A 143550-nucleotide genomic window follows, 5' to 3' on the forward strand; every position below is an offset into this window, starting at 1 on the left:
ACAGCTGGACAGAGACAGGTATGTGTATGGCAGGCCTCTTATTAGTTCTGGAACATTCAGCCAACTCCTTTGACTAACCTATGTCCTGTCCTGACTCCTGCCTAATGGCAGCTGGGGACAGACATGTCTGTAGGGTCAATGGAGCAGTCCTCTCCAAAGAAAGTGGATTCATACCTCAGTTAGCAGCCCAATACCTCATCTCCACGAGTAAGGGTGCTTTCCAAGGAGGCACATTCTGGTTATATCCTTACCTAATTACAGGAAGTTCACCTTTATTGGATATTGCCTCAGTCTCACCACACAGGCAGTGTCATCACATTTGATGCACGGGATGTAGCTCACTGGCATACCACACATCCTGCATTCTCTCTGCCCCATGGAAATATGTGTATAATTACAGGAAATGAGCTTTAAAAAAGCTAAATTCTCTCAACCTCATTGCAAAATGTGTAAAATAGCATGAGATTAGATATAGAACTACATTTTTCTCTTTACCCCATGGCAAAATGTGTAGAATTGTAGGAAGACAGCCCCCCCCCCCCCCAAAAAACCCATATACCTTGCAGGGGCCCCTGTACGCTACTGATGTAGCTACATATGTTATTGCTTGCAATAACATAGTAGGTTAGTCATTTTAAACATGAGCAGAGCAAGAACCTCTGTGTCTGCGGTGTGCATGTGCACCACCACCTGAGAATGTGGCCTCCCGTCCCATGTGTCCAGCCAGCCACTAAACATGCTGATTGATAAAGCAGTGTCCAGAGTGGACTAAGTGACAAAACAAAGATGTGGCTGGAATGTATGTAGAATGAATGGCCACAGCTGTACACTTGGTATGTATGACTACTGGGTAGGATTAGGACCTGTGTTTCTGTCACTAATAGGGCCAATATTTATTAAGCCTCTCAGAGTAGAAGTGCTGATAGAGGTTCAGTTTTGCCTTTTATATCACAATGAATTAGATTATTATGGACAGAGACCACCTGATGCTAGATCAGCACTCCTACTCTGAGACACTTGGTAAATACGGGCCATGTAACTTTACCTTGAAACGGCTTCAGTAGAGTTGAGAGAGATTTGGTTATCTCTGGGCGCCCTCTACTGGCATTGACTCTCAGTCAGAAGTGACCTGTAGTAGCCATGAACGATGGCTCGGCATCATTGTCATGGCTGTCGTGTCATAGGTAGACCGTGATTCATTGGAGAGGTCGGTTACCAGTGTACAATGAAGACTCTATGGTTGTGATGGTGATGATAGCGATGATCAAATGAATCATCAGAAAATGTTTGTTTTTCTTCCTGTGGCTCCTAAGTGAGCTTTCACACTTGCAAGTCAGCCAAAGCCTTATGCAAGGACCAATGCGAACCAAAACGCATTACAGGATTTTGTATTGAGCTTCAATAAAGTGAAAGGGGAAGGGGAAAGAGGATTTTTCTTGGAAAAATATAATATCTCTCCAGTGGTTTAGCCAGCCAGACTCCTCTAATCATTACTGGCTGTGGAATCTCAGTCCAAAGAAAACACCTTCTCCAGGGCAGTGTCTACTATTATGACAGACCTCCTATAATAGTGCTATAACCCAGCAGCTAGAACAAACAACCTCTATTTAAGTTTGTTTGGCATTTAAGTTTGTTTGTCATAGACCACATGATAGTGATGAAAGAATGTCAATGCGCAGGTATGTGTACAGCAGGGGTATAAGTTGAAGCAACACAGTCAAACTGTGTAACACAGTATCTGTCATATACTGTATCTACTTCCTTTGTGATTCTATTTGCTCAAACATCACTTCCTTAGAATGCATATAAACCTCTCTTCTTCCTCTGCACTTCTTTGAGTGCTGTCGTCAAGACTTTTACCCTGAACCTTGACTTCCCAGGTTGATAGGTAAGTTCTACTTTGACTTTGAGACACGTGGTTATTACTACACCCAAATATGTATTGCTACAATAATCATAATTGCATAAACTTGATTCAATTTGAGTATTTACAACCAGTATTCAGTGGTGACTGGTAAGTGAGAAGATGGGTTATTTCCAAAATTATAGCAGCATTTCCTCTTACTGTGCTTTAGGGCCCTTTACTGTAAGGTCACATGAAAGATGCATAGGTGATGAGATTGAATTAGGTTTTTATTAAAATGGATTGTTTCTGAATTAAAGGCAAATAAATATTTTGTGACTGACCATTTTCACTGGATTCAAGTATAGGTCCCGTACACATTAGCTACAGTATTGGTGCAATTACAGAGACAATGTGAAGTTGAGTTAGAATATTTGGGCATTGCAACACCTGGAAGATTGAATCAACCAATACGTGACATCAGATAAATAGTCAGAATAATGGTGTAGGTTGATTATTATGTTACGGATATTCTGTTGCCTAGTTTTATCACTTTGATTTCCTGATTTTGCATCAAATGTACATTTTATTTTAAACAAATGTCATGAACTCAGATTTTTCATGAATCGTATTGTTTGTACAGTTCTGTCTTATGTTCCGTCTGTAGTCGATGTGGATGGTGCAAGATGCTGGATGGAAGTTGTCAATGAGCAGTTTAAGACGGAGAACCTCAGCACTATTTTCAAGTATGCATCAAATGATTTTGCACGATAATATAGATTATATAGCTCATACATTTTATACGCTCATACATTTTATACACTTTTATACACTCATACATTTTATACACTCCAAATGTGGTATTGACATCTGTATGTTTGCTGAACCTCAAGGAATATGTATTATGTTTGTCTGTGCTTTGCTTACAGATCTGTGGAGAAACGAGAAAGGGTTCTTGGAAACACAGCATTGAATGAGACGACTTCAATCATTGTTGAGAGGCTTGTGGCCCACACATTCAGGGCCGAGGGCAAGTTTACTGGGCTTAATTTATCTGCCACTCGAGAAGGGGCAAGATGACAGTGACCCACAATGAAATGCTTGAGGAAGTTTAGTCAGTTTTTTGAAAACCACGTGCAGTTTGGCATTTATTGGGAATGGGATGAATGTTGTCCTGGAGGCAGTTCTGCAGAGTGGTCACAAGCTGCCTTTACCACACAAAGTTATAAAATCTGACTTTAAGCCTCCCTAATACTAACCCGAACCTTAACCACACTGCTAACCGTATGCCTAACCTTAACCTTAAATTTGTTTTTATAAAACATTTTACGATATAGCCAATTTGACTTTGCGGCTGGCCCATCTAGCGGAAAGCGCTCAGCTCGGCCTCAGTGACAAGATTAATCTCAATAAACTTCAAACCTGCGAACTGTGTCACATGCAAATACAGTTGAAGTCGTAAGTTTACATACACTTAGGTTGGAGTCATTAAAACTAGTTTTTCAACCACTCCACAAATGTCTTGTTATCAAACTATAGTTTTGGCAAGTTGGTTAGGATATCTACTTTGTGCATGACACAAGTCATTTTTCCAACAATTCTTTACAGATTATTTCACTTATAATTCACTGTATCACAATTCCAGTGGGTCAGAAGTTTATATACACTAAGTTGACTGTGCCTTTAAACAGCTTGGAAAATTCCAGAAAATGATGTCATGGCTTTAGAAGCTTCTGTTGGGCTAATTGACATCATTTAAGTCAAATGGAGGTGTACCTGTGGATGTATTTCAAGGCGTACCTTTCAAACTCAGTGTCTCTTTGCTTGACATCATGGGAAAATTAAAAGAAATCAGCCAAGACCTCAGAAAAACAATTGTAGACCTTCACAAGTCTGGTTCATCCTTGGGAGCAATTTCCAAGCGCCTGAAGGCACAACGTTCATCTGTACAAGCAATAGTACGCAAGTATAAACACCATGGGACCACACAGCCGTCATACCACTCAGGAAGGAGATGACGTTCTGTCTCCTAGAGATGAACGTACTGTGGTGCAAAAAGTGCAAATCAATCCCAGAACAACAGCAAAGGACCTTGTGAAGATGCTGGAGGAAACAGGTACAAAAGTATATCCACACTAAAAGTCCTATATCGATATAACCTGAAAGGCCGCTCAGCAAGGAAGAAGCCACTGATCCAAAAAAGCCAGACTACGGGTTGTAACTGCGCATGGGGACAAAGATCGTACTTTTTGGAGAAATGTCCTCTGGTCTGATGAAACCAAAATATAACTGTTTGGGCATAACGACCATCGTTATGTTTGGAGGAAAAACGGGGAGGTTTGCAAGCCGAAGAACACCATCCCAACCGTGAAGCACGGAGGTGGCAGCATCATGTTGTGGGGGTGCTTTGTTGCAGGAGGGACTGGTGCACTTCACAAAATAGATGCCATCATGAGGAGGGAAAATGATGTGGCTATATTGAGGCACCATCTCAAAACATCAGTCAGGAAGTTAAAGCTTATGTCACGTTCTGGCCTTAGTTCTTTGTGATGTCTTTGTTTTAGTATGGTCAGGGCGTGAGTTGGGTGGGCAGTCTATGTTCTTTTTTCTATGATTTGGTATTTCTGTGTTTGGCCTGGTATGGTTCTCAATCAGAGGCAGCTGTCAATCATTGTCCCTGATTGAGAACCATACTTAGGCAGCCTGTTTTCACCCTTGAGTGGTGGATGATTATACTTTCTGTTTAGTGTGTGTTGCACCTGACAGAGCTGTTTCGGTTGTGCTTTTTGTTTCTTTGTTAGATGTTGTTCAGTTTTAAATAAATAACATGAACAAGTACCACGCTGCGCGTTGGTCCTCACCTTCTTCCACCGACGACCGTTACAGCTTGGCCCAAAATTCACCCAACCTATTGTGGGAAGCCGGTGGAAGGCTACCCAAAACGTTTGACCCAAGTTAAACAATTTAAAGGCAATGCTACCAAATACTAATTGAGTGTATGTAAACTTCTGACCCACTGGCAATGTGAAATAATATCTGAAATAAATCATTCTCTCTACTCTTATTCAGACATTTCACATTCTTAAAATAAAGTGGTGATCCTGTCTCTGTTCTTCCTGGTGGTCACAATCTTTCTGTGCGCCACTCAAAGGTATGTCACACTCTGGGCGTCATGGTCAGCTCACAGGAACCCCTGGTTTGTCATAAGTTTGACGTCATCAGAAAGTGACACCAAGATGTACATGAACTGGAGGGAGCAGATTAAATAAAAAATTTAAAGCAACAGACCTTGTTTTCACCATACTCTCTCTCTATTCCTTTGTTCAGAGGTATATGCACAGACATCTCCCTGAAGGTGCATATCAACCTGTCTGTGGCCCTGATCCTCCTCAACCTACACTTCCTGCCCAGCCAGCAGGTAGCAGCATTATCCTCCTCTGGGCCATGTATCTATGTTGCTGTCCTTCTTGCATTACTCTCTACTGGCCACCTTCACATGGACAGCAAGCGAAGGCTTCCACCTTTACCTGTTGCTGGTCCGTGTCTTCAACATCAATGTCAGCCTGAAACTGGCTGTATGACTGTAAACAATAAGCAATAATAACGGTGGCGAACGAGATGGCTGTCGTTTTACGATCCCGTAACCAATTGTGCTATTGTGAAAGTTTTTTCACATTATTTGTAAGTTATTTTGTACATAATGTTTCTGCCACCATGTCTTATGACCGAAAATAACTTCTAGATATCAGGAAAGCGATTACTCACCCCGTACTGGAGGAATAGTTTTTCTTCAACGAGTCAAAAAAGTATTTAGTCAGCCACCAATTGTGCAAGTTCTCCCACTTAAAAAGATGAGAGGCCTGTAATTTTCATCATAGGTACACTTCAACTATGACAGACAAAATGAGGAAAAAAATCCAGAAAATCACATTGTAGGATTTTTAAAGAATTTATTTGCAAATTATGTTGGAAAATAAGTATTTGGTCAAAAGTTTATCTCAATACTTTGTTATATACCCTTTGTTGGCAATGACAGAGGTCAAACGTTTTCTGTAAGTCTTCACAAGGTTTTCGCACACTGTTGCTGGTATTTTGGCCCATTCCTCCATGCAGATCTCCTCTAGAGCCATGATGTTTTGGGGCTGTTGCTGGGCAACACGACTTTCAACTCCCTCCAAAGATTTTCTATGGGGTTGAGATCTGGAGACTGGCTAGGCCACTCCAGGACCTTGAAATGCTTCTTACGAAGCCACTCCTTTGTTGTGTTTGGGATCATTGTCATGCTGAAAGACCCAGCCACGTTTCATCTTCAATGCCCTTGCTGATGGAAGGCGGTTTTCATTCAAAATCTCACGATACATGGCCCCATTCATTCTTTCCTTTACACGGGTCAGTCGTCCTGGTCCCTTTGCAGAAAAACAGCCCCAAAGTATGATGTTTCCACCCCCATGCTTCACAGTAGGTATGGTGTTCTTTGGATGCAACTCAGCATTCTTTGTCCTCCAAACACGACGAGTTGAGTTTTTACCAAAAAGTTCTATTTTGGTTTCATCTGACCATATGACATTCTCCCAATCTTCTTCTGGATCATCCAAATGCTCTTGAGCAAACTTCAGACGGGCCTGGACATGTACTGGCTTAAGCAGGGGTACACGTCTGGCACTGCAGGATTTGAGTCCCTGGCGGCGTAGTGTGTTACTGATGGTAGGCTTTGTTACTTTGGTCCCAGCTCTCTGCAGGTCATTCACTAGGTCCCCCCGTGTGGTTCTGGGATTTTTGCTCACCGATCATTTTGACCCCACGGGGTGAGATCTTGCGTGGAGCCCCAGATCGAGGGAGATTATCAGTGGTCTTGTATGTCTTCAATTTCCTAATAATTGCACCCATAGTTGATTTCTTCAAACCAAGCTGCTTACCTATTGTAGATTCAGTCTTCACAGCCTGGTGCAGGTCTACAATTTTGTTTCTGGTGTCCTTTGACAGCTTTTTGGTCTTGGCCATAGTGGAGTTTGGAGTGTGACTGTTTGAGGTTGTGGACAGGTGTCTTTTATACTGATAACAAGTTCAAACAGGTGCCATTAATACAGGTAACAAGTGGAGGACAGAGGAGCCTCTTAAAGAAGAAGTTACTGGTCTGTGAGAGCCAGAAATCTTGCTTGTTTGTAGGTGACCAAATACTTATTTTCCACCATAATTTGCAAATAAATTCATTAAAAATCCTATAATGTGATTTTCTGGATTTTTTTCTCATTTTGTCTGTCATAGTTGAAGTGTACCTATGATGAAAATTACAGGCCTCTCTCATATTTTTAAGTGGGAGAACTTGGTGGCTGACTAAATACTTTTTTTGCCCCACTGTATACCCTACCAATGGGACATTAAAAACTGTAATATCTTATGTTTCACTGAGTCGTGGCTGAACGACGACATGAATAACATACAGCTGGTGGGTTTTAAGCTTCTCCAGCAGGATAGAACGAGATCGTAGACGAACTACGATCACGTATACCCTACCAATGGGACATTAAAAACTGTAATATCTTATGTTTCACAGAGTCGTGGCTGAACGTCGACATGAATAACATACAGCTGGCAGGTTTTAGCTTCTTCAGCAGGATAGAACAGCAGCCTCTGGTAAGACAATGGGTAGCGGTCTATGTATTTTTGAGCTGTATACGGCCATAAGCAAACAGGAAAACGCTCATCCAGAGGCGGCGCTCCTAGTGGCCGGGGACTTTAATGCAGGGAAACTCAAATACCTAATTTGGAAATGGTCAGATGAAGCAGGTGATGTGGTGTACAGGACTGTTTTGGTAGCACAGATTGGAATATGTTCCGGGATTCTTCTGATGGCATTGAGGAGTACACCACATCAGTGAGCTAAAGGGTAGAGCTGCTGCTTTCAAGGAGCGGGACACTAACCCGGAAGCTTATAAGAAATCACGCTATGCCCCTGGAGTGCCAAGTCCAGGTCCAAAAGACTTCTTAACAGCTTTTATCCCCAAGCCTTAAAACTCCTGAACAGCTAATCAAAGGGCTACCCAGACCCCTCTTTTACGCTGCTGCTACTCTCTGTTTATAATCTATGCATGGTCACTTTAATTCTACCTACATGTACAGAAACAGACAGAAGCAATGGGGAAAACGCTGGTAGGCTTGACAAACAAAACAAACTGGCAACAGACAGAGAACTAAGGTAGTAGGGATAATGGGGAAGATGGGCGACACCTGGAGGGGGGTGGAGACAAACACAAAGACAGGTGAAACAGATCAGATCATATTACCTCATTACCAACATTGTTGGTTAAGGGCTTGTAAGTAAGCATTTCACTGTAAGGACTACAACTGTTGTATTCGACACATGTGACAAATACAATTTGATTTGATACAAACAACCAAATAGTACAAACCATCAAAAAAGGTTCATACCCTGCTGTTCCATGAACCACTTTTTCACGTTTTGTGTGAACTCACCAACACTTGCAACACATTTTAAACCTTCTGGAAGTTGTTTGTAATGCTTTTACAGCTTTTACAGAAAATTACAACTTTGAAAAAGTATTGACATTTGGAATATCTTGTGTGGATTGTGAGAGGTCGACTGAATACTGTAATGAAGTTCTGTTTCGAAGAGTAAAATGTGTCAACTTCTTTTGTACATTTTATTCATCTTCCTCTGGTTTTGTGTGTTCAAATGGAAGACTGAGGACAGCCAACCTGGCAGTGACACTCACTGTACCAATACCTGATCTGCCTGAGAACAAAAGTATGTTGTCAACCAATCCAGCATTGTTGTTATCAATGTTAATTTCAAACTTTATTGAGATTTTGTTATTTTGAGAATACTTGCCCTAAACTGTGGACCTTCGAAAGTGTCTACAAACCACCCACTTGTTTTGTACCAATACAATAGCATGTCATTGTTTAGTTACGGAATGAAGGAAGATGTTATCACAACTGTTTTTGTGTGTGGTTTGTTCAATTATAAATCATGTGATCCAACAGGATCTGATATAATGCTGTGAGATCCTATCCCTCACTAGTTGATAAACCAGCAACAGAAAATAAATATGTTGATGTAAGCTGAACTATAGCCCATTCATTGATGCTCGGCTCGAGCAAGCTGAAGTTCGGACTAGATTTGCATAAAACAAATGCAATGCCACCAGGTTCCTCTAAAGGTAACACAAACGTACATATTGCAGTCACAAAATGATATATGACTATGAACAATCATGACATAAGCTAACATTAGAAGAGAAGGGATTTTACTGTGTTCTCTCTTCAAAGCACACAGTGGTTTGACAGACCATTTTCTCACCCCAAAAGAACATCAAATGTGAGTGAAATCAACTCCTAGCATGTAAGTATATGTATGTGTTCGTGTGTGAGGAATATGATTCAATCCTATTTTGTCATTGTAAAGTTCAACTGTTGAGTTGATTTTTTTGTTCCAGAAAAGTACTTTCATTTAACTTGATAATGTTGTGATAATCTTACCTGAGTGATGGCAAAATTATATGCCTGGTAATAAGCAGACATCACTGTGTTGATAATCAGAAAGCATGGCCAGGTTTTGTTAGTGCTGACGCATTTTTGAAAACAAACAGAATGTGTTAGGGATATGTTGTGGTATTAAGTAGTGTTAGCCTAGGTGTCAAGCTGAAATGTAATTCTCGGACTGTATTGTGTACTTTACTGAGTGTGATGTTGAATGAGTGGCAAGGGCTATGACAGTATGTTGAAAACAAGGATTACTTTGTAATGTATGTTTTTGTCATTCATATTTTGTACTGTTCTACCCTTAAAACAGCCACAATGTTTCCTCTGCATCTACTCCTGCTGATATCTGGAACACTGGCTATGAATTGCTCAAATTCAGGTACTAACACACTAATGATCTCAAACTGTGTTTCATTTTAATGCACTGTGGGACCAAATCAGTGGAGGCTGCTGAGGGGAGGACGGCTCATAATAATGGGTGGAACAGAGCTAATGGAATGGAACCCATGTGTTTCTTGTATTTGCTACCATTCCACCTATTCCGCTCCAGCCATTACCACGATCCCGTCATCCCCAATTAAGGTGCCACCAACCTCATGTGGGCCAAATATTGTATAAAGTATTGATAGGGAGGACTTAAGTACACTTGATTTGTGTTAATATTGATCACTGACAACGATGAGACAGCCTATAGGAAGGAGGTCAGAGAACTGGCAGTGTAGTGCCAGGACAACAACATCTCCCTCAATGTGAGGAAGATAAAGGAGCTGATCGTGGACTACAGGAAAAGGTGGGCCGAACAGGCTCCCATTTAACATCAAAGGGTTGTATAGTGGAGCGGGTCTAGAGTTTCAAGTTCCTTGGTGTCCACATCACAAACGAACAACCATGGTCCAAACACACCAAGACAGTCGTGAAGAGGGCACGACAAAACCTATTCCCCCTCAGGAGACTGAAAAGATTTGGCATGGGTCCCCAGATCCTCTAAATGTTATACAGCTGCACCATTGAGAGCATCATGACCCGTTGCATCACCGCCTGATAAGGCAACTGCTCGGCATCTGAGCGTAAGTCACTACAGAGAGCACTGCGTACGGCCCAGTACATCACTGGGGCCAAGCTTCCAGTCATCCAGGACCTATATAATATGTGTCAGAGGAAAGCCCATAAAATTGTCAGAGACTCCAGTCACCCAGGTCATAGAGTGTTTTCTCTGCTACCACACGGCAAGCAGTACCGGAGCGCCAAGTCTTGGACCAAAAGGCTCCTTAACAGCTTCTACCCCCAAGCCCTAAGACTGCTGAACAATTAATCAAATGGACCCCCCCCCCCCCCGTCTCCATATGTTTTGTACATTGCTGCTACTCCCTGTTAATTATCTATGCATAGTCACTTCACCCCTACCTACATGTACAAATGACCTCTAACCTGTAACCCCGTACACTGACTCGGTACCGGTACCCCCTGTATAGAGCCTCGTTATTGTTATTTTATTATTTTTTACTTTAGTTTATTTGGTAAATATTTTCTTAACTCTTTTTGAACTGCACTGTTGGTTAAGAAAGCATTTCAAGGTAAGGTTCACACTTGTTGTATTCGGCGCATGTGTCAAATAAAGTTTGATTTGATTTGATATTGGAACAATTGGCAACTGTTGTAATAATTAGGCAACAAGTTGTAAATAACCCCATTCATGGTTGTTGTAACTCCTCATTTGAATTATGGGATATCAACCAAATAATTATAACTTAATGCATGCTATTTCATTTCCATAGACAATACCTTTTATTTCAACACCACAACTGGGGTGATTTCAATGGCAATGAAGATTCTACAAGAGAATATCACCATCGACGATAAAGCTGAGGATACTCTGAAATGCTATTGGGCGTCCAGGGAAAGCTTTGTTGAATGCACCTCAATGAATGTGACCTCAATGAACCTAACTGACTGTCGGACGGTGCAAATTTCTTTTGTCAGTCACTCAATCAGCACGTTCATCTTCAACATATGTGAGCAAATCAACTTATTTTCTTTGTATATATTCACAATATAGAAATTCTGGATGAAATGTGAAACTGTGGCGGTGATTCCTCTGTAATGTCATAGGTTTGATATAACCCCTCCTAAACTGTAATGTCAGTACAAAAGGCTCTTTTTTTCTGTCCCTCAGCTTCGTCCACGTGTGAAGTCACCAATTGTACAGAGACAGCAATCAATGCCCTTTTGAGAGAGATACAAGACCATCCCGGTGGAGGTCCAAAGAAACTTAGGAAGATCTTGAACATACGAAGCATGTGTGCAGACCTGTTTAATAACAATCTGACCATGGGCATGATGTTTATTGAGTAAGTAACCAGCCCACTTATTTCCATTTACTTCTGACAGAGACGTAACTTTGATAACCTGCCCTGTATCTGTGCTGTACTTGCAGCATTGAACGGGGCCTCATACACAGCATCATGAACATCTCATTCACCGGAGAGTCTGTGCACTACAACCTCAGGGATCTGGCTCTGACTGTGTTCAACCTGGCCAACCTAACCAGTGCCGATGACAAGCTGGTGCACATAAAAGCTCCAGAGGTAGGGCTGCTTTTATCTGGGGTTTTGTGTTTGAGCATTGTTTCAGATTGAGGTCAGAGAGGTACCCAACCTGTAGAGCATGTGTAAACGCCAAATGTATACACTACCGTTCAAAAGTTTGGGGTCACTTAGAAATGTCCTTATTTTTGAAAGAAAAGCAAAATATGTTGTCCCTTAAAATAGCGTTAAATTGATCAGAAATACAATGTAGACATTGTTAATGTTGTAAATGACTATTGTACCTGGAAACGGATGATTTTTAATGGAATATCTACATAGGCGTACAGAGGCCCATTATCAGCAACCATCACTCCTGTGTTCCAATGGCACATTGTGTTAGCTAAGTTTATCATTTTAAAAGGCAAATTGACCATTAGAAAACCCTTTTGCAATTATGTTAGAACAGCTAAAATGAAGCTGCCAGTTGAGGACTTGTGAGGCGTCTGTTTCTCAAACTAGACACTCTAATGTACTTGTCCTCTTGCTCAGTTGTGCACCGGGCCCTTCCACTCCTCTTTCTATTCTGGCTAGAGCCAGTTTGCTCTGTTCTGTGCAGGGAGTAGTACACAGCATTGTACGAGATCTTCAGTTTCTTGGCAGTTTCTCGCATGGAATAGCCTTCATTTCTCAGAACAAGAATAGACTGACGTGTTTCAGAAGAAGGTTATTTGTTTCTGGCCATTTTGAGCCTGTAATCGAACCCACAAATGCTGATGCTTCAGATACTCAACTAGTCTAAAGAAGGCCAGTTTTATTGATTCTTTAATCAGAACAACAGTTTTCAGCTGTGCTAACATAATTGCGAAAAGGGTTTTCTAATGATCAATTATTGGATTAAAACTTGGATTAGCTAGCACAACGTGCCATTGGAACACAGGAGTGATGGTTGCTGATAATGGGCCCCGGTACGCCGATGTAGATATTCCATTAAAAATAATCAATTTCCAGCTACAATAGTCATATACAACATTAGCAATGTCTGTACTCTATTTATGATCAATTTGATGTTAATTCAATGGACAAAACTGTGTTTTCTTTCTTTAAAAACAAGGACATTTCTAAGTGATCCCAAACTTTTGAACGGTAGTGTATGTCCTGAGTAAATATGTTGTCTGTGTATATTTTATGTACATATTGTAATACTCTGACTGCAGAAGGGTCCCTCTAATGAGAATGAGTATAGTATTCAGCTTGGTACTGATTTTCTCGCTGAAATCATTTAGCTCTTCCCTGAGAACAACTCTTACATTTCGGAAATATGGATCCCTATTGATGCACTCCAGAACATCCCAGAGGGAAAGAGGAAAGTGGGCGTGGTCACCTATAAATCACCCAATGAGTTCTTGGTAGGACTCCTCATATTGTGCATCTATTCTATAATTCAATTCAATCATTCTTCCAATTCAATCAATTTAAATAAATTAAACATTTTGTAATTTGATGGACGAGGCTTTCATGAAATCAGAACCCTCATAATCCTCCATGTCATTATCACCCTCTTCTATCCAGTTTAAAGAGGAACTCGTGAGAACCAGGGTCATGCGGATAGAGATGGAGGGCGGCAGACGACTTAAGAACTTGACCACTCCACTGAAGATGAAGTTCAAATTGCTTGACCCTATAATACCAGTAAATTGTCATCATACAATTTAGGATGTTCCTGTACAAATCAACATTTTTGGTTGTTTTGGCTCTGTACTCCAGGACTATGAGTACAGAGCCAATTACTATGAGGTTAAAGTGCAGACTGACAGCTTTAATTTTAGGGTATCCATATTGGGTGAACTGTTTAGAAATTACAGCCCTTTTTGTACATAGTCTCTCCATTTTAGGGGACCAAAGGTATTGGGACTAAGTCATTTATATGTGTATTAAAGTAGTCCAAATTTTAGTATTTGGTCCCATATTCCTAGCACGCAATGATTACATCAAGCTTGTGAATCTACAAACTTGTTGGATGCATTTCTTGTTTGTTTTGATATTTGTACGTCTGTAACTTTCTCACTCGTCATTATTATTATTTATCAACCGATATGGATGAAAATACCCTCAAATGAAAGCGGACAGTCTGCACTTTAACCTCATTGTCATCAAATATGGAGTACAGAGCCAAAGCATCAACAAAAATGTGTCACTGATCCCAATACTTTTGTTTCTCACTGTAGTTCACAGCTGATTCTATTATTGCATTACCGTATCAGTGTTTTTTCTCTACAGGTGAATTACAGCCTGTCATGTCAATATTTCAATGAATATGGTGGGTATATTTCTGTTCCAGTACGTAACAGTGTTTGCATACAACTACAGTCCTTTGCATAACATTTTGTTATTGTCTCATATGGCAATAGAAGCTGTACACCTACTGACCGCATTTGTGAATGACTAAAAACAGGTACTCTCTTCCACACTGGGAACATAAGCCTCCCAGACACTGTCTTTTGGAAGACGGATGGATGCGTTACTAAGATCAACGGCAGCGTGGTGGAGTGCATCTGTAACCACACTACGCCGTTTGCCGTGCTGCTGGTGATCCATATATATTCAATCCATTGACCTATCTACATCATTCTGTCATAAATGTCATCTGGTGTTCGTTGTCATGCCTTATTCGTTCTTATCCCCTCCAGATCTCTGACCTATCTGTTGGCCGTGTGCACTGGCAGGTCATGTCTTACATCAGCTATATTGGCTGTGGCTTGTCTGCCTTCTTCACCGCCGTATCCTTCCTCACCTACGTCATCACCAAGTATGTGACCCCCACCTCACTTTTCCCTTCGTTCTCCATTTTGGAATTGGATCACTTCCGCTGTATATTGTATCCCGTGCCTATTTCAGCACGGCCCGTGCAGTTATCCCCGACGTCTGTATAGATGACTGCACCCGTACTAGTCATCTATCCACCCTGTTTTATCAGTTGTCTGATACTGTTGTGCCCTTACTTTAGAAACTCCAGGGGGGACAATGCCAACAGCATCCACGTGTCACTGAGCGGGGCTTTGTTCCTGCTCAACACCTCTTTCCTGCTCAACGAGTGGGGGGCCAGCCTGGACATCAGGGGCGTGTGTATCTTCATTGCGGCGGCCATTCACTACAGCCTCCTCAGCTGTTTCACCTGGATGGCCATTGAAGCTGTCCACCTGTATCTCCTCCTGGTCAAGGTGTTCAACACTTACTACCGACACTATATGGCCAAGCTGTCTGTCATTGGCTGGGGTAAGTGAATCAGTTATAAACATGCTCATTCAGGTGAGAGATACAGTGGAACAAGACATTGCATACATGGAACCGGGGTCAGATATGTGAATACACTCATCCTGTGTGTGCACTGTTCAGGGGTCCCTGGTATCATTGTGGGAGTTTCATTGGCAGTCAAGGATATCAAACCATTATATGGACCTACAAAAATGACTATGGCAGACACTAACCAGACAAATACAATGTGAGTAAATGTTATCTTTCTCTTTGAATGTTCACTTTATATCAATACAATTTCAGTGGTGGCCCAATGTACCATGTAGTTATGCTCCTAATGTGGAGGTCAATAGGTGAACGTTAAGGACAAGGTGATTATGTGTTTGGTAAAGACCAGGTGCAGTTTGTCCAATAGAATCTCTGTTTAATCACTGTGTCACTGCAGCTGCTGGATCATGGACATCCCCTTCTTCTACTGTATGAATGTGGCCTACTTCACCCTCATCTTTGTCTTTAACTCTGGAATTCTGTTAACGGTGACCACCCGGATCTGCCAGCTGCAGTGCTATAGCAGTAAGGGCAAGCCTGGGAAGGCAAGCCTGGCCTGGAAGGACATCTGCACCGTCCTGGGTCTGACCTGCCTGCTGGGCATCACCTGGGGCCTGGCCTTCCTCAGCTACGGCTATGTCAACCTTCCCATCCTCTACCTGTTCAGCATTTTCAACTCCCTTCAAGGTGACCCAGGGAACATCACGAAAGACAGGGACAGAAAGAGATGGGACAGAAAGAGATAGGAAAGCTGATGTTTATGGTGTGGAAGGGAAGAGAGTGGAGATCAAATAAGGTTATGTACAAAGGGAGAGGAGTGACAGGTAGAGAAACTTGGCCCCATGATCTTGAATAGTTTGAAAGCACCTATTATTTAGCACCTATGTGGGTGGAGTCTGGGTGATGATCTGTCTGTGTTTCTCTCTCTAAGGATTCTTTATATTCCTATGGATCTGTGGCACTGCCAGGAAAGACAGGGAGCAGGCGCCGAAAAACAAGATCACATCAGCAGCTCTACACACCTCTACAGCCAAACCCAAGGAGGAGATGTATCCTGGCAACAACTCCGACCAGTAAACAATGTCTGTCCACAATGGAGATCACTCATATCTACTTAGATGGCAAGGGGAGTTTTTGCTTTGTGTCTAATGGCATGTGCATTTTCTCTTTCTTTCTCTTTCACAAATATCATTCCCCTTGCCATCTAAGAGGTAGTCACCTCATACAAGGACTTGGGAGTATGGCTAGACGTGTACCGTCCTTCTCTCAGCACATATCAAAGCTGCAGGCTAAAGTTAAATCTAGACTTGGTTTCCTCTATCGTAATCGCTCCTCTTTCAACCCAGCTGCCAAACTAACCCTGATTCAGATGACCATCCTACCCATGCTAGATTACAGAGACATAATTTATAGATCAGCAGGTGAGGGTGCTCTCTCAAGCGGCTAGATGTTCTTTACCATTCGGCCATCAGATTTGCCACCAATGCTCCTTATAGGACACATCACTGCACTCTATACTCCTCTGTAAACTGGTCATCTCTGTATACCCCTTGCAAGACCCACTGGTTGATGCTTATTTATAAAACCCTCTTAGGCCTCACTCCCCCCTATTTGAGATATCTACTGCAGCCCTCATCCTCCACATACAACACATGTTCTGCCAGTCACATTCTGTTAAAGGTCCCCAAAGGACAAACATCCCTGGGTCTTTTCAGTTCACTGCAGCTGGCGACTGGATTGAGCTGCAACAAACACTCAAACTGGACAGTTTTATCTCAATCTCTTCATTCAAAGACTCAATCATGGACACTCTTACTGACAGTTGTGGCTGCTTTGCGTGATGTATTGTTGTCTCTACCTTCTTCCCCTTTGTACTGTTGTCTGTGCCCAACAATGTTTGTACCATGTTTTGTGCTGCTACCATGTTGTGTTGCTACCATGCTGTGTTGTCATGTGTTGCCGCCTTGCTATGTTGTTGTCTTAGGTCTCTCTTTATGTAGTGTTGTGTTGTCTCTCTTGTCGTGATGTGTGTTTTGTCCTATATTTATATTTATTCACTTTTTAAAATCCCAGGCCCTCGTCTGCGCAGGAGGCCTTTTGCCTTTTGATAGGCCGTCAATGTAAATAAGAATATATTCTTAACTGACTTGACTAGTTAAATCAATTTAAAAAAATAAATAAAGTTGTGTTGATGTATTTTCTTCTCTATCATTCCAATGTATTTATTGGGAAAGTGCTTTGAGAGAATGATTTCATTGATGTGTATATTGTTTATGATTATCAACCTTCATTAATATGTGATCTCAAGTAGCTGAACTGACTGTTGTATAATTAGCCAGTGACAAACCAAAGGATTTAGTTTCCTGCATACCATGAGGTTTCTCTATGATTGCTGTGGTAAAGCAGAATGAAATCTCAACTGTACTGATAATAATGCACACACATTTAAAAGAAATGATACTGTCAATATTCTGTTTCAAATTAGTTACTGTAATGTTTTACAAGAAGAAAGCCCATGTACCATCAAAGTGAGTTTTTGCGATCTTGTTGACATAGTGCAAGAAAACTTAAACTGTGACTTAGGTTTTTCTGAATGTTAGGATAAATCCCACATAATACATGTTGAGACAAAGCATTCTTATGTGATAGACCTTTTCACACAGCCTCGTCCTTATTAGTTTGACAATCTATCCCTTGCTTTTCCACAGTCTAACCAACTATGAATAGTGTGTTGCAATCTGGTCATGTTTTTTACATTTGAAATAATATCACTTCTGCAGAAAGTGTCTCACTGTGAGCAGTAGGTTCTCAAATACACTCACATTTGACCATTTCCTTATGATTGGGAAACAGAGACATCCTCTTTTCTAGTAACTTTCTGGGGAATGGCAGAATGAGTCTTAGAGATGTTGTAACGATGAAATCCGTATCAGAGAAATGCCACCATCTAGGATTTGTTTCTTATTCTAACTGAAATTATTTGAATATATTCATTTACCTAACATTAACCCCTCAAACACCCACCCCCCCAAAAAATGCTTTTAAGCTTTATTGTGTTATTCTTGATGATTTTTCTTAAATTGTATGTTGTATGTTAACAAATTGAATCAACCACTAATAAAAGTGCTATATTCATTACATGCTGTGTTTACAATAGCCTACTTGTAGTCATCCTGTTTTGAAATGACACAGCCTACAGTATACTCTATGTCGAATTTGAATAAGAAATCAACTTCCTGCATGTATAAATATGTCCAACCCCCTCCCTATTTGTGGGGATGATATGAAATCAGGAAACATCAACACACAAGCAAAGATCAACAAAGAAGACAGACCATTAACCCATCGGCGGTCACAGACTGAAAAAGGGAGAGCGTGATGAAGATCCGTGATTTAATTCTCATATTTATATGCATCCCTGCAACCCTGAGTACCAATGGTAAGCTCCTGTTTTGTTTCTATGTGTTGATCAAGTGTTAAAATGGATGGCATGTGTGGATGAGTATAGGTCAAGGTTATGTAAACATGTTTGGACATTCATGGACATCAGTGAAAATGAGTTGACCAGTTAAATATTAAAGTGCATTACTTATATCTGGGGTGGACAACCCTGGCCTGGAGAGCTGTCATATTCAAATAAGATACCTAATCAAGGTCTGTTAAATATACATGATTAGTTCAACCAGGTGTGTCTCAACTGAGCTGAAAAAAAGTTTGCACTCATTGTGGCTCTCGAGGACCAGGGTTTGCCACCCCTGATTAATGCGGTCCCCACTGAGTTTTTGTCACCCGCATTGGCTTTAGTGCAAGAGTGCCTACAGTAGTTTTTCATCTGGTTGTTTTGATGTGGATGTCTTGAAATTAAGCATTGGTACCTTGTATGGATTTTAGTCGTTTTCAGAGTGATACATGCACCATAATGGCTAACCTTATCGATAACGTTTCCAGACCATCTTCCAGACTGTAAAGATGCTCTTGAAGATTGCCTTCACCAAGAAGTGCCATGGACCAGGTACTCCAATAAAAGCCCTGCACCTATCATCCCCCATTGTAAGGGGATTTTAACTTATCATGGATATTACAAAGAAAGTCAGTACCTGTTTATCATTTTAGCTACACAGTTAAACATCTAGCTAGTCCATATGGGAATGTCCATTAGGGTAACATTTTTGTTATTTAGAGCTCTCATCCAGAGCAACTTACACTCGTGAGTGCATAGAGATTTGTACTTTTACATACTGGTGGTCCCCTGTGGGAAACAAACCCACAACCCTGGCGTTCCAAGCACCTTGCTCTACCAACTGAGCCACACGGGATTTGATAACCATGTATGAGATTGATTAAGTTGAATATAAGAAAGGGGTCAAATCGTGTAAGATGATTTGTGTTTTTGGTAGATGTTATGAGGATAGAATTACAAGATGCATTCAAAAGGGCAGACTGCACATCCCAAACTTCTACAGATGGTCTGTCAACGCATCCAATCAGGTGAGATCATGAATTCATTGCTGTTGATCTCACAACCTTCTGGTTCAGTCATATGTACAGGGGTGCAGCAACAAAGACTTCAGATACAGCCTTATCTCTTTACTGTTGCATATTGCAATTTTTGCTATTTCCGATGGATGTGTTGCACTCAAAATGTAAATGTCCGTTAATATTTCCACCATAGGCAGAAGCGGGCACGGATTCTGGACACAGAGTGCACTTCCCTGCACATGCCCTCCAGAGAAGCAAGAGGAGCGACTCTCATACCACTGACTATGTGCACATTACTATGGCTGTACTCAACAGCTCTCTATTCAAGGTTGGTAACTGACTCATAGGCCATTCTTAGTTTTAGCTGAAACCAACCAATGGTAACGGACAAAATCGTATCACTGCTACCATATCAGGTATGCAATTATCACTACAGTAAAACATTGAATATATGATTTAGTATCGTGAATTCGTTAAATACAGATGTTTCCCTTGAGGAAGGATTTTATGAAAGTAAAAGGCACATTTGAGCTCTCTGAATGACATTTGCTCCTCTGTTACTGCACTTTCTTCCAATGTCGCCAACAGCTCGGTCTAGTTCGAGGCTATAGATCAGGGGAGGTCCTAAGGCAGTCTGTGCTGGCTGTGAGGGTGGGGGACCACGGTGTGAGTGACCTTGACCAGCCTGTCAGAATCGCCTTCAGAAACACAAATGTGGTGGGTGAATGGATAAACTGTGGAATGGAGGCTACTTGAACTTTAGACACCTATTGGACGAATAAGACTGTGACTGTGCATCTCTAAAACAAATATTAATCTTGTCTATACTTCAACGAAGTAGTGATACATTTTACACACTGTGTGTTTTACGTTGCCTTTGTTTCAGACAGAGAGAGGGACTTGTGTTTTCTGGAAGGACTCAGAAAATAATAATGGCGAAGGTAGGGTTATGACTTGACTCATCTTTTAGTGGTTGAAACACTGCTGTGGACTACCACATTATTTTCCTGTGTGTGTGTGTGTGTGTGTGTGTGTGTGTGTGTGTGTGTGTGTGTGTGTGTGTGTGTGTGTGTGTGTGTGTGTGTGTGTGTGTGGTTGTGACATTTGTGGCTTTTCTGTCTGCAGGGGATTGGAGCTCAGAGGGTTGTAACACCACCCTCATTCACGGAGAGTTTGTGTGCAGCTGCAACCATCTCAGCTTCTTTGCTGTGCTTGTGGTAAATACGTGCTACAGTTGTTTAAATAGATGATTACTTTAATTATTTGAATGACTCTATACAAAGCATAGCTGTGTAAAACATGCAAAGACTGATATAGAAGTCTTCAAAACACTCACTTTAAAGGGATACTTCACCCAAATTACAAAATGTCATAATGATTTCCTTACTCTATAAGCAGTTCTTCGACAAGGTATTACTGCAGTCCATGCTTTGATTGGTTAACCTGGCCATGTTTCCCAAATGCTAATGTTTTAGCATTTTTGGCATAAATCCAATGCAAGGCAATGATACAGATATTATCATATTTTGCACTTCATGTCCAAATCATATATAAGTAAGTTAATTGTGCTGTGCAATCAATAGTAGATACTTTAGAATAATTTGGACATGAAGTGCAAAAAATGATAAAAGGTACCATTGACTTGCATTGGATTTGTACCACCAATGCCAAAACGTTAATTTAATTTAATTTTTGTATGGTCAGTCCTAGCTGGTAACATACTCTTAATTCCTTGTGCTATTTTCCCACTGACAGAACTCAAAGTTGTCGGTAGACCCTGTGAATGCCGCCAACCTAGGCTACATCTCCTACATTGGTTCATCATTCTCTGTGGTTTTCACAACAGTAAGCCTTGTCATGTACACATGTCTTAGGTAAGCATTCTCTCTTCCTTAAAAATAAACCGAGTAGTTAAACCATCCACCATGCAGCTACACAATAGTAGACATTCATAAACGTATGTGTCAGAAATATCAAGCAATAAAATTCAAAGTAGAGGTAAGCAAGAGAACTCACATTAGCCCTTTTAATATGTCCACAGACTGATCACAGAAATAGAGCATAAATGGTATACATTATATAAACATCTCTGTGGGCCTGAGCCTCTTGTTTTCTGTCCCCATAGGAAGAGGAGTTCTGAACAGTCAATAGGTATTCATGTGCATCTGACAGGAGCGCTCCTGTTTCTGCACCTCTCCTACCTCTTGAGCGAGTGGTGGGTGTGGCATGAGGCTGATGGGGCTGAGGGACGTGTCTGTCTGGCCTTTGGGTTGATGCTGCACTGGGCTCTCCTGTCTACCTTCACCTGGTTGGCCATTGAAGGATTCCATCTCTACATGCTGTTAGTCCGCGTCTTCAACGTCTATGTCAGGAAATACCTGCTCAAACTGAGCTTGTTTGGATGGGGTGAGATCACAAGTTCCACTCATAAGTCTTTTTATTTTCTTTGACAGTTGAGTGATATTCTGCACCATACAATGTATAGTCTAAAAGCAGTCTTTGATTCCAGGCATACCCACTGTGACTGTGGTGGCCTGTGGTTTCTCAGGAGTCTACGGAAGACATAGCTTCTACATGAAGGGGGCCAATAATGGCTCATCAACAGACATGTGAGGTTCAATTCACGGTATTTTGTGACAGAAAGTTAATATTTAAATAAATATATAGCCATGAAAACAAACAAAGGTTCAAATGGACTCTTGTCTAACTGCAGATGTTGGATAAGCAGTGCTACAGACAGCCCTGGAGTGGTAGTCAGCTACGTAACAGTGAGTGGATACTTGGGCCTGGTCTTCCTCTTCAACACAGCCATGCTAGGTGTGGTGGTGGTGAAACTTTGGGGGCAGAGAGGGAAGGGTAGAATGTGGAAGGACTGGGCCACGCTCCTGGGGCTCAGCTGTGTGCTAGGAGTACCATGGGGGCTGGCGTTCTGCACCTACGGCCCCCTTTCTCTCCCTGGACTGTACCTCTTCAGTATATTCAACTGCTTCCAGGGTCAGTATCCTATCACACACAACCTCTCTAAGGAAAGATATACGTATGATTGACTGCTTTAAATCTGAGTGATCGCTGAGTGATTTGTGACTTTTCAATCCCTCCTACAGGTGTCTTCTTGTTCCTGTGGTTTCTTGCCCTTTTCCATAAGGGCCGCCCAGAGCGCTCCTCTGTGAAAGACTCTTCCAGTCAAAAGATGATGGAGACAAACCTCAACTGATACCTGCAACACATTCTAGCATACCTTTAGTAGTGTTTGCAGACCAAGTCCCATTTTACCCATGCATACAATGAGTTTAAACCAGATGTGAAAGTCTAATTAATTTCTTCCCGGTACAGACCTCTTATACCGAGAAATAAAATGTATGACCTTTTATTATGGCATAAACACACCCAGTCATGATGTTTTCATCTGATTGTCAAACAAGGGCTCCTTTACTAGGCTACTCGCGCATGTTCACTCACTCGCAATATATTTCCAGCCTCCAAACAGTGGTGAATGGAAAGAGACAGCTGTTACACAAATCACCAAAACGTGTCATGACATTTGGCATTTGGCATTAGGCCAGAATGTCCACTGCTTTCTGCGTGTATCTCGGTGTCGGCCACTCATCTCTGCCTTGGCATAATTTCAGTGTTTCTTTTCGTCGAAACACATTACATTTTGGAGTATATGCCTGCCACCTGTTTTCATGTCCATTTGCAAAATGCTCCTGACTCTGACATGCGGTAATGATAAAACATAGTATAATAGTTTTGAATTAATTTTTAAAACATTTTGTTTTAAATGATTGTGATAGGCTCATATTTTACCGGTACAGCGTACCCCCACCATTTATTTTGTGGACGCCAGACCGTACCACTTTACTTTCACCCCTGGTGTAAACATGACATTTATGATATGACACATAAAGTGTGACACATGGAGCAAATAGCCATTAGCACACAGCCTATCTATTGGATAAAATGGTGTTGTGGTGTTAATCAGATAATTGAATAATTGAATGTTTTCTTATTGTTTCATTAAAATAATTTACCAACACTATCTAACCTATGATTCAGCCTTTTCCCCAACGGTTTAATGATACATAGAATGTCACTTTGAACTTTAATGTAATGTAATTTATTGTAGCAAGAGCATGGTGAACGGAGAGATGTGGTTATGGACAGCAAGGAAGAAGGAGAAGAGGTGAGTATAGTGGAAAGATGTGTGTTGAGGAAGAATGGCGCCAAGTATAAACCATATTCTGCTGTCTCTGATGGCTCAGAAATGGAACCTGACGTGAGTGAGAATGAATTACCTGTGGTGGCAGGTGTGTTGAAGACCTCCGAGCCCGGGCCTCACCCCGATGGTCATGCAAAGGATGATTCTGGCCAAGTGGGAGTGACATTTTGGCCCAGTGGGAGTGACATGTCTGTATTTCATCTGTCCAGAGAGAGTGGGTGCTTATTTTATTATTATTATTTATTTCACCTTTAATTAACTAGGTAGGCTAGTTGAGAACAAGTTCTCATTTACAACTGTGACCTGCCAAGATAAAGCAAAGCAGTGCGACACAAACAACAACACAGATTTACACATGGAATAAACAAACATACAGTGAATAATACAAGAAAAAGTCTATATACAGTGTGTGCAAATGAGGTAGGATGAGGGAGGTAAGGCAATAAATAGGCCATAGTGGTGAAATAATTACAATATAGCAATTAAACACTGGAGTGATATATGTGCAGAAGATGAGTGTGCAAGTAGAGATACTGGGGTGCAAAGGAGCAAAATAAATCAAATAAATAACAGTATGGGGATGAGGTAGTTGGATGGGCTATTTACAGATGGGCTATGTACAGGTGCAGTGATCTGTGCGCTGCTCTGACAGCTGGTGCTTAATGCTAGTGAGGGAAATATGAGTCTCCAGCTTCAGTGATTTTTGAAGTTCATTCCAGTTATTGGCAGCAGAGAACTGGAAGGAAAGGCAGCCGAAGGAGGAATTGGCGTTGGGGGTGACCAGTGAAATATACCTGCTGGAGTGCTTGCTACAGGTGGGTGCTGCTATGGTGACCAGTGAGCTGAGATAGGGTGAAGCTTTACCTAGCAAAGACGTACAGCCTACTGTAGCATACCATGTTATATAATAAATATGTTGCTGGAGTCATTGCAAATCAATTTGTGCCACTTGTGTAGCCTACCTGGAGCTGACAAACAGATTGAATCAGTGGTGAAAAAAAGTAAGTCACCCAAAAGTCATACTTGAGTAAAAGTAAAGATAGAAAAATTATACTCCAGTCTAGTAGGTGGCGGTAATGCAACATTTATTGGATGCCAACCGCCGTTCAACCTTATAGAAGAAGATACAATAGTGGAAAAATAAGAAGAACCCTGCCTCCTCTTTCACAAGTGCGACTATAGCTAGCTAGTTACGGTAGCGACAGCTGGAGCAGTAGCAATGGATCCAAGCACCACTATTCTCCGGGTGAAAAGAAAGAGAGGAACTGACCCTGCCGATGCTTTGCTACTTGCCTGTAAACGTATTCGACCAGAGACCACATCACAGACCGCTGGGGAATCTGTGCCTGAGCCGGATGGTACAGAGGTTGAGAATTCGGTCTTCAAACTCGTGGCGACCGTAGCGTCACAGGTATGGGCCGCTGTCAAACCACGGTGTCTCGTGGGCGCTGGACACAGTCTGCTGGTGCTGCGCAAGACAATAGAGTCTGCTGTTTAGCTAACTAACTATGGTTAGCTTATCAGCTGGTTAACGAACGTTATGTTTATTACTAGTTAGCTATCTAAATTAGATTTTCTCTCCAGCTCAAGTCATCCTTACTTAGCAAACTGGCTAGCTCGCTTTGTGTTGCTTAGCAGGCTAGCCAACGTTAGCTGGCTAACAACACAGATAGCTATCGTTAGCTAGCTAGCCAGCCAGCCTACGTTCTAGATAACGTTAACTTCACAGCACCATTATCTGGTGTACCTGCCTTTTTGTATTCATGCCATTTCAAGACCATGGGACAATATTAATTTGTATAGCTATCTAGCTATGAGGACATAATCCTTCGCAACACCTGTTGTTTGGGTAGAAAATAACTTTTGTTCGCAGATTACTTGTGTGGTCATGGTCCTGAAAGTCAGACAGTCATGTCTAGGTAGCAAATTTCTATGACCTACTACTTCTACATTGTTTTATTTTCAATGTTAATGTGTTCTTAGCACTCAAACAGTTCTGTTAATTTAGTGAATCTTTTAATGTAATGCACTGCCAGTCTTATTAGTCTCTCAACCCTCTTTGTTAGGATAACTGTTTCCCAACTTTGTCACTATTCTCAGGATGCCCCGGTCCAGACACATGTTCGTGAAGCACTGACCCGCCCCCGCATGGCCCACGCCCTGCGCCCCTCCGCAGGCAGCTCCCAGAGGATTGTGGGAGATCTACGGAGCACTAAGTGGAGCACCAGGCAGGAGGAGCGATACAGGATCCTCTCCAGCCATCGAGCAGGGCTGCCTGCAGAACAGCCCCCCTCAACGCAGCCAGAGCCCACAGAGGAGGAGCCAGGCAAAAATGCCTGGAGCCTGGGTGAAGTTCAGGTGTTTGACATTATCCAGGAAGATGGGGACCAGGACAAAGCTTCTAGCAAGGTAAGTGTGAGCCGGGCTCCCTAATGTTTAGCTAGAGCTGGGGAAACGTTCTTAAAACCAGGATATCCTATGTGAACGTATCAGTGTCAACAGTTTCCATATGATGAATTCAGTTGATCCAGATTGTAGCTTACCTGCCACTGACATACAGGCCTAATATTTGGATGGCTTGAATATGATGCTTATTGTGCGACTGCACTCTGTGTTTCCCAGTTGCTGACCCCTGACCCAGAGACTATCCTGTGTAACTCGATGAAGATGATCCGCGAGAAGCTGAGTGTGTCTGGAGAGGGTGTGGGTGTTGAGCATCGTGAACGGGAGGACGACTACGTGTATGACCTTTACTACCAGGAAACAGTCACAGCAGGCTGGATCCAGGACATCCTGTCCGTCAGGCCCTACTCAGACGAGGGAGAGTTGGTAGGGATCAGAACACAATACTCAAATGCAATGCAATGCACATTCATGATACAAGTATGACCATTCACAGCCATGCAGATAACTTAGCCTAACACATAGACCAATCTCAATTGTACCCTCCTAATTGGTTTGGTGAACCGCTGTGGTATCTGACTAATCTTGTCTTCCAGCCGACTCTTTCTCTTCCAAACTCTGGTTTCACAGTGCCTCAGAAAGGGACTTGAATGGAGCCTATGGCAGGATTGGGAAGAAGTTCAGCTGGATTTCATTAGCTGATCTGTCAAAATTCAAAAGGCACTCGCACATCTGAGCAATGTCTTTGCAGGTGCATGGCAACAGTTGAACAAGATGAAGGAAACCGCACACCGCTCTTTAGCTGATCTGTCACCATCTAGCAGAACCCCAATGTAGAGGGGAGGTTCTGAGGGATTTCAAAGCGCAAGAAGTAAAAGTGATTTTAGCCTAAACAAGGAAGGGAAAGTTTTCAAACTGTGCCCAAACTCCGACTCATTTGGGCTTCCCAAAACTATGATTGCAGTTATAACTTTAAAAAAATTCTAATAGAGATGTAGCATGCTCTCGCCTCGATTTTAACCCATGCCACTTTCAAATGCAAGGCCCACTTTGTTGCACTGTGTTTCCAGGCTCTATATGCGGTAGCAATTGAGCCTGGGATGAGGTTAGTATCTGAATAACATAAAATGGTGCAGGAGGGATAACCTCGATGTCTTGGTTTTCCAGGTGCCTGACTTGGTGGTGAATGAGGAAGAAGTGTATGAGGACGAGGATGATGAGAATGAAGAGGGGAACTGGAGGAATGACTACCCAGATGAAGATGGTGAGGATGGCAGCGATAGAGAGGAGCGCTATGGAGGTAGGCTAGTACTTTTTATTTTTTTCATTGTACAAACTTCACAAAAGCTTCACGCAATGATTATCAAAGCTCCCGTATTCAGGATAGTTGTTACTAGTTTCTCTCCGGAACCTAATTTTGCCGTTCTCATGCTGAAGGCTACTGGGAAGAGGAGCACTCGTACAGTCGGCGATCCTGGGACCGGTACCAAAGCGAGGTGATGCAAGAATTGGATGATGACGATGGAGACAAGGATGACTCCGACTGATCTCAAACTTCGAGTATTGGTGGATGTGTTTGAGTGTCCTTTTTTACTGTGCAAGTGTTGGTGTGAATTTGTGAGATGTGTCGCACAACCGTGGTATACTTTGTGTGCTTCTTGTTAAATTTGTATGTTGGTGAGATGGTTTGGACTGCGTGTTTGCCTTTTGTGCATGTTAGTATGTACATGTAAGCGTATGGTAGTGAATCATTGTGTGTTAATGTTTGGGTCTACATTCCCTGTCACATGGAGATTGTACTCTTGAAGTGTGAGTGACGTTTGAAAGATTAACTCTGAATCCCTTTTGTAAATATGTAGATGTGTATAAAATAAAGCTTTCAAAATAAATGTGCATTTATTGCTGTAATGAATTAAAATTAGATAACCATCAAATCTCCCATGGGGCATTTTGTGAAGTTAGTTGGCTCAGTCATGTTTGCCAGCTGTCATTCCCCAGAAGAAAATATACTGAAGTTCAGTGGCTTCATTGAGTATTGGCCAAGGAGATCCTTTGCATGTGTTTAATTCACTGCTGCTGCCCCAATAAACCCATCAAGTGATCCCAAACTGTTGGTAAAGCTGACATGACCTCATGAGTAACCCTCCAAAGATCATGTTGACATTTGCCATTGCTGAGATTGCATGGCATTTAGTTGGGGCTGTTGCACATTTTCCAAAGCAATACAGAGAAGAATGTCTGGGTGGGATTTGTTTTTCAGGTTAATGAATATTTTATAATTTGACAGAGGTCCAGCCCCATTACAGAAAATGTGTGTGCCTGGACAAATACTGTGGATAGTTTGCATAATTGAATACTACATTAACCTTGAGGTCAATCAGCAGTTCACAGAAAAATTGGCACCTGATAACTGAAGTTTTCCAGAGGAGGGCTGAAAAAAAACACTGAACTAAAGGACAGTAGAGCTGTGGTGAACCACATTTGTTCCCCTTTTCCAAAAATCATCCATAACTCAAAAGCTCCACGAAAACACAGACCGTAGCAATACATTTTAATATTTATAAAAATCAGTCTGTTTGCATGTCCCTTTGGCATATGCAGTGTACAAAACATTAGGAACAACTTCCTGATGTTGAGTTGCATCCCCTTTGGCCCTCAGAACAGCCTCAAGATGTTGAAAGCATTCCACAGGGATGCTGGCCCATGTTGACTCCAATGCTTCTCACGTTTGGGTGGTGGACCATTCTTGATATACACGGGAAACTGTTGAGCGTGAAAACCCCAGTAGAGTTGCAGTTCTTGACACACTCAAACCGGTGCGCAGGACAGCTACTACCATACACCATTCAAGGGTATTTAAATATTTTGTCTTGCCCATTCACCCTCTAAATGGCACACATCCACAATCCATGTCTCAATTGTCTCAAGGCTTAAAAATCCTTTATCTACACTGATTGAATTGGATTCACCCAGTCAGTCTGTCATGGAAAGAGCAGTTGTTCCTAATGTTTTGTACACTCTGTGTATATGTTTTTGACAGGCACAGCACATTCAAATTCTAAAAATGAAAGTGTACTCTGAGATCATAAAACAAAATTGTCTAGCCTCTCTAGGTAATTCCATCACAAGATACGAGATGTATTGCCATCTTACATGGATCTCCAGCCCCTGAGAAGGGAGAGCCCTCCACAGGCTCTGATGTGGATCTCACCCCCTCAGCTCATACACCAAGCAGGGGACAATGCTATGTCAGGAGATGGGGAGAAGTGAAACTATTGAGTAGTATAATGACATAAGGAGGAGGGGATGTCCTAGAGTACTGATCAGATGACCATGGCTTTCCTTGGGATCTGTCCTGGCCCAATGCTTAACTTCACATGAACCATCAGGCACCAGGTTGGTGACAGTGAAAAGCAACTGGAGTCCCACACTGTCACCTCTCTATACCTGTCTCTGTGTGTAAACGTGTGTATAGTGTCCCAACTTGTAAACTACAGACTAATGTAGTAGTGAGACATTCAGGTAAAATGTATAAATATTCCCTTGTTTTTGCAAAAGAGATGAATTTCCATGAGTTGGTCCCATGTGTCTGGTTGTGAATTGCAGAGGGTGGTGGGTAACATGGTGAGAACCTTGTGTCATGGTTGGGAGTGAGGTTTACCCACTGATGTCCATCTCGGTGAGCACACAGAAACAGGTGAGCTGGGTGAAGCGTGTGAAAGAACCTGGCACAAGAGAAAGAAAGAGTTAAGAGCAAATCGTAAATGACTAAAAGAAAATACTGATTCCACATCTCTCAATGGAATTATTTTAAACTATTATACAAGACAGGAATATAAATCAGTTCTTATTTGAAAACAGGCTGAGGAAAGGGTCTTATTTAGAGAGGGTAACTCACATAGTAACTTCGCAATGTAGGGTGGGCGTTTGGACTCGGGCAAGTGGATGCCCAGGATGTAGACCGGCACTCCTGAGATGGCAATGGCGATGCCAATGAGAGAGTTGATGGTGTCACTGTAGAGTGGCACTGCCACGAGGAACACAGTGCAACAACAGAAGATGATGGGGTACAACAAGGTCAACTGCACACAGGAACACAAGGACAGACATGGAAGGAAGAAGAAGAAAATAACATTTATTGTTGCCTTACATGTAACTACTTATCTTTAGTCTATTAATTGGTAAAGTATGAACATACTGGTTCACGGGTGAGACAGTCGAGTTATCTCATCTCACCTTGAGTGGTCTGGGTCTGTCTGGTTCCTTCCAGCGCAGGTAGATCTGCCCAGCGATAGACAGACCCATAAAGAACCAGTAGCTGAAGCTGTAGTAGTTGATCAGCTGGAAGACATCCTCCACAGTCAGGTATACCAAGGCCATGGCACACTGTGGGCACACAAAAAAAAGACACTGGTCAACAAAGGCAGAATGTATGACTCGCCAACAGGGGGAGACATGGCTCATCAGCATCATCCACACCAGAGTCAGGAAGCTGCACTGGGCATGTCCATCCACCAGGTGTCAGCACTGACAGCAGGATTGCATTGATGTGGACAGTGGAGATTAATCTACTTCGTTTGTTTGGCATAGAAGTTGATGACATTGTTCTAAAATTTGTGATGTAAGTGATGTAAGAAAAGGGGGTGCTTACGTTGAAGAGCAGAGCAGGGACAGGTGTATACCTCTCCGCATGAATAATTGATAAGGCGTCCGGGAGGTGACCTTCACAGGCACCCACGAAGAACAGCCTGCCAACGGCAGAGGTATCACTTAGAGATCGTGCTGAGCGATTAGTGCTTTGTTTGGTCAGTTCAGTTTCAGTTAGATTATTCAATGCACTATGCATTATGTGGGTTGAACAACACAGAATTTAAAAAATCATAAAAGTCCCATGATGATAGTGCCTGCCCATTACTGTTTATCACTTATTAATCATCAGTTATTCACATGATTTTACTTCAATTAAGTATTTCAGTTGTTGTATAAATTACATTTGATGACTTTATTATTTAATTCCAATTCATCACCTCATCTCTATAGAGCTCCTGCCTATGTTGTCTGACAAAATCATATTTTCTTATATTTAACCTTTATTTTAACTAGGTAAGTCTTATTTACAATGACGACCTACCCCAGCCAAACCTAGACGACGCTGGGCCAATTGTGCGCTGCCCTATGGGACTCCCAATCACAGCCAGATGTGATACAGCCTGGATTCGAACCAGGGACTGTAGTGATGCCTCTTGCACTGAGACGCAGTGCCTTAGGCCGCTGCGCCACTCGGGAGCCCAAACTATTTCAATAGTTCTTCAAAGTAAATAAGGCCTACTTTTATGACTGCTGAATACCAACTGTCCATCACTTAGATCATGTATTTTCAGATAGAGATACCTCACGAAGCAACTGCCCTCTATCCCTCTCAATCGCGCTTCTTCTGTCTCTTCTCTCCCTCTCCATGGCTGCCCCACACAAACCAGACAAATAGCCGTGCAATGGATTATGGTCAATGTAGTTAATAATCACGTTTTCTACGTAGAAAATTGGCCTATTGGTAACTACAACTCCCTGCTACATCGCACAGTTCAGGCATGATCTGATTTATGACGAGTGAAACTGCAGCCAACGTGTGCATTGAGAGCTCAAAAAAAGAGAACAAAACTGAATTAAAATAATTTAACAGATGTCGGTCAATTACAAAAATAACATACATTTCGGTTAATCGCTCAGCACTAGCGGCCCCTAGAGTATCTAGACAACATAATGGTAAATCTGTGGCATACAGCATATACAAAAGTATGTGGACACCCCTTCAAATTAGTGGAATTGTCAATTTCAGCCACATCCTTTGCTCACAGGTGTTTAAAATTGCGCACACAGTCATGCAATCTCCATAGAGAAACATTGGCAGTAGAATGGCCTTACTGAAGAGCTCAGTAACTTTCAAATTGGCACAGTCATAGGATGCCATCTTTCCAACAAGTAAATTAGTCAAATTTCTGCCGTGCGAGAGCTGCCCCGGTCAACTGTAAGTGGTGTTATTGTGAAGTGGAAAAGTCTATGAGCAGCAACGGCGAGTGCTGAAGAGTTCCAAACTGCCTCGAAGCAACGTCAGCCAAATAACTGTTCGTCGGGAGCTTCATGAAATGGATTTCCATGGCCAAGCAGCCGCACACACACAAGCGTAAGATCACCATGCACAATGCCGAGTGTTGGCTGTAGTGGTCTAAAGCCCGCCGCCAATGGACTCTAGAGCAGCGGAAACGCGTTCTCTGACAGTCCATCTGACGAATCTGGGTTTGGCAGATGCTAGGAGAACACTACCTACCCGAATGCATAGTGCCAACTTTAAAGTTTGGTGGAGGAGGAATTAATGGTCTGGGTCTTTCATGGTTTGGGCTAGGCCCCTTAGTTCAGTGAAGGAAAATCTTAACGCTAAAGCATACAATGACATTCTAGACGATTCTGTGCTTCCAATTTTGTGGCAACAGTTTGGGGAAGGCCCGATCCTGTTTCAGCATGACAATGCCCCTGTGCACAAAGCGAGGTCCATACAGAAATGGTTTGTCGAGATCGGTGTTGAAGAACTTGACTGGCCTGCACAGAGCCCTGACCTCAACCTCACCCTCACCCAACACATTTGGGATGAATTAAAACACTGACTGCGAGCCAGGGATAATCGACCAACATCAGTGCCCAACCTCACTAATGCTCGTGGCTGAATGGGTACGAGTCCCCGCAGCAATGTTCTAACATCTAGTGGAAAGCCTTCCCAGAAGAGAGGAGGCTGTTATAGCAGCAAAGGGGGGGACCAACTTCATATTAATGCCCATGATTTTGGAATGAGACGTTTGACGAGCAGGTGTCCACATACTTTTGGCAATTTAGTGCACCTCCGTAGCCATTACCAGAAAGTAACTCCAGATGGGTTTTATTATAGAACGTCACTATAAAAACCAGTGGAGCTCAACATAACCAGAGATATAACCAGATGGAACATGGAAATCAAGACCTTAGACTGTACAGCAAGACTATAAAGTTTAGGGCATTGTATGGGAGTGTATGTGTGTGTCACAGGGTTTACCTGGATGCGGCGATAATAGATGCGTTTAGCCCTCCGTAACAGGACAGAGCCACAGCGATGGGGATGGTCCAGCTCATCACTCCCAGAGTGTGGTCTGCAAACGTCTACAGAGAAGATTATTTTTAATTTTAAACACAGAATCTCAAAAACACACTTTTCCAGGGGGCACTTTTACACATTTATAAAGAAAGATCCATATCTAAATGGGAGTCGTTGGACTGCAATTAAACATCCAGACTCTCACTGGGCTGGGCCAGCCGACAGCGTTGCCTGAGGGCGAGCAGACGCTTATAGAATCAAAAGCCAAACAGGCCTAGGAACAGAACATCAACTCAATGTATACATAAATAAAAAGCAAGGGCATTAATCGCCTGGTAATAACTTCAACATGTGGCATGTGGGTTGGCGCTGCATGCAATTTACCTCTCAAACTACATTCCCAGAAATCAGAGCAATAATCTGCTCTTCAACAGCTCTATTCCATGATATAAAAGTGAGAGCTCTTAATTCTGAACTCACCACAGCCACGGCATCACTGGCAAGGATGGCACTCATGTCCAGCACGGCGTAGTAAGCCACGTTAGTCATGATATATATGATCGTGACAATGGGCATGGAGATGGCAATGGACAGGGGCAGGTTCCTATGGAAACAGGGTAAGAGGTCAAACATTATCATTCATACAGTTATACGTCTCTCTCTCTGCTTGGCGTATACTCTTACCGGAGTTGACTAGCTTTAACCTACAGTGCAACATGGTGGTAAGGTTACATGTCAATGGCGTTAATGTGTGAATGTACATACAGTAGGTTCTACTTTGGAATAACAGCCAGCTGCCAGCGATCACTATGGCACTCCATTATCTACCACTGCATTCACACATCCTTGTTACCAAAGCTTCCTCCAATTAGTAACAGAACCCAGTTACCGTTCTAGCACGGTAGGGGAGCAGTTTGTGCTTCAGCCGACCGCTCTGTTGGATTCGTTGTCATGCCAAACTGTCATGTACGACAAAGGAGTTGGCTAAAGCACAAGCAGATCTGTGGCCAGGCTAGTTAATGACTGACTATAGAGGCGGAAATCAAACAGGTCAATAACGGTATGTTTGGTATGTGTTTGTCAGGGTGTCATGAGTACCTCTCTGGGTCCTTGATCTCCTCGGTAACAAAGTTGAGTGTGTCCCAGCCCGAGTAGGAGAACAGGGCAGAGTACAGGGCCAAGGCAATGTCTCCTGGGTCTGTAGAAGAGCCCTGGAACGACGCCTCAAAGTTCACGGTGTATCCTGAGAGGATAATTACTAATTACAATAATTACTATACAACCTCTCATGCAAATGGGATAAACATCTGATATGAAAATGAACCAACAGTAGTGTGTTGGCAGCAGTGTTAGTGTCACTGACCTTGGCATAGTTTCACTATGCCTGTGATGATGACGACGACGAGGGCGAGAACTCTGGCATAAGTGAAGACATCCTGCACCCTGGTGCCCCACTTCACGTAGGCCGAGTTGATGAACGTCAGCAAACCTAGGCCAACCGAAGACAGTGTTCACACAACATCAGCAGACGAGTACTTAGCAGAAGACTGGTAAAGATCAAAGATCAGAGCCAAATTGTTTTACTGTGCTGTGAGACTTTCAATCACACAGTACTCTTTCAATTAGTTACATGTTATGTGTTACAATTTACAGGTCACATGATGAGAGGACTCGAAGCGTCTTAACTTTGAGAATAGTTCTGCCTGCTCAATTGGGCTTCTGTCTGTAAAGATGCATAGTCCAGTGAGTGCACACACATTCATGAAAACAGATTTGGAATCAGTTAAAATGTACACCCTGTAATGCAGGAACAGTATGTACTATTTCTTGGCCCAAATGTTAGCATACCGGTCTGCTGAAGTAGCGAAGGGTTACTGAAAATGGGTATGAGGTAGGAAGGTACTGGAAAACCTAGAGAGCAAGTCCTACTAAGAGCAATTTAAGAGCATTTTTAGTGACTCAACTTAAATTAAACAGTCTGCTAATATTCTATTTTTACAGTGTCTGCATTTCAGAGAGTGTCCTTTGACACTTTGTTTGCCACTTGTGAGAGAAGGATAAAGGAAAAAGTGAGGCAGAGAGGGCGTAAGCGCGTCATAAGTGTTTACTCACATATGCAGGCGGCTGCGATGAGGCGCGAGGCTGAGTAGGGTGGCTCACACGTGGGGAACAGTGGCTGCACCAGGTAGTTAGCGAACGTTATGGCGATGACCGCCTGACTGGTGGGCTCAATGATGAGCAGTGATGTCCACAAGCGAATAAAGGCAATGAATGGACCAAAGGACTCCAGGATATAGGCATAGCTGGCCCCGGACTTGGTGATGGTGGTGCCCAGCTCTGCATAACACAGAGCGCCGACCACTGAGAATATTCCACCGATGGCCCAGATGACCAGCGACAGGCCGTAGGAGGCGCTATAGATGAGCACGCCCTTGGGAGACACAAAGATGCCCGAGCCAATCATGTCGCCCACGATGAGGCTGACTCCATTGAGCAGGGAGATCTCCTTCTTCATCTGCATGCTCTCTTTAGCCTGCTCGGGGGCTATGGCTGAGGTGCCGTCGGGGTGCGAGGGGCTGCCGTTTAGCTTCCTGGTCTCGTCCTGGTTCCCCATGCTGGGGTCCTAGCTGGCTGGCTACTTCTGGGAAAAGGGTCCCCTCTGACTCTGTGCTATCTGCCCTAAGAGACTGGAGACAAGAAAGGAGAAGACAGAATTAGAGATTTGAAAGAGAGAAAGAACTAGCATGGCTAATGCCTCTGAAGCAAATCCCTCTACTCTCCTTCAAGCCCACTCACCGGTGCAGCGGAAACCTCTGCAGCTCTGGGAGGCCCCATCATTGCCCATCATCTCACACCCATGTCTAAACTGTATGAACGTTTTAAATAATTAATTGACAATAACCCTCCTTTTTAATTTCCACATGTAGCAAGCAATTTTACAGTTGCATGGTCTATGACAATGTTTGACAGCCATCGTCGACGGTGACGACATTGTGATGTCACAAACAATGGTGTAGTATATTTGAATTTGACTGCAGGGCGACATGCCAAATGGCCTATTCCCTATTTGCCATAGGCCTAATACAGTTCAATGCATATGTGGTAGTTAGACTATAACATAAGGCAAGAGAACAACATAGATTGTAGAAAGAGCAGAGAACACCAACACAGCCCGAAATGTTAGATAGGCCTATATCATTGGCTGTTTGGGAAAAAGGGCCCTAAACATAGACTACTGTCAATACAAATGTCAGATAGGCCTATATCATTGGCTGTTTGGGAAAAAGGGCCCTACACATAGGCTACTGTCAATACAAATGTCAGATAGGCCTATATCATTGGCTGTTTGGGAAAAAGGGCCCTACACATAGACTACTGTCAATACAAATGTCAGATAGGCCTATATCATTGGCTGTTTGGGAAAAAGGGCCCTACACATAGGCTACTGTGAATACAAATGGCAGTAAACATTACTTTCACAAGTTAAACTTTTAAACAAATATGTATAATATTGTTGAAGCGTTTAGCCTTTTAATGTCCTTATATTGCACAACCGGAAGAAGCTCTCGCAGCAACACTTTCAATAAGCAGAAACAACAACAAAAAAATAGGCTAAATGAATGATGAATCAGTGCATGAATGAATGATGAGTCTGTTTTATATGGCTTACAAATTGTGCATTTGTATAAAAGCCAACAACAATCAGATTAAATAAATTATTATTTAGCCTATAACAATCTTTATAACACTTGAATGAACATTGATTTAGGCTAAACTAAATAGGCCTATTATTCCTTTTGCCTATCGAACTGTAAAAATCATAAATATACAATGAGATAAAACAAATTATTTATAACATTCTTTATAACCTTTAAAAACAAATGGCTTATAACCTTTAAAAACATTGGCTTATGCTAAAAACGAATAAGCCTATTAGGATATGGCTTATGCCTATTGAACTGTACAATCCTATAGGGCTACAAGTTTCAAAATAAATAAAGTAGCCTAAACAAAGTACCAAAAAAACCTACATTTGTGCAAAAAAACTGTGCAAATAAGTCTTTCCAGGTCTATGTCTCTCGATTAAGATGAACCTGGATTTGAATAAAGGCTACATTTAAAATGTAATAAACATGTGCAATGAGGAACCATTAGGTTGAGTTGTTTTTTACCATGTCTTAGGCCCCATAAAAAGTTTCTGGCAAGGAACAACAGCATGTTCACCCAGTGGCGAACTCAGCAGGATGATGAACTTGTAAATACTGTGCTCTGAGTATTTTTCATACAGGAGTAATAAAGGCCTAGTTCAAAACTATATCTGGTGCTTCAGCACCCTCACCACCCCTACTTCCCGCAGCTATGCTGATATGAGTATTTTTATAGACAAGAGAAACTAAGCCCTACCAATTTGAAAATCATGCGGCCTAGACTAGATCAAAAATAACTAGGTGTAAAACTGTTTAGACCTAGCAATGTGTCCTTGATATATCTACAATCTATAGCAAAACATTGCCTTAAATGATAACAAATAAAGTACATTCTTTGGGGCGAACCCTGCAATATAGTTTTCATGCATCTAATTAGCCTATTTCTGAGCCGCGCCAGCGGCTGGCCTCGGCCTCCTCACCTATTTGGTTATGAAGATGGACAAACAAAAGGCAAGACCAAGTGGTGCACAAAAACACCCCCAAGAAAACTTTCTGGGAAAACTAGAAAACAGGAACAAGAAAAAGACAGGAGCAAAGGGAGAACGGGTGGTAGGCTTGACGAACAAAACAAACTGGCAACTGACAAACAGAGAACACAGGTATAAATACACTGGGGATAATGGGGAAGATGGGTGACACCTGGAGGGGGGTGGAGACAAGCACAAAGACAGGTGAAACAGATCAGGGTGTGACAGTCTGTGTGTTGGAGTGTGCCCCTAGCTATCAGTCAATTTAAAAACAACAAGAAAATTGTGGCGGCTGGTTTGCTTAATATAACGAATTTGAAATTGTTTATACTTTTGAAACGTAAGTATATATTAGCAATAACATTTACTTTTGATACTTAAATACTTTAAGGCTTTTACTATAGTGACAGTTCCTCTAGTGAGAGTGCCGACCCTCCTTCTCCTCCTCCTCCTCTCCCAGGAAACCAAGCTGACGACTGCCAAAGACCCAGTGGCGCTCATGAGAGCAGGAGTGTTCTGTGAACACTGATAAGCCTACGAGTGATGAGATGGATTGCCCCAACAGTGTGAAGTCCGAGTTCCAATATGTAATGTAAATAGGCTACCAGCTAAATACTGTATGTCCAGTGGCTTGCGAAAGTATTCACCCCCCTTGGCATTGTTCCCATTTGGTAGCCTTACAAATTGGAAATAAAAAATATTTTTGGGGGGTTCTATAATTTGATTTACACAACATACCTACCACTTTGAAGATTCACATTTTATTTTATTGTGAAACAAACAAGAAATCCGATAACTATTCACCCCCCAAAATCAATACTTTGTAGAGTCACCTTTTGCAGCAATTACAGCTGCAAGTCTCTTGGGTATGTCTCTATAAGCTTGGCATATGTAGCCACTGGGATTTTTACACATTCTTCAAAGCAAAACTGCTCCAGCTCCTTCAAGTTGGATGGGTTCCGCTGGTGTACATCAATCTTTAAGTCATACCACAGATTCCCAATTGGATTTAGGTCTGGTCTTTGACTAGGCCATTCCAAGACATTTAAATGTTTCCCCTTAAACCACTCGAGTGTTGCTTTAGCAGTATGCTTAGGGTCATTGTCCGGCTGGAAGGTGAACCTCCATTCCAATCTCAAATCTCTTGAAGACTAAAACAGGTTTCCCTCAAGAATTTCCCTGTATTTGGCACCATTCCTTCAAGTCTGACCAGTTTCCCAGTCCCTGCCAATGAAAAACATACCCGCAGCATGATGCTACAAACACCATGCTTCACTGTGGGGATGGTATTCTCAGGGTGATGAGAGGTGTTGAGTTTGCACCAGACATAGCATTTGCCTTCATGGCCAAAAGCTCAATTTTATTCTCATCTGACCAGAGTACCTTCTTCCATATGTTTGGGGAGTCTCCCACATGCCTTTTGGCGAACACCAAACGTGTTTGCTTATATTTTTACTTTAACCTCTTGAAACTCTAGGGGCGCTATATCATTTTTGGATAAAAAGACGTGCCCATTTTAAGCGCAATATTTTGTCACAAAAAGATGCTTGACTATGCATATAATTGGTAGCTTTGGAAAGAAAACACTCTGTCGTTTCCAGAACTGCAAAGATATTTTCTGTGCGTGCCCTATAACGTGAGCTTCAGGCAAAACCAAGATGAGACGGCATCCAGGAAATGAGCAGGATTTTTGAGGCTCTGTTTTCCATTGTCTCCTTATATGGCTGTGAATGCGAGAGGAGTAAGTCTGCCCTTTCTGTCGTTTCCCCAAGGTGTCTGCAGCATTGTGACGTATTTGTAGGCATATCATTGGAAGATTGACCATAAGAGACCACATTTACCAGGTGTCCGCCCGGTGTCCTGCGCCGAAATTGGTGCGCAAAAGTCAGCTGCAAGTATTTTTCCACAGAATTCAGAGAAGAATGCAGGCTTCCACGAACGATATATCAATGAAGAGATATGTGAAAAAACACCTTCAGGATTGATTCCAAACAACGTTTGCCATGTTTCGGTCGATATTATGGAGTTAATTCGGAAAAAGTTTGACGTTGTAGGTGACTGAATTTTCGGTTCGTTTCGGTAGCCAAATGTGATGTACAAAACGGAGCGATTTCTCCTACACACAGACGCTTTCAGGAAAAACTGCGCATTTGCTATGTAACTGAGAGTCTCCTCATTGAAAACATCCGAAGCTCTTCAAAGGTAAATGATTTTATTTATTTGGTTATCTGGTTTTTGTGAAAATGTTGCGTGCTAAATGCTACTCAAAATGCTAAGCTAGCTTAGCATACTCTTACACAAATTAGTCAATTGCTATGGTTCAAAAGCATATTTTGAAAATCTGAGATGACAGTGTTGTTAAGAAAAGGCTAAGCTTGAGAGTAGGCGCATTATTTTCATTTTATTTGCGATTTTCAGAAATCGTTAACGTTGCGTTATGCTAATGAGCCTGAGGCTTTAGTCACGATCCCGGATCCGGGATGGGGAGTTTCATTAAGCAATAGCTTTTTTTCTGGACAGTCTTCCGTAAAGCCCAGCTCTGGAGTATACGGCTTAAAGTGGTCCTATGGACAGATACTCCAATCTCCGCTGTGGAGCTTTTCAGCTCCTTCAGGGTTATCTTTGGTCTCTTTTTTGCTTCTCTGATTAATGCCCTCCTTGCCTGGTCTGTGTGTTTTGGTGGGTGGCCCTCTCTTGGCAGGTTTGTTGTGGTGCCATATTATTTTCATTTTTTAATAATGGATTGAATGGTGCTCTGTGGGATGTTCAAAGTTTCGGATATTCTTTTATAACCCAACCCTGATCTGTACTTCTCCACAACTTTGTCCCTGACCTGTTTGGAGAGCTTCTTGGTCTTCATGGTGCCGCTTGCTTGGTGGTGCCCCTGGCTTAGTGGTGGTGCCCCTTGCTTAGTGGTGTTGCAGACTCTGGGGCCTTTCTGAACAGTTGTATATATACTGAGATCATGTGACACTTAAATAAAGTCTACCTGTGTGCAATCTAACAAATTCTGTGAACCTGAAGGTAATAGGTTGCACCAGATCTTATTTAGGGTCTTCATAGCAAAGGGGGTGAATACATATGCACGCACCACATTTTCCATTTTGATTTTTAGATTTTTATTGTTTGAAACAAGTTATTTTTTTCATTTCACTTCACCAATTTGTGTATGGCCATTAAATGAAATCCAAATAAAAATCAATTTAAAATTACAGGTTGTAATGCAACAAAATAGGAAAAATGCCAAGGGGGTGAATAATTTTGCAAGGGCTGGACTGCATAGTCTGTATAATGAAACAATCCCTAGTAAGCTATTGTTTTGATGGAGGACTGATAGTATTTTTATTTATTTTTTATTTTTAGGGTGTAAATCAGCTTTCAATAGTGCAGATAGTTTGTTGATCCCCCTGACTTGCTTGGGCCAAGAAACACGAGCAATGGGCATTAAACCGGTGGAGATCTGTTCATTGGTCTGATGAGTCCAAATTGAGATTTTTGGTTCCAACCGCCATGTCTTTGTGAGACGCAAAGTAGTTGAACGGATGATCTCTGCATGTGTGATTCCCACCGTGAAGCTTGGTGGAGGAGGTGTGATGGCGTGGGGTGCTTTGCTGGTGACACTGTCTATGATTTATTTAGAATTCAAGACACACTTAACCAGCATGGCTATCACAGCATTCTGCAGCGATACGCCATCCCATCTGGTTTGCCTCTGGCTTGTGTGTGGCTGATCGGCCATGGAAACCCATTTCATGAAGCTCCTGACAAACAGTTCTTGTGCTGATGTTGCTTCCTGGGGCAGTTTGGAATTAGGTAGTGAATGTTGCAACTGAGGAAAGACGATTTTGGTTGACTTATAGTTGATCGGGGCAGCTCTATCAGGGCAGAAATGTGACGAACTGACTAGGATAAGAGAAGTAAGGTAAGATAGGATGTGCAGAAGATGCATGTGCAAGTAGAGATACTGGGATGCAAAGGAGCAAGATAAGTAAATAAATACAGTATGGGGATGAGGTAGATTGGATGGGCTGTTTACAGATGAGCTATGCACAGGTGCAGTGATGTGTGAGCTGCTCGGACAGCTGGTGCTTAAAGCTAGTGAGGGAGGTAAGAGTCTCCAGCTTCAGAGATTTATGCAGTTTGTTACAGTCATTGGCAGCAGAGAACTGGAAGGAGAGGCGACCAAAAGAAGAATTGGCTTTGGGGGTAACCAGTGAGATATACCTGCTGGAGCGTGTGCTATGGTGGGTGCTGCTATGGTGACCAGTGAGCAGAGACTTGTAGATGACCTGGAGCCTGGGGGTTGGCGACGAGTATGAAGCGAGAGCGTACAGGTCACAGTGGTGGGTAGAATATGGGGCTTTGGTGAGAAAACGGATGGCACTGTGATAGACTACATCCAATTTGTTGAGTAGAGTGTTGGAGGCTATTTTGTAAATGACGTCGCCGAAGTCAAGGATCGGTAGGATGGCCAGTTTTACGAGGGTATGTTTGGCAGCATGAGGGAAGGATGCTTTGTTGCGAAATAGGAAGCCGATTCTAGATTTAATTTTGGATTGGAGATGTTTAATGTGAGTCTGGAAGGAGAGTTTACAGTCTAACCAGACACCTAGGTATTTGTAGTTGTCCACATATTCTAAGTCAGAACCATCCAAAGTAGTGATGCTGGACGGGCGGGCAGATGCGGGCAGCGATCATTTGAAGAGCGTGCATTTAGTTTAACTTGCATTTAAGAGTAGTTGGAGGCCACGGAAGGAGAGTTGTATGGCATTGAAGCTCATCTGGAGGTTAGTTAACACAGTGACCAAAGAAGGGCCAGAGGTATACAGAATGGTATCGTCTGAGTAAAGGTGGATCAAAGAATCACCAGCAGCAAGAGCGACATCACTGATGTATACAGAGAAGAGAGTCGGCAAGAGAATTGAACCCTGTGGCACCCCTATAGAGACTGCCAGAGGTCCGGACAACAGTCCCTCCGATTTGACATACTGAACTCTATCGGAGAAGTAGTTGGTGAACCAAGCGAGGCAATCATTTTAGAAACCAAGGCTGTTGAGTCTGCCAATAAGAATGTTGTAATTGACAGAGTAGAAAGCCTTATCCAGGTCGATGAATACGGCTGCACAGCGCAAAACTTTACACATAGGTATGCACGGTACCTTTGACATCGGTTTTTAACATCGGCGTTAAACTAGACATCGACAACGATGTTGGCATTTTTAGCTAATATCGGCTGATTCCGATATGTTCACCGATATATCTTGCATCCCTAGATGACAACCAATGAATTCTAAGTGGTTTAAATGGGCTTTCTCCATTCTGATTGTTTTATACTCAACCCCAAACTAGAACAAAACTGACAGTAAACTAGTCCAATTTGTCCAACTTTTCATTTATTTAGCACTGTATCATAGACTGTATTTTTTTTAAACAACGGTACGTGGATCCAGTATACATTAAAAGACTATATATTGCCCAGCCTTACCACCATACTCACAAGGTCTCTACACAAAGGAAAGTAATGACTTATGACTACGAGTCTTTTAAATTACCAGCCTTTCGTTTTCAGTAAAAGGATCATTCTGGGGTATGGCTTATCAAAATCTCTCAAACCACGTAGACATAAATCATGCATCTGACCAATGTTCCCTCAAAAGAAATTAGGCCCTGAGCAAATTTCTGGTCTGCTGACCACAAACTTGAACATTGTGAAAATTTAGTGCAACTTCTGCCGCGCATTTACTGTTAACACTGAGGATGGATCCACTTTAAGTTAGTTTTAACAGTAGACTGCTGTGGCTATTTGTTCATAACGTAGGCCTACCAACCATCCAACCACCAAAAACAATAGAGAAAAATGCATCCCATAACATTTTAACATGGAAATAGCTGTTCTATCATTCAGCCTACAGTAGCAGCAAATTGTTACACAACCCCCAATGGATTTTGAGTAAGCACTGTCACAACCAACCCCGTTCTCCCCTACAGGGAAATCGAGGATTTGAATTTTTAGCCTAAATTAGATTGATTTTGGTCTGTTTCTAAAACAATATTGACATTATGTTTACTGTAATGTTCAGTAAAACATACAGTAAAAACCTTTGCAAACGCAAGGGACCAGTCATTTTTCCCATCTTCTTTCCAGGAAATAACAACATGGCAGGTAGGCTGTGAATCGGGCATTTACACCAACTAGTGAAATTAGTAGTAACCGCTACATTTTTGTATCGGCTATTTGTCTTACCTTGTTCTTGTTTTCTGTTTATCGCTCTTGACGACCTGCCAAGATGTGTGGCTGCGGCATCCCCACTGAGCACACAGCAGAGATCAATTATCATTGTCACGTAACAGCGGCAATAAACGATCACACGAATGGATACGGTCTCTCAAATACAGTATATTGGAAAACTTGTATGATTCACTATTTATTTTATTCACTATTTACTTTATATATATATATATATATATGTATATATATATATATATATACTTTGTGTTCACCGTTTATTTGTTTGATTTACAACTGCACTGGACCAAGAAACAAAATGAAACCGATTTTTCACTTCAACGTAAAATAATTACCTGGAATCAATTATTCAGAATTCAAATCAAATGGATTTGGTTGGAGGTAAGTGAAGTGATTGTCGTTTACGGTGTAATTTCGCATCTGTGGAAATTTGCAGGTGCTTTCGGGGTGAAAAAAAAGCCATTCAACCACTTTTGAAGCGAGAAAAAACCCACTGGGCACAGATGACAATTAGTCTATTCCACATTGGTTCAACGTAATTTCATTGAAATGACGAGGAAACATTGATACAACAAGTGTGTGCCCAGTGGGCTATATATTTGAGCGCAACAGTAATAGGCAACAATTCAAGTAGACCTACTTTAAGCCACTGGATGAAAATTACAGCCTTTATTAAACATCTGCCTTTGTTTCTGAGTGCATGAACTCAAAAACCAACAAGAAAAGAGCTGCTTGAGTGTCAAGGAGGAGTCTTAATCTAATCATGTCGTTATATATTAATTTACCTTATTATACAACTCCAAATATTCCAATGATTAGGCTATTCACACAGACAGTGCTTGGGGGAAATTAGTTTTAGTACATAAACGTCTTTAAACTCTACTTGTGTGACAATTGGTACTGTGTGAAGCCGGTGGTGCAGTGTGAACACCAGACATGCAATTATACATGTACCGTTAAAAGGTGTGTTGCGCGGGATGGGCAACACAATCAAAGGGTACCCTGAGGGGAATGTGACAATGACCAATAGGTTCAAGGATTTAACAGGTTTACAAACACAAATAACCAACAAAAGTGGCATAAAATGAGACTCAAATTCAGTTATTTTATCTGATAAACCAACAAATAATAATCTTGTTTCAAGATACCAAGTCAGAAAGTGCTGAACAGGATAATCCAAATAGTTTTGTACAATATGTACTTTACAAACAGGCTGTCAAAAGACGAGCAACATTGTGGCACCACACAATTACCCACAAAGCAGAGAGAGGGTCAAAAGTCACAACACAACACAGAAAATGTAGCATATAATATAGAACAAACTGTGTTTTGTGTGCTAGCTCAGTAGTCCCTCAACACATAGTTAACACTCATTATCGCTAGTGATGGGTCATGAACATGATCAAAGCAGATGAATCATCCACACAGCTATTCACTTTCATTGGTGTCTCTCCAACACTATTGTTTCTATCATTTGACTGTCACAGAAGCTTCCTCTAATCAAACGTTTGATTGACATCAACTTCAGAGGTAGCACCACTCTGATTGAATACTCAGACTTATCAAAGGCATGGACAGGTGTGTCCCCAACATGGATCTCTATGGATATAGATGAGTCATTGCAGTTGTTCTGATGAAATTAGGAATCTCAGGTTCTCCAATTGATATTCACTCTGACTGACCGTGGTCTGTATTAGACCTGAGTGAGTATAGAATAGATTTGGTTAGGGTTCCTCAGCTCTTCATTCCAAGGCTCCAGTCTCAATTGACACTCTCTGAGATACAGTATGACATGATAAACCGTGAACAGATACATTTGGTTAGGGGCCCTTCACTACACAACCCCCCATTCTAATAACCATCCATCCACCTTCAGTGAGGCATCTGTGGAGGGCCACGATTGGTGGCAATGGACATCAGACCGAGGGTGGTAGCTACCAGGGAAGCTGCATGTTCCCCCTGACAGGCGCAGGTGTCCAGTAGGGAGCGTGTGCGAGCAGTCAGTGTCAGAGAGGCAGAGATGACCTCAAAGGCCTCCGGGGGAAGGGCTCGCCGTGAGATGAGCACATCCAGCAGGTTGTTGAGTCGTCCCTCCGTCATGCCTCGAATGATGCCTTCACGTCTCTCGCGCAGCATACGACAATAGCTCACCGCCACTGGAGTCACAGACATACACCGTGCAGCTGCGGACAATGAAGGGAGGGTGACGTTTCAGGGATGACACAAGAACTATAATATCACATCTCTCTCAAACACTCATAAGACACAAATCGTGTAGAGAGGACTTTGAGAAAAATACCTGGACAACTCAGAGAAAGAGGTCAAGAGACAAGCAGTAGCTATCTGATATGAAAGACAGTAATACGTACCGTAGATTATTTCACTGAAGACTGAAATTCATAGCCCTACTAGACAAGTTACCCTCTTATTCAACACACTGGTCACAATCATAAATGTCTAGTAGCCATGTATTGCTTTTTAAAAAGACAAAACGTTTTTGACTCAGAGCATTTACTGGGACAACAGACAACTTGTAGAGAGAAACAAAGATCCTCAAGGGAGGAAACGCATTGGACACTGATAAGACTGTGAAAGGATGGCCATGCAGGAAACCAGCAATCCCCCAAACTGCTTACTGTGCACATACAAACACACAAATAGAGGCACTGTTTGTAACGTCTACTCATTTTCATATTGCTTTACTTTGTCTTCACCTTTTTCAGCAACATTTTAGACACGCTAGAGAAAGATAAGTCAATTCTAGATAGCTACAGTCTGGCACTATACATACGTTTGCAGACAAAACTGGGTAATAGGTGGGAGTTCTAAGCTTAAACACATTTTCTACCATGGGAGCTGGCAGTGGGCTGGTTGAGAGGGCTCTGTCTGAGGGCTTTGGAGGGACTGGAGGAGAGTGGGGGTGGTGGGCTGAGTCTCTGTTCCTGGGAGACGCCTCCTGTCCCTCTGGAATGCTCAGGACCCGGTCCACTGCTGGGACATCTGGGACTGGTGGAAGACACCACAGAACCAGACACACAGTCTGGGGAGAGACACGTTGCTGTTAGACTGTTCAAGATACGATATCAATTAATTATTATTTAATAAAGAAGATAAACAACAGGGTGGTTTCACTGACAACAAACTGAGCATATTCACAAACTGCTCTCATTATCAATCAGTTTGAAGTTCTTACCCTGACAGTGCTTCCTCTGGGGTGCTTCCCCTGTATATATGGCTGTAGTGGGATTAGGGAGCGTTTCACTAGGACAGGAAGTCTGTGGAAAGGGCAGTGTCTTGTTGCCCACACATTTAGTGTCTCCGGAACCAGCGCAGGCCTAGTAATGAGATAAGTAAATATTGTTTTCAATGTAAGACATCGCAAGCATTAACTACAATCAGAATATCACAAACAAATGTGATCCAAGCTCACTTCTAGGTTGTTTATCTCAATGGGAATGTCCTTCACAGGATGTATTTTAGAGTCATGTAGCGCCCTCTCCTGGTAAAGGGACATAAAACACATACGCATGTTTGCTCATGATTAGTGACTGGTCTATTTACTGTTTTCAGTAATAACTGTTGAGAGATTTAAAAGCACATGAAACATATCCTGATTTCCGCAGTCAAAACAAATTGATAGCAGATCAGACTTGTGGAAACAGAGAATATCGGACTTCGGAGTGTAATAGAACTTATTAAATGAGGATGTACCGTACCTTGCTTTCCCTCACCCTGAGGGTAGCCCTTGTCATGGCATCGGGATCAAAGGTTGCTATGACGCTCCTCAGTTCCAGTGCACAGTCTGTGGACAGAGAGCCAGAGAAAGAAGAGGACATGAGAAAGATGTCCTGCCAAGTAAACATCACATTGAACATAACGCACCAAGAGTTTCCGTTTTTTAAATACCCACATGGCAGTCATAGGCAAGGAAATACATGGATATGAACTAACATCAGAAAATAAACAATTGAACACAATTTAGACGAGAAGACTCAAAGAGTCTTATTGATTAAGTGGCAGAAGTAGGGTATGGGATTGTATCTCTCAGTCTCGGCGTGTGGAACAGAGAGGAAGTGGGTGCTGCAAGTGGTTCTGCTTGTCACTCGTCCTCAACAGGCAGGTAGGCAAGCAGTCAAGGAAGGGGGACTTGTAGGGAGAGATCACAAAGATCAGGCACAGCTGCTCTCTTCACCATTGTCTATCTACACTCTGATTCACCCTCACAGACAGACTTACCCTCTGCTGTTGGACGGCTGTGTGGGTTAGTGCTCCAGCAGTTGGTCATCAGCTGAGAGAGGGTATGGCAGTGGGGTACATGCTTGGGTAGTAGCTCATCCTTCAGGCCTGAACCAATCCCATCATCACCTGAAAGCAGCTGGAGCAAATCTGCTTGGGCATAGACAATGACAATGATGTGTTACAAACGACAAATGTAATAAAATATTGAGACTGTATGATATACGGCCAGGTATGACCTAGTCTCTGCTGATAGAAACAGAGTTGTGCTTTGAATAGACGGAAAGAAATGGAAACACCTTCACATGGTTGTCTTCTGTTCAACGTCTCCCACAGCAGCACACCAAAGCTAAAGAGAGAATATGCTCATTGGGTAACTGCATGGTCATTAGTAAAGGCATCTGTAGAAAAGTGGTAAACATATCCTTCCCCCACCTGGTAAATTTAATTGGTGAATATGACTGTTTGAAGTGGCAGGATCATGAAAGGTGACCTCACCTGTACATGTCTGCCTCCACAGTGGGTGTGGTGCCAGTCAGGGCCTCAGGAGACAGGTACACCAAGTCCCTGAAGCAGGGCCCTCCTCCAGCAGAGAGAGAGTAGCCAACCCTCCACTCCCTGGGCAGGCCCCAGTCACTCACCTGGGGGTAGGAACATGAACACCCCCACAGATGAACATAAACACCCACACACAAACCGACAAAAAACACCTGCTCTAACACAAACTCAAACCCACGTACGTACACTGTAAAGCTTACACCAGCAACTGTTCACAATACACCATATCCCATGGAAAATATACCATCAATCAAAGGGAGTTCTTTCTCACATTAGTTTCACCACTCAGAGAGAAGACTTGAGTCTCTGTAGTACAGGACTGGGTCAGTTATCAGTCACTGTTCTCTACCTTGGCCCGGTACTGCTGGTCCAGGAGAACATTGGTGGGTTTCAGGGCCTGGTGGGGGAGTGGTATGCAGTGGAGGTGGCACAACCCCTCTGCCACATCTAATAGGATGCCTAGCCTGAAACTCATGGGTAGACCTGGATACAGCTGGGTCTGACAGGGATAACAAAGGTTACAATCATTCAAAAGATCCAGTATCAAATCTATTCACTTCATTATAATGGATAATAAATAAAAGGGAACTGAAAAAAAAGCACATGACAACACAAAGTTGAACTTGTGAACTGAAAATACTATAGAATTCAACATGACCACAACACAACTTACTGTGTGTAAATACAGTTTAACCACAGATAGACTAAATCATGTGCAGTGTCACGTCTACTGTCTGAACTTTCTCCTGAAACAGGAAGAGCTCTTTGTGTAAATAAGGCAGTGACAGTGCCGATGAAAGATAGATCTCTTTTTGCATCTGCCAGGGGCTTTCCAGACACAGCATGTGGGCGACAAGCACAGCACTGGTCTCCATGAAGACACAGGAATTGTAAATAAAGCAATCAAAAGAAGGACATTACTTGACTAACTTTATGTGCATCTATATCGACCACCAGTTTGTCCACCAGTTTGTTGATACACTGAGTGTATAAAACTTTAAGACCACCTGCTCTTTCCATGACAGACAGACCAGGTGAATCCAGGTGAAAGGTATGATCCCTTATTGATGTCACTTGTTAAATCCACTTCTACCAGTGTAGATGAAAGGGAGGAAACAGGTTAAAGAAGGATTTTTAGGATTCTCTTTTTTTGAGGCAATTGATACATGGATTGTGTGTGTGCCATTCAGAGGGTGAATTGGCAAGAGAAAATATTTCAGTGCCTTTGAATGGGGTATGGTAGTAGGTGCCAGGCGCACCGATTTGGGTCAAGAACTGTAACGCTGCTAGGTTTTTTATGCTCAACAGTTTCCCGTGACCATCAAGAATGGTCCACCACCCAAAGTACATCCAGCCAACTTGACACAACTGTGAGAAGCATTGAAGTCAACATGAGCCAGCATCCCTGTGGAACGTTTTCGACACCTTGTAGAGTCCATGCCCTGACAAATTGAGGCTGTTCTGAGGGCAAAGAGCAACTCAATATTAGGACGTTTTTTTAAAATGTTTGGTGTACTCTGTGTCTACTGTATGCTGCAACACAGGGAAGCTGTAGAACCAACTTAGATGAATCAATTAGACTACTGCCACACACTATACATGCATATTCATATTTGAGTTAGACTGAGCGCGCATATATAACACTGACCTGGTATAGTAGAGAGTGTAGAGAGCCCTCAGGCATCCAGTCATAGAGCAGGCCCATCAGACACCAGGCCTCGTACACACCCAGAGGAATCAAAACCCGCTCTGAATGGACTTGTCTGACCACAGCCACGTCTCTCATCCACTCAGTCCACTTACTGGGGAAGAACAGAACACACAGTAAACACACCACATACAAACCTATGCACACATATACAGTAAACGCATAAAAACACACAAACCCTCAAACAGACACACACCTGCTGCAGTGGTCTTGGATCACAAGGCTTTTGTTTACACTAATCAAGTAACCATAATAATGTGTCAGATTTAAAAAAAATATTTTTGAAAGTTGTGTGTGTGAGAGAGAGAGAGAGAGAGAGAGAGAGAGAGAGAGAGAGAGAGAGAGAGAGAGAGAGACCCGACCTCACCCTCCTAGAATCTGAAGTAAAATGTTAACTGTTTACTGATGATCTGATGCTTCTGTTCCCAACAAGGGCCTACAGCCGCAACTATAATACAAATAATGGGGATCCAAAAAAGGTTCAATTGCCAGGACCACAAATACAAATTCCATCTAGACACCGTTGACCTAGAGCACACAGAAAAACACACCTACCTCGGCCTAAACATCAGCACCACAGGAAACTTCCACAAAACGGTGAATGATCTGAGAGACAAAGTAAGGGCATTCTAAGCCATCAAAATGAACATAAAATTCAACATCCCAATTAGGATCTGGCTAAAAGAGCCTTTATATTCTACAACCACCTAAAAGGAAGTGATTCCCAAACGTTCCATAACAAAGCCATCAACTACAGAGAGATTAACCTAGAGAAGTGTCCCCTCAGCAAGCTGGTCCTGGGGCTATGATTCAAAAATACACGACAGAGCCCCAGGACAGCAGCACAATTAGACCCAACCAAATCATGAGAAAAGAAAAATAGATAATTACTTGACACATTGGAAATAACTAACAAAAAAACGAAGCAAACTGGAATGATATTTGGCCTGAATGATATTTGGCCTTCCAGGCAGGCAGTCACTGAGTCCGAGGTGCTAAAGGAGCTCCTTAAACTTGACCCTTTCTTCTTTAAGGTTGCTGACCCTATCATCGCCAAGCCTATATCGAACCTTTGTAACCTGTCTCTCCTTTATGGTGAGGTTTCCATTGCTTGGAAGCGAGCCACGGTTCGTCCTTTACTTAAAGGGGGAGATCAAATTGATCCTAACTGTTATAGACCTATTTCTATTTTGCCCTGTTTATCAAAAGTGTTGGAAAAACTTGTCAATAATCAACTGACTGGCTTTCTTGATGTCTATAGTATTCTCTTGTGTATGCAATCAGGTTTCCGCTCAGGTTATGGATGTCTCACTGCAACCTTAAAGGTCCTCAATGATGTCACCATTGCCCTTGATTCTAAGCAATATTGTGCTGCTATGTTTATTGACTTGGCCAAAGATTTTGATACAGTAGACCATTCCATTGTTGTGTGCCGGCTAAGAAGTATTGGTGTCTCTGAGGGGTCTTTGGGCTGGTTTGCTAACTACCTCTCTCAAAGAGTACAGTGTATAAAGTCAGAAAATCACAAACACCATTGTAAATACATACTATATTTATCTGTCTACTTATTTTCCCTTTCGTAGCCTAATTCAACTAGTTGCATATTGTTGCAACACTGTACATGGCTAGTAACACAACTTTTAAAATGGCTCTATTATTTAGAAACTTTTGAGAGTGTAAAGTTACTGTTAATTTCTGATTGTTTATTTCACTTTTGTTTATTATCTATTCCACTTGCTTTGGAAATGAAAACATGTTTTCCATGCCTATAAAGCCACTTGACTTGACTTGAGAGAGAGATTTTGTCATTGCATTTGAGATTTGCCAAATTTACCTTCCACCTGCAGTGCGAGACGAGAGGACCTTGATTGACACCTGTAGCTCTGTTCTCTTGTAAGTACCCTGAAGACACCCGCCTGCGCTGGTTCGGCACAATATCACATTTAGCACATCCTCTTGATGAACAGTTTCCACCGCCATCTGATAGTTGGAACAGAAACCAGTCGACTCTATTATAATAATACAACTTTATTTTATCTTGCTTGTTGCTCTAATGTATTTGTCTTTCACTGCACTGACAAATTGAACAGGAAGCATCGAGTTGCCGCGTGTGCTCTGAAGACATCGACACGATTGGCTGCTTTGTTCACGGAAATCTCCTGGCTAGCTACAGTAGGCTATAAAATTAGGGATGAAGTCATTTTTTTGGCAATGGCGTAACAACAGATAAAGGCAGCGACATAACTGGGCTTGAACAACTCCTGATTCAACTACCCACTGGTCAAAAACGGGTTGAACCAATGTAGTTCCCACGTGATTTCAACCCGCAAAATCTACACGGCAATGTCTCATCAACGTGGAAAACTGAGGGCATTTCGTCTTTTTCCCACCCAACGTTTAACCTAAATGACAATGACATAGTGAATATTTTTGTTAGTTGACAACTCAACCAAAAGTGAAAGGGCTGTTAGGGGACAGAGTTGCTGAAATTCATTAAAAAAAAGTTACATAATGTACCTTTCCCCTCCTTCCAAGCAGAAGGGCTGCAACCAACTGACTTTAAATACCATCTGTGTCAGGAAGCCTGCACTAGTGAAATATACTATATATATCCCTATATAAACAGGGGGCTTAGGGAATGTAGTCCAATAGCCTACCCACTTTTCTATTTTCTACACTGTTCCGACAGAATTGACTATGTTACCTGTAAAAAAAAAAGGCCAATGTTTATATGAGCACTTTTCAAACAGTTCCATTTTCACAAAATTATTGTGAACCTGTTGGTTATGTGCTGATATTCTAATAAATCCATTGAAAATACATAGTGAAGACGTCAAAACTATGAAATTACACATATGTAATCATGTAATAACCCAAAAGTGTTATATTTGAGTTTCTTAAAAGAGCCACCCTTTACCAAAGAAGTTAACTCCCTAGTCGCTGTGCCCACAAAGTGTTTTTCAGCCAACCAGCGGAATGTCGCAGAGTAGTCTGCTGAATACACCACCTGTCAAAGCGACTAGTGCCTTCGCACACAGGGCGACAGCCCAGCACAGTCTATGCGACAGCCACCGGTGGCCATAGCAATGAAATAAACAAACATTGTCAACATGCGAAAGTAATAATCGCTATAACAACATAAGCATTCATTTAAACGTACTTACAGACAACAGAAATTATTCACAAAAAAATATATCACAAAACAATGATCTTTATTGTTAAACGTGACAGTAAGCAGATTGTGCTAACCAGCTAATTTAGCTACCTAGCTAGAGTGGGGAAGTTAGCTGTGATGGTGTGATAACATTGACTGGTGATGACCAATGTACTGCAGTAGCCTATTAGGCCTAATAATTAGCCAACGAATGATGGGATAATATGAATGAGCTTCTTCAGCTACACATAGCTGACGTTTCACCACGCATGCCACATTTTCTACTGTGATTGGTCAACAATGAAAGGCACTTCTTGAAAAAATAGAGCAGAAGCCAAAGGGCTGTGTTGGAGAGATCAAAACAGCAGTTTATCATGGATAAATGGTGACTGACTGATCTACAAATAATAATGAGTTGTAATTTATGATGCAAGGTGATTTGTTGATCAGTAAGTAAGCAGTCACTTTGATGCTCTCGAACACTGTCATGTTCTCCTCTCCACCTGGATAGAATACCACCCCCACCTGGGCTTAATAGAAAATGTAGTGGCCACCGCTGTTTGTCAGCACCATAATAGAGATAGTCAGCTTGTAGTCCTAACCTCTTGTTCTTTCAGCCATTCCTACAGTGCGGCGAAAATAAATAGGGAAAGAAAAGGGTTTGGGATAAACGGCGAAAAATAAGGTATGAGGTTAACACACGCTTAGGAGATCGTATACGTTTTGTTCTGTGCTTTTTGAAATGACAAATGCTACAAAATTCACAAAATGTGACTTTAGCTGCTGAAGATTTTCATAGAAAAATGCGTATAAGATCTCATAAACCTGTCAACCTCACCTTACTTTCGGCGTATATCACAAAAACTGTGTTCATTTCCACATAGACTTTGTCCAACGAACCATGGCGGAGTTAGTGCCTACAAAAAGACGCCATTGCTATTGCTCTCTGGATTAGCTCATTCTCAAACCCGTGCTCAGTGGCACGCGAGCCGCCGCCTAGTCAATCTCCTTCCTCTTCCATGAGGTTTAACGGTGGTTTGCATCCAATAAATTTTGCATTACCGTCAGCTACTAGACTGGAGTACAACCCCCTTATACTTTGCTTAAAAAAATAAACAAATAGCATCCCATCTAACACAACACTCACAAATGATCTAATAACCCAACACAACTCCAGGCTTTGTAAGGGATATATGACCAACAACGAGAGTGATGGAGTGCTGCATCAGATGACCTGGCCTCCACAATCACCTGACCTCAACCCAATTGAGATGGTTTGGGATGAGTTGGACCGCAGAGTGAAGGAAAAGCAACCAACAAGTGCTCAGCATATGTGGGAACTCCTTCAAGATTGTTGAAAAGCATTCCAGGGGAAGCTGGTTCAGAGTCAAAGGGTGGCTACTTTGAAGGATGGGTGGCTACTTTGAAACATAAAAATATATTTGTTAACACTTTTTTGGTTACTACATGATTCCATATATGTTATTTCATAGTTTTGATGTCTTCACTATTATTCTACAATGTAGAAAATAGTAAAAATAAAGAAAAACCCTTGAATGAGTAGGAGTGTCAACTTTTGACTAGTACTGTTTCTGACTTGAGTCATCATTTTGTCCATGTGATGATTTTATGACTGGCCTGGATGACTCCGACACAGAGGAAGTGATATTTGTTGAGACGGATGAGATAGACACAGGTGATGGAGGTATAAAACAGAAATAGAGAAGAGCATGGCTTATGTGTCTATCTTTATTCCTGTTTCCATTTACTTTAAGGGCGTTACGCTATTTAACAATAGGCTACAATGTATGAGTGTTCAATGAGTAGGTTGAAATGTTTGTGGGTATGAAAACTGTGACTGTGTCTTATTAAACACTATGTTTCACTCACACCTGCCTTTGGGCATTAAACGCACAGGGAGATAGTGTGGACACAATCGGTTTGCTGTATCTAAGTCTGGTAACAGTAAATTCTAATGTAGGCTAAATATAGTCAATCCTCTTCTTAAGAATGGACATCTCATTGACAGGCTAAAAGAGACATAAGTATCAGTTTGATGGCTTACTTCCTCATTCTCCCCCACTCTTTTCCATCATGTGTTTTTACAGTGCATTTACCCTGGTCCCTGTCACTCTGAAGTAACCCAGTGTGTGGGCCACGTAAAAACCCTGTTGTGCAAGTTTCCACACAGTCACTGTAACCATCCTGCAACTGAGCAATCATGACACTGTTTTCCTTAAGAATCTCTGCAATTTACTGTAAACCAGAGCTACAGCGTCATATTTTGAGTGTACCAAATATAAGAACACCTCCCTAATATTGAGTTGCACCCCCTTTTGACCTCAGAACAGCCTCAATTTGTCGGGGCAGCCTCAATAAGTCTTTTGTCTTGCCTATTCACAAGCCATGTCTCAAACCTCCAAACGAGCTTCAATGCCATACAACACTCCTTCCGTGGCCTCCAACTGCTCTTAAACGCTAGTAAAACCAAATGCATGCTTTTCAACCGATCGCTGCCTGCACCCGCATGCCCGACGAGCATCACCACCCTGGATGGTTCCGACCTTGAATATGTGGACACCTATAAGTACCTAGGTGTCTGGCTAGACTGTAAACTCTCCTTCCAGACTCATATCAAACATCTCCAATCGAAAATCAAATCAAGAGTCGGCTTTCTATTCCGCAACAAAGCCTCCTTCACTCACGCCGCCAAACTTACCCTAGTAAAACTGACTATCCTACCGATCCTTGGCGATGTCATCTACAAAATTGCCTCCAACACTCTACTCAGCAAACTGGATGCAGTTTATCACAGTGCCATCCGTTTTGTCACTAAAGCACCTTATACCACCCACCACGGCGACTTGTATGCTCTAGTCGGCTGGCCCTCGCTACATAGTCGTCGCCAGACCCACTGGCTCCAGGTCATCTACAAGTCCATACTAGGTAAAGCTCCGCCTTATCTCAGTTCACTGGTCACGATGGCAACACCCATCCGTAGCACGCGCTCCAGCACGTGTATCTCACTGATCATCCCTAAAGCCAACACCTCATTTGGCCGCCTTTCGTTCCAGTACTCTGCTGCCTGTGACTGGAACGAATTGCAAAAATCCCTGAAGTTGGAGACTTTTATCTCCCTCACCAACTTCAAACATGTGCTATCTGAGCAGCTAACCGATCGCTGCAGCTGTACATAGTCTATTGGTAAATAGCCCACCCATTTTCACCTACCTCATCCCCACACTGTTTTTATTTATTTACTTTTCTGCTCTTTTGCACACCAGTATCTCTACCTGTACATGACCATCTGATCATTTATCACTCCAGTGCTAATCTGCAAAATTGTAATTATTCGCCTACCTACCTTTTGCACACAATGTATATAGACTCCCTTTTTTTCTACTGTGTTATTGACTTGTTAATGGTTTACTCCATGTGTAACTCTGTGTTGTCTGTTCACACTGCTATGCTTTATCTTGGCCAGGTCGCAGTTGCAAATGAGAACTTGTTCTCAACTAGCCTACCTGGTTAAATAAAGGTGAAATAAAGAAATAAATAAAATAAAAGCTTCAAAATCCTTCTTTAACCTGTCTCCTCCCCTTCATCTACATTGATTTGAAGTGGATTTAATAAGGGATAAGGGATCATAGATTTCACCTGGCTTCAACTGGTCAGTCTGTCATGGAAAGAGCATGGGTTTAATGTTTTGTACACACATTGTAGTTGTATACAGTGCAGGTATTTCGCTTATGAATTGTTAAGATCAATTATGACCTATTTTTGTAGTTGTACATTCAAACTAAGGTCCTGGTGTTCTTATACAGTAAACTTTTTATTGAAGCAATATACATTTACATCCACACAAATACAATACGTTTTTAAAAGTTGCAAAAGATATACACACAATAATGTCAGTGGCACAACCAGTCATGTTTTCTAAAAAATACATCTCTGTACAATAAAGTGCTAAACATAGTCCAGTAACTATGATCTGAAAATACAGTGTTTGTCACAGAATAGAGCAAGTTGCCAACTTCAGCCAAATGTCATTGTACAATGCCTGCTGTCTTTCAGATGATGGCCTGAGTGACACTATGAGGTCCTTTTCTGAGTAAAGTAACTACCAGTCTCTGGAAAACTATGTATGAAAGTTTCTTACATACCTGATTCTACAACATGATGAATGGGTAAACGACAAGACTAAGAAGCTAAAGTGCTACTGCAAAAGTTTGAAATGAGCAATGACTGATATCTATGAAATGATACGTTTACACAGAATAAAACAAGCTTATCAAGGTTCGCCCTGGGCTTAAAGCTGAAATCTGTAGGGGTGAAACTGCCACATCCGTTTGCAATATTACAACAAAGACGATACTTCAAACAACGAACACATTTTTTTTCATTGCACATGCGATAGATCAGCAGAGTACTATGATATATATTTTTTTACCAGGATGCATCTCTGCCCCACAATAAAATAATAACAAATGTGCCTGGAGTGACCAGTGGCGCTGTTTCACCTTACGTCAATTATAGCTTTAATTTTGACTGTATTTTTCTTTTTACAGTCACTCAGATATGTGTATGGAAATGGCTTGTATAGTGCAATATTCTGAATCTCAACCCCAGAGTTGGAATGTTCTGAGTGACAGAGTTACATTTGGTACATTGCTCCTCATTTAGCCTACAGAAAAATGGTATCCCATGTACCCCAGCTCAGCTCTTCTCCTGCAGCATGTGTTGCCTGGTGGAAGATGCTGTGCTACCATCCAAACTAGACCCCGATTTTTTCCGCATCCGTTCAAGAATGTAGAATCGGAGCATCAGGAAGAAACCTATGGGACAGACCACACAATGTTTCAGATTAGTTCTGTGATGGACCAATAATACAGTACAGAAGCTAGAATCTATGCTCCAGAATTAGATTCCAGATTCTGAATTCAAAACAGCCTATAATCAACATCATTCTAAACTATCTGTAACAGCTAAATGCTTAATGAATGTCACTTATTTCAACAGTAGTGAAACAAATGACATGGATACAAATCCACATTCACTACCGGTCAAAGGTTTTATAACATCTTCTCATTCAAGTTTTTTTTTAATTTGACTTTGTCTTTTACATTGTATTATAGTGAAGACATCAAAACTATGAAATAACACATATGGAATCATATAGTAACCATAAACTATATGTGTTCAACAAATCAAAATATATTTGACATTCTTCAATGTAGCCACCCTTTGCCTTGATGACAGCTTTGCACACTCCTGGCATTCTCTCAACCAGCTTCATACGGTAGTCACCTGGAATGCATTTCAATTAACAGGTGTGCCTTCTTAAAAGTTCATTTGTGGAATGTCTTTCCTTGTTAATGTGTTTGAGCCAATCAATTGTGTTGTGACCCAGTAGGGGGCAGGGGGGGGGGGGGTGATACAGATGATAGCCCTATTTGGTAAAAGACCAAGTCCATATTATGGCAAGAACAGCTCAAACAAGCAAAGGGAAACAACAGTCCATCATTACTTTAAGACATGAAGGTCAGTCAATAAGGAACATTTCAAGAACTTTGAATGTTTCTTCAAGTGCAGTCGCATAAACCATCAAGCGATATGATGAAACTGGTACTCATGAGGACTGCCACAGGAATGGGAGACCCAGAGGTAACTCTGCTGCAGAGGATAAGTGCATTAGAGTTACCAACCTCAGAAATTACAGCCCAAATAAATGCTTCACAAAGTTCAAGTAACAGAAACATCTCAACATCAACTGTTCAGAGGAGACTGTGTAAATCAGGCCTTTGTGGTCGAATTGCTGCAAAAGGAACCACTACTAAAGGACACCCATAAGAAGACGAGATTTGCTTGGGCCAAGAAACACGAGCAATGGACATTAGACCGGTGGGAATTTGTCCTTTGGGTTGGAGTCCAAATTGGAGATTTTTGGTTCCCACCACTGTGTCTTTGTGAGACGCGGTGTAGGTGAACGGATGATCTCCGCATGTGTATTTCCCACCATAAAGCATGGAGGAGGAGGTGTTATAGTGTGGGGGTGCTTTGTTGGTGACACTGTCTGTGATTTATTTAGAAGGAAAAGCATACTTAACCAGCATGGCTATCACAGCATTCTGCAGCGATATGCCATCCCTACTGGTTTGGGCTTATTGGGACTATGATTTGTTTTTCAATAGGACAATGACCCAACACACAAGGAGAGTGATGGCGTGCTGTATCAGATGACCTGGCCTCCACAATCCCGACCTCAACCAAATTGAGATGGTTTGGGATGAGTTAGACCGCAAAGTGAAGGACAAGCAGCCGACAAGTGCTCAGCATATGTGGGAACTCCTTCAAGACGGTTGGAAAAGCATTCTAGGTGAAGTTGGTTGAGAGAATGCGAAGAGTGTGCAAAGCTGTCAAGGCAAAGGGTGGCTGTTTGAAGAATCTAATATAAAATATATTTTGATTTGTTTAACACTTTTTTGGTTCCTACAAGATTCCATATGTGTTACTTCATAGTTTTGATGTCTTCACTATTATTCTACAATGTAGAAAATAGTAAAAATAAAGAAAAACCTTTTGAATGAGTAGGTGTTCTAAAACCTTTGACTGGTCCTGTAGGTATTTTAAAAAGGTCACACCAGCAATAAAGAGCAGTTTTTTTGTGAACTTCTAGCAGACAGAGCTATACACTAGCTTTTAATCTAAGCATGTAGCTAATAGCTAGTGAATACAACTGGAAATCGGTTGCAGGGAGGTTTTTCCTAATACGCTGTTGAAACAGAACACTTTTACAGGGCATTGTTTTAAAGCAACACAATAGACCCCCTTAAATAGACCCCCCTTAAATGATTTAGATGCACTATTGTAAAGTGGCTGTTCCACTGGATGTCAGAAGGTGAATTCACCAATTTGTAAGTCGCTCTGGATAAGAGCGTCTGCTAAATGACTTAAATGTAAATGTAAATGTAGACGGTTGGCTCTGACAGCCTCCTCTGGTCATGTGACCATATTAACCTTTTGATAGACTCAACAGAGGTGGACCTACCCTGTAGGGAGTTGAGGATGCAGAAGAGGAAGGGGATGAACTCCGAGATCTGTCCAAAGTCCAAGAATCCCAGGCCCCACGTGGTCCCGAACAGGCAGCTGAGACCCCACATACTGAGGAACGCTACCTTGTTCTTCCGCCACTCGTCTCGGTTCTGGATATTTCTCAGGACCAGGAAGAGCATGATCAGACCAGAGAGGACCACTACAGCCAGGAAGGTCAGGTTGATGAAGTAATGGGCTAGTAGGCCTACAGAGTGTGGAGACACATCCATCCAGCACCTAGAAGACCATGGTGAAAAAGCATGAACCACTGGGCTAACTTACTCATCACCTCAGTCAAATGTCAAAACTTTAACTACTGTTCATCTTACAGGTACAGTAGATCCAAAGTGCACTCACATCAAGTAGGGGTTGTTGACATCCTCACTGGACACAACCTCTATCACACCATAGACTTTTCCAATGGCAAGCAGTACAATGACCGGAACAGCTGGGAGACCTGGACAGAGGATCAAAATGATGGTAACAGTCAATGGTTTAAAGGTGTATTCATGTAAATTGTATTCATCTACCAATGGGCAGTGGAATATAATCCAATTCTTTGTGCACGTTTCCACTCACCAAAGCCAACCAGGTGCCAAACATACGGATTGGGGGAAGGGCTGAACACCATGTAGACCAACCAAAAGGTGTGTAACACTTCAATAAACATCCAGGAGAAGGAACTGAGCAGAGCATAGTGGAGAGCCGCCCCAAAAACCCAGCATGCCTTGTTACCTCCCACGTTGGCCACAGTCCCTGTCAGGAAGAAGAGGAGGCTAAGAAGGAACAGTGCCATGACCAGACCTCGATGGACAGCAGTGGACTGGTCCTTCGCTCTCCTACCACAGTGCAAGAAGAGGAGATAAAGTTAGTGAGTGAGAGAGATGGGGGAGGGGGGATGGAGAGAGAGAGGGTAACTGCTATGAAACAAATATCACTCGTATTTTTTAAGCATTTAGGATTTCCCATGATCTCAGATATTTGCACAACATGATTAGGAAGTATTGTCACATGTTGAGGCCTGGTAGGAGATATTATGCGTAGGACAGGCTGCAGGGTGACAGATTATTGCATGTGAGGAGAAGTACCTCTGTGTGTTAAGGAAGTAGATGAGGACAACACAGCTCAACGTAGAGGCAGCACAGCCCATTGATGTAATGACAGTTAGAGCCACCAGATGGCGGACTGGTCGTGGTTCCAATTGCTGAGGTGAATAGAAGACAAAACCAATTTTAGGTCTACTATTACCAATCTACTTGAGATGAGTTCTTATTTATTTATTCAAATGATTGCCCATGTAAATATTCTAGATAGAGGTTATAGCTCACCACTAGGATGGCAAAGTATGTGAGATGATTACAGTGGCACTCTGTATCCTCCACACCTTTCTGTATGGTCTCACAACCTTCCTTTTTCCATGTGACCTCTGCTGGATCTGCAACAATTAAACCAATACCAATAGCCGTAGCAAGACCCGGAAATGCTAACACTGCATAATTAAGCGTTAAGGCCCAAGGTGGTGTGGTACATGGCCAATATACCACAGGTAAGGGCTGTTCTTACACACGACGCAACGAAAAGGGCCTGGATACAGCCCTTCGCCGTGATATATTGGCCATATACCACAAACTCCAGAGGTGCCTTATTGCTAGTATAAACTGGTTACCAACGTAATTAGAAAAGTAAACAAGTAATTTTGCATCATACCTGTGGTATATTATCTGACATACCAAGGCTTTCAGCCAATCAGCATCCAGGGCTCGAAAGACCCGGTTTATAATATTGAATAAAAATCCTCTATATTCAATACAAATAATAATATAAATAAGTATGCTATTATTGCAACCAAGTTTAAACATGCTTCTTTACAAACCTTTCTTTGTGTCCCAAGAAACACATTTTCTCGAGTGACTTGTCTGAAAAAGATAAGTTACAAAAGGGAGATAAGAGGCAAGTAGAGGGACTAACATATTTAATTCACCACTAGATGGTGACCTGGATACTGAACAACATACCAAAACACATACCAAATCATGTATATCTGTCTGGCATGCAAGATTAGCTTCAATCATATTTTACAAGTGCTACTGTTGACCAACTCACTCACCGAGTCAGACCAGAAAGAGGGATCAAGTGTGCAATGATGTGAACACAGCATTTTCAATTTAACTGATACACCAGAATCAATCAAAATATCTAAATGTGATAACAATAAGACCATGCTGAGATAAAGTCCAGAAACACTAAACACTACAACCATACAACAGAAAGTTAACTTTACTCTAACTGTACAACTGTTTAAGGATACACATCTACTGTACTCATGGGCAACACCCCTGTGATGTACAGTGTTGAATAAAAAGCTACTTGCTACAGTACAATTGCTAGAGTGACTCATTCTGTGATGAAGCAGACATCTTTTTCTACAAATCTTTCACTTTGTTTCCTTTTGCTTCTGAAGGGGCTTTTGAAGTGGTTTGTGCTCGGAGGGTTTGAGACAGTAAAATACATCAAGGGAAGGAAATGGCGTGCTTCCAGTCAACTAAGACACACAGAGGCATTTAGGCAAGCACGCACACACTTACTGGTATGGCAGAATGATGGAAACCAATCCTGATTGGCTCTGGAAGGTTGGTGATGATCTCATTCTCCACAGTGATTCCCACCACATCTTCTAGAATTCTGATGTCATTCTGGTCTGCCTTAGAACTCCCCTGTGAACACAACAACCAGAATCACAACTACACTTCATACTATATGGGACGGTTTCCCCGGACCCAGATTAAACTTCGTCTTGGACTAAGAAGCATGTTCAATGGAGAATCTTCATTGTCTAATTCTTAGCTTAAATCAAGTCCGGAAAACCGGGTCCTGCTATCAGGAAGCATTACCAACGGTTTGGTGCTTTAGTGTAAACTGTAATGTACATAGACTAGGTTAGCAGCCAAGTGAAAAACCCAATTTGCTCTTACCTGGAATAAGATACTGTTTTTGAAGTAGGTGCAGACAACCTTGACCTTTTTCTTTTCTGGAGGTTTCAGACAAGAAGGCAGGTGAACTGATGGAATCATTTGAGGAGGAACTCCTTGAGGCGCCTGCACAACACCAACACACAAGTTAGTTATAATAAACATAACATTACGTGTTTGTGTGTCTGTGTGTGCGTTTATGGTCTTACAGGCAGAGTGATGTTGTAGCCCTGAAAGCCTTCCTCCATCTCCACCACAGAGCTCAGGGCACAGGGCAGCACCACGTCCCCCAGCACCTTGGACCTCATCACTGTCTCCTCTATCCTACAGACCAATACAGACAGTATTTACAACCCACTCTATCTCATACAGGTCATTTCTATGCATTACATACAGTGCCTTTGGAAAGTATTCAGACCCCTTGACTCTTTCCACATTATGTTACGTTACAGCCTTATTCTAAAATGGATTAAATATTTTTCCCCCACCCTCATGAATCTACCCAGAACACCTCACAATGACTAAGCAAAAACAGGTTTAGAAATTTTAGCTAATTTATAATAAAGAAAGCCCTGAAATATCACATTTACATAAGTATTCAAACCCTTTACTCAGTACTTTGTTGAAGCACCTTTTGGCAGCGACTACAGACTTGAGTCTTCTTGGGTATGATGCTACAAGCTTGATACACGTGTATTTGCAGAGTTTCTCCCATTCTTCTCTGCAGATCAATCTCAAACTCAGGTCAGATTGAATGGGGAGTGTTGCTGCATAGCTTTTTCAGGTCTCTCCAGAGATGTTTGATCGGGTTCAAGTCTGGGCTCTGGCTGGGCCACTCAAGGACATTCAGAGACTTGTCCCGAAGCCACTCCTGCGTTGCCTTGGCTGTGTGCTTAGGGTCCTTGTCGTGTTGGAAGGTGAAGCTTAGCCCCGGTCTGAGGTCATGAGTGCTCTTTTCATCAAGGATCTCTCTGTACTTTGCTCCGTTCATCTTTGCCTAGATCTTGACTAGTCTCCCAGTTTTTGCCGCTGCAAAACATCCCCACAGCATGATGCCACCAAGATGCTTCACTGTAGGGATCCTGCCAGGTTTCCTCAAGACTTGACGCTTAGCATTCAGGTCAAAGAGTTCAATCTTGGTTTCATCAAACCAGAGAATATTGTTTCTCTGAGAGTATTAAGGTGCCTTTTGGCAAACTCCAAGCCTGCTGTCATGTGCCTTTTACTGAGGAATGGCTTCTGTCTGGCCACTCTACCATAAAGGCCTGATTGGTGGAGTGCTGCAGAGATGGTTGTCCTTCTGGAAGGTTCTCCCATCTCCACAGAGGAACTCTCGAGTTCTGTCAGAGTGACCATCGGGTTCTTGGTAACCTCCCTGACCAGGCCCTTCTCCCCCGAATGTTTCAGTTTGGCCGGCTTACCTGCTCTAGGAAGAGTCTTGGTGGTTCTTGGAGACCTTCAATGCTGCAGACATTTGTTGGTACCCTTCCCCAGATCTGTGCATCAACACAGTCCTGTCTTGGAGCTCTACGGATAATTCCTTCGACCTCATGGCTTGGTTTTTTTGGTGACATGCACGGTCAACTATGGGACCTTTTACAGTCAGTTGTGTGCCTTTCCAAATCATGTCAAATCAATTGAATTTATCACACGTGGACTCCAATCAAGTTGTAGAAACATCTCAAGGATGATCAATGGAAACAGGATGCACCTAAGCTCAATTTTGAGTCTCATAGCAAAGGGTCTGAATATTTATGTAAATAGGGTCTCTGTTTTTACATTTTTTAATACATTTACAAAAACTTCTAAAAATCTATTTTTGCTTTGTCATTATGGGCTATTGTCACGTGTGCTCCCTCTCCGGCCTCTAGGTCACCAGGCTGCTCGTTATGGCGCAGACCTGTCACCATCGTTAAATGTACCTGCACGTCATCAGACTCACCTGGACTCCATCACCTCCCTGATTACCTTCCCTCTTTATGAATGCCTTCCCTCTCCCTTTGGTTCCTTCCCCAGGTGTTATTGTGTCTGTTCCTAGGTCATGTCTGTGCGTTGTTTGTGATACGTGTTGGTTTCATTTACTTATTAAAACACTCACTCCCTGAACTTGCTTCCCGACTCTCAGCACACATCGTTACAGAATATCGCCTCACCTAAGGGAAGCATCAGGGAGTCTTTTTTTGTTTGTTGTTTCAGTGTAAATGCAGTCGGGTCCGGGAGCCACTACAGGCTCTCATGCCTCAGCCGGATTGCCAGGCTCTCATGACTCATGCCTCCTCAGGCGTTATTGTTTCTGTTCCTGGGTCATGTCTGTGCGTTGTTACGTGTTAGTTTCATTTATTTATTAAAAACACTCATTTATTTATTAAAAACACTCACTCCCTGAACTTGTTTCCTGACTCTCAGCACACTTCGTTACAGCTATTGTGTGTACAGTTGTGGCCAAAGGTTTTGAGAATGACACAAATATTAATTTTCACAGTCAATTAATTGCAAAGTCCCTCTTTGCCATGCAAATGAACTGAATCCCCCCAAAAACATTTCCACTGTATTTCAGCCCTGCCAAAAAAGGTCCAGCTGACATCATGTCAGTGGTTCTCTCGTTAACACAGGTGTGAGTGTTGACAAGGACAAGGCTGGCTCTGTCATGCTGATTGAGTTCGAATAACAGACTGGAAGCTTCAAAAGGAGGGTGGTGCTTGGAATCAATGTTCTTCCACTGTCAACCATGGTTACCTGCAAGAAAACACGTGCCGTCTTCATTGCTTTGCACAAAAGGGCTTCACAGGCTAGGATATTGCTGCCAGTAAGATTGCACCTAAATCAACCATTTATTGGATAATCAAGAACTTTAAGGAGAGCGGTTCAATTGTTATGAAGAAAGCTTCAAAGCGCCCAAGAAAGTCCAGCAAGCGCAATGACTGTCTCCTAAAGTTGATTCTGCTGCGGGATCGGGGCACCACCAGTACAGAAGTTGCTCAGGAATGGCAGCAGGCAGTTGTGAGTGCATCTGCACGTACAGTGAGGCGAAGACTTTTGGAGGATGGCCTGGTGTCAAGAAGGGCAGCAAAGAAGCCACTTCTCTCCAGGAAAAACATCAGGGACAGACTGATATTCTGCAAAAGGTACAGGGGTTGGACTGCTGAGGTCATTTTCTCTGATGAATCCCCTTTCCGACTCTTTGGGACATCCGTCTTCTGGAGAAGACAAGGAGAGCGCTACCATCAGTCCTGTGTCATGCCAACAGTAAAGCATCCTGAGATCATTCATGTGTGGGGTTGCTTCTCAGCCAAGGGAGTGGGCTCTCACAATTTTGCCTAAGAACACAGCCATGAATAAAGAATGGTACCAACACATCCTCCGAGAGCAACTTCTCCCAACCGTCCAGGAACAATTTGGTGACGAACAATGCCTTTTCCAGCATGATGGAGCACCTTGCCATAAGGCAAAAGTGATAGCTAAGTGGCTCGGGGAACAAAACATCGATATTTTGGGTCCATGGCCAGGAAACTCCCCAGACCTTAATCCCATTGAGAACTTCTGGTCAATCCTCAAGAGACGGGTGGACAAACAAAACCCCACAAATTCTGACAAACTCCAAGCATTGATTAAGCAAGAATGGGCTGTCATCAGTCAGGATGTGGCCCAGAAGTTAATTGACAACATGCCAGGGCGGATTTCAGAGGTCTTGAAAAAGAAGGGTCAACACTGCAAATATTGACTCTTTGCATCAACTTCATATAATTGTCAATAAAAGCATTTGACACTTATGAAATGCTTGTAATTATACTTCAGTATTCCATAGTAACATCTGACAAAAATATCTAAAGACACTGAAGCAGCAAACTTTGTGGAAATTAATATCTGTGCCATTCTCAAAACTTTTGGCCACAACTGTAGATTGCTTTTGGGCATGTGATAGTGATATAGAAACTGCTGTACTATAGATGGACGTTTTGTGTACAAACCAGCCACCACCAACTATTCACAATGAGCTCAATTTTCTGCTCTGCAGCTCACTCATAATAGATGACATCATACTTCACTGCTGCCCGAACATGTTTACAACCACATCTTGTCATGGTGGTTAGTCAACTCAGGAGGATAGGCATAGCCATAGAGGATAAAGGAGTTTGAGAGATGACATGGAGGGGTGTAATTCAAAATAAAGAGGTAAAACTTACATGTTCACCTTATCACCAGATCCCTGACTTGCCTCATCACAAAACTCATTTTCTGAAAGGCAAAGAATCCATTCAGAAACAGTGTAGTATTTATATTTTCAAGACTGTATAACACACCCAAAATGTACTTAGATGAACAATAAATTATTAAAGTTGATTTCCTCATCAGAAAATTTAACTGACAACCTAAAGGCTTGCTTACTGCAGTTGATAATTTCGCCAAAGAATTCATAGGCTGGGTGTGTTTTGTAACTTATGATATCATCCCGTTGTGTCGCCTTGAGTATCCCGTACGTCGAAATCCCTTTGTTTTTGCCTTGGGACAGGTCAGTGCAGCAGTTCCCCTGTAGACCAGATGGCCAGCACAGAGTGTGGTTCTGTCCATTCACCTCTACCCAGAGCTGGTCCAGAAGGGGCTCCCAGTACACACAGAAGGGTCTCTCTCTTGCCTCTGGGCTCGGATCCAGCTTGATGACAGAGGAGTTCTCACATTGGGCCGTTATCTCACCTCGGATGGACAGGGAGCTCTCATTGGCTGAGATGGTGATGGTTCCACAGCCCCTTTTCAAATTGTGAGCCAGAGTTAAGAGCCCGTTGCCATGGCGCCAGGTTCCACACATTTTGAAGTCCCTGTCGTTTTCCCCTGATCCTGTTTGGACAATAGTTTTTGAGAATTATTTATGTTTTACTTTTAAACTTTTTAAGAAACAGAATCCCTCTCAGTTCATACAGTATTTTTCTTTATTTGTAGGACATTACAAATAAAATGTTCACTTACCTGATGCAAAGAGGGCAAAGAGAAAGATCATCCACAGGGTCCCTCCAAACCCCTGGTTAGGCTCCATTGTTACTGTATGGTTTCACCTTTGACCTCTATAGAACGGCAAGAAGAACAACACAGTTGTAAAATATGAATACTGCTCAACTTTAATTAGTGTTCTGTGAAAAGCAGGATAGATCTGTCCCAGGGTGATTGCACATATCTGTACCTTTCCTTCCAGAGGCAATTCTCTAATTATTTACCCTGTCTTCTCTAAACAACACATTTCCTAGACACCATTCCTCTTCTTAGATACACTTATTCTTTAAAAAATGTATAATTAACTATTTCCTTATCAATAAAAACATTTGTTCTAAAAATCCATTCAGTGTCCTTTATTGAGTTCTTATCAATGAGAACACTCTTTCCTTCCAACGATCACACAGACGACACCAGTCACTGTGTCTTGTATTCACTGAGTCTTCAATGACATGTATGTGTTCTGAGGTCTCACAGATGCAGACTTACCAGTGAATGCAATGCTAATTCACTGTATTCACACTAATTTCCGTTTTGAGAACTAAAATCTCTATATCGTGGCTGCTGCCATGGTGATTGACGTATCTTCCCACAGACACACGCCACAGACTTTTATTTCACATCCTACTGAGTTGTAGTAGCAGACTGTAATGGCGTTCTTCTTTTGTTGAAGGAGAGTTGGACCGAAATGCAGCGTGTAAGTTACTCATGTTTATTAGGAAGACAAACGAACGAACTATACACGAATAACTAATAAATACAAAAACAACAAACAGAACGTGAAACCTATTACAGCCTGACTGGTGCACACTACACAGAGACAGGAACAATCACCCACGAAATGTAAAGCGAAACCCAGGCTACCTAAATACGGTTCCCAATCAGCGACAACGAGAATCACCTGACTCTGATTGAGAACCGCCTCAGGCAGCCAAACCTATTAAACACACACACCCCTAATCAGCTACAATCCCAACTACTACAAACCCCAATACGAAACTACAATACATAATAAACCCATGTCACACCCTGGTCTAACCAAATATATAACGAAAACACAAAATACAATGACCAAGGCGTGACACAGACAAGTGACCTACATGTGCACAATTTAAAAGGTTGGGGAAGCTACTCTGAAAATACAGTTTACCAAGCTGCACTCTTACAAAAAAAAGGGTTCCAAACAGGTTCTTCAGCTGTACCCATAGGAGAACCCTTTTTGGGTCCAGGTAGAACCCTTTGTATAAAGGGTTCTACATGGAACCCAGGATGGTTCTACCTGCAACCACAAAGGGTTCTTCAAAGGGTTAAACACAAAAATTGTGTTTCAAGTAAGAATTATGCAGGTCTGATGCCGAAAAATAAAGGAAATTCTTGCCTACTTCATCCATATTTTATTTTTGTTAAAATAGTAGTGTGTCGTTCCAGTAGTTAGCTACACCACCACATGGAAGCTAGCTAAGGGTGAATTTCGCTACATTAGTCAAATATGTTTAGTGAGATCTATCTCTCTTCAACATCAGATTTACAATTTTCTGTTTACACTAGCCTCTGATATGGTATGGCCAAAGCCACATTACTGCTTCATGTGTGAGTGCAGCTATTAGCATACTGTAAATACCATAGTTTATAGACAAACAAAATAAGGACACAAATTCAAACTATACAGGAGCTTCTCATCTAAACCATATTGAGCACAGTGTTGCACAATTGGTTAATGCAGTGATTTATTCACAAATATTTTTGTGCATATTTTTAGAGCTTTTAATTTATAATTTGGCTAACAGAGCAAAAATCCCATCTACTGGTATTAAGATAATTAAGGTAATTCGTGCAGGGAAATTATCTTCACGTTGTACGACTCAGAGGGGGGTATATGGTGTAGATGTCTCCCACATTACCTCAGGAGGAAGTGTTGGAGACATCTCTTGAAGAAAGATTTGAATCTAGATCTGTCTCTTTACTCCACAAAAATATATTTCCTGGGACTAGTTTGTGTCGTCAAAGTAGTGTAGTGTAAAGAGGCCCTAAGATTGAGGGGACAGGATGGGATTTTAGCTAGCTAACGTTAACAATGCTAGCTATTTTTGACAAACTTTGCTAGCTAATGGCAACATTGCCATCTCTCTAAAGTAAATTTGACAACATGATAATGATGTCAAAGTTATTTCCTACTAATTATTTGCCTACTTTAGCAATGCCATAATTTAGACTAAATAGTCATTAGTTCCCTTTCAGGATGACTCGATATCAGTCAACTTTTCGGCAGCAATATAGTGGACAGCGGCTTTATTCCCCAAACGAATGACGGCAGTACACGCTATTGGCTACATGCTTTGGTTTCTGTGGGAAAACTGCACTCCTCCATTAACAGAAGACAGACAAAAAACTGCACACAGCCATTGAACCACAATCTAGTGGGGTTTGTGGAGGAGACAGTTTACGTACAACATACCTAAGAAACCTGTCACCTGCAAATGATATCCACGTACAAGCACTGAGCTAAATGTTGAGGCAGAAAGGTTTCCTACAGGTGAAGGCCTATTCTCATCTATGCAAAAATATATTTTTATGTAATGAGTGTGAGCACCAACACAAGTGAGATATCGATCAATCCCACAATAGACTGTATCACCCTTGCATGACCTACTCCCTTGTAGCCACCTCAACAAGCAGTGTTACACACCTTCCCTATCTGTCACATTACTGCTAAAGTGGGCATCAGATCATTTGCCAACAAGTTGAAGTACAAAAACAGTGTAACAGTAGTGTTATTATCATGCAAAAAGTGAGCACAATAAGAGAGGTCTTGATTATGTGTCTATGAGTAAATGCAATGCAGCACATTTTTGAAAGTATGAAGACAACGTCAAATATCAGACAATCGTCAACAGCATGGTTTTTATGGATTATACAGTGGACTATACCTTAACCATACTTATAAGAAATGCACAGTCTCCCCACCACATAATCAGAATTCACATAATCAACAAGTGCACACACGGTGGTGCTCAGTTCTCTTTTGTTTGAGAAGGGCGAACCCGACCTCCACCCAGTCTCTGCCCCCACCCCCTCTCCATTGTTCAAGGGCCTAAATGCAGTGAAAGAATGTCCCTTTCACTTCTCAACTGTGTGTGTGTGTGTGTGTGTGTGTGTGTGTGTGTGTGTGTGTGTGTGTGTGTTGACACGGTTCAGACAGTTATAAATGTTCAAGGCCACAAAGCATATTGTATAGTAGCTAGCCAAATGACGCATGAGCTTGGTGTCAAATATGAGTCTTAACATTCGGTAAGCAACTTAAGTTTACATTGTGATACTTCTGATGTGACAGAGGTAAATTCACACACACACAATCATAAAAAATATTTGAACTGCTTACTGTAATATCTTTTCACACTTCCCTCACCAGTTTCACCCTTTCTTTTCAAAGATGCTGCATGTGTGAAATTGTGGCCTCAATCGAAACTTCCGCTATCCCTTGAACTCTTGTTCAAACTTTTTTTCTTTAATAAGCTGCAGTATTTTAAGCTGCAGTATTTTGATGTATTCAACAACAGTGATTAATCCTATCTGTCACGGACAGCATCTGTATTTCACTTCAGAGTAGTATAGCTCTGAGTGGCAAAGCAGTCAAAGCAATTGTGAGTCAGACAGACATGCAACAAGCTTTACTCCACCACCTTTTGTCTGAGAAGAGCTAACAGAGCATAAACGCCCCGCTAGGGCAGAGAAATGTGACCTGGTCCGTGACATCAGAGCTGAACAAAAAAGCTCTCTTGTTGGGGCCCTAAGCTAAACAGACAAAGAGCGTGAATAAAGTTCAAGGTTCAAACGATGGTCCAGCATCTGCTTTAGCAATGTTGACCAGTGTCCCCTCAAAGACCTGATTTCAGCCATTTAGATGAACAGGTGGGCAGAGTAGCTGGTTCAGATCAGAGATGAAAGCAAAGCTAGGAAACTCAGCTGTTTCAAGAGGGCCAAAACAAAGATGAAAGTGCCAAAAATATTCACATTTACTACATTTTAATATAGGGTTATACAGTTCATCCAGTAATTTAACATGACTTTAATATTGCTTCCTTCTGTGAGGAAGCCATGGCCCAGTAAGCAACAACATTGCCAATGGGGTGGGAGGTAGCTTAGCAGTAATTTTTTAATTTTTAATTTTACCTTTATTTAACTAGGCAAGTCAGTTAAGAACAAATTCTTATTTTCAATGTTGGCCTAGGAACAGTGGGTTAACTGCCTTGTTCAGGGGCAGAACGGCAGATTTTTAGGGATTCGATCTCGCAACCTTCCGGTTACTAGTCCAACGCTCTAATCGATGTCCATTCCCCTGCGGGAATCTAATTAGCATAAGAAGAAAATCCCCATAAAAATCTATCAGTTAGACCTAGAGATACTGTGCATCCGGAAAGTATTCAGACCCCTTGAATTTTTCCACATTTTGTTACGTTACAGCCTTATTCTAAAATGGATTAAATCGTTTTTTCCCCTCATCAATTTATACACAATATCCCATAATGACGAAAACAAAAAACTGAAATATCACATTTACATTTAAGTATTCAGACCCTTTACTTAGTACTTTGTTGAAGCACATTTGGCTGTGATTACAGCCTCGAGTCTTCTTGGGTATGAGACTACAATCTTGGCACACCTGTATTTTGGCAGTTTTCCCATTCTGCTTTGCAGATCCTCTCAAGCGCTGTCAGGTTGGATGGAGAGCGTCACTGCACAGCTATTTTCAGGTCTTTAGAGATGTTCGATCGGGTTCAAGTCCAGGCTCTGGCTGGGCCACTCAAGGACATTAAGAGACTTGTCCCGAAGCCACTCATGCATTGTCTTGGCTGTGTGCTTAGGGTCCTTGTCCTGTTGGAAGGTGAACCTTCGCCCCAGTTTGAGGCCCTGAGCGCTCTGGAGTAGGTTTTCATCAAGGATCTCTCTGTATAGTATTTTGCTCCGTTCATCTTTCCCTCGATCCTGACTAGTCTCCCAGACCCTTCTGCTGAAAAACATCCCAGCAGCATGATGCTGTAACCAACACGCTTCACCGTAGGGATGGTTGTCCTTCTCCCCAGATTGCTCCGTTTGGCCGGGCGACCAGCTCTTGGAAGAGTGCTGGTGGTTCCAAACTTCTAACATTTAAGAATGATGGAGGCCACCGTGTTCTTGGGGACCTTCAATGCCCCAGACATTTTTTGCTATCCTTCCCCAGATCTGTGCCTCTACACAATCCTGTCTCTGAGCTTTATGGACAATTCCTTCGACCTCATGGCTTGGTTTTTGCTCTGGCATGCACTGTCAACTGTTAACCCCCAACAACTGATACCTGGGCGCCTTCTGATTCAGAGGGTTTGGGTTGGGTTTGGGTTGAATATGGGAGACTTCAGTTGAATGCATTCAGTTGTGCAGCAGACTAGAGATCCCCATTTCCTAAGGTGCATTTAGTTAATGCCAGTAGTTATTGAACTTTGCAGTCTTTGCATGCATTTAGTCCCAATGTTTATAGCAACAATTGTAATCTGCTGGTTAAAAGGCTTATACTGATACAAGAACTGTATTATTTTGCCAACCTGGCAAGCAAGCAGACAAACATTAAACTGCACCAAAACCATCACCCATCACCCAAGCATTGATATAAATACTAGCAGCATCTCATTCTTCGATTCTGCATTTCATAATAGTAATACCATTACAATGATGCCTACTAAAAGTAAGAACAGATAGAATTTTGAAGAAATTCAGCCAAAATCAACTGTCACGTACTTCAGAGCAAGTTATTTATGTTTTGGTCAACCTGACAAAGTTATCAAGTTAACGGAACATATTCCTATCAACAACAGAAGAAGAAAAAAATAAATGAAAGAAAACACAAATGTAAGAACTGGTTTTTAACGGGTTGTAGACTAATTTAGCGCAAAGTGAAGCAGGCCAAGTCTGAGGTTCACTATTAGACCCTAAAATACAGAAACACCTGCCTCTGCTTTGTCAATAAATTAATTGTCTCCACACTGCATGTATTAACCGGTAGGATACACATGTGTTCTGGTGAAATTAGGAAAACAATGAAATATCACAGATTAATTCAGTAAAAAACGGGTTTACATTTGTTTTTGTTACCTTTACACAGTCGGACCCCGTCTGCGCCTCTGCTGAACGTGGTGGTTATGGTTTTCCGTCGATTGTTTTCCTTCGATGTCTAAAAATGTGTCAGAGGTCCTCCTATAAGCGATGCTCTTCACAACTCCACACGCGGACTATACGCTAGTGACAGAAACATAAACTGACGGTGTGAAATGGAATGCGTAAAAATCCGGATTCCTCCCCAAAGCTCACACACACTCAGACACTCACAGCAGCGTGTGAAAATGAGCTCAGTCATACATGACTGAAAGTTACTCTTTCAAAGACTCGGGTATTTTTTTAAATGTCATTAGGCAACTTCCAGACACCTCAGACCATCCGCCACTGTACTGGCACCCGTGCTACACAGTACACCCACAAAGAAAAGGTCCAGTATTGTTTGAGTTGCCTAACCCTGTACAGAAAGCCACTCCTTAGGGAATAGCTGTCAGCACGGACAACGTGTGAGCGCCAGACTGCCTGCGGGTGGTTGGTAAGAGGAGGGCCACCGTTTGGTGAGCTCTCTCTCTACAAGAAGAATAGAAAGTAATAGGCTATTCACTATACAATCTATTTTAGGCTATACCGGGTTCCTAGCTCTCGCTTTCTGTATGTTTTCTTAGAGAACGTCATTATCTATAAGTGAAGTCTACATACTACTGCATGTCTTATTGCTATGCTCTGTTATTTCCCCAAGGTTATCAGCAGTAGGCTCGCCAACTGTGATATTGTGCCACGTTAATGTTTAACCATGGGTAACAATTACCTGTAGACTTTGACAATTGACATTTTGTCAAGTCACAATTTCCATGAAAAACCTCACAGGAAGGAGAGAGAGAATGAGGTCGAGGCTCCTCTTCTGTCTTCAGCTGTCTGTGTTTGTGTGTCTGTACAGGAGGGTGTGCACATGCCTGCATGTGAAGAAAGCAAGCTAACAAAGGGATACTTGTCAATTGAGTGGAAGTATTTCCCAGTTGTATTTTATTACATGGCTGTTGCCCTCAACGAGATAAGGATATGTTCCACTTCACTGGTGATGAAAGGTGTCTGCTGATTCTCTGTGGCTTGTTTGTTTGTTTGGTATCAGAAATAGGACGATACAGAATCCATATAGGCATAGGGGGCTACAGCTGAGAGTCACAACTGGCCGTCCGTCCAGCAATGCATGCACCCTGACACACCAGTAACTGTTCCACCTACCCCAGGATTTTAAAAGGGAAGCAGATATTTGTCAAGCCTCCATATAAGAGACAAAGAGGAAGATTTAACAAACGTCACTATTTCTTTGCCAATCTCCAGACAGTGGTTATCATGGTTGATGATTAGGCTTTTTAACTATTAGGATTAGGACATAGTGTTTTTGTGGTGAAGGTAGTAGGCTATTAACTGTGGCAGTCAGCTCAGTAGCAACTTCACAATGGTTCCTCAGCATGCACACGCACGCACACACACACACACACACACACACACACACACACACACACACACACACACACACACACACACACACACACACACACACACACACACACACACACACACACACACACACACACACACACACACACACACACACACACACACACACACACACATACACAGGCCTTTCATCTGTTCTAGAAGGTCTGTCATTTGTTAAAGATTTGTAAAACAGTGATGGTCTTTGTTATAATTGTATGTTGATGTAGTTTTCACTGGGAGACCAATAGGTAGTGATGAGTCAGCTCAGCTGCATGCCTTTATAGGTTTGGTGGCCTCTGTCTGGACTCCAACATCCTGCAATTAGGGTTTTCACCTTCAACCTTTCATAAACAAATATCAAACACAAATGTGCTTTGCTTTTAACCATTTGTGAAAAAATTGTCTGTCATTTTTTGCAGAGAAGTCATAAAAATGTAGAAATAAGATGTGAACTTGGTGTTAAAGGAAGCTGCACTTCCTCAAACCTTTCTTTGAACATCATGTCATTTGTAGGAGGTTTCATTCACTTGTTAATGCTCTGAAGCTCGAAGTTTAAAACATTCCGTAATATCTCAGACAGTATCAGGTAGATTCCCCTCATGCACTTGCACACTCACAGCTATGGCTCAAATACAGCAGGTGCCTTGTGCTCCGAGATACTTTTGTTAACCTCCTCACACCCTTTCTCCCTCCCTCACCCCTGGAATTCCGTGGCGCCCCAAGGTAATAACACTGATGTATTGTGCCTAGGGTCTCACACACACACACACACACACACACACACACACACACACACACACACACACACACACACACACACACACACACACACACACACACACACACACACACACACACACACACACACACACACACACACACCCTATTAAATATTTGATGGATGCAAACCAAGACACTTGGACTCACCTTCTCTGAGGCATCCTCTTGTTATTGACCAAGTCAATGGTTTCATAGCAATTTGGGTGAGTTGGGGCCTCACCACTAACTTCAGTCAAAGGTTATAGCACCTTAAGCCACACTAAAGAGTAAAATACCACATTAACAGCAAACACAAAGATGTAATAGTATTTTGGACCTGTAATGCTGAGTTTACTACACTTTGGTATCACAGCTTTTTGGCATCTCTGAGTTTATGTGCCCTCATTGTCACCACAGGCCCAATCATGACTACACATGCATGTGTTGTAGTTGTTATTCCAGGGTGCTGAACATTGAGACTGGCTGCCTGCCAATGAGGTGCCAGCAGACTTCTTAAAACCACCGCCCATATCCCTACTCCCACACCTGTTTTGTCTAACTCCTACTACCAACGGTGATAGAATGTGGGGGAAATCCAGGTGGTTGCCTCACAGGAGAGATAATATCTGTTTAGGTGAGAGACTCTCTCACACTTAAAGCTCACATTGTAGTGTTTCCCAGACTATAGTCTATGTTTTTCAAAATTTAGTTGAATGTGTACTGATGATCAGTGGTGTAAAGTATTTATGCAAAAAATACTTTAAAGTACTACTTAAGGATTTTTGGGGGGGTATCTGTACTCTACTTTACTATTTCTATTTTGGACTACTTTTACTTCACTACTGTCGTGTCTTTGGCTATGCCGGATTAAGTGATATGACATGCTATTCTATAAAATAATTTATACGTAATTAATATCACCTGATTGAGCTAATCATGTAAATGTAATTACTTAGAGAGTCGGGCACCATAAAATAATATTTATAGAGCTGTTATTTTCCGAGTAAACTCTTAAAGACCTCGTAATATTTTACATCAATAGCAGTCAATATCAATCGTCATTTTAATTCAGTCTTATCTGAAAATTGTAAATTCTTGGTTATCTGCACGAACCCTGGCTAACAATTTGAATCAGCAATACAAAATTGGGTTTAATTATTTATTTACTAAATACCTAACTAATCACACAGAATTACACATACACATAATTAAATCATAACTTGATTACAAATGACGCCATAAAGGAAAACGTCCCTAGCGGGCGGAACAGATACGACAGCTTGTTACACAAAGGAAAAGGGCTGGGTTTGAGTGAAGGAGCGGGAAGACTGAGGAACAAAGGTGAAGCTGCTGTACTATCGTAAATACAGTGTCTTATGCATTCTAAATTACCGCCCATTTGGAAAAGGAAAATGCAATAAATATTTACTCTGAGCTGCGCTTCGGTAGGTTGGTGGTAGATGGAAGGCCGTGTTGCCAAACCGAGTCCTTTGAAGAATGTTTCTGGTTGTCAATTGGATACGTTGGGGTAACATTGTTGTGTGGTAGACGGGATACTCTGTCTGTTCCTTCCTAACCTGCGTTTGCAGCTGCTGTTGCTAACTCAACGGCTAGGAGGTATCACTTCTGTAGTGAATAAGAGTTCAAAGTTCATACCATTCGCAACCAAAGCTCACGCTGATGTTGGCTTCATTCTGTAGTTATTATATGAACCATTCTGACATAGGACCGTCGTCCTCACATATTTGGAACAGATAGTTATATTGTCGTCAAGGGCTTATATAGGAAGGGAGAGGAGGGTGTGTTTGAAAAGTTTTATAGCCCATGTCCCTTCACAGGGCAGGCCACTGATTGAGCAGCCCTATCTTATGAAAATCCAAATCTCTCATTTTAGAAGCTAAAATCATATTTCATCCCATTACAAATAATTTCATATTCAAATATTTAAATTGAACAACAATTCCATGTGAATCTGATAACTCTGATGTGTAGACTTTCCACTGTAGAGTTTGTCATCTTATCATTGATGAGAATGTCTTAGATGACAACCGAACTGACATCATATTCCCCCACCTACTGATGTTCCCAGAATCTCTATGTTAACCAAGGGTTTTGGCAAATGTAACCTCAGTAGGGTAGAGAGAGGAAAAAGGGGGTAAGAGGTATTTATGACTGTCATAAACCTACCCCCCAGGCCAACGTCATGACACTACATTCCTAAAGAAAATAATGTACTTTTTACTCCATACATTTTCCGTGACACCCAAAAGTATTCGGACAGGAAAATGGTCCAATTATCACACTTATCAAGAGAACACGTGGTCATCCCTACTCCCTCTGATCTGGCAGACTCACTAAACACAAATGCATTGTTTATGTTAGCAGTTGATGTTATTCTTGAAAAACGGACCCGAAAGCAAATCGGGGAGAAAAATATGTTATTCAAAGAGAACAAATTAAAGTAGTTATACTGGGAAGTAGAGGGTATATGTTCATTCTTGGGTGACTTTCACAATTGGGTACTTTTTCCACCACTACTGATGATTTGGTGCTGTTTGTATAGTTGCTGGCAGGTAGAGTTAATCTAACAGTCAAACGCTGATAAGAATCTCTTATTTTAGATAGAATGCAAACACTTCCCCTCTAGTCTACATGACCTCTGTGCAATCCAACAAGCAAAATGTGAGTATAAAGACAAAGTGAAGTCGCAATTCAACGTCTTAAACACGAGACACATGTGGCAGGGTCTACAGACAATCACGGACTACAATTGGAAAACCAGCCAGGTCACGGACACCGACGTCTTGCTCCCAGACAAAGGGAGCACCCCCCTATCCACATCAATGGGACAGCAGTGGAGAAGGTGGAAAGTTTTAAGTTCCTCGGCATACACACCACGGACAAACTGAAATGGTCCACCCACACAGACAGTGTGGTAAAGAAGGCGAAACAGCGCCTCTTCAACCTCAGGAGGCTGAATCATTGCCTGGTACAGCAACTGCACCGCCCACAACCACAGGGCTCTACAGAGGGTGGTGCGGTTTGCACAAAGCATCACCAGGGGCAAACTACCTGCCCTCCAGGACACCTACAGCACAACCACCCGAGCCACTGCCTGTTCACCCCGCTACCATCCAGAACGCGAGATCAGTACAGGTGCATCAAATCCTGAAAAACAGCTTCTATCTCAAGGCCATAAAACCATTAAACAGGCATCACCAGCACAGAGAGGCTGCTGCCAACAAAGGCTTGAAATCATTGGCCACTTTAATAAATAGAACTCTAGTCACTTTAATATTGCCACTTTAATTATGTTAACATATCTTGCATTATTCGTCTCATTTGTATATACTGTATTCTATACTATCAATTGCATTTTAGCTTATGCCGCTCTGTCACTGCTCATCCATATACAGTATTTACACTACCATTCAAAAGTTTGGGGTCACTTAGAAACGTCCTCGTATTTGAAAGAAAAGCACATTTTTTGTCCATTAAATGACCATCAAATTGATCATAAATACAGTGTAGACATTGTTAATGTTGTAAATGACTATTGTAGCTGGAAATGACAGATTTTTAATGCAATATCTAAATAGGCGTACAGAGGTCCATTTTCAGCAACCATCACTCCTGTTCCAATGGCACATTGTGTTATCTCATCCAATTGCATAATTTGAAAAGGCTAATTGATCATTAGAAAACCCTTTTGCAAATATATTAGCACAGCTGAAAACTATTGTCCTGATTAAAGATATGTGTGTATTTATATGTCCTTATTCCATTCCTTTACTTAGATTTGTGTGTATTAGGTATCTGTTGTGGAATTGTTGGATATTACTTGTTAGATTTTGCTGCACTGTCAGAACTAGAAGCAAAAGCATTTTGCTACACTCACTATAACATCTGCTAACCATGTGTAAGTGAACAATCAAATTTGATTTGAGTTACAGTTGAAGTTTACATATACCTTAGCCAAATACATTTAAACTTATTTTTTCACAATTCCTGACATTTAATCCTAGTAATAATTCCCTGTCTTAGGTCAGTTAGGATCACCACTTTATTTTTAGAATGTGAAATGTCAGAATAATAGTAGAGAGAATAATTTCTTTCAGCTTTTCTTTCTTTCATCACATTCCCAGTGGGTCAGAAGTTTACATACACTCAATTAGTATTTGGTAGCATTGCCTTTAAATTGTTTAACGTTTGTTTAACAAATGTTTCGAGTAGCCTTCCATAAGCTTCCCACAATATGTTGGGTGAATTTTGGCCCATTCCTCCTGACAGAGCTGGTGTAACTGAGTCAGAACTGTAGGCCGACTTGCTCACACACGCTTTTTCAGTTCTGCCCACAAATGTTCTATAGGATTGAGGTCAGGGCTTTGTGATAGCCACTCCAATACCTTGACTTTGTTGTCCTTAAGCCATTTTACCACAACGTTGGAAGTATGCTTGGGGTCATTGTCCATTTGGAAGACCCATTTGCGACCAAGCTTTAACATCCTGACCGATGTCTTGAGATGTTGCTTCAATGTATCCACATAATGTTCCATCCTCATGATGCCATCTATTTTGTGAAGTGCACCAGTCCCTCCTGCAGCAAAGCACCCCCACAGCATGATGCTGCCACCCCCGTGCTTCACGGTTGGGATGGTGTTCTTCAGCCTGCAACCATCCCCCTTTTTCCTCCACACATAACGATGGTCATTATGGCCAAACAGTTCTATTTTTGTTTCATCAGAGCAGAGGACATTTCTCCAAAAGTACAATCTTTGTCCCCATGTGCAGTTGCAAACTGTAGTCTGGCTTTTTTATGGTGGTTTTGGAACAGTGGCTTCTTCGTTGCTGAGCGGCCTTTCAGGTTATGTCGATATAGGACTCGTTTTACTGTGTATATAGATACTTTTACCTGTTTCCTCCAGCATCTTCACAGGGTCCTTTGCTGTTATTCTGGTATTGATTTGCACTTTTTTGCACCAAAGTGCGTTCATCGCTAGGAGACAGAAGGCGTCTCCTTCCTGGGAGGTATGATAGCTTTGTGGTCCCATGGTGTTTATACTTGCGTACTATTCTTTGTACAGGTGAACGTGGTACCTTCAGGCATTTGGAATTTGCTCCCAAGTATGAACCAGATTTGTGGATGTCTAAAATAAAAATGTCAAAAAGTATTTTTTATTTTCCCATGATGTCAAGCAAAGAGGCACTGAGTTTGAAGGTAGGCCTTGAAATACATCCACAGGTACACCTCCAATTGACTCAAATGATGTCACTTAGCCTATCAGAAGCTTCTAAAGCAATGACATAATTTCTGGAATTTTTCTAGCTGTTTAAAGGCACAGTCAATAGTGCATTTAAAGTTCTGACCCACTGGAATTGTGGTACAGTGAATTATAAGTGAAATAATCTGTCTGCAAACAATTGTTGGAAAAATGACTTGTGTCATGCACAAAGTCGATGTACGAACCGACTTTCCAAAACTATAGTTTGTTAACAAGAAATTTGTGGAGTGGTTGAAAAATGAATTTTGACTCCAACCTAAGTGTATGTAAACTTCCAACTTCAACTGTACGTGTTTGGTATGATATAACATTTGAATAAGAAAGACAATCCTAAATTCTGCTCCAACATGCTCCCAAGCACCGGTTTAATAATTTGGAATGTATCACCCACACAATATCACCCACACAATTTTCAAAGATAGGTAGTTTGATGTTTTCAGTGGGTAGTCTACTTTTTAAAAAATCTCCCATTCTTCTGCCGCTGTTATCTTATTTAAAAAGCAGAATAACAAATGTTCTTTCCCCTTCACCACCATCTCCTGTTGAGAATTTCTGTCCTGAGGCAGTAGCCAGCATCTAATATTCTCTCTCTCTCTCCTTTCTGTGTCTGCCCACAAGCACCATTGTAGCTGACTGACTGCGTGGTCAGTGGCATCTCTCACAATACTGTAGACAGATGGCAGGGGTTTGACTTGGGCTGGACTGACAAAGACAACCACAGATGGACCTTGTCCCCTGCATTATTAAAACGATTTTAACTGAACATAGAGACTCACTAGGACACTGAACGACCCTGCGATTACCAAAGGTCCTCATCTGCTGTGTCCTGTCACCAAGGCGACGAATGTGTGCCTAGGGACCAGCTAGTCAGCGTTGCTCCTCCCCCTGGCTCTTTCTCTGCAGTCAGTCAGCCACTGAGCTGCCTCTTTACAGCCATTGCTATATAGATAGAGCTTGTTTAGCCATTGAATGACTGTATCACTTATACTGGAGTACTGTATCATAAAAAAACTAATCTCACAAAATAGCCATTTTGATAGGATTGTACTTTGGTCATTATGATAAAGGAATAATACCTCCCAATGCTATAGTTTATGGCTACTGAGTAGTGTGTATATTTCAGAACCATCGAACCCAGGGAAGTTGTAAGAACGTGTGGAGACCAGCTCTGTTGCTTGTAAGAGAGTCTACATGATTACAGAGTAAACATGCAAAGGTTTCCATTATATCACTCCATACTTACTCACTCATTTCCAGCTGCCTCACTCTCGTATGCTCTTTAGTTAGGTTATATGAAAAACATTCTATTCTGTGCTGAACTGATCAATTATCTGCTGTTTTTCCCTGGCCTTACTTGATATGGATCCTGACACCCCTTACAAAAAAACTTGTGGAAAAACATGAGCTGTGTTCGAATAACCATACTAACATACTGTATACGTAATGAGTATATACTACATACTATATATCATTAGTTCATTTAAGTATACTGTCAACGAACAGTATGCTTTCTGTTGAGCGTTTGAGTTGATGCCGCTGCTATGCAACCTCTTGCTAGCTAGCATAACAAATGACTAGTTAGACATTTTCAATCTGGATTGCCAGAGTGCGCTCGTAAATTCAGAGTGTTTTGCTGTCAGAGTGCACATTGGAAGCTCAGGACAAGGAGTAGGGTTGATTTGAGCGTTCTGACCTTACAAAAGCAGTCAAGCACCCAAGCTTGCTAGCTACTTCCAGACACAAATGAGACCACTCTGACCATTTTAATTGCCCTAGCAGAGCTGGTTAGGCAGTTTTCATGTTATCCAGAGCGTTGATGACCATAACTGTGCTGATAATTACGCTTTTTAGCCAGGTGTTGAGCGCTCCTCAATTCATTATTCTGCGCTCTAGTACACTCAGACAAGAGTGCTCTGAAATCGAAGTAGATAGCCTGAGCAAATTTACAAAAGCACCCGAATGTCCATTAAGAAGGCACAATGACTATAACATTTAGCTAAGCTAAGAATGACGGGAATAATCAAGTCAATAAATTTTGGGTAGTTAGTTAGATAGTCTATAGTTAATATACTGGTTTGATGTATAAGTAGCCAACTAACATTAGGTAGCGAGCTAACAATATACCGGCACATACTGCTGTAATGATACGCTATGTGGTTTGTAAGGATTGTCAAGCAATATAACATGTAAGGTAACTCATTTGAAAAGTCATTACTTTGTTACATTGCTCAACCTTTTCTTAACATTTGTCATAATTAGTTAAAGCAATGAATTTCTGTCTTCCCTCGTTGTACTTCGACTGCATATTTTCCGCCATTTTCTTCAAATCTGGAAACGATGTGAAGCCACTCCCATTTCCTGAAGAGTTGCATTATGTACCCTAAAGTACGGAAATAGTGTCCTTTGCGTGTATACTTCATATTTTGGCGAATTTAGTATGTTTAAGCAATTTAGTATGACATAAGCATACTATATTAGTATGTTTAGTGCGGTTAGTATGAGTATTCGAAAACAGCTGTGGTTTAAGACGTGTGAAATTTCACATGTTCATTTTTCCTAATGTGAAAAAATAAATTACCACGTGATTTTTTTCCACACATTTTTTTTTATTATTGTTATTATTATTTTTGATCACTTCCAACTACAGCTGGTGTCCCATCCAGGGACGACCCTGCTTAGCTTCAGAGGCAAACCAGCAGTGGGATGCAGGGGGCTATGTTGATGGAATGAATATCCCAGAACTTACACCTGGACAAAAGGCAGCAAAAGCAAAGGCCAGGGTAACATAACCAAAGATAGGGAAAATTGCAGGAAAGAGGAATGTGTTTTATTAATTGCGTTGAACCATGATTTTTTTTTTGAGCTACAATGAATTTGCTCTGTCATTTAAAAATTATATCCTTGCAATTTTCTTGTTGTTGCTATCAGTACTTTAGGGTTTATCTTTATGTTTCTTTCAATATCATTATTTTTGTTTGCAATACTAAGAATTTCATTTTCGACTACTGAGGTTTTGCTTGATATTAATGGCACAAAAGTAACTCAATCACTAGAGTAAAACATCTGTCGATGTGCCCTTGAGTAAGGCACTAAACCCTAACTGTCACACCCTGACCATAGTTTGCTTTGTATGTTTCTATGTTTTGTTTGGTCAGGGTGTGATCTGAGTGGGCATTCTATGTTGTGTGTCTCGTTTGTCTGTTTCTGTGTTTGGCCTGATATGGTTCTCAATCAGAGGCAGGTGTTAGTCATTGTCTCTGATTGGGAACCATATTTATTTCTCCAGGCTGCCATACTTCTATGGCTTACCCTGTAAAACAACACATGCACCTATCTGGTGTATGTGACAATAAATACATTTTATTTTCTTCAGGAAGCTGAAAAGATTTGGCATGGGCATTCAGCGTTCTACAGCTGCACCATTGAGAGCATCTTGACTAGCTGCATGACTTCTTGGTATGGCAACTGCTTGGCATCTGACCACAAGGCCCTACAGAGGGTATTGCGTATGGCCCAGTACATCACTGGGGCCATCCAGGACCTCTATACCAGGCAGTGTCAGAGGAAGGCCCTAAAAATTGCCATAGAATCCAGCGAACCTAGTCATAAACTGTTTTCTCTACTACTTCACAGCAAGTGGTACCAATACACCAAATCTACAACCAACAGGATCCCGAACAGCTTCTACCCCCAAGCCATATAACTGCTAAATAGTTTGTTAAGTAGTTTACAAAATAGCTACTCAGACTATCTGCTCCATTGACACTTTTTGACTCATCACATACTGTACACTGCTGCTAGTGTTTATTATCTATCCTGTTGCCTAGTCACTTTATTCCTAGTTATATGTACATACTGTATCTTCCTCAATTACCTCATACCCCTGCACTTCGACTCGGTACTGGTACCCTGTGTATATAGCAAAGTTATTGTTACTCATTGTGTATTATTACTTTATTACTACGTGTTATTACTTTTCCGTTATTTCTCAATTTTCTTTCTTTCTGTATTGTTGGGAAGGGCCTGTAAGTAAGCATTTCACTGTTAGGTTATACCTGTTGTTTACGAAGCATGTGACGAATACCAGTTATTCTCCTCACGTGACAAATGTAATGCATATGAAAATATGGTTTCACATGTAAAAATTTAAGCTCAACATTTGAAAACAAATATTTAACTTGTGAAAATGCAAATTTGACAAAAATGCAAAAAAACATTCCGTAAGGGACATCTGTTTTACAGGAAGTTCACATGGGGAAGAGGGGGATGGGGAGGCAGAATAATTTATCAGTCTTTATGCCTTAATAACAAGAGATTCTTTCTGACTCAGCTGGGATTTAATCTCTTTTTGGTCAGTGTGTATCACCTCTGACCTCCTCCCCTTGCATTCCCTCAGCATTTCCTCCCAATCACATCGGTGTGATCAGGCGTGTATCTGATTTGATGATTTCCATTCTCATATGACAGTGAAATGTGTTTATTCGTCCTTAACAGTCAGATAAAATGTATGTTTCAAATTTAATTTGAACCCTGAGTATGTAATTGGAGTATTGTTCCTCATTACATACGAATCCTTGTTACTCAGATGTTACTTGTTATCCCTCATCATACTAAGGGGCACTGAGTAATTTCATGTTTTTCTAATGTGAACACAGCACCAATGAGAATGTTTCAGTACCAGATATGGTGTATTCTTGGCTGGTTTTCATACTTTCATACTTTATAGACTTTAAAAGATATTGCCTCAGATTAACCTTGACCCCTAGAAACAGTATTGTGTTGTCGACTGTATGTCTGTCTACACAGTGAATGAAGCAATTGCACTGATGCTACAGTGAACTTTCTAAAAAGAGAAAAGTGAATATATGGCGCCACGCTTGGACAGAATTTATATTGCATGCAATTAACTAGGAAAAGCACAGAGATCAACATTCCATATAACGCCTGTCTACTGTTTTTTGATTTACGTGTTTATATAGTCCTCCCCTGCAGTGTTTGTAGGTAAGGCACAGCTGACAGTTGTGGTGTCCAGTGATGCAGAGGAATAGAGCAAAATTCCAGGTCCCACAGAATGGGAACGAGTTGATTGTGCAGAAAGTTATTATCTTATTATCAGCAAAACCATATTCCTCCAGTTTCTCACATACCAAACATGGACGACATAAGAGAGCTCAGTTTCTCTGCACATTGTGATTTTTGCAATTCGTCCCAGTCATTGGCAGCAGAGAACTGGAAGGAAAGGCGGCCAAAGGAAGTGTTGGCTTTGGGGATGGACCAGTGAAATATACCTGCTGGAGCACGTGCTACGGGTAGGTGTTGCTATGGTGACCAATGAGATGTGATAAGGCAGGGCTTTACCTAGCAAAGACTTATAGATGACCTGGAGCCAGTGGGTTTGGCGACGAATATGTAGCGAGGGCCAGCCAACGAGGGCATACAGGTCGCAGTGGTGGGTGATATATGGGGCTTTGGTGACAAAATGGATCGCACTGTGATAGACTACATCCAGTTTTCTGAGTAGAGTGTTGGAGGCTATTTTGTAAATGACATCGTCGAAGTCAAGGATCAGTAGGATGGTCAGTTTTAAGAGGGTATGTTTGGCAGCATGAGTGGAGGCGGCTTTGTTGTGAAATAGTAAGCCGATTCTAGATTTAATTTTGGATTGGAGATGCTTAATGTGAGTCTGGAAGGAGAGTTTACAGTCTAACCAGACACCTAGGTATTTGTAGTTGTCCACATATTCTAAGTCAGAACCGTCCAGAGTAGTGATGTTAGTTGGGCGGGCGGGTGCGGACAGCAATCGGTTGAAGAGCATGCATTTAGTTTTACTAGCATTTAAAAGCAGTTGGAGGCCACGAAAGGAGTGTTGTATGGTATTGGAGCTTGTTTGGAGGTTTGTTAACACACTGTCCAAAAAAGAGCCAGATGTATACAGAATGGTGTCGATTGCGTAGAGGTGGATCAGAGAATCACCAGAAGCAAGAGCGACATCATTGATGTATACAGAGAAAAGTCAGCCCGAGAATTGAACCCTGTGTGCACCCCCATTGAGACTGCCAGAGGTCCGGACAACAGGCCCTCCAATTTGACACACTGAGCTCCATCAGAGAAGTAGTTGATGAACCAAGTGAGACAGTCATTTCAGAAACTAAGGCTATTGAGACTACCAATAAGAATGCTGTGATTGACAGAGTCGAAAGCCTTGGCCAGGTCAATGAAGACGGCTGCACAGTACTGTATTTTATCGATGGCGGTTATGATATCGTTTAGGACCTTGAGCTTGGCTGAGGTGCATACATGACCAGCTCGGAAACCAGATTGCATAGTTGAGAAGGTACGGTGGGATTCGAAATGGTCGGTGATCTGTTTGTTAGCTTGGCTTTCAAAGAATTTAGAGAGGCAGGGCAAGATGGATATAGGTCTATAACAGTTTGGGTCGAGAGTGTCTCTCCCTTTGAAGAGGGGAATGACCGCGGCAGCTTTCCAATCTTTGGGGATCTCAGACGATACGAAAGAGAGGTTGAACAGGCTAGTATTAGGGGTTGCAACAATTTCGGCAGATAATGTTAGGAAGAGAGGGTTCAGATTGTCTAGCCCAACTGATTTTTAGGATCCAGACTTTGCAGCTCTTTCAGAACATCAGCTGTCTGGATTTGGGTGAAGGAGAAGCGGCGTGGAGCTTGGGAAAGTTGCTGCAGGGGGTGCAGAGCTTTTGCCCGGTGTAGGGGTAGCCAGGTGGAAAGCAGTCCTCTTCTGGCTGTGCCGGGTGGAGATTATAACAGAACATGGCCAAGATGTTCAAATGTTCATAGATGACCAGCAGGGTTAAATAATAATAATCACAATGCCAGGTGGAAAGCATGTCCAGCCGTAGAAAAATGTTTATTGAAATTAACGATTATCGTAGATTTATTGGTGGTGACAGTGTTTCCTATCAATCAATCTATCAAATTTATTTATGAAGCCCTTCTTACATCAGCTGATGTCACAAAGTGCTGTACAGAAACCCAGCCTAAAACCCCAAACAGCAAGCAATGCAGGTGTAGAAGCACGGTGGCTAGGGAAAACTCCCAAGAAAGGCCAGAACCTAGGAAGAAACCTAGAGAGGAACCAGGCTATGAGGGGTGGCCAGTCCTCTTCTGGCTGTGCCGGGTGGAGATTATAACAGAACATGGCCAAGATATTCAAATGTTCATAGATGACCAGCAGGGTCAAATAATAATAATCACAGTGGTTGTCGAGGGTGCAACAGGTCAGCACCTCAGGAGTAAATGTCAGTTGGCTTTTCATAGCCGATCATTCACAGTGTCTCTACCTCTCTTACTGTCTCTAGAGAGTTGAAAACAGCAGGTCTGGGACAGGTAGCATGTCCGGTGACCGGGTCAGTGTTCCATAGCCGCAGGCAGAACAGTTGAAACTGGAGCAGCAGCACGGCCAGGTGGACTGGGGACTGCAAGGAGTCATCAGGCCAGGTAGTCCTGAGGCATGGTCCTAGGGCTCAGGTCCTCCGAGAGAGAGAAAGAAGGAAAGAGAGAAAGAGAGAAAATTAGAGAGAGCATACTTACATTCACACAGGACACCGGATGAGTCAGGAGAAATAATCCAGATATAACAGACTGACCCTAGCCCCCCAACATATTAACTACTGCAGCATAAATACTGGAGGCTGAGACAGGAGGAGTCGGGAGACACCGTGGCCCCGTCTGACGATACCCCCGGACAGGGCCAAACAGGCAGGATATAACCCCACCCACTTTGCCAAAGCACAGCCACCACACCACTAGAGGGATATCTTCAACCACCAACTTTCCATCCTGAGACAAGGCCGAGTATAGTCCACAAAGATCTCTGCCACGGCACAACCCAAGGGGAGGCACCAACCCGGACAGGAAGATCACGTCAGTGACTCAACCTTCTCAAGTGACGCACCCGTCATAGGGACGGCATGGAAGAGCACCACTAAGCCAGTGACTCAGCCCCTGTAATATGGTTAGAGGCAGAGAATCCCAATGGAGAGAGGGGAATCGGCCAGCCAGAGACAGCAAGGGGATTTGTTGATCCAGTGCCTTTCCATTCACCTTCACACTCCTGGGCCAGACTACACTCAATCATAGGACCTACTGAAAAGATGAGTCTTTAATAAAGACTTAAATGTTGAAACCGAGTCTGCGTCTCTCACATAGGTAGGCAGACCATTCCATAGGAGAAAGCCCTGCCTCCAGCTGCTTGCTTAGAAATTCTAGGGACAGTAAGGAGGCCTGCGTCTTGTGACTGTAGCATACATGTAGGTATGTATGGCAGGACCAAATCAGAAAGATAGTTAGGAGCAAGCCCATGTAATGCTTTGTAGGTTAGCAGAAAAACCTTGTGATTAGCCCTTGCCTTAACAGGAAGCCAGTGTAGAGAGGCTTGCACTGGAGTAATATTATCACATTTTTTGGTTCTAGTCAAGATTCTAGCAGCCGTGTTTAGCACTAACGGAAGTTTATTTAGTACTTTATCCGAGTAGCCGGAAAGTAGAGAATTGCAGTAGTCTAACCTAGATGTGACAAAAGCATGGATACATTTTTCTGCATAATCTTTGGAGAGAAAGTTTGATTGTTGCAATGTTACGTAGATGGAAAAAGCTGTCCTTGAAACAGTCTTGATATGTTTGTCAAAAGAGAGATCAGGGTCCAGAGTAACGCCGAGGTCTTTCAGTTTTATTTGAGACGACTGTACAACCATCAAGATTAATTGTCAGATTCAACACAAGATATCTTTGTCTCTTGGGATCTAGAACAAGCATCTCTTTTTTGTCCGAGTTTAAAAGTAGAACATTTGCAGCCATCCACTTACTTATGTCTGAAACACAGGCTTCCAGGGAGGGCAATTTTGGGGCTTCACCATGTTTCATCGAAATGTACAGTGGTGTGTCATCCGCATAGCAGTGAAAGTTAACATTATGTTTCCGAATGACATCACCAAGAGGTAAAATATATAGTGAAAACAATAGTGGTTCTAAAACGGAGCCTTGAGGAACACCGAAGTTTACAGTTGATTTGCCAGAGGACAAACCATCCACAGAGAAAAACGGATATATTTACGACAGATAAGATCTAAACCAGGCCAGAACTTGTAAGTGTAGACCAATTTGGGGTTCCAGTCTCTGCAAAAGAATGTGATCGATGGTATCAAAAGCAGCACTAAGGTCTAGGAGCACGAGGACAGATGCAGAGCCTCGGTCTGATGCAATTAAAAGGTCATTTACCACCTTCACAAGTGCAGTCTCAGTGCTATGATGGGGTCTAAAACCAGACTGTAGCGTTTCGCATACATTGTTTGTCTTCAGGAAGCCAGTGAGCTGCTGCACAACAGCTTTTTCAAAAAAAATTGAAAGTAATGGGAGATTCGATATATAGGCCGATAGTTTTTATATTTTCTGGGTCAAGGTTTGGCTTTTTCAAGAGAGTCTTTATTACTGCCACTTGAGTTTGGTACACACACAGTGGATAGAGAGCCGTTTATTATGTTCAACTTAGGAGGGCCAAGCACAGAAAGCAGCTCTTTCAGTAGTTTAGTTGGAATATTTTCATCAATGTGTCAAGAGACATAGTACTAAAAAACTTGAGTGTATCCCTTGATCCTAGGTCCTGGCAGAGTTGTGCAGTCTCAGGACAGCTGAGCTTTGGAGGAATACGCAGATTTAAAGAGGAATCCATAATTTGCTTTCTAATGATCATGCTCTTTTCCTCAAAGAAGTTCCTGAATTTATCACTGCTGAAGTGAAAGCCATCCTCTTTTGGGGAAGGCTGCTTTTTGTTAGCTTTGTGACAGCATCAAAAATACATTTTGGATTGTTCTTATTTTCCTCAATTCAATTGGAAAAATAGGATGATCGAGCAGCAGTGAGGGCTCTTCGTTACTGCATGGGACTGTCTTTCCAAGCTCGTCGGAAGACTTCCAGTTTGTTGTAGCACCATTTCTGTTCCAATTTTCTGGAACCTTGCTTCAGAGCTCAGGTATTTTCTGAATACCAGGGAGCTACATGCGTATGACAAATGTTTTTTGTGTTTAGGGGATCGACTGCATCTAGGGTATTGCGCAAGGTTAAATTGAGTTCCTCAGTTTGGTGGTAAACTGATTTTTGTACTCTGACATCCTTGGGTAGGCGGAGGGAGTCTGGAAGGGCATCTAGGAATCTTTGGGTTGAATTTATAATATGACTTTTGATGATCCTTGGTTGGGGTTATTTGTTGCGATTCCAAGCGTAATAAAATGATGGTCCGATAGTCCAGGATTATGAGGAAAAACATTAAGATCCACAACATTTATTCCATGGGACAAAACTAGGGCCAGAGTATAACTGTGGCAGTGAGTAGGTCCGTAGACATGTTGGACAAAACCCACTGAGTCGATGATCGCTCCGAAAGCCTTTTGGAGTGGGTCTGTGGACTTTTCCATGTGAATGTTAGTCAGTAAATATTTGAATATTATCTGCCATGACTAGAAGGTCCGATAGGAATTCAGTGAACTCAGTGAGGAATGCTGCATATGGCCCAGGAGGACTGTAAACAGTAGCTATAAAAAGTGATTGAGTAGGCTGCATAGATTTCATGACTAGAAGCTCAAAAGACGAAAACATTGTTGTTTTTTTGTAAATTGAAATTCGCTATCATAAATGTTAGCAACACCTCCTTTGCGGGATGCGTGGGGATATGGTCACTCGTGTAACCAGGAGGTGAGGCCTCATTTAACTTCTTGAAACTCCCCATCCCGGATCCGGGTTTGTGACTAAAGCCTCAGGCTCATTAGCATAACGCAACGTTAACGATTTCTGAAAATCGCAAATAAAATGAAAATAATGCGTCTGCTCTCAAGCTTAGCCTTTTCTTAACAACACTGTCATCTCAGATTTTCAAAATATGCTTTTGAACCATAGAAATTGACTAATTTGTGTAAGAGTATGCAAAGCTAGCATAGCATTTTGAGTAGCATTTAGCACGCAACATTTTCACAAAAACCAGATAACCAAATAAATAAAATCATTTACCTTTGAAGAGCTTCTGATGTTTTCAATGAGGAGACTCTCAGTTACATACCAAATGCGCAGTTTTTCCTGAAAGCGTCTGTGTGTAGGAGAAATCGTTCCGTTTTCTACATTGCGTCTGGCTACCGAAACGAAACGAAAATTCAGTCACCTACAACGTAAAACTTTTTCCGGATTAACTACATAATATCGACCGAAACATGGCAAACGTTGTTTGGAATCAATCCTCAAGGTGTTTTTTCACATATCTCTTCATTGATATGCAGTTCGTGGAAGCTTGCATTCCTCTCTGTATCCCATGGAAAAATACTGGCAGGTGACTTTTGCGCACCAATTTCGGCGCAGGACACCGGGCGGACACCTGGTAAATGTGGTCTCTTATGGTCAATCTTCCAATGATCTGCCTACAAATACGTCACAATGCTGCAGACACCTTGGGGAAACGACAGAAAGGGCAGGCTCATTCCTCTCGCATTCACAGCCATATAAGGAGACAATGGAAAACAGAGCCTCAAAAATCCTTGTCATTTCCTGGATGCCATCTCATCTTGGTGTTGCCTGAAGCTCACGTTCTAGGGCACGCACAGAGAATATCTTGGTATTTCTGGACACGTCAGAGTGTTTTCTTTTGAATGCTATCAATTATATGCATAGTCGAGCATCTTTTTGTGACAAAATATCTTGTTTAATACGGGAACGTTTTTCATCCAAAAATGAAATAGCGCCCCCATAGATGTAAGAGGTTAACACAGTAAATTCATCAGGCTTAAGCCATGTTTCAGTCAGGCCACTCACATCAAGAATATGATCAGTGATTAGTTAATTGACCATAACTGCCTTGGAAGTGAGGGATCTAACATTAAGTAGCCCTATTTTGGTATCACAATCTCTTTCATTAATGGCAGGAATGGAGACTGCGAAGGTGAACACCGCCATGTTTAGTTTTGCCCAACCTAGGTCGAGGCACAGACACGGTCTCAATGGGGATAGCTGAGCTGACTACACTGACTGTGCTAGTGGCAGTCTCCGCTATGCTGGCAGGCTGGCTTACAGCCTGCTGTCTGGCCTGCACCCTATCTCATTGTGGAGCTAGGGGAGTTAGAGCCCTGTCTATATTCGTAGATAAGATGAGAGCACCCCTCCAGCTAGGATGAAGTCCGTCACTCCTCAACAGGCCAGGCGTTTGTGGGTGAGTCCCAGAAAGCGGGTCAATTATCTACAAATTCTATCTTTTTGGAGGGGCAGAAAACAGTTTTCAACCAGTGATTGAGTTGTGAGACTTTGCTGTAGAGCTCATCAATCCCCCTAACTGGGAGGGGGCCAGAGACAATTACTCAATGCTGACACATCTTTCTAGCTGATTTACATGCTGAGCACTATGTTGTGCTTGGCGTCTCAGACCCCATAACGGGAGGAGTAGAGACCAGAGAAGGCTCGGCCTCTGACTCCGACTCACTGCTTAATGTTGAGAACCGGTTGAAAGTTTCTGTCGTCTGAATGAGCGACACAGGTTGAGCATTCCTACAGCATTTCCTTCCAGAAGCCATGAGAAAGTTGTTCGGCTGCAGGGACTGTGCGAGGGGATTTATTCTACTATCTGTACTTACTGGTGGCACAGACTCTGTTTCATCCTTTCCTACACTTAAATTACCCTTGCCTAACGAATGCGTCTGAAGCTGGGCTTGCAGCACAGTTATCCTCGCCGGAAGGCGATCGTTCTCCTGTATATTTTGAGTACAGTGACTGCCATTAGAAGGCATCATGTTAATGTTAACAGCTTCGGCTGTTGGAGGTCCTGACGAACCACGTCCAGATAAAGCGTCCAGAGTGAAAAAGTTAAATGAAAATTTGAGCGAGGGAAAAACTAAAAATATAAATGGTAATTAAAAAGTAAAAACCCAAAAGTTGGCAGGTAGCAAAGTAAGGTTCGCAACAAAACGCACAGCAGCACGTAGACCCATTCCTAGCCTCAGTGCAGTGGGCAGCTGGGAGGAGGTGCTCTTATTCTCCATGGACTTCACAGTGTCGCAAAACTTTTTGGGAATTAGTGCTACAGGATGCAAATTTCTGTTTGAAAAAGCTAGCCTTAGTTTTCCTAACTGACTGTCTATATTGATTCCTGACTTTCCCTGAAAAGTTGCATATTGCGGGGGCTATTCAATGCTAATGCAGAACACCACAGGATGTTTTTGTGCTGGTCAAGGGCAGTCAAGTCAGGGGTGAACCAAGGGCTATATCTGTTATTTGTTCTACGTTTTTTGAATGGGGAATGCTTATTGAAGATGGTGAGGAAATAATTTTTAAAGAGCCACCAGGCATCCTCTACTGACGGGATGAGGTCAATATCTTTCCTGGATACCCGGGCCAGGTCGATTATAAAGACCTACTCGCTGAAGTGTTTTAGGGAGCGTTTGACAGTGATGAGGGGTGGTCGTTTGACCGCGGATCCATAACGGATGCAGGCAATGAGGCAGTGATCGCTGAGATCCTGGTTTACGACAGCAGAGGTGTATTTAGAGGGCAAGTTGATCAGGATGATATCTAAGAGGGTGCCCATGGTTACATATTTAGGGTTGTACCTGGTAGGTTCCTTGATAATTTGTGTGAGATTAAGGGCATCTAGCTTAGATTGTAGGACGGCCGGGGTGTTAATCATATCCCAGTTTAGGTCACCTAACAGTACGAACTCTGAAGATAGATGGGGTCAATCAATTCACATATGGTGTCCAGGACACAGCTGGGGGCTGAGGGGGTCTATAACAAGTGGCAACAGTGAGAGACTTGTTTCTGGAAAGGTGGATTTTTAAAAGTAGAAGCTTGAATTGTTTGGGCACAGACCTGGATAGTACGACAGAACTCTGCAGGTTATCCCTGCAGTAGATTGCAACTCTGCCCCCTTTGGCAGTTCTATCTTGTCGGAAAATGTTGTAGTTGGAGATGGAAATTTCAGGATTTTTGGTGGCCTTCCTAAGCCATGATTCAGACACGGCTTGGACATCTGGGTTGACGGAGTGTGCTAAAGCAGTGAATAAAACAAACTTAGGGAGGAGGTTTCGGATGTTAACATGCAGGAAACCAAGGCTTTTACAGTTACAGAAGTCAACAAATGAGAGCGCCTGGGGAATGGGAGCGGTGCTGGGGGCTGCATGGCCTGGGTTAACATCTACATCCCCAGAGGAGCAGAGAAGGACTAGGATAAGGGTACGGCTAAAGGCTATAAGAACTGGTCGTCTAGTGCGTTCGAAATAGAGAGTAAAAGGTGCAGATTTCTGGGCGTGGAAGAATAGATTCAAGGTATAATGTACAGACAAGGGTATGGTAGGATGTGAGTACAGTGGAGGTAAACCTAGGCATTGAGTGACGATGAGAGAGGTTTTGTCTCTAGAGGAACCAGTTAAGCCAGGTGAGGTCACCGCAGTTGTGGGGTTGGAACAAAAGGGCTATCTAAGGCATATTGGGCAGGGCTGGGGGCTCCACAGTGAAATAGGACAATAATCACTAACCAAAACAACAATAGACAAGGCATAATGACATTAGGAAGAGGCATGTGTAGCCGAGTGATCATAGCGTCCAATGAGTAGCAATAGATGAGTCAGAGGGCCGATTCAGTAGTTGCTACTATGCTAGGCGAGTTGGAGACATGGCGATTCAGACAGCTAGCGGGCCGGGGCTAGCAGATGGGCCTCCGGCGACTTCGCAACGGAAGAGCCTGTTGAAACCACCTCGGACGATTACATCGGCAGACCAGTCGTGATGGATCGGCGGGGCTCTGTCTCGGCAGTAAAGGGTCCAGACCAATTGGCAAAAGAGGTATTGTAGCCCAAGAATTGGCTGGTGGACCTCTTCGGCTAGCCGGGAGATGGGCCTTGCTCGAGGCTAGCTCAAGGCTAACTGGTGCTTGCTTCGGGACAAAGACGTTAGCCAGGTGTAGCCACTCGAATTGCAGCAAGCTAGCTGCGATGATCCGGTGTAAAGGTTCAGAGCTTGAAATAGGAATCTGGAGATGTGGTAGAGAAAAAGCAGTCCGATATGCTCTGGGTTGATATCGCGCTCTGCAGACTGGCCGAGCTGAGGCTGGTTGGAGTCCAAGTTAACGGTGAAGACTGCTAGCAGTAGCTAACTGATTACTAGCTAGTAGCTAGTTATGTGGCTAGCTTCTGATGGGGGTTCCAGTTCTAAAGTATAAAAATAGCAGAATAAATTGCAGATCCGTACCACATTGGGTGAGGCGGGTTGCAGGAGAGTATATTCAGTCCGTAGATGGAACGTGAGATTAAAATATATACAAAATATATTTAAATATATATATATATTTACACGGGACAGGACAGTACAAGACAAAACATGTCCGACTGCTACGCCATCTTGGCTTCGAACTCTCAAGTGAACTTGTGTAGCACTGGGTGGGGAGCAGAATCTAAGTTTCTTAGATCTTTGTACTCTGCTCTAGATCTGAGTGTATTATTGTGTGGTCTCTGTGAATCCTTGTTGAAGTGTACACCACCTTCACGCTGATCCTAACAACTTCTCTCTACGAGCTCTACTTTGAGGTGTCCCCTCTACTTACTCTCTCTCGATCTGCACTCTCTCTCTCCTTCTCTACTCCGCATATCCCTCCTCCTCTTCTTGGATGTCTCCCTGCTGTGTCTGGGCAGCTCTTCAGTGAAAGTTTCCTGGCTTTGAAAACAACTCCAGGGCTCCAGAATGTGACGTAGCATTGATTTGTTTTCTTTGGAAGTGACCTGTGCGCAACTTTTTTGCATGGATTTGTGTGTGCTTATTTGCGTGCATGTACTCTATGAATGTTTGAGTAAGTAGGAGTGTGGGTGGAATATTCACTCATGTATACATGATGATGACTCCTTCTGTGGTTTGTATGACTTCTCATGAACCAGATATACAGATGACATGCTGATCTTTCAGCACAGCGAGCCCCAGAGACTAGCTGCTGGGCTGGGGAAGAACAGGAGGAGAACCCCCTGGCCCCATCTACCCTTCCCTCCCTCTTCGCCTAGCCCCATCCTGTTCCACACTGCATAAACTAGGACTGAGCAGATGTGCTTGACTGAAAGTGCATTTGTATTACATGCATTTTTCCAAACATTTGAGAGGGCTGCTGGCTGTGGCGCAGTAGGCAGGGGAGAACAAGAAATACTATTTCTTCCTTTCTTGGTGTTCACAGGGTTCTTGCTGTTCACAGAGTATACTAGGCTCTCTTCCTGAAGAATCCCCTGCTTGATTTGTGTGGATGGTCTTCTCCCATCCCTTGTTCAAAGCTGATGGCTGACTAGAAGTGACAGTGCAATGTTATGTCCTGTTATGTTTTACACGTTGCTAATGTAAATAAATAATGCTCATACTTCCTGTACAGTCCAGCTGAGACTTGCAAAAATTAAAATCAGTCAGGCAAACAAAACAAAACAAATTGAGTAGCAACGCAAACCTGTAGTAATAATGGGTTAGAAAAAGGATGGACTCCCCCTTTCATAATTTCTATCAGTGTTCTAGTCCCCCCACCCAGACCACAGTTATGTGAGTCTCCTGGCTGTGTGGAGACTGAGAGGAAACCCCAGGGGAAGTGACCTCATCATCAGCTATTAACAATCATGCTGAGAAGGCCTGTGGGCCTGCTCTGCTCCCTAGGGAAGATGAGAGAGAGTGCTGTGAGAGAGGAGTGCAGTCAGAGCGCCCACGACAGTGCACATGTCATTCTGACCTTGGCGTCCATATTGTTGCACTCGTCTCTGAAGCATTCTTCACCACCCCCTCTTCCACCACAGGGTGAAGAAAAGCTGCTATTGTTATAACAGATAACAGTTAGACAGGATTATACATAACACAATGAAATCATTGATTTGAAGGGATGTGCCTATATCCGTCGCTCACCTTCTCACCTCCACCTCGTCCTTCACCTCTAACCTCAGGTCCGCCCAATACAACACCTTATGGGTAGAGTCAAGAGTTTTTCCTGACCTCTTGACCCAACCAGGAAAACCCATAGGCACTAGTTATAGCTAAACCCCATGCTAAAGACCATTACACTAATATTCTAGTATAGTGTAATAGAGGCTAGTATCCTCGTTGCTCCTACTCATGGAATAGATTTCTGCAAGATATTAACATCTCCCCTTAAATTAATACAATATTTTTTCTGGCAGGGATTTTATGGTCTCTCCTCAGTCCCTCTGGTTTAATTTACCCCCTCTGGCTCCCTGGTTGTCTCCCTGGGAGGGGGTGCAGACCACACCACACTGATGGACAGGCTCCCACAGACTATGATAGGCTAGGGAGAGAGAGTTACTTTGGCAGCAGGCCCTCTCTCTGTACTGCAGAGTTTGTTTAAAGAGTAATCCACGCCTGCCATCATCAATCAGCTGAAGCCTTTTTTGTGGATCTAGCACCCTGCTAAGTGTTATAGTCTCCATGGATACACCCAATTTTGGGGTAATTTAAGATCTAACAGTTTGGTGGTGATTTTTGTTCAATCCATTGAAAGAGCGTATAATGTGTCGAAATGTTAGCATCACTTTATGTGTTTGCCACAAATGTTCTGGAGAACGGAGATCACATACATAATTTATCAAAGGAAGATGTTTGAGTTCCAACAGTGCAGCTGATGTAATGCACTGAAAAAACAATTATGGTACTGGTGAGAAAGCACACACACCATAGAGGTATCGAGGGCGCACTCTGTGAAGTTGTAGCCTACATAAAGAGAGAAAGCTTGGATCCTCTTCCTTAAAACGTTTTAAGAAAAACACGTTGTCTTTGATATGTAATAGACATTTGCAATGCAGTAAAACATGTTACAGTTACATTGGCTGTTTATTTAACCATGGATATGATTATATAATCAAGGATATTTTTCACATACTTCCATTCTACAAGGGGTAGGCTACAGATATTCACAGTTGGCTACATTATGTCCTTACTTATTTTTTCTTATCTCCTTGACTGTTTAAACAAAGTATTTTTGTGAAAAGGAATCTGGTCTTAACCATGAATGTTAGTGATACATTTGCTATGTTAATGAAAAAGGATGGAATTAAATGGTTTTACAACCTTTGCACAGGGTTTGTGGTTTATGCCCAATCAAAGTGTGAATGCACAATTCGATTGGCCTTTTAAATTGGAACGCCGTTTGGGTCTTTGCGTATCAAAAAAAGATGCACGTCAAATAACACAATTCTATTATAGAATGTTGTGTGTGCTGAATTTGCACGTACAAGCCAAGCGCCACCACTACAATCCCTGTCAAAGCTGTACAATACCGTGTTGGTAGTAATAAGGCATGATTTGTTTGACCGAATGTGAAAACGTCTGTGTAAGCATTTGATATTAGATCAGAATCAAATGAACAGGATCAAAAAGGTTTGCAAATATCTTTGATACAGATGTTAGCAACTTCTGGGGTAACTAGCTAGCTTTAGCTTAGTACATAGCTAGCACCAATGCAACCAACCTGAAAACAATAAACAATAGAAACTGCAGTCATTTTCAATATTCATAGCAATGATTTAGGAATCCATGTGAGAATTAGCTAGGTAGCCATCCAGCTAGCGTCATCTGACTACTATACTGTAATGAAACTGGCAGGGAGCAGGTCTCGAAGCCTCGATCTTCTAGCCCGAAGATCAACATGACATCAATCACTCATTCAGAGAGGCTGCTGCCTACATTGAGACCCAATCACTGGCCACTTTAATAAATTGATCACTAGTCACTTTATACAATGTACTCTAAATAATGCCACTTTAATAATGTTTACATACAGTTGAAGTTGGATGTTTACATATACTTAGGTTGGAGTCAGTTTTTCAACCTCTCCACAAATTTCTTGTTAACAAACTATAGTTTTGGCAAGTCGGTGAGGACATCTACTTTGTGCATGACACAAGTAATTTTTCTAACAATTGTTTACAGACAGATTATTTAACTTATAATTCACTGTATCACAATTCCAGTGGGCCAGAAGTTTACATACACTAAGTTGACTGTGCCTCTAAACAGCTTGGAAAATTCCAGAAAATTATTTCATGGCTTTAGAAGCTTCTGATGGGCTAATTGACATAATTTGAGTCAATTGGGGGTGTACCTGTGGATGTATTTCAAGGCCTACCTTCAAACTCAGTGCCTCTTTGCTTGACAAAGAGAAAATCAAAAGAAATAAGCCCAGACCTCAGAAGAAAAATTGTAGACATCCACAAGTCATGCTTGGAAGCAATTTCCAAACACCTGAAGGTACCACGTTCATCTGTACAAACAATAGTACGCAAGTATAAATACCATGGGACCACGCAGCTGTCATACCGCCCAGGAAGGAGACGCGTTTTATCTCCTAGAGATGAACGTACTTTGGTGCGAAAAGTGCAAATCAATCCCAGAACAACAGCAAAGGACCATGTGAAGACGCTGGAGGAAACAGGTACAAAAGTATCTATATACACAGTAAAACGAGTCCTATATCGACATAACCTGAAAGGCCGATCAGCAACGAAGAAGCCACTGTTCCAAAACCGCCATAAAAAAGCCAGACTACAGTTTGCAACTGCACATGGGGACAAAGATCGTACTTTTGGAGAAAAGTCCTCTTGTCTGATGAAACAAAAAATATAACTGTTTTGCCATAATGACCATCGTTATGTGTGGAGGAAAAAGAGGGAGGCTTGCAAGCCGAAGAACACCATCCAAACCGTGAAACATGGGAGTGGCAGCATCATGTTGTGGGGATGCTTTGCTGCAGGAGGGACTGGTGCACTTCACAAAATAGATGGCATCATGAGGGAGAATCATTATGTGAATATATTAAAGCAACATCTCAAGACATTAGGCAGGAAGTTAAAGCTTGGTCGCAAATGGGACTTCCAAATGGACAATGACCCCAAGCATACTTCCAAAGTTGTGGCAAAATGGCTTAAGGACAACAATGTCAAGGTATTGGAGTGGCCATCACAAAGCCCTGACCTCAATCCTATAGAAAATTTGTGGGCAGAACTGAAAAAGTGTATGCGAGCAAGGAGGCCTACAAACCTGACTCAGTTACACCAGCTCTGTCAGGAGGATTGGGCCAGAATTCACCCAACTTATTGTGGGAAGCTTGTGGAAGGCTACTCGAAACATTTGACCCAAGTTAAACAATTTAAAGGCAATGCTACCAAATACTACTTGAGTGTATGTAAACTTCTGACCCACTGGGAATGTGATGAAGGAAATAAAAGCTGAAATAAATCATTCTCTCTACTATTATTCTGACATTTCACATTCTTAGAATAAACTGGTGATCCTAGCTGACCTAAAATAGAATTTTTACTAGGATTAAATGTCAGGAATTGTGAAAAACTGAGTTGAAATGTATTTGGCTAAGGTATATGTAACTTCTGACTTCAACTGTATCTTACATTAATCATATCATATGTATATACTGTATTTTATACCATCTATTGTATCTTTCCTATGCCGCTCGGCCATTGCTCATCCATATCATTACATGAACATATTCTCATTCACCCCTTAGATTTGTTCGTATTAGGTAGTTGTTGGGAACGTGTTAGATAATACTGCACTATCTGACTCGAAGCACTAACTGGAAGCACAAGCATTTCGCTACACTCACATTAACATCTGCTAACCATGTGTATGTGACAAATAAAATTTGATTTAATTTGATATCGACTGTGCCCCAAAAGCATGCTCAAGCGGCCGAGTCTATATCCTCGTTTATAAACCCAGGGTCGTTACACCGGACCGGGTTATGTGTTGTCAAGCTAGCCACAATAATTATTTGCCACAATAGTGGAATTTGCGGTTCACCTTTAAAATAAAAGTCCCTCTTTAAAAGTGATGCAAAACGCTACAACTTTTGAAATCACGCCATATTTAGACTTGATCATGTTAAACATGGTTTGACACCCAGAGAACACAACTGTGAAGAGTTTACGGAAATGTTAGCGTCGTAGCTCTTATTGCAGGACTTTGACTGTGGGAAATCACCTCCACAGTCAGTCTAATGTGCATATTGACATTCTTATCGCACTGTACAGCCTTACCTAACGATTGGGGATCAATGAAATGGGGTATCAGCCTACTCATTACCCAAGTGCATTTTCCCCCAAAGTCCTCCTCGTGAGTTATCAGGCTCCAACACATCCACGTTGTATTATTTTCCTCTGGAATAGTGTTCAATACAACATAGTAGGTTGACTGGTACAATAAATGTGGCTCAATTCACAGTGGTTTCAGAGTCCCGCAATAAGAGCTATGACACAAAAGGTTCTCTGGGTGTCACTGAGTAGACTGTCAATGATCGACAACCCATAGGGAAGGCTGTAAAGAGAAATAAATATGCCCTCAATGCAATTCTAGTCTTATACGTCCAGTGTGATTTAAACAGATTTTTGTCAAATTAACAAATTATTGCCTTTTGTTGATTTATATAAGAACATTCCAATCTCGTTTAGCAGGATCTCTTCCATTATGGCATGATTCCACTATTTGTATTGTTTGCATGACTTTCAGTGAGATACTTTTATTTTGAAGGCAAACCGCAAATCCCACTATTGTGGCTAGCTTCACATAGGTGGGTCCGACCACCATTAATCAAATAAGAACCGTTTTATAAATTAGGGGTATTTTAGATGATGACACTTAGCTAGATAGATAGCTAACTATAGCTACTGAAACAGATGATCTCGTTTTGCTATGGTTTTGGTGAAGAACATTGTTTGAATCCATCAGCTCGCTAGCTTTTTAACGACCAGCACTGTCCAGAGCTTGTGGGGAAGTGTGTCTACGCTCGTGCGGCAGCGGCACCGGCGCAAGACAACACTTGACCAGCGTCATAGCATACGTTTCCGTGCATCGTTGTGACCTATGAAACGCGAGTGATAGTGTAATCAATGGGCAATAATTACGTCGACAATGAATTAACGTGTTCAATTATTATGTGACGTACAGTCATATTCGGGTCCTGATTGGTCAACATGCTTATTTGACACGTCAAATAGTGTTATTTGACACGTCAGATAGTGTTATTTGACGTGTATATTTTTTGACAGCAAAAACACAAACGGCATTCCATATTTAAGCAAATTCTCAAACTGTCAATAGGCTGGAGGACTGTTTCAAAGCTTCGTCTCCAAGTCCCACCCCTTTTCGCTTCCCCACTCGGTCAGCCGTACCTCCAATTCCCAAGGAGAAATTCCTGTTGGAAGAATGACGTTAAGACTAGCGAAGAGAGGATAGCTACTTCTATCCAACAAATATCGCATCAAGTGGCATTTAGAATAAACTGAAATTGTGCCATTATAAAGGTATGTGCATATATGTATTTTATTCTGCAGCGGACAGCTAGTTTCACTTAAAAGCCACAGCTTGCTTTCAACACCGGGGTGTCAAATGACAGACAACACGGCAGAATTCCATGCAGGAAAGCCCAGTCGGATCCCTTTCTGTCCTTGTGTGTGCATGGATATTATTCAACATTCGTGAATAAATATAATACGTTTGTCTGTATGTTGACTTAACTTGACAATGTTGATACATTGTTACAAACGTATTATTGCTCGCTTTTACTACAGAATTACCACACCATGAAGTTAATATAATGGAATTATTTTTTCGTCACTCCACCTAGCTCGCTGGTAGTATTGTAGCTGTCAGGAGTTAATTGTTCTCTGTTTGAGTTGACCGACATTTCCACTGTGAAATGGCTTTGCTTATGAACTGCATTGACGCACTTATAACGAGGCGCGTGTGTTACAATCTCACAACAAAGTGCGAAGTTCACAAGTTTGATTGATACTGTACCTCTTATTGAAGAAACAATCATGCTACACTACAGCATTTGCTACGACAATTTTAGAGGACTGTTGAATGAGACCGTTGAATGACACAGAATAACAGGTTTGTGGAGTGACACGTTTTTTTACATTCAGACGTATCGTTCTTGGCGAATCCATCTGCTGAAAGTTTTGTGTCATCATTGTTGTCAAAGAACTAGCTCTACAGTGTTAAAATCAGCTAGTTAATTCGTTCTACAGGACTGGAAATCTCTGCATGATCTTTTTTCTAAATATACAATTTTTTTTTGTGTTGGCCTACTTTGTTGGAAATTCCATTGTTACATGACGTCTTTTCCCTTCTTTTTAATTGTGTTTGTTTGTAATGAATGGGTGTTTCCCAGAAGATGATGCCAGCTCTGTAGCCTACTATGCTGTATAATCTTATTTTAGGGTACTGCATTACATGTTTTTTGTTGTTATATTTTCCATAGTACTGTGAAAGTGACATTGAATCAATGGGACATGTTTATTATGGTTTGTTTTCAAGTGGACTCCATTCCTCTTTCTATCTCCATGTATCTATCTTCCTCTCCCTTTCATCTCTTTTCCCCTTCCCAAACATACCAAGCGGTTTTGATTGAATTGGATATAGCCTTCAGGTTTTTAAAAACATAACATATTTTTTTCCTCCAGGCTGGGACTGGGTCTGGGCCATCTGCCTTTACACCCATCTTTAAAAAACCACCCTTGGCCTCCCACTTCAAAACAGTGTTAACGTGAGGCCAGACACGTTTTGTTAAGCCCAGGTCACTCTCACATTTTCCACACTTGTAATAGCAACTCCAAGGCCACAGAAAATATTCTTCCACGATAAATCCCACCACTCTAAATTATAATGGTAGGTTGTCATCTTCGCATATTGGTTTCCGTTTTAAAAATAGTTACAATAGAGAGCATTTAAATAAAATCTCGCGGAAAAGTGAAAATGGATTTATAGTACAGCCGACCCAATAGCTCTCACCATGTTCCCCTTTCTCCACCTTTTTTCAAAATAATCTTGAGGCCTCTTGTCGCCCACAGATGTCATGATTTCTCTCTTTCTCCCCTTTATTCCGCTTCTTTTCTCAATGCTCCTGTCTTGACTAACCAGGCTTGGGGCTGAGTGAGACATGCTCACTGAAACCCTGACCACTCTGGCTGTAGTCCACCCCAGTGATGTCCCTGTTTAGCCTACTATAGTCTGCCCACCTACTGGATGACTGTTGATGAAGATGACAAGAATGAGGATGATGAGTCCAGCTGATCTTTTCTTTACAACCTTACTCCCCACATTCAGGCACATAACCCCCTGAATGAATGTCCTAACACTAACTGGGCTTGCTTTAGTAAGCTACTTAATGGCTCCCTGATGCATGGGGCAGCTAAACAGACAGACCCAAATACTGAGATAATTCCCATTTCTATTGGGTTTCTTCTCTCACTCACTCACACACACACACATGCACACATACACACATACACACATACAGATGTACAACGCCACCATGTGTGGTTGTCAAGGCAACACCCCGTTTTTAGGATGGCAGATACCCATCTGCTTGCGTGCCACATGCATCAGACTGTGGGTCTGTGAACTGATATTCTGAATTTCTGTGTGTGTGTGTGTGTGTGTGAGTAATAACAATAACTACACAGGTTTGATGTACCGCTTTTCTGAAAACCCAAAGACTCTTCGCTTAATGTAGAGTAGACTGTGCCTTTGGCTTTGAAAATACCTCTCCTTTGTCTAAGTTCCTGTGTGGAATATCAACATCCTCCAATACCTCTCCACACATCTCAACACTTACATAAACAATGTCAGACTATAACAATGGCTCATAGAGTACTAGTGGTTAATTGTAGCACGGCTACTCTTTTAGTGAATGTCCAGGATAAATACTGGAGGCTGTACTGTGTTTATTTCGGTGCAATCAAGAGCAATTGGTATGTAGCCTGCATGCCAAATTGACAGTATACCTACAATCATTCTCGCTAAATGCATTCCATTCCTCCACACCCAGCTCTTTACTCTCTCCTGGTGTTTGCTCTCCCCTCAAACCCTCTTCTCCATTCCCTTTGCCCTCTCTATCACTCGCCCCCCCCTCTCTCTAATCCAGTTATTTGACTGACATGTCTTTGGGCTTTGAAGTCAAGTTGCTGTCAACAGGAGATCTATACATATTGTTTTTTATTCCCGACTGGAAGACGTGTCCAGAAGAAAAACAAGTGACCAATCAGAGCTGACGTCAGTAGACCTCTGTGGCAATTGGGTGCAATAAGTAATGACTGTTAATACATGTTTAAGGAGCCATTTCTTCTATCAGCTCTGCGCTGGTAAATTCGTGGTCAGGGACAGAGACCCTATGGCGGATTGATGTATAGAAGCTCCTATTGCAGTGCTGTCTCAGCCAGCCCCATGACCATGCTTATTGTCTTCATGTCATCAGTCTTAGGATGGGTAGTACAGTCTGAGGCTTGGCTTAATGACTGATCCAGAAGCTCATTAACACTTTGACACGTACCAACACACAGGTGTGATCATTCTACAGTGGTCCCTGCAGCGTACGCTCAAACCGATTAGAACAGTTATTTAGAACGTCCATTTTCGATTGACACAACAGTCAGCGTTTGAGCTGGCCACACTGTTTTCTCACAGAAATATTTTGCATAAACACAGTCCTTACAACGTTATGTCCTGAATGTGACCCGTTTATTTTTGGATGCAATTTTCAGACATTCGACAGCATAACACAATCATCCAAACCTAGCGCTGATGCTCTGGCTGACAGAAACCATAATATGAATGAGCTAATAGCAATTACTATTTTGCAATTCGTCACATCACAAGTGAGCTCACCATTGATCGAAATAATTGAGTAAAAAACGTTCGAAAATTGGAAGTAATCCGACGTTGGGTTGTTTGTGCGTGCCACCATATTTGTTTTTCCGCTCCAACCAAAGATAGGAAGAGGAGACAAGATGAGTTTGGTTTGTTTGCAGTATGCATGTTGAAGGGGGTGTGTCGTCTACCATCATTCACTTCCCTTCATTCACTTCCGGAAGTTTACACAGAAAATGAGCAAACTATCCCTTTACCTCATTTTGTTATAACATCTTTGGTCTGACAGACGTTTACGTGACTCCTAGAAAGCATTGTATATATTTTTACATTTTATTTCACCTTTATTTAACCAGGTAGACAAGTTGAGAACAAGTTCTCATTTACAATTGTGACCTGGCCAAGATAAAGCAAAGCAGTTCGACACATACAACAACACAGAGTTACACTTGGAGTAAAACAAAGATACAGTCAAGAAACAAGTCTATATACGTTGTGAGCAAATGTGAGGTGAGAGAAGGGAGGTAAAAAAAGGCCATGGTGGCAAAGTAAATACAATATAGCAAGTAAAACACTGGAATGGTAGATTTGCAGTGGAAGAATGTGCAAAGTAGAAATAAAAATAATGGGGTGCAAGAGCAAAATAAATAAATAAATAGAATAAAATAAATACAGTCGGGAAAGAGGTAGTTGTTTGGGCTAAATTATAGATGGGCTATGTACAGGTGCAGTAATCTGTGAGCTGCTCTGACAGCTGGTGCTTAAAGCTAGTGAGGGAGATAAGTGTTTCCAGTTTCAGAGATTTTTGTAGTTCGTTCCAGTCATTGACAGCAAAGAACTGGAAGGAGTATAATGTCAACAAACATGGCGTCACACATAGCTGGCAAATAGCTTAACATTAGCTGTTCTTAACCCATACAATGTTCAAAAAAGTATTTTTACACACATCATATGTGTTCATTACAATCTATGCAATAATTGAAATGCATGATTTCTCACCAGTCTTTGAAAACATGTGAATAAAACAGTAAATACATTATGCTCCATACATACGGTGTGCTACAGTAGAAACAACAACATGATATACAGAAAATAAGGCACTTACTTTGATAGAAACACACACATGTCCGAAGTTATTATTTGTAAGGAAAACAACAATTAAGACAATGCGAGCCCCAGCCAGAAAATGTGCCAAGGGTGGAACATTTGTGCAAGACTGCGCAAATGTCTGCATACTTGATTTGGGGAAACACTGGAGAAGTGCTTTGTCCTGCTCAGTAAAGCCTGAGGGCAGCACGGTCTTTCCTGTTGCGTAACAATCACATTTTGGAACAGGGAGTGCATTCTGACATCTCACGCATAAAGAAACTCGCCCTGGGAGAGATATTTGGAACTCACACTTGAAAAGGTTAAGAGATAAGAGACAGTTCTTGTTTGCTTGTTGGTGTCCTAATCTCTCAATTGAATTGTCAGCCTTCTGCAGAGCTCACTGATGGCTGGCTGATACCCAGAGGTCTGCATAGTGTTCAGTATGGCACCATCACACAGGTTTAGATCTTATCTTGTATGTAGAGGATCAATAACCAGCGTCCATCACTATTTTACTTAAGATTTTGAGACAGCTAGGGTTGGTTTGTGTCATTTGTTTTTGTCTGTCCAGTCCGTCCATGCTCTGAGCAGCTAGGTTGGTGAGCTGTTTACCCTTGGTGTCAGATTGAGACTTGTGGCTCTGATGAGGAGCTGTGATAAGACAGATGTCGATGATATCTCACAGTAGGACTGTGTCTATGAAAGCACTTTGTGTTAGCGTCTCTCTCCGTCTTCCGCTCGCTGTCTTTTCTCTCTCTCTCTCTGTCTCTCTCTCTCTCTCTCTCTCTCTCTCTCTCTCTCTCTCTCTCTCTCTCTCTCTCTCTCTCTGTCTCTGTCTCTCTGTCTCTCTCTCTCTCTCTCTCTCTCTCTCTCTGTCTCTCTCTCTGTCTCTCTCTCTCTGTCTCTCTCTCTCTCTGTCTCTCTCTCTCTCTGTCTGTCTCTCTCTCTCTCTGTCTCTCTCTCTCTCTCTCTCTCTCTCTCTCTCTCTCTCTCTCTGTCTCTGTCTCTGTCTCTGTCTCTCTCTCTCTCTCTCTCTCTCTCTCTCTCTCTCTCTCTCTCTCTCTCTCTCTCTCTTTGTAGCTATGACCAGAACCTGCTAGCAGGTCAAACCTGGGAGAATGGAGAGAAGAAAATACTTTTTATCAACAGTGATAGGATCTAGGAGGAATTTGCTGGCTTTTGCATAGTCATAAATTTGTCCTATTTCACACATGTACACGTGTGTATTAGAGGTCGACTGATTAATCTGAATTTTTACACCTTTATTTGACTAGGCAAGTCAGTTATGAACACATTCTTATTTTCAATGACGGCCTAGGAACGGTGGGTTAACTGCCTTGCTCAGGGGCAGAATGACAGATTTTTACCTTGTCAGCTCTGGGATTCAATCTTGCAACCTTACAGTTAACTAGTCCAACACTCTAACCACCTGCCTCTCATTGCACTCCACGAGGAGCCTGCCTGTTACGCGAATGCGGTAGAAGCCAAGGTAAGTTCCTAGCTAGCATTAAACTTATCTTATAAAAATCACTAGCTAACTACACATTGTTGATGATATTACTAGTTTATCTAGTGTGTCCTGCGTTGCATATAATATAATACACAGAAGTATATATTTTCAAACCTGCACATTTAGCTAAAAGAAATCCAGGTTAGCAGGCAATATTAACCAGGTGAAATTGTGTCACTTCTCTTGCGTTCATTGCACGCAGAGTCAGTGTATATGCAACAGTTTGGGTCGCTTAATTTGCCAGAATTATATGTAATTATGACATAACATTGAAGGTTGTACAATGTAACAAGAATATTTAGACTTAGGGATGCCACCCGTTTAGATATTTGATAGAGCAGTCTGACTGAGCGATGGTAGGCAGTAGCAGGCTCGTAAGCATTCATTCAAACAGCACTTTTGTGCGTTTTGCCAGCAGCTCTTTGCAATCACAGGGCTGTTTATGACTTCAAGCCTATCAGCCTAATGGCTAGTGTAACCGATGTGAAATGGCTAGCTAGTTAGCGGGGTGCGCGCTAATAGCTTTTCAAACATCACTCGCTCTGAGACTTGGAGTGGTTGTTCCCCTTGCTCTGCATGGGTTACGCTGCTTCGAGTGTGGCTGTTGTCGATGTTTTCCTGGTTCGAGCCCAGGTAGGGGCGAGGAGAGGGACGGAAGCTATACTGTTACACTGGCAATACTAAAGTGCCTATAAGAACATCCAATAGTCAAATGTATATGAAATACAAATGGTATAGAGAGAAATAGTACTATAAATACTATATTAACTACAACCAAAAACCTCTTACCTTGGAATATTGAAGTCTCATGTTAAAAGGAACCACCAACTTTCATATGTTCTCATGTTTTGAGCAAGGAACTGAAACGTTAGCTTTTCTACATGGCACATATTGCACTTTTACTTCTCCAACACTTTGTTTTTGCATTGTTTAAACCAAATTGAACCTGTTTCATTATTTTTTTGAGGCTAAATGTATTTTTATTGATGTATTATATTAAGTTAAAATAAGTGTTCATTCAGTATTGTTGTAATTGTCATTATTACAAATATATTTTTAAAAATCGTCCGTTTAATCGGTATCGGCTTTTTTTTGGTCCTCCAATAATCGGTATCGGCATCGGCGTTGAAAAATCATAATCGGTCGACCTCTAGTGTGTATTATACGCATGTGTGAATTGGAAATATGTTTTTTTCTTGCATATCAAATCCTCCAAGACACCCTTGGAGACTGCATATTTCACTGGAACAAAGTGGAAGAAGGACCTTGCTGCATGAATATGGCCTCAGGGGCACATGGCTCCTGTGAACGTTTTGATGACATAACGTCAGCTGTTGCAGAGTGTAGTAGATTGTTGAAATATTGCTCCTTTCTGAGTTTAAGCATTAAAAAAAATAGAGCATCACAACAGTTTAGAAAAAGCTCTGATTCAGTGGCTTTTGATGTGAACTCGGTACTGCCTGCAAGTCTTTCCATGTGAAGCTGACAGAATCTCTGACTTTAGCTTTATATAAGACATTGTTATTACTGTTTGGCAGTAATGTTACATTTGAGCAAGGCATGGAATGCCTTTGGTCTTGTCTGTCAATGGGGCATCACTATCGGGCAATCTTGCTGTGGTTGCTGCCATTAAAGCAGCCTTCTGTTTAATTCTAGCTTCTTTAACCCGAGTGTGTGTGACTTTAACATTGTTTTCAGAGATTGTTATGTTGTTGTCCGGAGACCACAGGAAGGAGATGTGGGTGGAGCAGAAAACAGAGTTGGGGAATTGACTGACCACCACTGACAAACCCCCTATTTCCTTCCCTCTCCTTCCAACCTGGAAACAAGTTTGACTGCCCTCTCTCCAGGGAGTGGCCGTAAGTCACCCTGTAGCCTTTTGGGTGGGACAAACAGACTGACATCATTGGGCAATCTGTGCCTCTCTAAGCAGTCTGCCAGATGCACCAGAAGCAGCTGTTTGTGGCTTTAGGTTGAGAGGGACTGTGGCATGCTATGTGCTTCGTTATTAGAGAAAGAGGCCCCTATTTACGTCCACAGAGTGCAGACATCGGCCCTGGTTTGGTCTGCCAGTGGAACGAATGGTGAGGAGGACCAGGCCTCGGCTACATTAAAGAACCTAGCTCTGCTCTCCCTAATGTAATGCAGCCCAGATTCCATTAGGCGCTGTGTATTTATGAGTGTGTTTGGTGTGTATTAAAGACACAAGTGTGTCATGCAAACCAAATGTAGGTGCATGTCTGTAATAGGTTAATAAAAGCACTGAAGTAAATAAAAACAAGTCTTCTGCAATCTGCGTTTCTGGATAATTTATTGAAATGGAATTTTCTTTCCTTAACTTTTCATTGGTGGAGGCCAAGACTGCCATCAGCCTTGACCAGACAGAATTTGGCGTCGACGTAACCAAAAACAGTTGCTATAATACGAGCTCATAAATGCTGGTATGCCATATTTTATTGTCGTCCTGTTTCCTCTGTATGTGTTGATGAGAAGACCATGAGAAGGATTTATTTTGGTCTGCTGTCAGTTCTGCCTTTCACAGTGATATGAGGGAGGACTATGTTCCTATAGGTGCAATCACATGAAGGTCTCTGAAGCCTCCTCAGATTGCTGCGCAGGACTAGTTGATCTCAAAGCCAGTTACACAGAAATACCCACAGGTAGTCTGACCGCACTGACTGAATGGGCTTTGTTGGGATGTGGGGGACTGCCAACACATCCCGCCACCAACTGGGACAACATGTGAGTTATCATTTAAAGTTAGACAGTAACGTTGGTCAGCCTCTGTTGAGATTCCTGGAGGTATTCGGTTTCCCTCTTTTGGCAGTTGGCGTCAAAGTAAAACCTCTCCTTCTGGGAGAGCCTATCATAATGTCTGATCCTGTAGTTTCTCTCCGTCCGCCCATGTGCAGACAGATTTAGAGAGCTTTAATGCTCAATTACGTCTTACAGCCGCCACCACTTACCCATGATGCCCGGCTAATAGGGGCGGGCCCCCTGTCAGAAATAGGACCCTCTATTTGATGAAAAGTAAGAACAAGTTACACAAGCTCTGCACAGTTGCTCTGCACAGCGCCAGCCATCTTTGTCTGGCAGAAAGCTGTGATTCATGCCTAAATAAAGTACAGTCAGATCAATAAAGGGAAGGTGCCTTAATCCATACTCTACAGCCTGTATCCTTTTACTGCAACTTAACACCTACTACTAACTGGACTGAGGATCTGTCCCCACCTCAGCGTTAGTGATTGTCTTTTACCCCACCCCACTGTGTTATAGCACTAGTGTGGACTCAATCCTGTGGTGAGGGGTTGGGCTTATTGCACTTAGCGGCAAAACGTAGCCTGCTTGATGTTCCAGCCACAGTATTTACCATCCCATTGGATTTTTTTCCTTATTCCCTGACACTTGCCTCTAGTTAAACGAACTAACTGAGAGCCTCTATCTCTCGCTCTCTCTTGCTCTCCTCAACACCTGTCTGCCGAGGCAATTCATTGAGTTAACCTTTAAGTTGTGTGTAAATAATGGACAGCTCATCCACTTGGCTGATGTGTTCATGGGCACACTTCACGCTGAGAGCGAAGAAACACTGAGGCCCATCCTGGGAGGTAAAGTCGTCCCATGACTAATAATATTGTCTGCTCCATGGAGTGAGTTGGGGCTTTTATTTAATCGTTCCTAACAGCATGTGAGGTGGTCCATTTCCGATTTTAATTAAACTGTGCAAGCTGAAATTGGCATATAGCAAATGATTCCTTATTGTGCTGGAGACCTTATCAATACTGTTGGAAAATAATGGAAAAATAAATGCTGTTTTGGGGACAGGTATGATTAAGGGAAGGGGAGCTGAGAGGCAGGGGGACAGATGGGAGGGCATGGTGGACTGATTGTTAGTGTTTTCCTCTGACTGAAACAGCAGGACTCACTGAGCTGACGGGCCCTGCAGAGAGGAGCAGCTCCACTGAGGAGGAGAGGACATGCAGGATTCACTCTGTCACTCAGAATCTGCTCTAACCACTGTAGCCCCAGTAGTGATAGCAGAGAGGGAGGAGGAGGATGGGGAAGATAGTGGGAAGAATAGAGGAGAGGTACAAGGAGAGGGATTGAGGTGATGGTAGAAGAGAGGAGAAAATGGCTAAAAGGGGGATAGTGGATATATTGGGGTGTTTCTTTTACATCTCCTGACAAAAGATCTTTGAACCTACTGTGACTGGTGTCTTCTCCCTACACCCCCAGCTTCGTTCAATAAAACATCCTAATCCTGCTGGGTTATTTTAGTGCTTGTAGGAGATGCCTGTAAAGGGGGTTACGGACAGATCTAAGCCTTGTGTCGCTCTGCTCCAACAAGGAAGCAACCGATCAACAGACCAGATGGCCTTTACAACTAACTTTATGTGTGTTTCTGTTGGAGTTTATAGGAGCATTTCACGCTCCTCCCTCTCTAGCCCCTAATCCCAGACAGTTTGACCCCACTAATGGGGAGAGATAAATTGGGGTTTGTACTGCGGCATTAACCTGCCAGGTCAGTATTCGACATCCATCCCTGGCTGAGGACGTCAGGACGTGGAAACTGGCCTCTAGGGGCAACAGTGAAGCTCTGTTACCTTCAAGTAGGTTTTGGTTTTGATAGGGCATTTGGATAAGGCATACAACTAGAAACAACTTTCTATTGCTAGATTCGAATTTGTAATCTTTTGAATCCAGCAGTAGAAAGTTGTTTTTGAGATTTTAGTCTATCCCAAACCTTAACCCTTACCTTAACCATTCAGAGTTAATACCTAACCTTAACCCTAACTGTAAAGAGTATGCAGAAATTGCCCATCAAAATTAATTCATTTGTTTCATGCTTTGAAGCTCGTACCCTGCAGTCAGATGTGATCTACTCTTAGCTTAGGAGCTGTAACACAGGGCTGAAAGATATACTGTATACACTCACCAAGCTGCAGAGAGCAGGCAGTGAAACAGGCAGTCAAATAGTATCTCTCCAGCCCTCCATCACTTCCTGGCCTACCTGGGCTCTGGGCTGGCTGCTGAATAAATGATGGCTATTTAATAGTGCAGAGCCGCTCTAGACTCTGGACACTCAGTCAGCAATACACAGGGAGAGACAACTCTGAGACAGAGCAAGGCCACTATGCTGAACACAGCACATCATCGCCACAACACAGGCGACAGGTAACCTAGCAGTTAGAGCATTGGGCCAGTAACCGAAAGATCGCTACTTTGAATCCCCCGAGCTGACAAGGTATAAAATCTGTCGCTGTGCCCCGGAGCAAGCCACATAGCCTTAATTGCTTCAGGGTCTGGCTGGTTGTGACCCCACTCTCCAAGGGTGTCTCGTGGGGAGTTGGGATACGCAAAATACACATTTCCAAATCACACCTGTATAATACATTCTTGTCCATCTGTGAAATAGGACAAATATACTGTATGTACCTCAAAATAGTTATTATATATCAGTGAAGCCTTCAAAATATGTTCAATATGTGTGTCGTGTTGCGTACATTGTATGTGTGCATTTATTTATGCAGACATGTATAGGTGTGTGGTAACCAATCCTCTAAACGAGTAGACAATATGAATTGATTGTAAGGGATTGTAGTCATGTACATTAGCACTTTTAAGGTGTCCAAAGCCCATTGCAATGTAATTACGTCTCAACTCATCCTCATCCCACTTCCAAGTCTGTAAGAAATCCCACACACATTCCTCTGACTGCAGTTGTACTCTTTTAATTAGATCTAGTTTATATCCTGCTGCCTGTGAATTTAGCTGGGATTCTGCTCCAGTTCAGCTCTATTGCCTTTTGCTCTTTGATCACATCAATGAGACTTTTCATGTGGGCGACTGTCATAGGGACTCCTGTTAGTAGTTACATGGACCTGCGACCTCGGTCTGTGAGTCATTCTTTGGTATTTGTTTATTTGTGGGTTCATGTGTTTGCATGTGGGATGGGTGTTCGTTTGTGTTTGTTTAAAAAGTCTTCCAAATGACCTCCATCCAGTAATGTTTGTGCTTTGGAATTTCATGGAGCTTTGTGATTCTGCTTTTATTCATTTTGTATGGCTGTCCAGTGTCCATTTCCTCTCCTTCAAGTCATCTTCTCTCTGATCTTGTCCCTGAATGTGGTGTGACTAAAGCATCTTTGTGGGGGCTGAGGTTTGAGGGAAAATGTGAAATGAACATTTCACACTTCCCACCCCAACAGTTTAGCGATGGGGTTAGAATGTCAACATTGGTGACCAAATCTCATGTCATCGTCTGCAGTAATAGGGTGTGATTTATGTGCACACTTGTGTGCGTGCATGTGCGTAGGTGTCAGGTGTGTGTGTGATGTATGACATGTATTTTTAAAGGCATATGTGTGGGTCTAAGTTTCTGTGCATGAGGACAGGATGTTAGTGAGTCATGGTTCAGGAATGCAGTGTATTATACATGGTAAACCCAGATCCCACTGCAGCCACGACACCTACACTCTTTAGTAAAAAAGGTTCCAAAAGGGTTCTTCCACTTTCCCCATCGGAGAACCCTTTTTGGTTCCAGGTAGAACCCTTTTTGGTTCCAGGTAGAACCCTTTTGGGTTCCATGTAGAACTATCTGTGGAAAGGGTTCTACCTGGAACCAAAAAGGGTTCTTCAAAGGGTTCTCCTATGGGGACACCTGAAGAACCCTTTTAGGTTCTAGATTGTTCCTAAGAGTGTAGGTCCACATGGAACACGACTCTTCCTATTGTTGTGCAGTGTCAGACAGAGGGGAACTAGAATGAACTGTGTGGGTTCAGATGAGTTAGGCCCCATGCCATAGATGATGAGACACACATTGAGTTAGATGTGTAACCATAGAAACAAGCTTCAGAAATGTTATTTTGAGGTAAAGAAGACTGACAGTTTTTTACTCCGTGTGACTAGGGTTTCCATTGGCGATGGACGTTGCGTATTAGACCAGGGCTCAGAGTGTACTAACCAATTTCTGTGTCTGGATGTAAATGGCAGATTCTCAATTGCTATGTCTGTCACCCATTGTTCATCGATTGCCATGGCAACACCACAGCTAGCACTATAAATAGGGAGTGGCTAGCTAGTCTATGATGTCTTTAGCCTAGATTCAAATCAAAGTGTATTTGTCATGTGTGCCGAATACAACAGGTGTAGACCTTACAGTGAAATGCTTACTTACAGGCTCTAACCAATAGTGCGGAAAAAAAGGTATGTGTGTGTGTGTGTGTGTGTAAGTAAAGAAATAAAACAACAGTAAAAATATATTTGAAAATGAGAGTAGCAAGGCTATATACAGACACCGGTTAGTCAGGCTTATTGAGGTAGTATGTACATGTAGATATGGTTAAAGTGAGTATGCATATATGATGAACAGAGAGCAGCAGCAGCATAAAAGAAGGGTTGGTTGGGGGGTGGCACACAATGCAAATAGTCCGGGTAACCACTTGTTACCTGTTCAGAAGTGTTATGGCTTGGGGGTAAAAACTGTTGTCCTAGACTTGGCACTCTGGTACCGCTTGCCATGCAGTAGTAGAGAGAACAGTCTATGACTGGGTTGGCTGGGGTCTTTGACAATTTTTAGGGCTTTCCTCTGACACCGCCTGGTGTAGAGGTCCTGGATGGCAGGCAGCTTTGCCCCAGTGATGTACTGGGCCGTACGCACTACCCTCTGAAGTGCCTTGCGGACAGAGGCCCGAGCAATTTCTGTACCAGGCAGTGATGCAACCGGTCAGGATGCTCTCGATGTTGCAGATCAATCAGATCAAGTGTTAACTGGCGATAGTAGACACCCGCATAGCAGATGTTTTGGCGGTGTCAGAAGTGGAACTGCATTGGAGCAGTCAAATTGGTGAGACGCTTCTCTTGCATCATTGTCATGAAGCCCCACTCGAAGTTACAATAGCGGTTCCCAAACTAGGGGTTGTGACCCCATGTGGGGTCACCTGATATGAAAATGGGGTCACGGGGGAATTTCCAATATTCTGAAAAAACATATTTACCAAAATATATATATAATATTGTCTTTGTGTCTCAAAATCATTGAAATGTGGTTAACCGTAAAAATCGAAATGAAGATTAATCAAATCTAAAAGATAGAATTCAACTAGAGGGTGCCCGTAGATCATTGGAAAAGGCGGCACTTGACACTTGAATCATTCCCACGATGAATGGATAGGCCTGCTGTCGTCTCCCTCTGGAGCATTAATGCCGTGTTCATAACAACTGGGAATTAGAAACTGGAAACTTGGAAATCTCAGACTTCAGATTTCAGTGCATTCAAGACAACTGGGAACTCTGAAAAAAACGAGCTCCAACTGGGATAAAAAAACAAACAGTCATTCAGCGCAGAATTCCAACTCGGGAACTCAGGTCTCATTCTAGAGCTCCGACATTCCAACCTGAAGATCACTGATGTTATGATTTGACCTCATATTTTTCCAAGTGGTCTTGAAGCACCATAAAACTCATGGTACCCTTAGCCAGCTCACACACTATATATGCAACGTATGTGGACACCCTTTCAAATTAGTGGATTTGGCTATTTCAGCCACATCCATTGCTGACAGGTGTATAAATCGAGCACACAGCCATGCAATCTCCATAGACAAACATTGGCAGTCGAATGGCCTTACTGAAGAGCTCCATGACTTTCAACGTGGCACCGTCATAGGAAGCAACCTTTCCAACAAGTCAGTTCGTCCAGTTTCTGCGCTGCTAGAGCTGCCCCGGTTAACTGTTAGTGCTGTTATTGTGAAGTGGAAACCTCTAGGAGCAACAACGACTTAGCTGCAAAATGGTAGGCCACACAATCTCACAGAACGGGACTGCCGATTTCTGAAGCGCATATCGCGTAAAAATCGGCTGTCCTCAGTTGCAATACTCACTACCGAGTTCCAAACTGCCTCTGGAAGCATTGTCATCACAATAACTGTTGGCCAGGAGCTTCAAGGAATTGGTTTCCATGGCCTAAGATCACCATGCGCAATGCCAAGCATCGGCGAGGAGGAATAATGGTCTGGGGCTGTTTTTCATGGTTCGGGCTAGGCCCTTTAGTTCCAGTGAGGGGAAATCTTAATGCTACAGCATAAATTACTTTGTAGACGATTCTGTGCTTCCAACTTTGTGGACACAGCTTGGAGAAGGCCCTTTCCTGTTTCAGCTTGACAATGCCCCCTGTGCACAAAACGAGGTCACTACAGAAATGGTTTGTCAAGATCGGTGTGGAAGAACTTGATTGGCCTGCACAGAGCCCCGACCTCAACACCATTGAACACCTTTGGGATGAATTGGAACACAGACTGCGAGCCAGGCCTAATCACCCTACATTAGTGCCTGACCTCACTAATGCTCTTGTGACTGAATGGAAGCAAGTCCCCACAGCAATGTTACAACATCTAGTGGAAAGCCTTTCCAGAAGAGTGGAGGTTGTTATAGCAGCAAAGGGTGGACCAACTCCGTATTATTGCCAATGGTTTTGGAATGAGATGTTTGACGAGTTGCTGTCCACATACTTTTAGTAATGTAGTGCATCTGTGTGAAGATGTATTCAGTGCTCTCGTCTGCATTAAAACCAAATATCGATCCAAGTTTGATTTGACAGCAGAGATGAGGTGCGCAGTGTCAACCACGCCCCCACTTTGAGAAGCTCCGTGATATGCATTAAGCACATCCATTTCATTAGTGGTGGTGAGAGAAGATACATAAATTATGTCTGTCTAATTTGCAATTGACTGTCATAGCCCCGCATTAAAAATAGGTCATGGTGAGTTGAGAAGACAATCAGAAATACTGTTAGAATGTTTTTCAAATGACTGCCATAGCCCCAAATAAAGAAGTTACCATTGGCAGTTAATTACATCATTTTTTTCACATGGTTGGGCTCGTGTGAATTTTCAGATATCAAAATGGGGTAGTGGGCCAAAAAAGTTTGGGAACCCCTACGTTAGAAATACAGAAAGAGAAATGGTAGGCTATATAGAAATAATGACGCTCAAATTGAAAAATCAATGAGGAGTTTTATCATCATAATGGAGGCGTGGATTGCATCTCACATTCAAGTGTTCCAACTCTTAAACAAGGCTGCATGGGATTTCTGTTAATGTCTCACTGTGTAGACAATGGCAATGTCTGCTTTAGGTATTTTATTTCACCTTTATTTAACTAGGCAAGTCATTTAAGAACAAATTCTTATTTTCAATGACAGCCTAGGAACAGTGGGTTAACTGCCTGTGCAGAATGACAGATTTGTACCTTGTCAGCTTGGGGATTTGAACTTGCAACCTTTTGGTTACTAGTCCAACACTCTAACCACTAGGCTACCCTGCCGCCAAGAGACACTTGTGGATTTGACAGCTCTAACACAGTTCGACTTCCGACACTGTCAGAACAACCGGGATACGGATGTTGGCTTCAACAGATCTGATTGAATTGAGCCCTTCGAGTTGGAGTTGGAGAGCCTCTGAGTCTACCCATGTTTGCTGTTCCTTGCTGCCTGGCAAGCAGAGCAGGCTGTCCTGTTATAACTCACTGCTGACCTCTAACCTCTGCCTGGTCTTTATCACAGCTGTGAGGTTCCCTTCCTTCTGAGGATGATAACTGAAATGTAAGGAGTTATGAATCAGCAAAACCCATCCCACCGTTCCGCCTCCGCTGCACAGGCAGTTGAACATCCTCAATGGACATTCCTTTGACGAGTCATAAGGGGAAGTCCTAATTCTGGTGAGTTTTGTTTGAGGAAAATATATTGAGTGCAGGTCTCGAGTTACAAATCTTTTTTTCTGAAGTGCTCTACTTCGTATGAGTTCAGCATTTCTTTTCTCAGACCGTTTGAAGTTTGGAACATCTCACGCTGGCTTGGTTTCAAAGCTTTAAATTGGACCCATAGTTAGCTAAATAGGTCTCTCTCCTCCCACATGTTTGCTTCTGAATGGTCAGTTTCAAATGATTTTTTTTTTACATGAATGTCTGTTGGCTATAGACCAGGGGCTCTGGCTAAGCAAACTGCTAATGAAGGGCTCCCAGATCAACCAGAGTCCCAAAACCAGAGTGTACGGTCACAGCGAGACACACATTCCATCACCTCTGACTCATGCGGTCAAGGGAACTGTTTACAGTCCCAGCCCTATATAGGGTCTCAGAGAAAGGGTTGTGGTCAAACCAAAATCACAGAGCTATGCTTGCTCCAGCACAGTTTTAAAAATGTATACTCCAACTCTGTGGAAGTGAGGGAATCCTCTGAAACTCTTCTGATTAAATCCACTCTGACCACATTCCCACAAACCCCTGCTTTTAAAATAAAACCCCTCTCACTATTCCAGACCTGATATAAATGTCCTCCAGTTATGGTATTTAAAAAAAACTTAGCCTAGGCTCAAAACCAGCCACTTAACTTGTATTAGTCTCTAATAGATAAGAACCCCTCACTTTGTGGAGGGATTGTAACTTGTGTTTATGGGGGGGGGGGGGGGGGTGCTGTATGTACACAGTTAAAGAGATGGGGGAAGAGAGTGGGTGGGAATCAAAGAGGCAAGATACAGTATTTTGACATTCTTTCTAATGTATTCCAACATGTGTTTCTCATTCTGATAGCTTTGGTGTTGATATTGGTGTGGGTTGTACTTGAGTGATTTTGGGGGCGGTGGGAGCCACAGCTCAGCCCGGCTCTCTGGGTCAGAGGACATGTCCCTGTCAAAGACTGGTGCTGATTTATGGTCCTACGGTCGGGGACGAAGGGAGAGAGGAAGAGAGAGAGAGACGGAGAAAGAGAGAGTGGGAGAGACGCGGATGGGGATATTGTACAGTGGGAGAGGGCAGGAGAAGAAAGAGTTGGAGAGAGTAAAGACAGCAAAAATAGCAAAAATAGAAAAGAGAGTGTGGGGAAGAGAAGAATCAGGAAGAGTATGAGGAAGAGCACCTGGACAGTGGATGTAGAAACATTTTTGTTTCGAGCCATCTGTTGCACGAGGACATCAAATCTCAGGAATCTCAGCTATAGAGACAGGAAGGAAGAGGATCATAGAACAGACAGTTTGAAGAGTGGCTGCTGCTTGTTCTGGCTTTGCCACAGCATCGATTCCTATATAAGGACCATTGCTGCAGATCTAGCAGTGCTTCACTCTCTCATTCTCATCTCTCTCCTTGTCTTTACACTCTTAGGAAAAAGGGTCCGAAAAGGGTTCTTCGGTTATTCCCATAGGAGTAACCTTTTTTGTTCCAAGTAGAAACCTTTTTGGTTCCATTTAGAACTCTTTTGTGTTCCCCTGTGGAAAGGGTTTTACATGGAACCCAAAACGGTTCTATGTGGGACCGAAAAGGGTTCTCCTATGGGGACAGCTGAAGAACCCTTTTAGGTTGTAGATAGCACCTTTTTTTCTAAGAGTGTGTTTGCTAGTGAAGGTTGTGTGGGTTTACCTCAGATTGCAGTTCTCTCTCCAGCATGCCTTACCTTGCAGTGTAGATGGGCAGCGGTTGACTGCTACATATAAACTGGGTCTTCTGTCAAGCATGTCTGTTCTTGCTCAGACATTATGAGAACAAACAGGGATGCAAATATATATTGTATAGACGGGTTAGCTGAGAACATCTTGAAAACGATGCACACGCTTCAATGGGGCAGAAGGCAGTGTGTTGTTGTGATTCTGGATGGTCAGATAGCTAGCTACTATGACAAGCAGCTGCCACGTGGGGAATCGTAAGTGGCTCGTTTCAGCTAGTTTTATCTTGTTCTTGATAACATGTCTTGTTATGAGGTAGTTTGACTGATGTCACGTCTATGCTAATATGGCAAAAATCCACTAGCGAGCTAACAAACAACTGTAACAATGTATTTGAGAGACAAGAAGTGCTCATTGTGCAATTTTATTAATGTTTTTAATAAACATTGGAGACGAAATGTAGTTAACATGTTTTCAATAATCTAAGCCAACCCTGTCTGTTTTGCTCCATAGCTTCTGCATCTCCTTCATGGGTCACATGGTTGTGGCTATTTCCCCTCTGCTGCTTCTCAAACTTCCCTCAGAACAAAAGAGCCACAGAGCCGTGGCCCTTTGGTGGAAAACTTTTACAGCGTGTTTATTGGGATGCCAAACAAGCTTCATTTAGTTTCCGCAAAAGAGAGAAAGTCTCGGGTCATTCAACTACACACACGCAAACATACGCCTTACACCCACATTTTGTACACACAAAAGGATTTTCAAAAGAGCCCATAGTGTCAGAACAGGTGGTGAAAGGAAGAGAACTTTGTCTCTGCACTCCAACCCAACACACAAGTTACCACAAGCGCTCATACGATGAGTCACACACTCATTCACACATTCTTCCATGGTAGACCCTCATACTTACACAGCCGTGACATCTATTCATTCCCCTACTCTCCTTTCACCTATACCCTCCCATCTCTCATCTGCCTTTCTCCTCTCTGGGTAGTGGGGACGGTAATAAATCAAAAGGGTGTGTCTATGCCTGCGGGGTGGATGGCGGCAGGGCAGGCTGACTCTGGGCTTTAAATAACCTGTATGTTTTTATATCCAGAGGGGAAACCCCATCAATAGTGGTCTCCACTCTCCCATCTGCTGCCCTCTCAAAGGCCTCCTCCCTCCCGGTCTTCGCCGCCTCTCCCTCAGCTACTGCCTCACATGGTCTGCTCTGCTCCCTCCGTCGTTGTCCGAACGAAATGTCTCTCGCTCACCACATCTTTCCCTATTTCTTATCAAGGCTGCCGCTTTTCCATCCCTCGGATCTCAGTAACCACATGGTCTATCCAGACACTGAAGCTGTCCATTTCCTTCACAAGTCTCGGCGTGCTGGGCTTCACGGTCTGTGAATGTGAATACTGACAATTCTACTTGTCTCCGGTTCTCTGTCTTTGTGTCTTTGCAAAATTCCATTACATAGCTGGAGGGAGTTAAGGCAATACAATTCACATCGTTATTCACATCATATATTATCCATCACGTGTCCCATTATGCAGTACCAATGATTCATACTGCACAACATATTTAATATAGCAAGTTAACAATGATCCATGTGTCGTCATACAATCCATAGAAGACATTTCATCAAGCACATAGGGATCAGAATGGGAATTTTGCAATGACCCATCACACACGGTATTTTGACCTTCAGTCTAAGTTTTTCTTTAATCTTTCCAGTTTTTTATTGCTTTACCATTTCCTCACTGTTTTCCACCCCTCTTTTTCCTCAACCCTCTATCTTGCTGTCCAGTGTGTGTCCTTGGTGCCAGATGTGACTGTTGGATAGCTGCAGTAACTCTGTTAAAGCGGCGATGCCAGGTGTCCACAGGCGCTATGTCCTGTACAGTGACAGGATGATAAAGTGTAGTGAGGAAGATTCAAGACAGGGAAATGACCAGCTCAATGACCAGCTCAACGTCAACAGTAAAGAGGCGACTCCGGGATGCTGGCCTTCTAGGAAGAATATCTCTGTCCAGTGTCTGTTTTTTTGCCAGTCTGAGATATGGCTTTTTCTTTGCAACTTTGCCTGGAAGGCCAGCATCCCGGAGTCGCCTCTTCGCTGTTGGCGTTGAGACTGGTGTTTTGCGGGTACTGTTTAATGAAGCTGCCAGTTGAGGACTTGTGAGGCGTCTATTTCTCAAACTAGACACTCTAATGTACTTGTCCTCTTGCTCAGTTGTGCACCGGGGCCTGCCACTCCTCTTTCTATTCTGGTTAGAACCAGTACACAGAGTTGTACGAGATCTTCAGTTTCTTGGCAGTTTCTCGCATGGAATAGCCTTTATTTCTCAGAACAAGAATAAACTGCCGAGTTTCAGAAGAAAGTTATTTGTTTCTGGCTTTTTTGAGCCTGTAATTGAGCCCACAAATGCTGATGCTCCTGATACTCAACTAGTCTAAAGAAGGCCAGTTTTATTGCTTCTTTAATCAGAACAACAGTTTTCAGCTGTGCTAACATAATTTCAAAAGGGCTTTCTAATGGCTTTTAAAATTATAAACATGGATTAGCTAACACAACATGCCATTGGATCACAGGAGTGATGGTTGCTGGTAAGGGGCCTTTGTATGCCTATGTAGATATTCCATCAAAAAATCTGCTGTTTCCAGCTACTAGTAATTTACAACATTAACAATGTCTACACTGTATTTCTGATGAATTTGATGTTATTTAAATGGACAAAAAATGTGCTTTTCTTTCACAAACTAGGATATTTCTAAGTGACCCCAAACTTTTGAACAGTGGTATACATGTATGTCCCCTTGGGCCCTTGAAAGTCATGGTTCTTTATTTGATGGATGATTAGTGTTGAAACATCCCCTCTGTGTCGTGTCCCTCTTGTGCCCTGACACCAGCTAAAAGGATTAAAACAGCCAGCTTCTTCAGTCATCCTCATACCTCTGTCAGCTTCTATTCAGTTACTTTCCCCCGCAGTCACCGGCATCCTCCACACACACGCACACACACACACAGTCTTGTATAACTACAGTCCTATTCAGTCCTATTTTCCCTAACCACAAACTAACCCTAACCTTAACCCCAAAACCTAACCTCAACCCTAACCCTAAAACTAACCCTAGCTCCTAACCCTGAACCTAGTTCTAACCATAACACTAATTCTAACCTTAACCCGAAACCCCCTAGATTAGAGGTCTGTTACTACTTCCGCCGAAGTCGGCTCCTCTCCTTGTTCGAGCGGCGTTCGGCGGTCGACGTCACCGGCTTTCTAGCCATCGCCGCTCCATTTTTCATGTAATCCATTTGTTTTGTCTTGTTCCCTGCTCACCTGGTTTGCATTCCCCAATCAATTCATATGTATTTATTCCTTTCTTCCCCATCATGTCTTTGTGTAGGATTGTTTGTGTTACGTGTATTTTGATATTGTGGATATTGTTACGCGCATTACTTTTTGTCTATGTTCCGTGTTTTGGGCACATTTTATGTTACTTTGTGCTGTCATTTTGACCAGAATAGAAATTGTGCCTATTCACTACACTCTGCTCTCCTGCACCTGACTTCACCTTCAATACACATTCCGAACAAGGTCAACCGATTATGATTTTTTTACCAATTATTGGAGGTCCAAAAAAAGATTGATCGGCCGATTTCTATATATATATATATATGTACATGTATATATGTATATATATATGTGTGTTATAATGACAATTACAACAATCCTGAATTAACAATTAAGACTTTTATTTTAACTTAACATAATACATCAATAAAATCAATTCAGTCTCAAATAAATAATGAAACATGTTCAATTTGGTTTAAATAATGCAAAAACAAAGTGTTGGAGAAGAAAGTAAAAGTGCAATATGTGCCATGTAAAAAAGCTAACATTTAAGTTCCTTGTTCAGAACATGAGAACATATGAAAGCTGGTGGTTCCTTTTAACATGTGTCACGATCATTGGAGTGAATGGACCAAGGCGCAGCGTACTTAGAGTTCCACATGTTTAAAAAAAAAAGAAACGCACCAAAAACAAAATGTGATGTTCTGGGCTGCTCACAGGCAGCTACACAAAAACAAGATCCCACAAACAACAGGTGGGAAAAGGCTGCCTAAATATGATCCCGAATCAGAGACAACGACAGACAGCTGCCTCTGATTGGGAACCATACCAGGCCAACAAAGAAATAGAAAACATAGATTGCCGACTCTAGTCATAACCTAACCTAAACAAATAGAGAATTAAAAAGATCTCTAAGGTCAGGGCATGACAACATAAGTCTTCAATATTACCAGGTAAGAAGTTTTAGGTTGCAGTTATTATAGGACTATTTCTCTCTATACCGTTTGTATTTCATTTACCTTTGACTATTGGATGTTCTAATATTTACTTTAGTATTGCCAGCCTAATCTCGGGAGTTGATAGGCTTGAAGTCATACACAGCTCAATACTTGAAGCATTGCAAAGAGCTGCTGGCAAACGCAGTAAAGTGCTGTTTGAATGAATGCTTACGAGCCTGCTGCTGCCTACCAACACTCAGTCAGACTGCTCTATCAAATCATAGACTTAATTCTAATATAATAACACACAGAAATATGAGCCTTAGGTCATTAATATGGTCTAATCTGGAAACTATCATTTCGAAAACAAAACTTAATTCTTTCAGTGAAATATGGAACCGTTCCGTTTTTCATCTAACGGGTGGCATCCATCAGTATAAATATTTCTGTTACATTGCACAACCTTCAATGTTATGTCATAATTACGTACAATTCTGGCAAATTAGTTCGCAACTAGCCAGGCGACCCAAACTGTTGCATATGCCTTGACTTTGCGTGCAATGAACGCAAGAGAAGTGACACAATTTCCCTAGTTTAATATTGCCTGCTAACCTGGATTTCTTTTAACTAAATATGCAGGTTTAAAAAAATATACTTCTGTGTATTAATTTTAAGAAAGGCATTGATGTTTATGGTTAGGTACATTCGTGCAACGATTGTGCTTTTTATGCAAATGCACTTCTGTTAAATCATCCCCCGTTTGGTGAAGTTGGCTGTCTTTGTTAAGAAGAAAAAGTCTTCACACAGTTCGCAACGAGCCAGGCCGGCCAAACTGCCTCATATAGCCTGACTCTGTTGCACAGAACGCAAGAGAAGTGACACAATTTCCCTAGTAAAAAGAAATTCATGTTAGCAAGCAATATTAACTAAATATGCAGGTTAAAAAATATATACTTGTGTATTGATTTTAAGAAAGGCGTTGATGTTTATGGTTAGGTACACATTGGTGCAACGACAGTGCTTTTTTCGCGAATGTGCTTGTTAAATCACCCATTTGGCGAGGTAGGCTATGATTCCTGTGCCATTAAACCCCTACAACTCATCCAGAACGGCGCAGCCCGTCTGGTGTTCAACCTTCCCAAGTTCTCTCACGTCACCCCGCTCCTCCGCTCTCTCCACTGGCTTCCAGTTGAAGCTCGCATCCGCTACAAGACCATGGTGCTTGCCTACGGAGCTGTGAGGGGAACGGCACCGCAGTACCTCCAGGCTCTGATCAGGCCCTACACCCAAACAAGGGCACTGCGTTCATCCACCTCTGGCCTGCTCGCCTCCCTACCACTGAGGAAGTACAGTTCCCGCTCAGCCCAGTCAAAAATGTTCGCTGCTCTGGCCCCCCAATGGTGGAACAAACTCCCTCACGACGCCAGGACAGCGGAGTCAATCACCACCTTCCGGAGACACCTGAAACCCCACCTCTTTAAGGAATACCTAGGATAGGATAAAGCAATCCTTCTCACCCCCCCCCCTTAAATGATTTAGATGCACTATTGTAAAGTGGCTGTTCCACTGGATGTCATAAGGTGAATTCACCAAGTTGTAAGTCGCTCTGGATAAGAGCGTCTGCCAAATGACTTAAATGTAATGTAAAAATGTAATGTAAATGACTTAAATGATTCAATGATAAATTCACAGCCACCGCATCGATTATATGCGACGCAGGACAAGCTAGATAAACTAGTAATATCATCAACCATGTGTAGTTAACTTGTGATTATGTTAAGATTGATTGTTTTTATAAGATACGTTTAATGCTAGCTAGCACCTTACCTTGGCTCCTTGCTGCACTCGCGTAACAGGTAGTCAGCCTGCCACGCAGTCTCCTCGTAGAGTGCAATGTAATCGGCCATGATAGGTGTCCAAAAATGCAGATTACCAATTGTTATGAAAACTTGAAATCGGCCCTAATTAATCAGCCATTCTGATTAATCGGTCGGCCTCTACCCTAGATATAGCAATTGACCGTGTGGGGACTAATAAAATGTCACACATTACTGTTGACCTTTATGTCCTCAGTGAAAGCAAGCTTTAATTTGCTGTTATGTGCAGCAGTACCAGTCAGTCTCTGCAGTGCAGAAGGTCCCTCTCTTACCCTGGCTGTTACCATTGGACCCTGACTGAGATGCAGACTCCACTTTCTCTGCTGGTCAGCTGTCCCCTGGCCCTCTCATTGTCCCCCCTCATCCTGCTGGGTGGGGACCCCATTCAGAGCACAGTCGCAACCAGGGCAGGTTGTTCGGATCATTGATAGGTAGAAGATGGAGACTGCTATGCCAGCTGTGTGATACTCCGATCCTGATTCCTGTCCCCCCCTCTCCATTATCTAGGACCTCAACAGGAAACAAGAAGCCCTAAAATCCATGGATTGTTGTTATTTTACTGGAGTCTAGAATTGGGAGATTTTTGTTGCTTGCCAAAGCAGTTAGGCGCTACAGGCAAAGAGATTTTAATGAGCTATGACACTTTGTGTGTGGTATTTGGACAAGCATCACTGAACAAATATTAATCAGAGACTGTTCATATGGTTTTAAGTCTCTAGTACTTACGTTTTGCAAAACGCTTCCCTCTGTGGTTGCTGTCTGTTGAAGATTTAATATCATGGTAGCAAGATGACCAAATCATGACCCATTTTCCTGATGGTGTTGGATTTAACGTTAGTGAGCCCAAAGTCACGGTACAATGATTCTCTCCGTTGAATAACAGGAGCTAGATTAAAATGAACCAGAAAGCTCTCACTTCATCACTCCTGCATATATTTGGTGAGGCTATTGCTTGGTACTTTTCAAGTCACTTGATGTGCTGTAGGGAAGTGAACTGTTTCCTCTTATGCTGAAGTGTTTGCCCCAGATAGTCTTGTCTTACCTACAGTAGCACCAATAACACAACATCTCAAAGCACGTAGAGAAAGTGATAGCACCACGGCCATCTCAGATCTGGCCCTGTGGCTTTCTGAACGTCTACGTAAGAAGATGCAGAGACAAGCACTCGGGTTAATAGGTACATGTTTGTCTCGTGTGTTTTCAGATAAGAACAAATGAAGCGGTGAAGACAAAAGAAGCTTTCCGTTTCACCGTGATGGAAGAGAGATATAAAAACACTTTCTCCGTCTGCGGTTGTAGACCCTAGGCTGCACAGCCTGTTTGGCTTCCTTTGGCAGTTTCAGGTGTAAAACCGCAAGGTGCTGTCGTGCAGGCAACTGGGACGCACGATACAGCCTGTAACAACTAAAGCGGTTGTGCTTTTTGTGTAAAGATACTGTTTGTGTGTCTTGTTAAAAATACGAAAGTGCATTGGCCATGTTGCACCGGCGGCAGTGAATTATATTGTTCCTTTCTCTCTTTCACTTGAATACAGTTGTCGAACTTTCTGCCTGCATCCTCTAAATTCTCAATTTCTGTCACTCTGTCTCTCCTCTATTTCTGATGGCAGAACACTGTTTTCTCACAGCAACACTAGGCTGTGTGTAGTGACAGCACTGTGTTCTTCCCCCCCTAACCATTATACCCCACATAGTCTAGATGGAATAGAATTAGCATATACATGTCATGGTTGTCTTACAGTATAAATGGAATCAAACCTGATTTGAAGTGCATTTACAATCGCAACACACTTTATAGTTAAACATATCTATTCGTATTAGTTTCTGTTGCTTTGAGTGGGGGTACGTCTCTGTGGTAGTTTCCAGTGAAGGCTACTCTCTCTTTCTGCGATTTCATTTCTCAATATCCTGCAGCTATCGGCTGGATTCCACGTATCCCACATGAGCTTGGATCCTCCAGCTGGAACTAGTTTCCAATGGAAGTTCCCCAGAGAAATTGGCTTATTTATAGAGGCATTTCATTTTGGGATCGCTGACCCATGATACCACTGTCTTGGAACAGATTGTATTGAAATGCAAAAACTCTCAGCTCCAGCTTTTACTTTGTTCTTTCTTTTCTAGTTTTCAGTCTCTGTCCAACTCTTCTCTCCAGCTGGAGTCTTTTTGAAACTCGCTCCCTTTTGCACTCATTCTTTCACTCACCTGTTGTCGAGCCACGTTGATTTGCCCCACTTTTTTCTCTTGGACTTCGTTGACTAGACTTTTGTTTGTGCTTATTGTATCTGTCTGCAGTAGTCACTCAGTATTAGGATCACTTCCCGGTCCAATACCTTGATCAGCTCTTTGATGTTTCCCTACAAGACTCAGATCAGTGAATGTGAACAAATACCCCCTGGAGCCATAAGAGGGAGACAACAGGTAGTCCATGCAAACCAATGAGATAATTCATAGAACATCAGCTGACCCTCTAGGTCATGGATGAGTCCGAAGATCAACTTGAACTTTTGATTGGCATGTTGACAAATGTTAGTCTGTCAGTCGGCTTTGATATTGTTGAGGTGGGTCTTTGATCATTATGTAGAGAGACGCAAGAGCTTAGCCCTTTATCTCAGCACCCATACACACTCTGTGATATTCCAGAAACAGACACAAACACTCTTCACCCCTGACCTCTGAAATGAAGTGACAAGAAGAGCCTGTTGTGGTAAAGTCAACTGAGCTCCATAGAAATGTATGCATGTTTCCTTTGTGTAACCACATTTAAGTGCAATGTCTGCCTGTCTGTCTGTTTGAAAAAAACTTTTTTTAGCAGACTGTTCAACCTCCTTTTACGCTCTAAGTAGACAGTTACAAAATAGACCATTCCTACACAGGAGTTCACATGTATTTTCTTTGCAATCCCGATCCTGAAGAGCAACTTAGTGCTTGATTGATTCATTGAAGCCATACAGTACTGTCATGTAGGCCTAGGTGAAAACCACTGTGTATGTACGGCGAAAACACCCAGGTGTCTTGTCCAGCTGCAGCCTTCAAAACCCTCTGTCTGTCAGCCAGACACAGACCAAACATGTCCCTTCTTATCTCTTATCTTATATACCAAAATGTAATCTCTTCCAGTCATCGTCTTTGGGTTTCTGCACTCTTCTTCTGTCCCTCTGTTTCATACTTTCTCTTAGTCTTCTCTCGTTCCTGCTCTCGTTCTAACTTCCTGTCTGCGTCTGATGAGGTTCAGATTACAAACTTAACAAGAACCATGTATCAGCTCTGTTTTCCTTTTTCTTTCCCCCACTCTCCCCCTCTCTGCTTTCTCTGTCTCTCTTTTGTATTACTAGCCCTGGTTCCTGTGTGTTTTCACTTGATTCAGTTCAGATTACATCCACAGTTAGCTGATAGAAGAAGAGTTGTGTCTCGTTTTCCACTTTACCTTCTTATTTTCGGCAGCAGCCTCTTCACCTGTTCTCCTCTTGTTCCACATACTTATATATCTATGTTCACTTTTTCTCTCCATAAAAGCGTTCCCTTTCCATGCAAGGGGACAACAGAAATGGTTTGTGGTCCAGACAGAGCCATTGTGTGTGTTTCTGTGTATGTTGCTATCCCTGACTGATATGTCGTACAAAGGCGACAAGGCCCAAACCATCTCCCGCTCTGACTCTGTCGCTGCCTCCCTTTTAGAGAGCACGAGACAAGACTCTCAGAGGATAGTGTTCAGTGTAGGTGAGAAGAAGGGGGAGGTTATCTCCTTCCTCTACTGGACTGCCTCAGCTGACTCCCACCACCATCTCTGTGCTGTAGCGTGAGCCCTACTAGGGGGGTTAGGCAGAGAGTTTATATGGAGGGGACATTAAAATGGCATGGCATAATGAGGTGTTATAGATCGTCCCCCATTGAAATCTTAATGAACATGAAATGGAGAATATGGATCACAAGGAGACTGCAGGCAGTGATGGTGTTACATAGGTACATAATACATCTCTGACGGCACTGCTCCCCGTCTTTCATATCATCTCCCTTGTGTTTGAGATTCCTGAAGATATCCACTAGTACAGAGAACAGTCAGAGACAGAGATGGTATTTTAGACAAGATCTTTGAGAGAATGCATGGTGAATGAGCGTCCCTCATACATTTGTTACTTACAGGAACTGGTGAGTTTGCTGCTCAGTGTTTGGGACTAATGTGTTGGTCTATTACTGCAGAATCCTTGCTATGTTTATTCCACAATTTGCATCTTTGTACGTTTGGTGTGCCACGCTCGTAGCCTACGGTGGGTGTATTTTTATATTTAGTCTCTCTCATCAGCATATAAACAGCTTCCCTTAAGCCAGAGCAAATAATTATGGCTCAGCCATGCAATTGATCCATTACATGAGTCTCCCTCACACACACAGTGTTACAGGTCTGGTGTGATTAAGTTGCAGTAAACATGTCAGATACAGGCTCTGATGGTGATCAGGAGCGGGATTCTGCACTAGACTCCAGGCTCATCTCATGTTTTACACCCCAGAGAGTTGGTTTGGGGTGTTGATTTGAGAATTCATATCGTTATACACCAAAGTCCTCTCATTCTCTTCAGTCGCCTCATTCTCATACATAGATAAACCATGCTGTCGCTGCCTCTGGGGATCGGAAATTTAATGATCAGAGTTTTGGTTTCTATCCTTACAAGAAACCAGCTAAAACGGTCTCATCTCAGCCCCCCCCCCCTCTCTCGCTCTCTTTCTCTCTCTCTTACACTATCCTCTCTCCCCTCTTCTTTTTCTGTCTGTCAAGTCTACCTGTCCCTCACTGTCAGCAAATGCAAATGTATTCTTGCTGTTGTTGACAAGGGTCATGACCCTGCAAAAATGTGTCGTTTTATAGCAAATTTCTTGCAATTCTACACATATTGCAATGAGGCTGAGAGACAATTTTGCAGTTTTACAGCTAATTTCCTGTAATTGTAAACATTTTTGCCATGGCTTATGACCTGTTCAAAACTGCCTTCCGGGGACTGTTGGGTGTGTGGTACTCTAGTGATGACCTGTCTGTAGAGTATTTTCATTCTGTCTTTCTGCATCATTTCCTTTCTGGCAACCGATTCATCGGTGTCTAGGGACTGCAAGTTGCCATGGTGTTAAGCCGAAGTCTAGAGTCTGGACATGCGTGAGGTCAATGGGTTTACTGGGTTGCCATGGTACTAGTTGAAGCTTCGTTTCTCATCCTTGGCTGTTTGCAAATGACCTTTGCAACTTTCTTCAAGCTGTACTGGCTCTAGGTAATCTCTAACGTGTGACCATTCGTCTGTAACCTCCTGTAACTGGCACCAGAACAGTATGAAGAGGATGGCCCAATGTATCTCACCTACTCAGACTGGTCCCAGAACATATTTCTGAACTCCACAGGGACACTGGACTTTATGTTACTCATTTATCGACCAGAGTGTTTTGCTGTGGCAGTTGATGGTCACAGAATAGGAGTAGACTAGAGTGTGTAAAAAATACTTAAAGGAAGTTGTACTGTCCTGTCTAGGGCTGTGGAGGTCACGACATTTCATCAGCCAGTGATTGTCAAGCAAATAGCTGCCGGTCTCACTTTAATTAACATAAACACATTTTGCATCTCCTGGCTTCCACACATAGCCTGCAAGCCATTATAAAAAGTGTAATAAATCCTTGTAATATAGCCTGCACCTTCACAATAAATCCACTATTTATTTTAGACAGGTCTAAAGAAGCATGGTGAAGAAAATGTTGTCCATTTCAGAAGAAAGGAATAGCAGACTCTGATGTGGCTATGCCAAACGGTTGTGGGCTGCACTAGTTCATTTAGCAGACAAGATTTGCTTATAATTCCGTGGCATTATTTTATATTATTTTATAGTATATAAAATACAATTGAACAATGCTGAATAAAATATAAATATTTTCTCCAAACGATTTGGGGGAGTGCACACATTCTGTGCTGACCATTCTGTGTTGAGAGGTTAACAAAGAATGAGGTACTCCTACAGTATATGCTTCATTTAGTTGTTCTACAAACATTGGGCTATATGTTTTGATGTTTAATACATTGTAAGGCTGCATAATGAGACTCTAATGATGATTTGGAAAAAAAAGTGTCTTGAAAGGCATGAGCTCTGCTTTGTTTTTCTTTTGCGCAGTCTGTACACACTCCAATAGTCTCTCATTCACAATTTGACAAGCACTTAATAATGCCTCAAATTTATTTCAAGGCTGCATCCCCTTTGTGTCCCGAAATGCACCCTAAAAAAATCCATGCCTTTTGCTGGTCGCAGTGCTGCGTTGTGCCCTTCTCCCTGTGTGTGATGCGCAATCCGGTAGCGTCTCTCCTTCACACGCCTCTCGGTCACATGATTGGGTCTTTCTCACAGGCTCCTAGTTAAGACAGACACATTGGGGATGCAACTGCGCACTTCCGTATCCAATTCCGAGGTGCATATTGAAGATATTTTTTCATCAGCCAACAAGATGAGTAGGCCTTTCAAGAACAGCAAAAGCATGAGTTTATGTCAATCTACTATCCCCCATAGTACAGAAGTTGAGGTATTCTATTCTGTGCGATAAATAAATATTCCAATCCTAGTTTGGGACAGTTGTGGGATGCGATAGATCTCAAATTAATACAAAACCTTTTTATGCAATGTGGCTGATGCAACAGATCAAAACATTTAGCTTAAAATGTTGATAAACTATTAGGCCATTTCTTCACATTATAAGCGCAGCAATGCGCACATGGTAGTAGAATATAAGCGTGAATGTTCCATTAGCAGAACACACCATTATCAAAAGTGACCGCAAATGCAATTAAGCATGTAATGCTTTTATTATTTGCCCACTTTAGTTGTGATACAAAGGTGTGCGACTATGATTCGAACAAGTAAAGAAAATAAAAGGTATTGTTTCTTACGCTGGGCATCATTCACAAGTAATAATATAGAATCCATAAGTAATAGGCTAATATTGTCACCCATTAGACTATTCTTGATTTAATCTTATTTTCACATATTCTAAATACTATATGTGTGACATTTTGTATGATTTAGAATGGACCATTATCATGCACCTGTCTTGAAATGGGCAGCGGGAATAAATGCTTGTCATCTATGCACTTAAATAGTGAATGGAGGATGCTTTTTCCCGTGATTTATTTACATGTCAACCAGGTAGGCTATAGTCCTGTTGTAAATATAAGCATTGTGCTTAATATTAGGAAAGTTGAGAAATAAATATAGTAGACCTAGCCTATAGAAAGCTGGTGGAATCCTCCTCTTTTTATCAGTGGCCATCACTCTGTTTTCTCACGCAATTGCATAGCCTATAGACATTTTGCGCAACATGATCTCATGGGCTCTCATGAAATGTTTGATTAGATTTTTGAATACATTTGCGTTGATGTCAGAGTGATTAGAGGGACAATAGACTGCTGAGTACCAGGCAGTTAGCAAGGTTTGTAGGCTACTAATGACCAGCAGCATCAGAGCTTGGAGAAGACTAATTACCGTGACTAAACGGTCATGTGGAATTTGGCTGTCTTCATGACTCGTGACCGCAGGTGTGGTGGTAATATGGTCACTGCAACAGCCCTAGTACTGTCCAACTAACCAGTGTCTCCGTTTTGTGTTTGAATCTGCAGGTAGCCAACTGAGTAAAGGTGACCATGCACTCCTGAGTGCACAGCATTGCTCGTGTTTCCTGCTTTTTCCTGGATCATCATCGGCTCTGTGATGAACCACACCCCTAGCCCCCACATGGCCGAGGCCGCTAAGTCCGGGGCGGGCCTGCTCTGTGGCCTGGGCCTGGGGCCGGACAGGGTCCGCTCTCCTGATAGCCTGACCCACACGCCCAGCCCCACGGGGGGCACCCCCAGCTCCAGCCCTCCCCTGCTGCTCTCCCCTGGCCTAGGCGAGTCTGGGGACTGGGAGAGCCGTGAGGAGCTACGTCTGAGGGAGCTGGAGGAGGCCAGGGCGCGAGCTGCCCAGATGGAGAAGACCATGCGCTGGTGGTCGGACTGCACGGCCAACTGGAGGGAGAAGTGGAGCAAGGTGCGCTCCGAGAGGAACCGGGCACGGGACGAGGTGCGGCAGCTCCGCCAGAGGCTGGACACCCTGACCAAGGAGCTGATGGGCGCACGTCGGGAGCGCCAAGAACTGGCCTCCGAGAACGAGACACTCAGACAGGAAGCACTGCGTCTCCGTGCTGACCAGGCCTCGACCTCCCACGCCCCCTCAGCACCACCCACCACCCCACCCTCCTCCTCCTCACAGCCCTTTGTGGACAGCAAGCAGGACAGGGTGGGCGAGGGGCCCGGGTCACCAGAACAGGAACCAGTGAGAGATGTGGACACAGATAAACCTGACAGACAAAAGGTGGGAGAATGGTCACACACTTTAGTACCAAACAATGTCAGAGACACACTGCAGTACTCTATAACCCAGCACAGATCTGAGCCAGGGGAAAGGTTGGTCAAAGTTCTTGGTAGAAGATATAGCACCAGTCACTTATTTGGGCCAGCGTTTCATCTTGTTAATGAAGAGCCAGCAGCAGATATGTCTCAGAGCTTAACCTCCAGCATTGTGCCTCAGTGGGAGCTCCGCTGAAGTGTAGCTTTTGTTGTTAAAATAGAATCCCCCCTGCACCACCCTATCTTCTACCCAAGGGGCACAGCTTGGGTACTGCATCATTGAAGCCCAGTCCTTTCTCTGTGAGCCTCATATTCTCAGACATTTTGGAGGGAAGGGAAAGTCCCTGTTAGACACACAATATAAAACAAGCTTCCTGTCACAGAAAAGCCAGTCATCTTGCATGATTGGAAGGCATTGTAACTGTTCGTGTTCTCAGATGTCCTTTGTCAATTAGACACAGGTCAAAATAGACTCCCTGAGCTGGCTCATCTGGTTTACAGTAGGGTAGCATTCTACCTGGGATCATAATGTATATTCAAGTCCCTTAGTCTTAGAACGCGTTGTTGAGAGTTGACAAGATGAGGTTTCTGTTTTTAGGAAATGTGTAACTTGGAAAGGAGTGTTCAGCTGTATGCAGCTCAAGCAGCAGTGAATACAGATCAGTGTCATTAGCAATCTGACTTGACCTTCAGCCAAGTCACACATGGGGTGGGCTGCTGTTTCCTTGGAAACACTCTGACAGACACACACTCTCACACTCATACTGAACAGGAGGTCCACTTCAGGCATGAAAGGTAATGACGATAACCATTCTCAGTTTCCCAGTCTGGAGCCAAAGGGGAAACAAAAAATAATTGAATCATGAGAAGACAACCTGGAGGAGAATGTCCAGTCAGATTCTTCCGCAGTGGCTCACCATGGGCCAGCACTGAGCTCTCCCTAGACAAGCAGCTGGCCATGTATAATAAATCACTATTGGATAAACAGCAGCATGAAAATGAGCTGGGCATTGTAGGGATGCTCACATACAATCCCATTTCCTGCCCCTCCATTGTTCTCTCCCTCTGTCTTACACAGACACGATGAGTGCTTCCACATGTGGCGGGTTGAGTGAGAGGAGCAGCGGCTGCCCGCTCACCTCCACCTCATACATGAGCCTCTAGGTCCCCCTGCTGGCCACCACTGGTAACAGCCTGTGTTTTTCCTTCAATCGGATGGTTGTGCTTTTGTGCTCAGCTCTCTCAGTAACAGGAGGTTGGCAGAGGGTCCGGAGCCCTGAGTGTTTCCCAGAGACAGGAAGAGAAGGAAGAGAAGAAAAAAGATGTGGTTGAAAAAGTTTTTGATTTCTCCGTCAAACGTCCTGGGAGTTGAATTTTTATAGACAAGGAATTGGGATAGGGCGTAATATGATAGCTGCTGTACCGGCGCTGTTGAGTTAGGAAAAAACTTGTCTCCCTGGTGGGGTTGAATTAAGAAAAGTAAATATTTGCGTCTCGGAGTGTGCTTCGCTCTCCAGCCTTCTCTCTTGGAGTAGAGCTGTGATGGCTGACGTCGGGGTTTCAGAGTGGAGTGACTCCACTGCATGGCTCATCTAATCAAATCTAATTTGATTTGTCATATGCTTCGTAAACGACAGGTGTAGACTAACAGTGAATGAAATTGCATATATCCCTCTTCCTCATTCCTCTCTTCTCTCTGGTCATTCTCCCGGATTCTCCCTTCTCCTTACACCCTCTGTCTGTCCCTCCCTCCCTTCCACTTTCTCGACCCTCTGTCATTGTTTCTTTCCTTCTATCTCTCCCTTCCCCCTAGGAGCTGGAGCTGTTGGAGTCCGTGCTGAGGTCCAAGGCTGAAGGTCCAGAGTCTTGGGACGCCCGTAGTGCCAGCAGCCTGCGTTCTGCCCTGAGTCGTCAGGACCGCAGCCGGCTGCTCTGGGATGACATCGCTGCCATGGAGGAGGACCCCGGCAAGATCAACGCCCTCCAGCTCCGCCTCGACGAATCACAGAAGGTCCTGCTCAAAGAACGCGAGTAAGGAGAGGGGATCGAGGGAGGAGGGAACGAGACTGAAGGAGGGCAATATTTAGAGAGGTTGAGGACTGTTCAATTATGTGAAGGTGCTTTCCTCGGATATATTATGGCTCGTATGGAAATTAGCATTCATGTTGAGTGTGTAGAAAGTGTAGACGAGTAACTGCTCTGTCTCTCCTCTGTTCCACCGTTGGCTGAGATGCCAGTCTCTTAATTTACAAGCAGAGCCTCCTGTCTTTTTGCCTGAGCTCAGCTCTGGCACCGCTGCAGCTTCCCGCTCTCGCCAACACTACCATCAGCCCCATTATCTTTTCCATTAGAATCATAACTGTTTTCTGAGCTCTCTGGAGGCTGCTGATTGGTCTGCATCTTCAGGTCCAACAGTCTGGCAGAGCCCGTCTGTCTGTAAGACTGGTTTCTGTTGGGCTATTCTGGAACATTCATTCTGTCAGTGCCATGGGCACCCTGCTGACCTCAGGAGAAGACATTTATATTCACCCAGAATATTGAAGTCAGCTGTCACTTTTAGTTAAATCATAACATCTATCCAACTCTGTTTTGATGGCAATATGGTTACATAGTATTTCGGGGACACGGGTTCTGTCAAGTCTCTTCCTTCAAAAACATATTGAATAGGCACAGCTATTTTCCTGTATTAAATATTTAGAACTAATATTGTGCATGTTTGAGATTGTTCTCGGAAGGTTTGGGATCTATCTCTGTTGAATAGTCATCACCTATGTTGCTCGAGCAGTATTTAACCAACTCTCTTCTCTCCCCAGGGACAAGCATGCACTCAGTAAGAGCATAGAAAAGCTGGAAACAGAGCTGAACCAATGGAAACTCAAATACGAGGAGCAGAACAAGACCAAGCAGGAAGCCGTGAAACAGGTGAGATCCGAGGGTCACCTTTACCTTCTAATCCCACAACAACCGCCCAGGGGGCGTATACGTGCCCTCCGAGGCCACACATCAAACGGGGTCAAAGGCATCAAACGTCAGCCCTTTCATCCTGGTGGTCTGAGAAGAGTTGGCGCCATATTGGCCTTGGGAATATGGTCCGTACCTACGTCAATACAGCATGGCAGACTGGCACACATCCACCTCACACAGACACACCCGCTGAGACTGCAGCTTCAAAGAGAGGGTGTGTGTTTACAGGAGACAGCCACTAGGAGGCACTCTGTGCTCAATGCAGACAAGCTCTGTGTGTGTGTGTGTGTGTGTGTGTGTGTGTGTGTGTGTGTGTGTGTGTGTGTGTGTGTGTGTGTGTGTGTGTGTGTGTGTGCCCGTCAATGTTATTGGAAAACCGTGAATGGACTGGCCGGGTCGTCAGTGAAGACTGAAAAATCTCCCCGGATATCATGAAGGGCAGAGAGGACAAGAGGTGGTGGAGGAGAGAGGAGAAGATGGAGAGGAGCGACAAGAGGGTCTTGAACAGTGAGAGCGGGAATGACTGTTTTGATGAGAAGGAGAGTGCAGAGAAGGAGAGGTGAAGATGGAGATGTGGCAGGTGTGTAATATGTGCCTGGACCACGGTGGGATCTCCGAGGTTAACGGGAGAAACCGTTGTAGCCTGCACAGCTGAGTGAGAACGTCATGTTGTATGGGAATGTATCATCCTCGAAGGTGGCTCAGTTTATAGGAGGAGAGAAAACTAACGCTAAGTCCATGGATGCCCACCGTCTTGCCAAGGAGCTTAACACCTGTAATGTTCCTGCTGTCTGGCTCTCTCTCTCTCTCTCTCTCTCTCTCTCTCTCTCTCTCTCTCTCTCTCTCTCTCTCTGTCTCTGTCTCTGTCTCTGTCTCTGTCTCTCTCTCTCTCAGCTCAACATGTTGAAGGAGATACACCAGGATGAGTTGGGTCGTATGTCGGAGGACCTGGAGGATGAGCTGGGAGCACGCACTAGTATGGACAAGAAACTGGCCGAGCTACGAGCAGAGGTGAGGCTTAAACAAAACACACTTCTATCGTTTTATAGATCTCAAATCCCTTTACATTTAATGGGGGTGCTTCAGCCCATTCACCAGCAATTGAACTCAAGTGCACACTTGTCTCTGACTCCATGTGACCCACTAGTTAACATGGTGGCAGTGGGTGGGCAGTGCGTCACTGACATACTAAGTTGTAATTTTTGGAGAGTATATTTCATGACTGTGGCTCATGGTGGAGGGGGAACAAGTCCTCTCCTTTGTAGTGTTCATTAGAGAGCCCTCCTCCCATCGCCTGTCCCCCCTCAGAGGAGCGTGTCACATTTTCCCAGCGGCCCCCGGGGTCCCAACACCAGCCCACTGTCAGCCCCACGTGCCTCACACCTCTCCTATCCTCTCTCTTCTCTTTTCTCTCCTCTCCTCTATTCTTCCTCATTGCCCAAGCAATGCGCTGCTCTAGTATCAGCCGTGGGAATACACCCTGTGAATGTTTAATGGCTCTGCTGTGGTGGCTGAAGGAAAGGAGAGTATGATAAAGTGCTAATGTAGCATCCATTTACGTGTAGAGCATTTACAAAGGTCTTTACTACCACGACCCGGACACTGGTGCTCTGACTGACTGACTGCAGGGAGCCGTCTCAATATTCCTCTCTGGTACAGCGATTGGTTGATTCAACTTACCCTCTGACCTCGTCCTCCCCCTCTGATTTGACATGGTTTTCCCTCCTCTCCTCCCCCACTCCTCCTCAGATGGAGCGGCTGCAGGTGGAGAACGCTGCCGAGTGGGGCCGGCGGGAGCGTCTGGAGACCGAGAAGCTGGCGCTTGAGAGGGACAACAAGAAGCTGCGGGTGCAGACGGAGGACCTGGAGGAACAGCTGGCCCGTAAACGGCGGCAGGCGGCCAGTGCCCTGGACACTGACCTCAAGACCATCCAGACTGAGCTGTTTGAGAGGAGCAAGGTGAGGGCAGAGAGCAGGAACACCCCCCCCCCTCTGTGCACTTCTGACTCCCCCCTCCGTGCACCTCTGACTCCCCCCTCTGTGCACCTCTGACTCCCCCCTCTGTGCACCTCTGACTCCCCCCTCTGTGCACCTCTGACTCCCCCATCTGTGCACCTCTGACTCCCCCCTCTGTGCACCTCTGACTCCCCTCTGTGCACCTCTGACTCCCCCTCTGTGCACCTCTGACTCCCCCCTCCGTGCACCTCTGACTCCCCCTCCGTGCACCTCTGACTCCCCTCTCCGTGCACCTCTGACTCCCCTGACTCTGACTCCCCCTCCTGCACCCTGTGCACCTCTGACTCCCCCTCCGTGCACCTCTGACCTCCGTGCACCTCTGACTCCCCCTCCGTGCACCTCTGACTCCCCCTCCGTGCACCTCTGACTCCCTCTCCGTGCACCTCTGACTCCCCCTCCGTGCACCTCTGACTCCCCTCTCCGTGCACCTCTGACTCCCCCCTCCGTGCACCTCTAACTCCCCCCTCCGTGCACCACATCCATTTGCCCAATGTCGACAAAATGTAAATGGTGAAACGCTAACGTTGTACCCATGTTTGCCCTCTAGTTGGGTGCCTTTTCTTTGTTTGCTGAAATCCATACTTTCAATAAGCGTGAATCAAATCCAACCACAGGCTGCTTCCTTGTTGAGATTCAATTGGCACGTGCATTGGCACTGAGTT

General features: G+C 42.7%; 7 protein-coding genes and 1 long non-coding RNA gene across 12 annotated transcripts in view; 5 read left to right on the plus strand and 3 right to left on the minus strand.

The window, feature by feature from the left end:
• The first annotated feature begins 1722 nt into the window (after nt 1-1722).
• Nucleotides 1723-8892, plus strand: LOC135504656 (uncharacterized). 2 transcript variants are annotated; one of them, XR_010450148.1, is made up of 4 exons: nt 1723-1888; nt 2487-2589; nt 2773-5261; nt 7398-8892. It is a non-coding gene; the product is annotated as an uncharacterized LOC135504656 (long non-coding RNA). The 2 variants fall into 2 exon arrangements; XR_010450147.1 differs by having other exon boundaries at nt 2511-2589.
• Nucleotides 8893-9062: 170 nt separating this feature from the next.
• On the plus strand, nt 9063-18293 carry LOC135504633 (adhesion G-protein coupled receptor G5-like). Of its 3 annotated transcripts, none has more exons than XM_064923372.1 (14): nt 9063-9206; nt 9657-9725; nt 11122-11358; nt 11520-11694; nt 11781-11931; nt 13155-13277; nt 13441-13560; nt 14149-14188; nt 14324-14457; nt 14559-14677; nt 14876-15144; nt 15265-15370; nt 15569-15858; nt 16103-18293. In XM_064923372.1, the coding sequence occupies exons 2-14, from the start codon at nt 9662-9664 to the stop codon at nt 16246-16248; spliced, it is 1974 nt and encodes a 657-aa protein (XP_064779444.1). In that variant the 5' UTR covers nt 9063-9206; nt 9657-9661; the 3' UTR covers nt 16249-18293. The 3 variants fall into 3 exon arrangements, with proteins under 3 accessions (XP_064779444.1, XP_064779453.1, XP_064779464.1); XM_064923381.1 differs by having other exon boundaries at nt 9063-9182; XM_064923392.1 differs by lacking the exon at nt 16103-18293 and having other exon boundaries at nt 15681-15846.
• Nucleotides 18294-18448: 155 nt separating this feature from the next.
• On the plus strand, nt 18449-23686 carry LOC135504669 (adhesion G protein-coupled receptor G3-like). The gene is made up of 12 exons (XM_064923439.1): nt 18449-18610; nt 19120-19183; nt 19569-19659; nt 19844-19978; nt 20239-20367; nt 20537-20591; nt 20776-20867; nt 21406-21524; nt 21776-22056; nt 22160-22259; nt 22364-22644; nt 22755-23686. Exons 1-12 carry the CDS (start codon nt 18550-18552, stop codon nt 22862-22864), a joined length of 1518 nt encoding a protein of 505 aa, XP_064779511.1. The 5' UTR covers nt 18449-18549; the 3' UTR covers nt 22865-23686.
• Nucleotides 23679-28165, plus strand: slc7a6os (solute carrier family 7 member 6 opposite strand). Of its 2 annotated transcripts, XM_064923475.1 has the most exons (6): nt 23679-23833; nt 24579-24684; nt 25970-26278; nt 26492-26698; nt 27440-27572; nt 27710-28165. In XM_064923475.1, the coding sequence occupies exons 1-6, from the start codon at nt 23784-23786 to the stop codon at nt 27817-27819; spliced, it is 915 nt and encodes a 304-aa protein (XP_064779547.1). In that variant the 5' UTR covers nt 23679-23783; the 3' UTR covers nt 27820-28165. The 2 variants fall into 2 exon arrangements, with proteins under 2 accessions (XP_064779547.1, XP_064779538.1); XM_064923466.1 differs by lacking the exons at nt 23679-23833; nt 24579-24684 and adding an exon at nt 24998-25280.
• A 641-nt stretch (nt 28166-28806) lies between these two features.
• LOC135504676 (Y+L amino acid transporter 2-like) lies at nt 28807-44544 on the minus strand. Its single transcript, XM_064923453.1, has 10 exons — nt 44312-44544; nt 35505-36079; nt 34756-34881; nt 34491-34635; nt 33873-33996; nt 33354-33457; nt 30924-31020; nt 30509-30658; nt 30171-30354; nt 28807-29997 (listed from the first exon to the last, which is right to left on the minus strand). Exons 2-10 carry the CDS (start codon nt 36004-36006, stop codon nt 29930-29932), a joined length of 1500 nt encoding a protein of 499 aa, XP_064779525.1. The 5' UTR covers nt 36007-36079; nt 44312-44544; the 3' UTR covers nt 28807-29929.
• Nucleotides 44545-44968: 424 nt separating this feature from the next.
• Nucleotides 44969-53008, minus strand: LOC135504663 (receptor-interacting serine/threonine-protein kinase 2-like). Its single transcript, XM_064923428.1, has 11 exons — nt 52651-53008; nt 50757-50910; nt 49458-49607; nt 49049-49191; nt 48850-48899; nt 48551-48700; nt 48031-48116; nt 47745-47813; nt 47508-47649; nt 47163-47354; nt 44969-46497 (listed from the first exon to the last, which is right to left on the minus strand). Exons 1-11 carry the CDS (start codon nt 52794-52796, stop codon nt 46187-46189), a joined length of 1593 nt encoding a protein of 530 aa, XP_064779500.1. The 5' UTR covers nt 52797-53008; the 3' UTR covers nt 44969-46186.
• A 4775-nt stretch (nt 53009-57783) lies between these two features.
• LOC135504691 (adhesion G-protein coupled receptor G5-like) lies at nt 57784-75772 on the minus strand. The gene is made up of 14 exons (XM_064923485.1): nt 75138-75772; nt 68994-69088; nt 68418-68864; nt 68216-68267; nt 64241-64355; nt 64035-64157; nt 63648-63776; nt 62936-62978; nt 62391-62497; nt 62151-62266; nt 61642-61901; nt 61420-61519; nt 61019-61299; nt 57784-58805 (listed from the first exon to the last, which is right to left on the minus strand). Exons 2-14 carry the CDS (start codon nt 69058-69060, stop codon nt 58687-58689), a joined length of 1959 nt encoding a protein of 652 aa, XP_064779557.1. The 5' UTR covers nt 69061-69088; nt 75138-75772; the 3' UTR covers nt 57784-58686.
• A 29065-nt stretch (nt 75773-104837) lies between these two features.
• Nucleotides 104838-143550, plus strand: part of LOC135504698 (coiled-coil domain-containing protein 102A-like) — a 67528-nt gene continuing 28815 nt past the window's right edge. Inside the window, exons 1-6 of the mRNA XM_064923494.1 lie at nt 104838-104980; nt 137141-137873; nt 139722-139939; nt 140722-140830; nt 141767-141883; nt 142622-142831. Of these exons, the coding sequence (XP_064779566.1) occupies nt 137232-137873; nt 139722-139939; nt 140722-140830; nt 141767-141883; nt 142622-142831 (1296 nt within the window). The 5' untranslated portion in view covers nt 104838-104980; nt 137141-137231. The remainder of the gene's footprint in view (nt 104981-137140; nt 137874-139721; nt 139940-140721; nt 140831-141766; nt 141884-142621; nt 142832-143550) is intronic.

This window comes from Oncorhynchus masou, chromosome 2, assembly GCF_036934945.1.
Source record: "Oncorhynchus masou masou isolate Uvic2021 chromosome 2, UVic_Omas_1.1, whole genome shotgun sequence".
In the NCBI taxonomy this organism is placed as follows: Eukaryota; Metazoa; Chordata; class Actinopteri; order Salmoniformes; family Salmonidae; genus Oncorhynchus; species Oncorhynchus masou.

What these genes read in the sequence shown, in the direction of transcription:
- LOC135504633 (XM_064923372.1), top strand. Translation starts at nt 9,662, where the DNA reads ATGTTTCCTCTGCATCTACTCCTGCTGATATCTGGAACACTGGCTATG. An exon ending in TGCACATAAAAGCTCCAGAG is followed by an intron (nt 11,932 to 13,154) that starts GTAGGGCTGCTT and finishes GAAATCATTTAG; the next exon opens with CTCTTCCCTGAGAACAACTC. An exon ending in CATTTTCAACTCCCTTCAAG is followed by an intron (nt 15,859 to 16,102) that starts GTGACCCAGGGA and finishes TCTCTCTCTAAG; the next exon opens with GATTCTTTATATTCCTATGG.
- LOC135504669 (XM_064923439.1), top strand. Translation starts at nt 18,550, where the DNA reads ATGAAGATCCGTGATTTAATTCTCATATTTATATGCATCCCTGCAACC. An exon ending in CCTTCAGAAACACAAATGTG is followed by an intron (nt 20,368 to 20,536) that starts GTGGGTGAATGG and finishes CCTTTGTTTCAG; the next exon opens with ACAGAGAGAGGGACTTGTGT. An exon ending in AGAAAATAATAATGGCGAAG is followed by an intron (nt 20,592 to 20,775) that starts GTAGGGTTATGA and finishes TTCTGTCTGCAG; the next exon opens with GGGATTGGAGCTCAGAGGGT.
- slc7a6os (XM_064923466.1), top strand. Translation starts at nt 25,089, where the DNA reads ATGGATCCAAGCACCACTATTCTCCGGGTGAAAAGAAAGAGAGGAACT. An exon ending in TGGCGACCGTAGCGTCACAG is followed by an intron (nt 25,281 to 25,969) that starts GTATGGGCCGCT and finishes CACTATTCTCAG; the next exon opens with GATGCCCCGGTCCAGACACA. An exon ending in ACTCAGACGAGGGAGAGTTG is followed by an intron (nt 26,699 to 27,439) that starts GTAGGGATCAGA and finishes TTGGTTTTCCAG; the next exon opens with GTGCCTGACTTGGTGGTGAA.
- LOC135504676 (XM_064923453.1), bottom strand. Translation starts at nt 36,006, where the DNA reads ATGGGGAACCAGGACGAGACCAGGAAGCTAAACGGCAGCCCCTCGCAC. An exon ending in CATCGCAGCCGCCTGCATAT is followed by an intron (nt 34,882 to 35,504) that starts GTGAGTAAACAC and finishes CGGTTGGCCTAG; the next exon opens with GTTTGCTGACGTTCATCAAC. An exon ending in GAGATCAAGGACCCAGAGAG is followed by an intron (nt 33,997 to 34,490) that starts GTACTCATGACA and finishes CTGTTTCCATAG; the next exon opens with GAACCTGCCCCTGTCCATTG.
- LOC135504663 (XM_064923428.1), bottom strand. Translation starts at nt 52,796, where the DNA reads ATGGCGGTGGAAACTGTTCATCAAGAGGATGTGCTAAATGTGATATTG. An exon ending in GTGGAGGCAGACATGTACAG is followed by an intron (nt 48,900 to 49,048) that starts GTGAGGTCACCT and finishes TTCTCTCTTTAG; the next exon opens with CTTTGGTGTGCTGCTGTGGG. An exon ending in CCAGAGGAAGCACTGTCAGG is followed by an intron (nt 47,355 to 47,507) that starts GTAAGAACTTCA and finishes GTCTCTCCCCAG; the next exon opens with ACTGTGTGTCTGGTTCTGTG.
- LOC135504691 (XM_064923485.1), bottom strand. Translation starts at nt 69,060, where the DNA reads ATGGAGCCTAACCAGGGGTTTGGAGGGACCCTGTGGATGATCTTTCTC. An exon ending in AAAACAGTATCTTATTCCAG is followed by an intron (nt 63,777 to 64,034) that starts GTAAGAGCAAAT and finishes TTGTGTTCACAG; the next exon opens with GGGAGTTCTAAGGCAGACCA. An exon ending in TTGGCACCTGGTTGGCTTTG is followed by an intron (nt 61,520 to 61,641) that starts GTGAGTGGAAAC and finishes TCCTCTGTCCAG; the next exon opens with GTCTCCCAGCTGTTCCGGTC.